This window comes from Neoarius graeffei, chromosome 20, assembly GCF_027579695.1.
Source record: "Neoarius graeffei isolate fNeoGra1 chromosome 20, fNeoGra1.pri, whole genome shotgun sequence".
NCBI classification, from domain to species: Eukaryota; Metazoa; Chordata; class Actinopteri; order Siluriformes; family Ariidae; genus Neoarius; species Neoarius graeffei.
Window position 1 is genome coordinate 1143691 of NC_083588.1, and position 144179 is coordinate 1287869.

The 144179-nt window shown below is 41.4% G+C and overlaps 6 protein-coding genes and 4 non-coding genes across 15 annotated transcripts in view; 5 read left to right on the plus strand and 5 right to left on the minus strand.

Moving 5' to 3' along the window:
- Positions 1-11425: 11425 nt before the first annotated feature.
- LOC132869116 (beta-galactoside-binding lectin-like) lies at positions 11426-16139 on the minus strand. The gene is made up of 4 exons (XM_060902463.1): positions 16050-16139; positions 13576-13655; positions 12820-12991; positions 11426-11842 (listed from the first exon to the last, which is right to left on the minus strand). The coding sequence occupies exons 1-4, from the start codon at positions 16053-16055 to the stop codon at positions 11696-11698; spliced, it is 405 nt and encodes a 134-aa protein (XP_060758446.1). The 5' UTR covers positions 16056-16139; the 3' UTR covers positions 11426-11695.
- Positions 16140-20502: 4363 nt separating this feature from the next.
- LOC132869118 (1-acylglycerol-3-phosphate O-acyltransferase ABHD5-like) lies at positions 20503-28809 on the minus strand. The gene is made up of 7 exons (XM_060902464.1): positions 28769-28809; positions 27689-27774; positions 26301-26685; positions 25380-25534; positions 25150-25261; positions 23916-24102; positions 20503-20982 (listed from the first exon to the last, which is right to left on the minus strand). Exons 1-7 carry the CDS (start codon positions 28807-28809, stop codon positions 20836-20838), a joined length of 1113 nt encoding a protein of 370 aa, XP_060758447.1. The 3' UTR covers positions 20503-20835.
- Positions 28810-33337: 4528 nt separating this feature from the next.
- rpl14 (ribosomal protein L14) lies at positions 33338-80924 on the minus strand. 2 transcript variants are annotated; one of them, XM_060901071.1, is made up of 6 exons: positions 80920-80924; positions 35425-35526; positions 35207-35301; positions 34021-34120; positions 33871-33924; positions 33338-33443 (listed from the first exon to the last, which is right to left on the minus strand). In XM_060901071.1, exons 1-6 carry the CDS (start codon positions 80920-80922, stop codon positions 33372-33374), a joined length of 426 nt encoding a protein of 141 aa, XP_060757054.1. In that variant the 5' UTR covers positions 80923-80924; the 3' UTR covers positions 33338-33371. The 2 variants fall into 2 exon arrangements, with proteins under 2 accessions (XP_060757054.1, XP_060757053.1); XM_060901070.1 differs by lacking the exon at positions 80920-80924 and adding an exon at positions 37434-37535.
- On the plus strand, positions 37966-38037 carry trnap-agg (transfer RNA proline (anticodon AGG)). Its single transcript has one exon. It is a non-coding gene; the product is annotated as a tRNA-Pro (tRNA).
- On the plus strand, positions 40845-40916 carry trnap-agg (transfer RNA proline (anticodon AGG)). The gene has a single exon. It is a non-coding gene; the product is annotated as a tRNA-Pro (tRNA).
- On the plus strand, positions 41418-41489 carry trnap-agg (transfer RNA proline (anticodon AGG)). The gene has a single exon. It is a non-coding gene; the product is annotated as a tRNA-Pro (tRNA).
- Positions 42315-42386, plus strand: trnap-ugg (transfer RNA proline (anticodon UGG)). The gene has a single exon. It is a non-coding gene; the product is annotated as a tRNA-Pro (tRNA).
- On the minus strand, positions 43030-66209 carry sgo1 (shugoshin 1). 4 transcript variants are annotated; one of them, XM_060901069.1, is made up of 12 exons: positions 66141-66186; positions 65331-65423; positions 64097-64249; positions 61670-61869; positions 61327-61379; positions 52188-52264; positions 51536-52023; positions 51056-51458; positions 50806-50970; positions 50528-50698; positions 43409-43574; positions 43030-43319 (listed from the first exon to the last, which is right to left on the minus strand). In XM_060901069.1, the coding sequence occupies exons 3-12, from the start codon at positions 64236-64238 to the stop codon at positions 43193-43195; spliced, it is 1992 nt and encodes a 663-aa protein (XP_060757052.1). In that variant the 5' UTR covers positions 64239-64249; positions 65331-65423; positions 66141-66186; the 3' UTR covers positions 43030-43192. The 4 variants fall into 4 exon arrangements, with proteins under 4 accessions (XP_060757052.1, XP_060757051.1, XP_060757050.1 ...); XM_060901068.1 differs by having other exon boundaries at positions 65293-65423; XM_060901067.1 differs by lacking the exon at positions 65331-65423 and having other exon boundaries at positions 66141-66209.
- Positions 80925-94000: 13076 nt separating the features above from the next.
- LOC132869119 (uncharacterized) lies at positions 94001-97675 on the plus strand. Its single transcript, XM_060902465.1, has 2 exons — positions 94001-94127; positions 96118-97675. Exons 1-2 carry the CDS (start codon positions 94044-94046, stop codon positions 96397-96399), a joined length of 366 nt encoding a protein of 121 aa, XP_060758448.1. The 5' UTR covers positions 94001-94043; the 3' UTR covers positions 96400-97675.
- Positions 97676-121974: 24299 nt separating this feature from the next.
- The window catches only part of crybg2 (crystallin beta-gamma domain containing 2), a 90898-nt gene continuing 68693 nt past the window's right edge, over positions 121975-144179 (minus strand). Inside the window, exons 5-22 of one of the 2 annotated variants that reach the window (XM_060901078.1) lie at positions 143040-143087; positions 138329-138447; positions 137083-137296; positions 136486-136625; positions 134834-134960; positions 134712-134747; positions 134474-134613; positions 131914-132040; positions 131519-131667; positions 130876-131002; positions 129924-129956; positions 128808-128920; positions 128162-128291; positions 125864-126003; positions 125663-125786; positions 124173-124331; positions 123921-124080; positions 121975-123555 (exon numbers count right to left, since the gene is read on the minus strand). In XM_060901078.1, the coding sequence (XP_060757061.1) occupies positions 123467-123555; positions 123921-124080; positions 124173-124331; positions 125663-125786; positions 125864-126003; positions 128162-128291; positions 128808-128920; positions 129924-129956; positions 130876-131002; positions 131519-131667; positions 131914-132040; positions 134474-134613; positions 134712-134747; positions 134834-134960; positions 136486-136625; positions 137083-137296; positions 138329-138447; positions 143040-143087 (2175 nt within the window). In that variant the 3' untranslated portion in view covers positions 121975-123466. The other variant, XM_060901079.1, reaches the window with a different exon arrangement.

The following is a 144179-nucleotide window of genomic DNA, read 5'->3' on the forward strand; positions in this document are numbered from 1 at the left end:
TGAAGAGCTGTTTAAGGGTTCGTTAAATAATTAAGGGGTTTTAGTTCCAGAAAAAGGAACCTTTTCTCCACAAGGAACTGAAGAACCCTTTTTTGATGAGGCTTACATGTGAAACAAGTCCTTAACCAGTAAAAAGGAAAACATACAATGCTGACCATGGATAGTTACACCCTCTTATCAAGACAGTTAGTGACAATATTTCTTTTTTTCTTTAATTTCTGCTAATTTCCTAATCCCTGTGATAATTACTCTTAGATTCTGATAAATGGATCTGATGTAGATCAGCCTGAGAGATAATTTGTATTCAGATAAGTGTTTAAATAGTTCAGTGTTCTTTTTTCTTTAATTGAGAATTAGTTTGGCTCGAGGCTCGTTTCTCACTCAGAAACTCCGGTCGTGTTGCTGGAGGTAATAATTAGTGAATGCAATCCAATTAAAACAAAAAGGTGAAATGCCTCAGAAAAGGAAATTCCCTTTATCCTGCTCATGTCATCGAATCAGTCAGGTTTATCTTTAATGAAGAAAACTATTTAAAGAAAAAAGTATAGTTTTGCATACTTTTGTGTTATACATCTTAGTTTTACAGTTTTATCAGCAACTCAATTAAAATCATTGACACCTGATTCTCTCCAAAGTGCAAACCGACTCTCACACCTGAAGCTCACAGAGAATCAGATCCACTGCATTTATCTCAAAATCAGGAATCTCTCTACAGGAATAAAAATGAGAAAAATGAGACAAACAGCAGCGTGAGGAAAGAACGAGAGTTTAAATCAGGGCTTGATGGACAGCATGGAGCTTTCGAGCACTTTCACACCCATGAGTCTGACTGTCGAGTCTCAATCGAAGATAAACTGATTCTTTTGATTCATTTGGTTTCACACTGCACGTAATCAAACAGAGCAAAAAGTGTTGTCTTAAAAGTGTGTGTGTGTGTGTGGGTGCTGAAAAGGTCCTTGGCAAACTCTTATAAAATAAAATCAGTCAGCAATACAGTAATGGAAAACCTAAACCAAGCTTTAACAAGTGTGTATAGAACTCATAATCATCTGAGCACGGATCTGGTGCATAACAAATGATTAGATAATTATATAAATATCAGCTTCAAATATTGTGTCACATCTAACGTTTGTTTTCTGCAAAACCTCCAGAACATGTGATGTTTCTGCAGCACTACAGTTTGATTCAGTTTGAGCTGAAGAACGTTCTCATTGCAAGAGTTCACTTGGAAGTGGATCAAGATCACCTCGTTCAGATCTCAGAGCCGAATGCGATTGCTGTGTTCTCACCTGACTGAAGACCCACAGTGAGGGGGAGAACCCCAACACACACACACACACACACACACACACACACACACACACACACACACTCTCTCCCTCCCTCCCCAGGGTCCCGCTCCACAGGAGGAAATTAAAGCCCTTGAGGTGGTCTGGATCCACTTCGAAGTGAACTCTGTTCATAGTTGCTGTATTTCTGAAAAAGTGAATGAACAGGTTTTCCAAGATGTTTTCAGAATTACACGCCTCTTTTTTGCTTTGTAGTTCATTTAATGTTCAAATCACGCTCCATCGCAAATTAATCAAAAGAATCAATTTCATTCTGATTCGGACTTGACTCATGGACGAGGCCCAGTAGGTGTGAGAGCGTCCTGATGTCTGTATCTCAGTCGAATTTTGAGAAGTGTGTCCTGAAAGAAGGCGAGTGTGAGATGAGGATAATTAGAAACCGCCATCTCTCTGTTGTTTAACAGAACTGATTCATTAGTCCTACAGATTAACGCACATTTAATCAACTGGATGTTGATTTCGCTGCTCTGAAGTTCAGTGCCATGGACGGATTCTTTTCTCGGACTTAATGCTTTAAAGAGAAATCAGAGCCCCCAGAGTTTTTCCATTTAGGATTCAAAAGCTGCATCATTTTGTTCTCGAAAAGCACAGAGCGAGATTTTAATTAGCTCCCTCTGGTCCCTGGGATCCAGGCGATTATGCTAATTTGCAGAGACGGCTATCGTACAGTAATCACCTGGAGGCAGAAGAACGCCGTCTTGACTCAACCATCCATCATCACTCACGTCCTAGAAACACACTTCTCTGTCTGGACGAGTCACAAACAGCATGGTGTGTCTCATAATAATAATAATAATAATAATAATAATAATAATAGAAAGTAAAAAATAGCCATATAAAAAGCAAAAATTGTCAGCTAATATCTTACATTACTTTAAAGAATTTAAATTATATAAAATTAATGTAAAAGTAACAACGGTCAATACAAGATGAGAAATAAAAGCAAGTTAAAAGCTAAAGTGAAAACATTTCTTTGCTTTGTTGTTTGGCCATGTGTAGTGATTAAGAGATAACCTTTATTTACAGGTGGGCGTGGCCAATTTCATGGCAGTGAATGGGTGGTGTGCATTTTCAACACTATTTTTTTATGAAATTACTATTTTAGTTGTTTAGGTGTTCAGTTCTCAGCTCATTTCTCATCTGACAAAGAGATGCTTTTATTATCATTACTCTCATAAGAATGTTTATTACGCTGTACATTAGCACGTGTGAGTTCTAGTGAGCGAGCGTTACTGCATGTTAACAATACAGCGATTACAAAAACACTGCAAACATTTTAGCACAAAAATAACATTACTAGCTCAGTAGCTAATGTTACAAAAAACTAATGCTAGTCAATGACTATTTCTGCAATCCAGATGTTTTAACATCCGCATATATTCAGCCTTCTCCTCTGGAAGAACATGTACAGGTTCTATGGAGAACCCTTTTTTGGAACCTTTACCCAATGAATCCTTAAAGTACCCTGAACAAATCTTTTTTTTTTTCTATCAGTGGACGCTCCAAGAAAACTATGAATGCAGAAAGGGTCATCAGTCCCTCTGTAGGTTCAATGTGGAACATTAGGACAGAGTGTTCCACCAATCTTTTAGGAGAATAAATAGCCCTGATTATCCAAATAAGCAGTAAAGAGTCTCTTATTATCCCTTTAGAGCCCTTTAGAGTTCTTCAGTGGTCCTTCTGAAGGAAATCTTCAGGTTTGATGGAGAATCTTACAACATTAGTGTTTCCTTTTTGGGGAAGTTAAACCTTTAAACCTTCTTCAGTTCCCTCTCTGAAGGAACCTTCAAGGCTCCATGTTTAGATGCTTAGAACTTAATAGGCACGTAACAGTTTGCCCAGTTCATGATTTGATTCATTATACTTTTGGGGGAAAAAAATTAGATGAAGAAAATTGTATTACCAAAAAATGCAACATTAATTTTCCTATTCTCTATTCCCTTAATAACCCACAGTAATTATTTCCCCACATGTGTAAAGGTTAGAGGAAAATATAATTGCCTATTAACTAAAATATTCCATTTATTAAAAATGAAAAAGTTAATAAATATTTTTTCCTGAATAATCTTTTATGACCATTTGTTCTGCCTCCATTTGTGTCTCTTTTCCTTATCTTTCAGCAGTCTATAAAAAGAGAGAGAGAGAGCTCAGATTTCTCGTTCAAACGATGTGTACACAATCACGCAGCAGCTCTTTCACATTTTACACCTGTTTTTGTGTGGTTTTGTGGCATTAGAGCTGTGTTACTTCTGCCTACAGTGAAGTCACGTATATTCCCACCACTACTGTGTATTATTCCGCCCTCTGCCGTCTAAACAACGCAATTACAGCTGGGAAAAAATAAGATTATGCAGCCTGATAATCACCATTAATTTTTTTTATATAATTGATGATTTGTATCATAAATTTGTATCTTGATTTATCGGCGCATGATATGCTGTTACATACCCAACTCTCAATTATCCAATGAACAATCAGAGAACCTTTTGGGGAAAAAATGTACACTCTTTGAAGATTTTGAACCCTTAAAGGTTCTGTACAGAACCCTTCAACAATATTTCCAAATACAAGTCATTTTTGGAAGATAAGAACTCTTAATTATCCAATAAACCCTTGAAGAACCCTGTATTCTAAGTGGTCTTAATACCGAGAACCTAGAACAGATGTTTAATGTTTATCTTGGTGTGAGGTGCAGTATTACAAAGTTCACCAGAGAATTAAGGGATTTAAAAAAGAAGGTTCTCCGTGGTACCTTTACTGTAAGGGGAACACTATTGTAGAGTATGATGTAGAAACTTCGTGGGTTCTGCCAGAGGGATAACTGAAGAAGGATGCATCATGGGATAGCTAGCATAACAGGATTAGCATTATAAGGGCGAGAAGAGCAATAAGAAGTACAAAAAAAAGCAAAGCACGTTAGATTTCAGGGAATATGGAATGTTTTATTGCTCATGTTTGCTTATTTATTTATTTATTTATTTATTTATGGATGTTGTGAATTATTACCCGCCCCCAGGGGGGAAGTGCTCTTCCTGAAGTATACAGTTATGTTAAATCAACTTCCTGTTCCTCTACAGACTCATCTGTCTTTCCTCCAGGCGAGAAAGTAATGAAACAGCATTTCACACAGCAACAGGGACGTCCCAATAGCCAAAAAAAAGTAATTAAACATGGCAGACTTTTGTTGTTGTTTTAAGCCTGAACGGAAAGTCAGTCATGAAAAGGGGAAATAAAAAAAAGAAAATATTCACAGAAATAAAATCAGCAGCGTTTTTTTTTTTTTATAAATGTGGCACCAGTTACATGCAGACCTTCATCAGCAGATGATGGTGTACTGTTCGAGAGAGAGAGAGAGAGAGAGAGAGAGAACACACTGCTCCCCGTTTCACGCTCCAGTACAGTGTGGACAAACTGGTCCATGTTAATCACCCACCTTTACGTATCCGTGGGGGGGGGGGAACCAAAAACTCATGAGTCTGTTTGTGAGGAGGAAGCTGCTTGTGTTTGTGTGTGATGAAGGTGTGAATATTATATGTAATATTCATGTAAACACTTGTTTGATTATTCTGAACGATTTTCTAACACAAGCTCATCATCCAAAGACATTCAGCCTTTTCCATCACAGGTCTGAAAAAGTCAGAGACTAAAAACTCAGGATTCCGAAAAGAGAAATTCTTTTAGAGCAGATCGTGAGACGTGTCCGTGTCATACAAATGCCTCAAATAATCACGACACTTTTTTAATCGCATCCTCCAAATCTACGCTAAACAGATAAAAAAGTATGACGTGTTATTTAACGGGGCATGTTTTTATGCTCAATGGGTCGTTTTATGAGTATTCAGTGTGAATTTATTTGATATTTTCGATAAGCAAGACTGGGTAAAGCTGATGGTCAACAGCTAAATCACCAACTCTAGCTCTGAACTGTGCTTTTTTGTTTTTAATAATTTCAGATCTTATTCTCAGCAGGTTTTCTCCTGCTCTCACTTTCCTCGTTCCGTCTCAGTCCATCCTCAGGTTCATGGTGTTGGTCCTCAGGCTGAGCTTAGAAATTTATCAGAGTAATTAGGAGACGTGGAGCTGCTGAGCGTCGAGGCCAGTGTGGTTCAGTAACGACAGCGTCGCCATGGCGAAGGACATGGGAAGATGTTTATCAATCTCTGTGCTGTGTTTTCTTTCCAGAAAATTCTGTAGAGGTTTTCACACGCATCATGAATTTCTAACAGGATTTGAAAAGACGCGTAGCAGGAGAGCGATGTCCGAATACACACAGAGTCTGTGACTGAAAATAGGTTTTGTCTGGTCAGCACACACTCCGGGAAGCTTACTCGCATCCAGAACAACCCTGAGGACAAGAGCTGATTTCCATGCGCATTTTCCCAGTTATTCACAGCCTAGAGAGAGAAAAAAGGGGGAAAAAAGAAAAAAGAAAATGCATCCATGAAGCCTCGAGTGTCCACACAAATTCAATTTCCTGTCATGCTGTCGGTGTGACCCTGAGGATTCAGATTGTGCTTAAAAGCTCATTTCGACCACCACAAACACGAATAAGACGCATGTCTCAGCAGATCCGCAGCGTCGAAGCCTGAGAAGGCCTGCAATCTCCAGAGTCCTTGGCTCCTGCATAATTATCAGTGTGGTTTTTTTTCTCCTGAATATAAACGCAGCCATATGTGTAAAAGCATTTCCTTTATCCTCATGAGAACATCTATTCTCTCTCACCTGTCTGTTTGAACACACGTAAACCCAGAATAGAAAACAACCTCCTCTGTTCCCGTTTAACCCGAGCCACAGCGCTCAACTTCACACCAACATGGTTGCGGTGTTTGTTTTGAAATTCCCGACACGTCCTGTCTTCATGTTCATTCTTCATGTTAACACAAAGTCATTGATGATGAACAGCACACAGGTGGGATTCCGGATAACAGATGTGGAGTAAAGCCTTGCTGGCCTCAGTGTCTTAAAGGGACGCCTCAGCCTTCCCAGAATCCTCTGCACCAAGCAGCAAGTCATCATTTTCGACGTTAGCGATATTCCAAAAACAATCCACAGCAATTCAGTGACAGTTTGATCTTAGATCTTAAACTGTAATATAAAACTGAAGGCATTTTATTAAACGTAGTTAGGTTTTAAATTCGTTCCACCGATCCATTCTGTTTTCGTTTGGTTATGCGTCTGTAACGGACCAGAACCGGCCTCAACCATCTCGCAGGCGGCAGCGAAGGAAAGAAAAATCAAAGGAATATTTTATTCAGAGCTTCCACACATGACACACAGATGAAGGAAACGTCTGAGATGGGTTTCGAAAGGATCAGGAACAGTGAAGTTGCTGCACAGAGAGTGAACAGGGTCGCGATTCTATGCTTTTAAAACACAGTGGCGTGTCAGTAAACAAAAACAACAAATTGGATTCTGGGAAGCGTGATCCGACCCCTTTAAATTTGGCTCAAAATGCACAGCATGTGCTTTTATCGCTACGTGCAGCTCGGCTCAGAAACATATCCAAGATCCACAACGTGTCACAATTTGCGTTGCTCTGTGGGTCATATGGTCGTTAGATTCAGTACCGTGTGGACTTTTCTATTGAAAACACTGTGGAATCTTGATTTGGAAGCTTCAATCCCCTAATTATCCAATGAACCCTTAAAGAATGCTTTGACACACTGAGGAACTCTTTAGTGATTGAGTAAAACCTTTCAGGATTCATCAGATGATTAAGGGGAGATTAAAATAAAGATAATTAAATAATTGTTAAGGTTTGTCATCATTCTGGCAGAGGAACCACCAAAGAACTCAAGGCTGTATTGGGGGATGATAAGCATGCAGAATCATCAGGACAAGATTCAGGACCTGGACCAGGTGGGTGGAGCTATAAACAATGCAGATCATTGATTGGTCAAACAGAATCATCCTGATTACTGTCAGCAGATGAAACAGCTTTGCTCCTGGATAGAACAGCACAGCGATGGTCATTAGGAGGGTCTGATGAAGTATCTTATTTTTCTGGTGCCTCCACATGACCCTCTGTACAGGAGGAGTTACAGTAGGTGGGGCTCCATCAGTCCTGTGAGCAATTTGACGATTTGTTCCAACAGGGTTTTTATTCATCCAAACAGTTGCAGAGGTGTCAGAGGCATTTAAATTGCTGTTCACATCCATCTCATGACTGAATAAATGAAATAGATTAGTCATAGCAACAGTAAGCCTGTGGAACCCTTCACCAGGACAGAGATGTTCTAATGAAACAAACTTCCAACAAAACTGAGGAGTTAACGCTGTGAGGTTTCTTGCTTACACATCAAGCTTTGTTTTTAACGTCTTAACATGGAGAAAGAAAGAGGCGGGTGAGAGAACGACTTTTACAGCTGCTGGAACATAACGTTCTTTCATGGACATGACAGAACTATAAATGGATGCTGTAGTGAAGTATGATGTCATTTTAATAAATGAAGTGTTTTTGTTGCTGTGGTATTAGAGGAATAAAACACTTTGGGATTGTTATGTTGGAGAAAAATAATTAACATCAGGGTAGGAGGAGCAACTTCAGAAAATTGTGACCCATTATTTGACTGTAACAGTAACGGTGTTTATTAGTTGGGGAAGTCATGGTCTAAAGGTGAGAGAAGCAGCTTCGGGACCAAAAGGTCACCAGTTTGGTTCCCTGGACCAGCACGAATGGCTGAAGTGCCCTTGAGCAAGGTACCGAACCCCCAACTGCTCCCCAGGCTGCTCACTGCTGGGGGTGCGTCAGGGTCCTGTGTCACTCTGGATAGGAGCGTCCGTTAAAAGCCTGTAATGTAATGTAACGGTTATCAGTCATTTCTGCGTTGTACCGTTCATCTGTGGATATCAGAATCAGTGAAACTTATGCCCTGCACAAGGAACCCAAACAGGAGCTGAAAAAATAAAAATTAAAAATAAACACTGCAGAACATTTTGTTTAAATCTGGGCTTTACGGCAGATGGGTCAGGCGCGGCATTACCAACGGCGCGTCAAATTAAATGGAATTAAACGCTGCATGAGCAAAACAAATAGCAGCAGAGAGAAATGAGAAAAATAATAAAAACGCCTTACTGTGGAGAGGAAGAGTCCCATTAGATTCAGTGGTGCACAGACAACAGGTACTCGTCATCTATTTCTTTATAAAGAAAGGAAAAAGTTAAAGAAGTGTTTGAAAACACTGGGCAATAACCATCACGTCATGGGCTCATAGAACATCACAGGTAAGAAATAACACGACAGACTGCGCTCTCAGAAAATAATCCACACTGGGGTGGTGTGAGGAAGTGGAGTCACTGACCACCCCAAAGCTGATTATTTTCCAATAACAGCACATCCCCAAGCGTTTCACTCATCTTACACAACGGCAATTTACCAATGATTACAGTTTTTATTTATTAATGAATCACTTGCACTTACATTTAATGTTGCAGAATGTTCATGAAATAAGTTAGTCCCTGTTCTCACTGATGTTTTAACAGCCATAACTTCCACACAGTCAAACTGGCTTCCGATCCCAACGCCACACAAACTTTCAGAAACATGGCTGCCAAACACACCCATCTCATCTCATCTCATCATCTGTAGCCGCTTTATCCTGTTCTACAGGGTCGCAGGCGAGCTGGATCCTATCCCAGCTGACTACGGGCGAAAGGCGGGGTTCACCCTGGACAAGTCGCCAGGTCATCACAGGACTGACACATAGACACAGACAACCATTCACACTCACATTCACACCTACGCTCAATTTAGAGTCACCAGTTAACCTAACCTGCATGTCTTTGGACTGTGGGGGAAACCGGAGCACCCGGAGGAAACCCACGCGGACACGGGGAGAATATGCAAACTCCACACAGAAAGGCCCTCGCCGGCCACGGGGCTCGAACCCGAACCTTCTTGCTGTGAGGCGACAGCGCTAACCACTACACCACCGTACCGTGCCGCCCCTAAACACACCCAAGAGGAAAAATCTTCACCCGCTTCATTTGATGATCTTCAAACAATCCCCAAACTCAGGAGACCTCAATGGAAGATAAAAATTCTTATTTCTTAAAATGTCAACGATTCAGTTTCACTCGGTCCCGCCAACAAAACCTCATCCTTCTGGAAGAAAACTGGACTGACCAGTCACTAATCAACATCATCAGTAAAACCAAAATCATAATTCTGGAACCAAAATTCCAAGTGAACTTTTGGAGGAACCAGATTACAGCATGCCACAGAGTGTAAAGACTTCCAGATCTGTTGATCAGTGCATCCTTTAAAAACATCCACAAGTAGACGAGTGTACGAGCCACAAAATTAATAAGACAAGAATACAAAGAAGTGGGGGGAGGGGGGGTAGAAGTAAAAAAAAATAATTACTGTGCCAAGCTCTGAGTGCAGTCATCCTGATCTTCAGGAGATCCACGAAGTGTTAGAGTCCAATTTTTTTTGCCGCACTTTAGCGATGCTCCCTAACCTCCCACCAGCTCAGAGAGCTGCAGTGTCTGACTCGAAGAAAATGTTGTTGGATTAAAATGGTCACTGATTTGGTTCCCAGTTTTAGGTCAGATGTCACTTTCCAGCAGCTTGGCTTTGAACTTCTGATCACAAAGTGTGTGATGATGAAGCTGGACCACACCCAAAGCACCCGACTGAAATCCCTGAAGGTAGGTCCTGAACTTCACATCTCTTCTCTTTCATCCTCCTTCACCAGGTGAGCGAGTTTTCTCTACCGTCATTTTCCAACATTGTGGCATTTAATAATCTCTAAACAGTGACTGAGTGACTCCACCTTTACCTCGGTTTCCTCAATTTCACTCAAAAGAACTAATGAGTGACCTTCTCTCTGGCACATGCATGGAGGCTCATTAACAGCAGCTGCTTCCGGTCGGCCTGCGGAACTTTGATCTGATTTTCACCGCCTCGGATTACAGCAATTACTGAATGGTGTTTAAAATTAATATAAACTCCACTTTATATCAACTTCCCACTTCATCACCTTTCCATTTCAATCTGCACCTTTATACAGAAAATCACAAGAACAAAGATTCAATTGATTATTAAAATGACTGGATTTGCTTTCATACAAAGTCATAAAAGCTGAGCAGCTCTTAAAACAATTGAAACAAAGTTGATTAGTTTCCTGTAACTGCACACCCCCAAAGTGTTCATTCCTCACAGAAACCTGTCCTTGTTTTATTTATAAAAGGCCACAGAATACTTTCCTTCATAGTTACTTTAAACATTCAAGAAATGAGTTGGTTCCTGGGTGGCACAGTGGTGTAGTGGTTAGCGCTGTCGCCTCATAGCAAGAAGGTCCTGGGTTCCAGCCCCGTGGCCGGCGAGGGGCTTTCTGTGCGGAGTTTGCATGTTCTCCCCGTGTCCGCGTGGGTTTCCTCCGGGTGCTCCGGTTTCCCCCACAGTCCAAAGACATGCAGGTTAGGTTAACTGGTGACTCTAAATTGAGCGTAGGTGTGAATGTGAGTGTGAATGGTTGTCTGTGTCTATGTGTCAGCCCTGTGATGACCTGGCGACTTGTCCAGGGTGAACCCCGCCTTTCACCTGTAGTCAGCTGGGATAGGATCCAGCTCGCCTGCGACCCTGTAGAAGGATAAAGCGGCTACAGATAATGAGATGAGATGGTTCCTGTTGTGACTGATCTTACAGCAGCTATAAACAGTCGTTCCCTCCCCCGTCTTTTCTCTGTCCAGAAGAGACGACACAAAACCTATATATCATAAATATCAGCTTGTTCCATCGTGTTCCTGAGAAACTGTACAGAAGTGTAAACTCTTCTGTCCTGAAGGCATCAGAAAACTTAGTTCCAGCTTCACCTGACACTGGAGACTCCTTCCAGAAACATCAACTTCACCATAGCAACAATTACACATTCCTCCCCCCCAATAATGTGCTCCAATTAGGAGGTCATTAATATAAACCTGTGATTTTCCATTAAACTATGGTCAGAGCTGCTGCTATAGAAAATTAAATCACCATCCTCTGATGAATCAGACTCAGTGCTGGGGGATAAATAAAATCACAAAATGGAGTTCAATCCTGATTTAATTTAAAAAAAGAAGCAAAACATTACTGATGTCAAAGAACTTTTAATTTGGTTTCAGCTACAAAAGGGTTTCACTGAAATCGCATGGGCTTGTTTTGGAATGATGTTAACACAAGAAAAAGATTTTGCTGTAAACAAGCGCATGATCATTTCATTCTGTGATCAGTCCCTCTTGAGAAATAAACAGGTTTGTTCTCAGAGGTTCCTTTTAAAGGGTTGAGTTGCAGAGAACCACAGGGATGTGGACGGCGGAGGAAAGCGAGTGTAGATGCGTTCCAGCATCATCGAAGAAATCCACTACTTGATCTCAATGCCATTGATTCGCACCTCACCTTCGAAGTGCATGTAGTTGTACTTTTCAGCACCGGGGCGGTTTGGGAAGCTGAACGCTGACTGGTCTGGCAGAACGATCTTAAACTCCTCACGAGTGAAGGTGATCCATATCTGAGGGAGGAAGAAAAGGGGTTTCATTTATTCACCATGTTCTAGAATTTAAAATAGTTTATAAAAGTTTGAGGCCCTGTGATGACCTGGAGACTTGTCCAGGGTGAACCCCGCCTTTCGCCCGTAGTCAGCTGGGATAGGATCCAGCTTGCCTGCGACCCTGTAGAACAGGATAAAGCGGCTACAGATAATGAGATGAGATAAAAGTTTGAGATCATCGCCCTCTGCTGTCTGAAAGGGAAACTGCAAGCTGACTCCATCTTCTGCTCAAACTGAGGCTGAGGACACGAACACAGGGGTCTGTGTTTAAAACAGTTTTATTCTGTGTTTTGACCACACTGATGTTAAATCCATTCCCCAAATTTTGTTGACCACAATTAAACACAAAGATGACAAATCACCATGCTGTTCCTGCACACTGAGCGTCTGACCCATGACCTTTCCGTCATTTCCACCACTTTTTTTTTTGGTCAAACAGTCTCTTGCATGCCAGAGTCAGCTATACATGATAGAAAATAAATATCAAATGCTTCATACACACCCAAAAATAGCATCACACTACAACCCACCATCTTGGATTACATGAGTTTTCAATAAAATAAAGCCGCTGAGTTTTCCTGCAAACACTTTGTTGAACTGTTTGGGAGGGAAAAATGCTTCGTGTTCAAAAACACTGCTTTAGACATGAGGCGGTCAAAACTTTACCCATAATGTGTACGTAAAACATATGCCTTGGAATGTGACTGTCAGGAAAAGGGGGTGGAGCTACACAGCTCTGATTCCCTATGAAACTCCACAGTATGGCAATCTTGCAAATCTTAGTGTTTTAAATCTTGTGATTTTTAGAGGAAGTGTAGTTATCCCAGGTGAAATACACAAAAATGACAAACTGCACCTTTAATAAAACGCATCGTTTCACTCAATCATTCTACAGACCTCAGGTGAAGCACATTATTCAATATTAATTTAAGCCCCACCTTAAACTCCTCGCCCTGATTAAAGGGAAAGCCATCTGGTCTGAACTCCTGGCACCAGCTGCCCCCCTGGTACGAGTTACACACCACAACACGGTTATCTCCATGAGCGTCGAAGCGAGGGTTCATGTGCAGAGCGAGTTCATCAGGACTGGTTCCAATGTTTATAGCAAAGCTGCAAATATGGAGGAAAACATCACATTTACACATGAAGATGGAACTGGATGAAAAACACTGACAGGGTGGTGTGATAAAGTGGAGGATGTTCACAACACCAGTTAGTTCCTGTTGTCATTTATATTCAAGCGGCTGTAAACACTCGGTCCCTCGGAGTCTCTATTCTCTCTCAGAGGGGAAAAAAAAAAGTTTAAATTGCAGCTGGTTAACAAGAAACTGTAAATCAGTGTAAACTCCTCGATCCTGAAGACGTCAGAAAAGTTCCAGCTTCACCTCTGACTGTTACAGCACTGACACTGGAGACTCCTTCCAGAAACAATACACAAACATTTTTCCAAAGAACTTGTCAACTGTTTAATCTGTTTGTGGATCATCTGCCGTACACAACCCTGTGAATGAGCTGTTATCATCGAAACGATAACACATTATAATTAGAACGTGTGTGTTAATATTAACCTGCACTACTGTCATAGCTGCTGTTCTAGAAAATTAATCACTGCTTTCTGACCAATCAGAGTCCAGAACTCAGCAGCGTTGTGATGTAAAGATTCTGTATTTATTTTTATAACCTTTAAGACTTACTTGGTGGAATTGGGATCTGGGACTCCAGTTACGGTCAGAGTTTGTCCTGGTTTAAAGGACATGTTCTTAACGACGACACCCTGAAAGACAAAAAAGGAAAAGTAACTAAAAACCTCAAGATTTTAATCACACCTCAGCTGCTGGAGCAGAAAAGGATCGTTGATTATAAAGCTAACAGTGTCCTTTGTTCAGCACCTTGTCCTGATTGTACAAACCCACTGAACTGAATTACAGACCATCTGTTTCCACTCAAGGGTTATTTATGATTTGGGCGCAGCACCAGCATAGGCAACGTCTCGTACAGTTGGACAGAGAGATAATTATCCTCCATCAGATCTTAAAACTGCAGCTGGAATGATGAAGGATAAGAAATAAGCAAGCTGGAGGTCAGAGTTTCCATACAGGAGGAAGTGTAGAGCCAAGACTGGATTTCTACTGCACATGTGGCACCATCCATCTTCTGGAAGGTTCTACAGTGTGGAAAATGAGCAGCTGGGAGCCAGATAGCAGTCGAGCAGAAATTTCAGCAACACTTTACTTTCAGGTTCTCTTTAATGAAACATTTACTGCATTAGTGTGTGTGTGTGTGTGGGGGGGGAGGGGGGTAATCAACATTAATTAAATTTCATGGTTACATCAAACTGTCAGATGGTGGCGCTGGACTTAAATGGGTTAATCAATAAACTAATTTTAAGCTATTTTAAAGTCTACAGTAGGGGTAAAATTCCCCTTCTTGAGCTCAGAGACGGAGTTGGCACATGAGAGCAGACTGGATTGGATGATGGCCAAGGAGCGAGGCTAAATTTGGAAAAGTGTATTTGGGGAAAGAGGGGATGTGAGACTGATTTGGAAATAAAAAGAGGAACAGCAAGATGAAGCAAGTGTGCTAAAGTGAAGAGAATGTGGGAGTGTGCAAGTGTGTGTGTGTGTGTGTGGGGGGGGGGGGGGGGGGGGTCATTGGAATTCTTTCCACATTATTCAGGCAGCTGAAGTTTAAACTCTACAGTAACATGATTTTTCACAGTCAGTGAAGAAATGCCGTCTCAAGTGAGTGAGGCATGTCCGACTTTCTCTCACAAAAGTGCTGAAGACCTCTGGACACGTCTCTGAAAAAAGGGTCACATGATAAACACACTCTGCTTTCATGTTCCAGACCATTAGCTCAATATTTAATACCCCTGGTGTTGGTTTCATGTTAGTTTTAGATTATTTATTGATCAGAAAGAGACACCTCATTGCTATAGGGACACGAGTGACGAGTGTCCACCTCCAGCCTGCAGCTGGTTTTCCTCAAACTCAGCTTGGATGTAATGCGATTAACATGTTCCCCTTCGGACTCTGTTTCCAACACAACCATAAACAGACACAGCTTGGACACAGAGCAAGATCGGTTCTGAAAGAGCAGAAAAATCAGACCACGTTGATTTATTTAACGCTGGACCACAAATCCAGGCCAAAAGCCATCATGTCTTTTAGCTAATGTGAGGCTTAGGCCTTCAGAGAGATAAAGATTTCCTCCAGAGAAGTTCTAGAACAAAGCACTGAAGTTGAAAATGCCAAACTTTTTTTTTTTTAAATCTCTCTCTGAAACCAAAGACCCCGCCCCAGCTGATTCCTGTTTTATGACTGAGCTCGAGTCAGCCGAAATAAAACAAAGAGTCTTCAAAAGTTTCTTGAAGGGTTTGTTGGATCATTAAGGGTTCCTAGCTTCTTAAAAAAAAGTTCTAGTTGGAAATCTTTTTGATAAGGAAAACATTCTGTTGTAGGATTGAAGATTAATAAACACTAAAGCGCGTATACAGACAGCAGATCAGCAGAGAGATCATGGTTTATTTCAGATGGGCAAGTTAGAGAAAAAAAATTCCCCTCAGAGCTGTTAGTAGTCCTTTTTTATTATTATTATTTGACTCATTTATTTTTCTTCATAGCTGAAGATGATTAATAAAATGTGCTTCTTGATGGGGAACCACTTTTTTATTTTTAGATAGAACCTTTAGGAGTTCTCACAGAGCTACAGCTGGAGAACCCCTGAAAGGTTCTAAGCTGCCAGAGTGCATGTGAGCACAGTACATCAGTGTACGGATTATACGTTTTATCGGTCCATATGCAGCTTCTCAGCTCAACATTAAAATAAACATTTAATTGATAAACTTTATATTTTATTCAATGTTTTATTGTATAAAAAGTTTCCTACAACTGATGAATAAATCTGATCTTATCATATCTGATGAACAATTCTGTTTGTGCTGCAGTGTTGTAGATTCATGGAACATGTTTTATTCCCAGTGGAGAAAATAAAACTCATCCTGTTCTCCCTGAGGAGCCACTCCTTGACTCCCTCACCATCACTCAGACTCCTCCTGGAGAAATGAAACTATTTGCAGAGTTCATAACCCTGAGGCTCTTCATGAAGAACACAGCATGCATTATAAAGGATTAGAAGCGTTTATTAAGCAGAATAATGAAATACTCACACTCATGGTGGCTTTTCTTTATGATGCCTGCAGAAAGATGAAAGTGAGGGAGTTCAGGAGAAAGTCGCACTGCGTTTAGAGCTCTTTAAAGCCAGGGCTGTGGGCGGAGCGAATGATGCGTGATTGATGGATACAGCATCCAATCAGATTGCTCGGTTTATTTTATCGGCCCAGTCGTGGAGAGGAGGAGAAGGAGGTTCTGGAGAGAGAGAGAGAGAGATCAGGGCTGGCAAGTCTGTGGTTTTATTGCAGGATCTGTGGATATTTTATTTCTGCTGTTTCTTCTGCACGAGTGGAAAGTTTGATCGAGGCAAAGGTGGACATTAAATCAGCTGCACTCATCTTCTACAAGTCGAAGCACATGTTAAGCTGTTTAATGCAAACCCGAACTGCTTGACTGGGAATAAAACCAGCACCCTGATCATATCTGCTCTGGATCGTTTCCACTGATGCATGCAGTAGAGAGGTGCCAATACTTTATGCAGCGCAGCACAGTGTGTATTAATGTGTCCTACACCCTCCTGTGATATTTCTGCTTGTGTTCTGACAGGTGTGGTTGTGGTGTTAAAGCTGCAGTCTGCAGGCTCAGATCCAGGTTAATTTTAGATGGAATGATCATCACTCTGTGTTTAAAGGCATCTGTTCTCACAGTGGGAGAAGAACCTTTTTTTTTTTTTAATCACCTTTATTGGTCTACATGGGGTGGCACAGTGGTGTAGTGGTTAGCGCTGTCGCCTCACAGCAAGAAGGTCCAGGTTCGAGCCCCGTGGCCGGCGAGGGCCTTTCTGTGTGGAGTTTGCATGTTCTCCCCGTGTCCGCGTGGGTTTCCTCCGGGTGCTCCGGTTTCCCCCACAGTCCAAAGACATGCAGGTTAGGTTAACTGGTGACTCTAAATTGAGCGTAGGTGTGAATGTGAGTGTGAATGGTTGTCTGTGTCTATGTGTCAGCCCTGTGATGACCTGGCGACTTGTCCAGGGTGAACCCCGCCTTTCGCCCGTAGTCAGCTGGGATAGGATCCAGCTCGCCTGCGACCCTGTAGAACAGGATAAAGCGGCTACAGATAATGAGATGAGATTGGTCTATATCATATACTTAACAACAATCACCTAAATTGATACGAAAATCACCTATGGTAACTCCAGAACAATTTTGGATTGTCTTTGAAAGTCACAAGGAAAGAAAAAATAAAAAGAAGCAGGCCAAAAGGAAAGGTACAAACGGGACATAAAGTCCCATGCAAGGCACCCTCCAGATAAAACCTAAAAATAATCCTTAAAAAAATAAAATAGAAAAAAAAATTCTAAACATTCAATAAGCTACTGTTGCCAATGGCAACCACAATTGCGGGCCAAGCCCCAAGTATAAATATTATTGGCATCAAAAACATTAATCAGTTTGTCTTTATAGACTTTAATGATAGCAGTCTTAAAGGCCTTTATACTTAGAAAATCAGTTGGTTGAATTGATTTACAAATTAAATTCCATAATTTAATACTACGATTAAAGAAAGAGGCCTGAAAAGTAACTGATTTGCATAAGGGCGTTTCTAAGTATTTTACATCACTAGATGGATTTGATCGTCGAGTACGACCATGACTTACGCTCTTAATAAAACCAGTATCAATATCTACATGGCCATGTAATGCCTTATAAAGAAAAACTAAATCTTTGTCCTCGCGGTCATAGGTAAGTGGTAGCAAATCCAATTTGATCAGTCTTTCTTTATATGAAAGTTCGCCTTGTTTGAGTTGTAATATCCAGCGTGTAGCTCTTCTCTGCACTCTTTCAACTTTTTGCTTTAAGGTTGAGTGACTAGGGGACCACACTTCGGTTGCATAGCTCATTTGAGACTTCACAAGTGCCAGGTACAAAGTTCTTCTAACGTTGACGTCAGTTAACATCGGACACATACGATGTACAAGACCAAGCAGCTTATTCGCTTTAGCAGTAACCATAAGAACTTGATTTTCTCAAGTCAAATTACTTGTTATCATGACACCAAGATCTTTCTCCTTATTAACGCATTCTAAGTCCACATTGCCTAGATGGTAGTTATAACCCGCTGGATTTTTCTTGCATGTTACGGTTAAGGCCTTGCATTTTGATGTGTTGAAGTTGATATTGTTGTGGAATCTCCAAGAGTCATGGTTTGTTAATGCTGTCTGCAGTTGTTCCGCGTCTAAATATGTTGAAATACTTCTATACAGTTTGGTGTCGTCAGCATAAAGGGCTGTCAGAATTCCATCAGGTAACACACTTGGCAGATCATTGATGAATATGACAAAAAGTATTGGGCCAAGCAGACTTCCTTGAGGCACCCCAGAAGATACGGGGCCCAGCTAGAGGCGACTCCATCTATAACCACTCTCTGCTGTCTGTCAAATAAGTAATTCTTCAGCCAATCATGTAGACGTCCGACCACTCCATATCTCTTAAGTTTGTCAAGGAGGATAGCGTGGTCCACAGAGTCAAATGCCTTGGCAAAGTCCAGATACAAGATGTCTGTTTGAATGTTATTGTCAAGGTTTTTACCAATGGAATGTAGGACTGTTAGTAACTGTGATACGCATGAGCGGTTTCGCATGAATCCATGCTGTAAGGGAGTGATGAGGTTTTTTACATGTTCAAAGAGTCTTTTTCCAACACATCGTTTACTTATAAGGCATAGTAGGGAGATTGGTCTATAATTGGAAGCTGGCTCCATATTTTTACTTTTATGAACTGGTGTTACATTGGCTTTTTTCCATTCCTTAGGCAAACAAGCTGTTCTGAGTGAGGTGTTAAATATCATGCACAGGCTCGGAGCGATCTTATTAGCGCATTCTTTTAGAACTCTGGCTCGGATCCCATCGGGACGACAGGCTTTCGTGATGTCAAGATCTTTTAAAGATTCTGCAACTTCATTAACTGAAAGTTAATTCAGACAATAGCGGGACAGCAGACAATTGATCAGGAATATTTATGGTACTAGTGTTTATGTTTGTAGTCGACGCTGGTCTGAAGACAGAGGAAAAATACAAGTTGAATAATTCTGCCTTTTCTGCTGAGCTGGTTACGGTAGTGCCATTGTAAGTAATAACACTTGGCTTTCCACGTGAGTGCAGGATTGCCTTATGGTAACTCCGGAACAATTTTGGGTTGTCTTTGAATGAAGACTCAATTTTCTTCAAGTAGTCTCGATGCTTTGCTCTAATAATATATTTGACGTCCTGGCTTAGAATACGCAGTTTCATCTTGGATTCTGTTTTCTTCCGTCGGTATTTTCGCAGCGCTGTGTATTTCTTCCGTAAACTGTGATGGATTTCCGAGTCTATCCAGGGAGGTGAATTAATATCTTTTGATTATTTTAACAGGAATACACTTCTCGACAGCAGTAAGAAATGGGTCTTTCCAAATGAGCCAGTGTTCGTCAATGTTGGTAGATTGAGCAATATCAAGAGGAACGTGCTCTAATGAGCTCCGCAGTTTATCAAAATTTCCTCGTTTAAAGTCATAGACTTTTCGGCATACTGGTTTTGCTCGTTGAAACTTTACTTGGATTGAGAATTCAATAATATAATGGTCAGACGGAAACCCACTCGTTCCCGAACTATATGTGGACACATCTTTGATTACTTCGGGACAATTGCACAGTACAAAATCGAGTTTATTTCCAGCTGTATGAGTTGGACCGTCAACAAACTGATATAGGAAGTTGTCTCCCATTAAGTCACAGAATTTATCACCCATAGCTTGTCCTCCAATGTTAACGGGGGAACTTAAATCTGTCCAGTCTAAAGCAGGGATGTTAAAATCGCCAACTACTAGTTCACAACTGGATTCAGAGTTGCTCCTTAGAAATGAGTTCAGCTAAAATAGATCATCATTGTTTGAGTCTGGAGGACGATAAAACACATATAGAATAAGTGACTTGCTGCTTGTGATTATTTCAACAACTACCATTTCAGTGCTATCTCTTTCAAGGTCGTCCTGGCGTATAACTTGTGCTCCTGGGCCTCGGGGAGGTCATGCGATAGTTTACTGTCGGCCAACTGGTGCTTAGAAAATATTCACAGGCTGAATCCACACACACCCTTCTCTTTTTTTATTAAATCGCTTGAAATGTCATGAAAGATTTCATGATAAGGAATAGATTACTGTCACAAACTCATCACAGGACACACCTCTAAATACCTGCTACATTTATCTGATAATGTTGGGAGTTTTATTTGGAATATTGAGCTCATTGGTTAAATATATAAGACAATAAGAAAACAATAATTTTGGGGGCAGTTTATTGTTCATTTTTTATTATCATATTAACAATCAATGTGATCTTTTTGTAACATTTATTCAGTAGATATAGTGAAATAAGTACAATAATGATCGTCATCATCACTTAAAACTAAGCATAATAGAGATTATATTTTGACAAATACATAGTTTAAAAAACATTCTATTATAAGCTGTACTGTTATGCAATGAAAACATTTCTTGTTTATTACACTTAGGAAAAATATTTAAATTTTATATCTCTGAGGGGGGAAATAATATAATATCTATATTTTTATTTTGAGTTTTTCTGTTTTTTGAGTCTTTTTTTTTTATGGAAAGTTGTAATGATTTAGTGTGGACACACGGGGGCGCTGGTGAGTCATTAGTAAACCAGCTAGAAGCCCTCACGGATTTCTTTGGTTTGTTTGTTTCTTTGGTTTGTTTTTAATAGAGTATTCATTACAGTAAGTATCATGTTGCGTCACATTTATAAAATAAACAGCAAAAGAAAGCACTTTTATCCCCTCACTCTTCACTCTTCCCCTTTCTCTTTCCATTTTTCAGTCTTTTCCACTGAGGCCTCTCCTTCATTCTTCACATCTGCGCATATCTTCAGTACGACCTCGTTGAAATCTTCTGATTGGTCTGCAAACACATAATGCCCCGCCCCTCTGATGACCTGCGAGACAATAAAAATGAAAATCTGAGCTGGAAAATGCACTGAATGCAGGGCTCGAAACTCGCGGCGGTCCGGTCGCCCGCGGCGGCTTAATGTGTCATTTGGCGGGTGATTCCTTTCACTAGGCAGCCGAGCTGAAAATAAAAAATATATATGAAGCGTAGATTCAGACTAGGGCTGTGCGATATATCGAATATACTCATATATCTCCGAAAATTCTGTGTGAGATACATAAAATTATTATATCGTAACTATCGAGTATTTTATGGTCATCTGCCGACTTGCATTTGTTTAAAACCTTTTCCGGTGGTTTTCTCCCTGTCCCTCAGGCAGTAACGGGAGAGGCTGCCTCAGGGGAAAAAAACAATAACGTCACGCACTCGCCAACCAATCCCGGGCGACATCTCGGTGCTGAAAGGAACTTGCAGGAGGATTTTCTAGTTTCTGTCAGTGTTGCCAGATTGGGCGGTTTCCAGCCCAATTGGGGGGTTTTTAATTCTACTTGGCGGGCTAAAAAATGGCTTGGGCTGGTTGACAAAAATTGGGCGGGTTTGACGTTAGTTCAGTGGGTTTTTATCAGATGTTTATATAGTTTCACTCCCACTACAAAGCAGAGATGCGAGAGAATGTAAACACCGTAGCCGAATGATGTTCTTGAATATGCGAAGGAAATCAGGAAAAACAGCTCTCTTTGGTCAACTGAGGCAAGTCAGAGACCTAGTTTACCCAGCACCCCTTAGGTATTTTAAACAACCAAAATCGAGCATTGGCCTAAATTAATCATTAACAATAAACATTAATCTCATTAAGTATTATTTAAACAAAAAAAATGATGTAACTGTAAGACTAATATGAATGTGTGTAATGTAGTGCAGAAACTGAACTCATAAACTAGTAAATAAGAATGACGCAATCCATTCTCCATTTTCTCTTCTCATCTTACATTCAGCCAGGCATCGCAGCCTCACTTTTTATTTTAATTGAAGTATATAAAACAGGTACAATCTAACAAATCCACAAAAATCAGGATAACAGATGAAGAAAATACATGGATGTAGACAAAAATAAATTAAGCAGAATAACTAGGCCTATAAAATTAATAAAACAAACAGGATAAATAAAAAGATAAATAAATAAAAATAAATAACCTCAGCAATGCAGATGTTAGATATGCATCGTAGCCTAACATAGCCTACATAATATTCTGCGTGTGCGCCACCTACTGGTGCATGTAGGATTCAGAACACAGCAGATGATTGCAGCGTTCTAATCTGATTGAAGCACACGGAGCCGAGGACCAGACAGCAGATTCTTCACCTCCAGCACTGACGGGCTCATGTTGCCATTTAGAAGTTGTTTGGATTGTTGTTCGGTTTACAAATAGTATACTGGTCTTTAGCTGCATATTTTTACTTTACAAGATAGGCATCAAGTACATTTTGGGCGGTTTTAAGTGCATTTTGGTGGGTTTTGAACATATTTTGGGCTGGAAAACGTCAGCAGTATCCGGCAACCCTGGTTTCGGTTTACAGCGCTGACTCAGTTCGTGCAATCGCTGGTGTTGCATAGGCTACCGTGTAAGCTCTGTCAATTTCAGTGACAAATTAAAAATGGAAGCGGACAAATTGGTTCCTAAAAGAACTAGTAAGGGGTCAGTCATCTGGCATTTTTTTGGATATCGCAAGGAGGACGTGGAACAGCAAATGCCAGTTTGTAAAGTGTGCAAAAAAAAAAAAAAGAGTATCAAAATACTCGGGTCTTGAAATAAATGCACATTAGTCATGAACAATGGTAACGACTCTCTTTTGTGTTATTTTTGACAGAAGTAAAATTCATACATGAACAAATTTTGGCAAGTTACTTTGGAAGGTAACTAGTCCGGCTGGCTGGTGAAAAAATATATGAATTTCAAGCCCTGCACTAACTGTGTTACACTGTGGTTTTGAACGCACACCATGTTGACTTGCTCTTGTTCTTTTGAATCCGTGTCTGCATTTTAAGTGCTATTTGTACTTTATTAGCTTCAGTTAATGCCTCCTAAGTGGTCTGAGTGATCAAGGCAACATGACTGCAGACTTCAGGAGTGGAACAATCAGAAAGTCCTGAGATCTGATTTCTTTTTAGTGAGGAATCATATGCATTTTTTTTCCAGTCAAGGTTGAGGCCTCATCACAGAAATGAGACAGCGTTGGTTAAAGTAGTAAATGTCTGAATACTGACTGATCTGTGGTCCTTGCATTTTCACTCTTAAGGGTGCACAGACTTTTGCATTCAAAGATATACATGATCACGTGTTACTCTCAGTGCGACTTTTAATATCATAAATCAGGATATTCTTCGAGTAGAATGTTTGTTTTTGCTGAGGATAAAGAATAGAGCTGTTTCCTGATTCAGATTTTACTTGATTGACCGCAGTCAGTTTGTAAATGTGAACGTTCCATAAGGCTCACTTTGATGTGACTAATTGCTTTCTTTTTTTAATTTTGGGCCAAAGGTCGGTGCTCTTTTTTGGACTCCCGATGAACCCAGTGGAATAAAGTGCTAATGTGTGTTATTGAAAATGATACAGAAATAACATTAAGTTCAGTTTTCTTGACCAGAGTGTTCCTTAAAGAACCTCAATGAAAGTTACAAAAAATTTTGAACAGAACATTGTTAATCAAGAGCAATAAGTGCATTATCACTTAAACAATCCATGCAATTTGCTACACTGACATTAGACACCGATTTCAGTACAGCTCTTGTTGTCTCAATATTTTATTCCACTTCCTCGCTAACTGTCATGCTAGATATTTACCAAGCCCAAATGGTTCTAGTATAAAAGCTACACCATTTTAAATCAAGCAGTCATGTGATCAGAACAGTCAACATGGGCGTGTTTAAAGTAGTACAACAATGCAAGGTGGATTTTCAGATGAATTATCTGAACTCACAATAATGTCTGTCTGTGAGTTGGGTCGCAACTTGCGAATGGCGTGTCCTGATTGGTCATCGATGCAGGAGCGGGAGCCACAAATGATGGAAATTGGGATTGTGGGATTGATCGTTCCCATACGTTGCATCATGGGGCGCTGGGCCCAGCCGTACGGGACGGTCATGTTCTTGAATGCTGTCTCTCCACTGTGCAGGAAAAAAATGGTGAGCTGTTTGTAAATCTAATCCGTTTAAGTTATTGTGAAGGAAATTTAGTGAATGAACATTCCTGTTCTCTGTGTTTCTGTGTGTTGAGCTCAAGTGGCCTAGTGTACTGAGAAAAGTTGTTTTCCCCACATGCTGTAATTGCCTTTCTGTGGCCTTGGCTGGTGATAAGCAGGGTGTCTGAGTTCCTGCACGTCCCAGAGCACGCCAGGTGCACGCTTTAACAAAGCTTCATAGAAAATCTTGAGCCAATCACGTGAAGACGCGAGCAGTAAGCGAATGCCTTTAGAGTATAATAGATAACAGCCACTAAAACACAACTCAGAGTGCACATACTCTCGGCATCATCGGAAGTGGTGTCTTCTCTTCTTCATTTTCCTTTCCTATTTTATATATCTGTTTTATATGATCTACTATAATAAATAACTGAAAAGACAACTGCTAAGCGTTCTGAAGTGTTTATTAGAAGTTTCCATTATAGTTATCTATTTGAGTTACTTGTGAAAAGGTTTGCACTTCCTGTGGTTTTGGAATTAAAAAAGCATGTCTCAATGTATTTTACAATTTAGCTGAAAAAAAATTCAAGATGATCAAATTGAAATGTGAGTGAATGTGGCAATGAGGGAAACGGAGATAGGAGAAAAAAAGTTGAAAGGTTTTGACCTGAGAGCCTCAGAGTTGTCAGGAAGAGTGTGTGTGTGTGTGGTGGTGGGTGTCTTAATTAGTATCATAACATAATGAATTGTTTTGGAGATGGTGTTATTTGTCTTACGTTTCTCTTTTCTTTATTCAGTCCTAAGAGTGCACAAACCTTTGCACTCAAAGATGTACCTGATTAGATTTATAAAAGTTAGTCATTAAATATATTTCAATTTCCTCTTACTCAAATCCAATTTTTTGACACTGTAATATATTTATATTGGGTTTTTTTTCTCCTTCATCAATACAAAAGTACTTCAATTGCAGCCCAGGATTAAAATTTTCAAATGAAACACAAATATTAGGATTGAAGGTGTGTGTGTTAAATACCTGGGTGTTTGTGCATTAAGATGGTAAAGGTAATCAGGTACAGTATCATCATCAAAGAGAGACGAATATTTCTGTTTAAAGTCTGACCTGAGAGTCTGTAGCAACAAAGGACCTGAGAAAGAAAGAAAGAGAGAGAGAGGATGAATGAATGAATGAATGAATGAATGAATACTATGCCTCACTTGAAAAAAAATACTTGGGCACAACCCTGTGTGTGTGTGTGTACCCACCCAGTGGGCCTGCCAGTCTGAGCAGCGAGAGGGGGTTGAGCAGGTTCATTGCTTTTCCCAGAGCTGTGGCCCACATGGGGATCCTGTAGCGGAACTCCTGCCCCTCGGGCCTTTCTGAGAATCCCCATGGATCCACCAGGATCAGGTGCTTCACTCTGAACAGCCACATGCAGAGCGTTAGAGTATCACTGCACTGTTCTGAGTTCAGTTCGAATAACGCTGAGTGTATTAGTGTCCATTGTGGCAGAATTAACTGGCAGCACTTATGAAAGTGATCACTATAAAAAACAAGCTGTGATTGGGATTATAAAGGTGATGTGATTATTTAAATTGGTTGGTTGCTTTAGTTACCGGACTTGTGGTTGTTTTCAGCACCTCTCAAATGAAGTTTGGACAGGAATATTCAAGAGTTTCTCTGTGATTTGGGTGTGGCTACATTTCAATATCCACATCAGCGATTTTGCAGTCTGTAAAATGTTTTTATTCGCATTGTGCGATCTGTTGCCTGCCAGCTATTGTTTTAACCTTTGACTTTTTTAAGACTTCTGGCTCTCCTACTCATTTTGCACTTGTGCTATATGTTTTTTTTCTTTAATGCATCATGCAGATTTTTGTAACATCGTGATGATTTTATACTGTCGCCTACAGTGGCTTGTGTAAGTAATCACCTCTTCCACAGTGTGCAGTGTAAACTGAAATGAAAAATCTGCAGGAAGGATAATAATGCTCAGTGTGATGCTACCACCACCATGCTTCACATGACCTTACGAACATGTCTTTTAGAGAACATTCAAGGGGGTGAATACTTGTGCAAGTCACTATATTTTAGCTAAATCATGTCTTAGTTGTCTTTCACTGTTCTGAAATAACTGTGCTAGTCTATCTTGTGTCTATCAGTGCTTCATTCCTTCCATTTCTCACCTGTGTGGGTGTGTCAGAGCGTACGCAGTGGAGACGAACGCTCCAAGGTCATGACCCAACAAAATCAGAAGCTCCACCCCTACTGCCTCCCGCCACTCCTCCAGCGATTGGACAAACTTCTCCTCAGCTTCCTGGGCGTGGCTGCCTGCCATGGGTCGGCTGCTCTGGCCGAAGCCCAGCAGGTCCAGAGCGTACACGGTTCTCCCGCTTAGAGCCAGAGCAGCCAGGTTCTTTACCCACAATCCCACTCCACCCCCAAACCCATGCAGCAGCACCACCGGGACCTGAGAACTCTCAGAATCGTGAGTCTCATTACAGCTCAGGGTCCAGATGTAGTTCCCGTTAGATATCGGAACATGTCGTCGGCTGAAGCTGTGTGTGAGAGCTGAAGAATGACAAGTTACAGATTTATGTGGGTTTTTCCATAATTTCAAAAATTTTATTGTTAATGTCACATTTTTATTCATCATTTAACAAGCGAATATGATTAAAATGTAGTACAGTTTTGTTGCAGTCCCAAAAAATCAGTCTGGACGAAGCCTGAGAGGTTCTCTGTGGATTCCGAAAACAGAGAATCCTATTAGAAAGGGTTCTGAGTAGAAATTTTACTTGGAGCCTTTTTGGAAGCTGAGAAGCATCAATTACCTTTTCAAAGAACCACTGAAATGCTTTTTGTTTTAGGAGAGAGCACTGGGGAAACAAACAAAACAGAATCCTGAAGGTTCTTCAGTTGTCCTAGTGGAACCCTGAAAGATTTTTTTGACATATTCCTATAAGAGCAGTGTTTCTCTTGCAGACAGAGTTCCAAGCAGAACCACTTCTTGGAAACTTGGAACACTTAATTATCCAATAAATCCAATGAAAAAAAAACCCTGAAAAAAAAAAAAGTTTGTTTATTCTGGAACATGTCGAATCCTGAAGTGTTCTTTAGTCGCCAATCTGTCAGAACCAGGACAGGTTTGATGTTGAACTGGACAATGAAGCTTTTCCATTTAGAAAGTCAGAGTCCCTCTGGGGGAACCCGGTATACTTTATTTACATTCCTACTCTTTTATTTTATCTGACCAGAATGAATCTTTTACTCTGATGTGATTTTATTTATATTTTTAACCATTTAATATAAATAACTTTGATATTTTTAAATGTTATTCACTTTTAGTTTCTAGATTTATGTTTATTTATTTATCTAATCAGTTTATTTTCTTACACTATTTGTTTTTAAAGCAATAGTTATAAGTTTAAATTTATTGTTCCTTTTTTATATATTTTTTACGAGTCTTTGAACTAAATTTAAACTGTATTTCAGAACGGGTTTGTGTCTCCACTGATTCATTCTGACTCGTCCTGCAGGATTAGAGAAATGGTGATTTGCTCTCAGAGACACTCACGGCAGAGAATTCTGTCCTCGGCGTTTCTGAGATGAGACGGTGACGTGGGGCACCAGGAGGGCAACCAGCCAGAGAACCACCACCATCTGTCACATACACACAATCATACACCATCATCATACACCACCATCATCATACACCACCATCATCATCGTCATACACCATCATATACCACCACCATCATCATACACCACCACCATCATCATCATCATACACCATCATACACCACCACCATCATCATCATACACCACCATCATCATCATCATACACCACCATCATCATCATCATACACCATCATATACCATCATACACCACCATCATCATCGTCATACACCACCATCATCATCGTCATACACCATCATATACCACCACCATCATCATCATCATACACCACCACCATCATCATCATCATACACCATCATACACCACCACCATCATCATCATACACCACCACCATCATCATCATCATCATCATACACCATCATACACCACCACCATCATCATACACCATCATATACCATCATCATCATACACCATCATATACCATCATACACCACCATCATCATCGTCATACACCATCATATACCATCATCATCATACACCACCACCATCATCATCATCATACACCATCATACACCACCACCATCATCATACACCACCATCATCATCGTCATACACCATCATATACCACCACCATCATCATCATCATACACCACCACCATCATCATCATACACCATCATACACCACCACCATCATCATCATACACCACCACCATCATCATCATACACCATCATATACCACCACCATCATCATCATACACCATCATACACCACCACCATCATCATCATACACCATCATATACCATCATCATCATACACCATCATATACCATCATACACCACCACCATCATCATCATATACCATCATCATACATCACCATCATCATCATACAAACACTTCCGGTTTTATTAAGTGTGAAAATGCAGACATTTAATTAGGCAGCATCTTGTTTAAATACATAATTCAGTAGTGGACACATTAGTACACACACACACACACACACACACACACTGTCCTTACCGCTGTCTGCACACTGTATAGTCGCGTCTTGCTCTGTCCATGTCCACTGTCATAAAGAATAAACCTCTCACCCAGTTCTGAAATCTTTCCCTCCCAGTCCCACAGGAGCGTTCCTCATGATCCAGCCTCAGTGTTTTCTCCACTGTGCAAAGGGTTTAATTTTCTGTGTGACAGGTGACGATTTGTTTCTTTTGGGGAAAAAAATAAGAACAAATAAACAATGAAGTAAAAGCTCCACTGCTAAATCTCAATAACTTTTTGCCATTGTTTAAATCTGGGTTTTGTAAAACAAATTGTGTTTATTGTAAGATGTAAGCTGTGGTGCAGTAACACTGTGAGAAATGATCCACAATACACAGAGAAAAAAAACAACTTCATTTCACTTGCATGAAGGTGAAATAACGACGATCGCTTTTGTAAAACAAAACGTCCTCCCTGGTGTATTCTACTCTTTACTTTAATCCTCTGCGCTTTATATTTATTTGTTTCTGAAAAAGACTTGAGTCTGAGTTGTCACCGCTCAGGACCAGAACATTCCTGCTGTACTACCATCAGTTGATGAGGTTTCTGTCTTTTCTATGGTTCCATTTAGAGATCTAAAGATTGCATGGGCGAATTTTTGGAGACGACTGAAGGATAAACTTCTGAAAAGTGCTCCTGTGTGGCCCAGCGCCTGTCACTGTGGTGATCAACCTGCTGGTTTTAGTATTTGGAAATGAGGGCTTGAAGCAGCTGATGATGTTCCACTCTTGCAGAGTTTTTCAGGAGGTCTACAGAATAGAGGACTTTAAAAAAATGGCTCACCCATCTACTGGGTAAAGTGAGCTGTTTGGTTTGAACCCAAGGCTCCTGGGGGTTGTATTTAAGAAGAGCTTTGTTTGGTCACATACTCCTAAATACCCCACGAACTCAAGGGAGGCTGGTGGTTCAGTGGTCTGAGGCTCTGGTTTGTCCTGTCACTTGTTCGTGTTGAAGTCAGCAGCAGGTTGTTCTACATGAAAAGATCCTTCTGTGAAGGAAAGTCAGCAGTATTCTCTGGTGGCTCAGTGTGTGATGTCTGGATGAATTTCAGCAGATGAGTCAAGGCTCAGGTTCTATTCAGGATTGGTGTGTTTATAAATTATGCTGCACCAGCAGTTTTATAAATCGAAAAATAAACCCCCTAAAAAAAAGAAGCCTGTCGTGTTGGCCCTGATGGCTCAGTGTGTAAAAGCTGTAGTAAGTGATGGGGTTCATGCCCTGGTGTGAGTCTGATAAAGTTTCTGTAAGAGTGGTGTCTTTATTTATGACTCGTTCTGGCCTCTTGTGGAAGAAAAATGTGAAAGAAAGATCTGCGAGCACCCTGTGATCTGGTGGCTCAGTGTGTAAAGGCTGTTGTGCTCTCTGTAGGTTAGATGTGGTTCAAACCCTGCTGTGGGTGCGAGCAAGCTTTGAGAAGAGTGTGATATTTCTTTATAATTCATTCTTTCCCCTCTCTCTGTGGGGGGATAAAGTGAAAGATAAATATCCTCCAAAAAGACTTGTGTCTTGTCGGCTCTGATGGCTCAGTGGACTAAGGGTCTCTACCTGTCTCAGTATAGAATCATGGTTCGAGACTCCCTCTGGGTTGGAGGTGTTGGACTCAGGTGGGACAGTTCTGGCAAAGAGAAAGAAAGAGAGAGAAAGTCCAGTCTGTCCCACCTGGGGCTCTGACAGAGGTGAAAACAGGGGTTATGCTGAAATGGACTATAAACCAGTAGTAATTTTACACACACTGTGTATAATATAAAATATATATATTTATATATATTTATTTATTATATTTATCATATATATATATTTATTATATATATATTATATATATATTTATTATATATTATATATATATTTATTCATTATATATATAATATATATTTATATATATATATAATATATATATATTTATTATATATATTTATTATATATATATATATTATATATATATTTATTCATTATATATATTATATATATTTATTTATTATATATATTTATTATATTATATATACATTATATATATTTATTATATATTTATATTATATATATTATATATATTTATTATATTATATATACATACATTATATTTATTATATATATTTATTATATATATTTATTATATATATTTTTATTTTTTTATTATATATATATTTATTTATTATATTTATTATATATATATATATATATATTATATATATATTTATTCATTATATATATTATATATATATTTATATATATATTTATTTATTATATATATTTATTATATTATATATACATTATATATATTTATTATATTATATATACATTTATTATATATATTTTTATTTTTTTATTATATATATATATTTTTTTTAATATGTGTGTGGTGTATTTGTGTGTGTTTTTGTGTCGTGTATATATTTGTATGCGTGTGTTTTCGTATGTGTTGTGTTTAGTTTGTGTATTTTAGTGCGTTTTAGTTTGTGTGCGTTTGTATTTCAGTGTGTTCTGTTAGTGTGTTAGTGCGTTATTGTGTTTTCATGTTCTGGTGTGCTTTAGTGTGTTCGTATGTCATGAGTATAAAATTAGCAGAACCCATTACAGTCTTTTCAGACCTAAGGGATTCAAACCCGGATCCTTCAGTACAGCACCACTAAAGGCTCTAACCCATTGAACAAACTCCTGCTGACCAACACTTCAGGGGTTGAATATTTATCCTCTACATTGTCATGATTATCATAAACAAAGAAAATAATCCAGGAACCTTTTAGTTAGTACCTCAACTTGAACCCAGAACCAGGCCATCCTAGTGCCTAACTCAGTGAGCTAACACAGCTAAAGCCCACCACGGATGATCTTGTAAAAAGCATCGAAGGGTGAGCGTTCACACTCAAGCTCTACTGAGGACTGAACCAAAACCCGTGAGCTCAGGAATTGAGCCTTTTTTTTTTTACAGGAAACCCAGATGTTGTTTGACCTGAAGTATAATAAAGCTGTTTCCTGAAGTTCTATTAAATGCAATAAAGAAAAGGTTTGATGAAAAAAAAATCAACACAAAGTGTAAAAGTGTGTATTCAGAATATTTAAAGGCTTCCATCATACTCCGTACAATTTACGTGAAACATTGAGACTTGTTTATCGAGGGCGAGTTCTGTTCGCGTACAGATTCAGTGTGTGATATTTACAGTGTGTTAAAACAGAGGTGTGTAAAAATAAAACTGCTTCTCAGTCACTCCTTCAACCCTGATAGCTCTGTGATAAATTAAAATGGAAGGAAAAATTAATGTTTACATTTGACCTACTTTAGTTTAAGTGTAAAATAAACAGGTGATGATGAGAATGTGATTGTGAACACGTCTCCCCCCCAAATCCCACGCTGTTTTACAGGAAGCATGTGGCAGATTTGATCGGATAAAAATTCAATAGAAACATTTAAAGTTTATTTCACAGAGGCAGCGTCCAGGCCGTTAGAACAGAACCCTGGTGAGGTCTGGGAGCGAGCTTTACTTCTGAGTTCATGACCAAGAAAGTGATGAGACTAAAGTTTCCCTCTTCACTGGACTTCTTTATGACAAACCTCCGCTGGACAAACACCTCAGACAAGAGATTTCAGTTCATCATGTCCAGTGAGCAAAACTGATTCTTTTGATTCCTTTGCAGATTCGTTTATCTGATTCCGACTCCAACCGACTCATGGCTGTGAAAGAGTTTTCACTTCACTGCAATATAATGGACCACATTTCGATGAACTTGGACAGGAAACGAAGCAAGAAGGTCATCACCATCAGAGCAGAGTGACCAGCGCTGTGAAATAGAAACGACAAAATCCAAGGAAACAATTTTAGCAGGGGGTCTGGGAGGAGCAGCCCCCAGGAGCTGGGGGCCTGGGGCCCCAGAAGCTGAACAGATTTTGTGTATATTGATAGATTTGAAGCATCTCCTGAAAGCAAATATTTCCTCAATCATGCCATTTAATTTGAACTGTTTATTATTATTATAAATTGAATATATAAAATGTGAACAAGATGGTCTACCTGGTAATCTATAGTTCAACAGCTTCAATTTCACCAATTCCGCATGTTTTTTTCCTTTAACATGGCCAACCAAACGCGTTCTTCCACCAGAACCGTACTTCACATCCTGATGGCACAAGATGCAGTAAGCTTTCCCGGTTCTTTTATCTTCCGTATGTGCTCATTCACTACCGACTTTAAACTCCAGCCATCGCCAATTCCATGGATTTTTGATATCGTCTGTCTCACCGTCCTCCCTATGAACGATGTCCCTCTGTGACACGGACATACCGTGAAATTCTCCTTTTCAAAACCGTTGATATCGAAAGCGTGTTTAAAGAGCACAAGATTCACGCTGTGGTTTGTAAGCACGACGCAAATGCCGTAAACCAGTCTGTCATTGTCGCAAAAGAAACCTACCCCCCCAATTTATATTGCAAAATTAGATGATTTACTAAAATGATATTTTTGGCAGCCAAATTTGCGGAATTCCGCGGATTTTTCACAACCCTGAGTGACATTCACACCATCACAACCATCGTGTGAAATAAACGACACAGCAGAGTTGAACAAGTCATTAAACGTTTATTGAATATGATTTAAGCCTTTTTTGCTGCAGCGGCTGCAGCTTTCTGGAGTTTCTTCACCTCGTGCTTGATGATCTTGTTCCTCTGTGGAAACAACACAAAGCAGAAGGTCAGATGGGACGGACGATGCATAAATCGGCAAAAATATCTGGCTTGGTGAGAGAAATGTGACCCAGCACCAATCTATCCCCGCACTTCACATGAACAAATACACGTTAAATCAGACACGGCGAACAAACAATGGAAACTCGCAGCCACTAATCTGGACTTGGCACTTAAGTTTAGAGTCTTCCTTTAAGATTTACAACAAACAAACAAACAAACAGGAAAGCCTGTGATGGATAACGCACCACCAAGTCCCACCAAGTCTTTACCTTCATATTTTATGCTTTATAATTAACAACATGCTCTTGCAGTGCATTGTGGGTAACAGTCTCTCTGTCACTGGGTTTATGGTGTATGAACATGATTGGTCACAAGCTCTAAGACGTGTTTAAACATGTTCTCTTACCATTTTCTTGGCCTTCATGACCTTGAAGCGATCGAAGTCAGTCATCTTGGCCCTCTGTTAAAATCATCCAGAGGCACAGGTTCAAATCATTAAACACGTTTCTGACCATTTATGAGAACAAATCGCACTCAAGTCTTTTTTTTTTTTTACCTTTTCTCTGGCTTGGATTTTCTTGGCCCAGCTGCTCTCGGCCCACTTCTGGCTGATCTCGGCTTTCTCCCAGGCGCGCCTCACAAACTTCTGACGAGCGCTGTCGAAGATAAAGTAACAACGTCAGTGAGATTAAACACCCTTTAAGTGGCTTAAACACGATCCATAACAACACAACTCCACAATGACGTCAGAGAAAGGTTCAGCTGAAACATGTAACGCAGACTTTAAGAACCCTGACCGTCTCCACGCTGCTCAGCGACCGTGTGTGAAGGTCTCAGGGATGCGACTCGAACCGGTACAGTGCAGGTGAACGTGTTGATGCAATGTGACCAGGAGAGAAAATGTATGTTGTGGAAGACAATAAAATGTGACAGGGTGGAAATAAATCCAGCGCCGCTCTGATTCACAGATTAAAAACTCATGGTAACATCATGGAAATGCAATGGAAAGTCCTGAAGAGGTCTGAGATCAGCAAGTAAAAAAAAAAAAACCACCCCAAGTTAACGAGTGTAACGGTGTGAAACTCTCGAGTGCACCAAGCGTATAAACAGCGTGTTGAGGAGAGTCACGACTGTAATGGAATAATGAACGAAACAGCAGAACAAAACAAACAAATTCTCATGTTAAAGTGCAACAGTGCAACGAAAAAGCGTAAATCAACCAAAACTCTTCTTTTTTAAAAATCACATCCAAGTGAAGAGTTATTTATTTATCAAAGCTGGACTGCAGTGGCAGGACGTCTCATCACGGTGTGGGTTATGAGGAAGACGAGCCATCAAGGACACACCGATGTACGCTTTATCTTTAAAAAAAAAAAAACACTTTGCATGCGTTTGAATAAATAATATTCCTAAGTACTTGGATTTCTACAGCAAGAATAAAGAAGAGCCGAGTCGTAAACACTCGTGATTAATTCTTCACTGATCTGAGAGACCTGCACTTCAACATGGAATTTTAAAAAGATGAAATTAAAAACATTTTGTTCAGCAGGATTAATAAAATATTTTGCCTCTCAGCTAAAATAAAATCTCCTGACCATGAAAACATTTTACAGTAATGCGCTCCTGCTGCCTCCCTCCTCATCTGTTCTTTCAATTCTTTCCAAACCTGATCATTCACTTTGAAAATAAAAAGACGTCATGATGGAGGTTGAGTGCAGGTGAAGAGCAAGATGGCGTCGTACCTGTGAGGAACTTTGATGACGTAATCGGTGAGCTGCATGCACTTGAAGGGCATGGCCTGCCTCCTGACACCAGTGCAGGGACCGTCCACCAGCGCCTGCGACACCAAACACACCCGGTTACACGGCCTGCGCTTTCTGACCTCTGCCCCGTTCAGGACACACCCCCTCAACCTCGGCTTCAAGCAGCAGGTGTTGTGTTTACATGCATCAGTTCTTACCCTGTTCTGATCAATCACATCTACGATGGCCACCAGTTTGCCTTCATGGGGACCAAAGGCGACGTAGGCGACGCGGCCGATTTCGACGAAGCGCTTGAACACCTGGTAAAGACGGGAAACGCAATTAAACTCGCAGAAAACTGTTACAGACCCAGTTTTATTTGCAGATGAACACACAACAGTCCTGAAACTCTAGAAGAGTCACAGTGCTGTAATCCACAGACATGTTTTCGAAGAGTGTGTTCGACTGGAGAAAACAGATGAAAAGCACAAAAACTGTGTGGATGACTGTAAATTTATAAAAAAAAAAAGACATGATTTATCCTTCTTGATAAACAAAACATGAATAAAATCTAAACCCAAACTGATATTTAACAAACGCTGGCGTGTCTGTAACACATTTTACCGAGAGCTAACGTCGCTGTAAAAACCTGCCAGTTATTTTATTCATCTTTTTTCTTGTCGGGGAAAAAAAAATAAATCACATTCCTTATTGAAGCTTTCTGCTGTCTTTTCTTTTAAAGTGGTGTTATCTTTAATGAGGGCAAACTCATCACGCCACTGAACCCAGGCCACGCTGATTAATTAAACCTCTCAGTATTTAATTAGTTATTAAAAGGGTTTTTTTTAATTACTGTTAAAATATTTAGAGAGAAAAAAAAAAACTGCTCATGTTCCCGGGGGATTGTGTTCATGTTGCTCTGTGGCACAACTAGTAAAGACTTTATTCCAGGTTAATTACTAAAAAGTTTCTGTATTCAGTTTAATTTTCAACTTCAGGAGAAAAATTATTTAAAATTAAGATAAACATCAGCTGTTCCTGCCTTGTGTTGTGGCATGAAGATACTTTAATGGGAATAAGATACAGAAACGTGTAAATACACCAGATTTATCACGACACGAGTCAATATTGAGGTTATTTATTTTTAACTTTAACCAAATTTATGGAGATTTACACCTTCACACCAGCGTGAGCCCTGTGCATTAGCCATGTTAGTTCGTGGTGTGTTGAGCGGTGTGTTGAGCGAGTTAGGGGTTGTTTTACAATCAGGGTACGCAAGCTAAAAATCACATTTAACAATTATCTTCAATATCAAAAGTCTTGACTAAATAAACTTGGTTGTTTATTGTAGCCCTGTGATCGCTCTATTTACCATGCAAAAAAAATTTGGTGATAACGTTATTTTTGGTGAATGTATGGCAATATGTGTCATATTTAGCAAAATTACTCGTGTCATTTAGAAAAAGTGTTTTGACCACAGGTCGCTCCAAAAGGGATGCACTTACATCATTCTTTATACCATAAAACACATATTTGGTTCCATATCATTGGAAAGAGAGTTAAGTTTTAATGTTGAATGCCAGTAAGTTTTCAGACTATTTTGATCAAATTAGTCTGTAACTGTGTCAAAAAAAAGTCCTCTCCCAGACAGCTCATTTTTCAATATAAAATAACATATCTAAAATGATTATTTTCATCCTAAAATGTGGTCAAGATATTGGGACATAAATATTAGAGACAACTAACACAAAGCTTACAGCCTTATATTTAAAAGCACTATGGAAGTAGCGGATTCTGAATTGTCAAAAAAAAAAAAGTCCCTCTCCGAGAATCACTTCATTTGTTTCTCCCAGCCCTGCTTAAAGCTACACTTCATCTTCTTTATCTTATAGCAGATTACACAAAACTACCATACACACACGTCAAAAAATGACCTGAAATGTGTTCTTTAACTCGTCCTTCACTTAAACCCCGGAAAGAGACTCGGTTAGAGTCGGTGTGAGTGAACTCCGCCGGACTCTAAACCCGCCGGGCCTCACCACGCTGCGCGCCGCCGCCGCATTAACACCCCAAATTCCTCTCAATACCTCAACAAACACTTCATAAACAACCACAAACACCATCAACCACAGCTTACTGTCTCCGATTTAAACACACGGGCGCGACGAAATACAAAAACGATCAAGTTTTCCTCGAATTTGTGTTCAGTTTGTGACCAGAGACTCACCATGATGGCAGACCGAGGGAGAAAAAGACCGCTCAGCTTCCGGCCCAGCCTGATACTGCTTCCGCTCAGCACTGCGCATGCGTCAAACCATTCAAGCGCACTTTGTGAGATTCTGAGGCCTGTTGAGTGCACTTGACTGTTTATAGACAGTGGAACTTTAAAATAGGTTTAAAACACATTATTCTACACAATATCACATTATTATATTACTGAGTTATTGATTTAAACAGTTTTGTAATATTGAACATTTGCTTATTTCTCTGTAAAAGTCCATCTGTTTGCGTGTCCATTTGCTTTTTGTGTTGTTTATTTATTTGATTTTCTTGTATTATTGGGAAAAAACGCAGGAGGAAAAAATGCAGCGTGTTTTCAGAGACGGCATTAAAAAAGGAGATGCAGTTCCCTGTTCTCACCACTAGATGGAGCCTAAACGTCATATTTAGAGAAGCCCCTGAAAATGGTATGTTTCACCCAGACACGTGGACGTGCATGTCGAAAATTGTGATGTTGACTTCGTATTACCGTTTCAACCGGCTCGTTGGTCTAGGGGTATGATTCTCGCTTAGGGTGCGAGAGGTCCCGGGTTCAAATCCCGGACGAGCCCAAATTTTTCTACATGTGATATGTGTAAATAGAGAATAAGATCAAAAGTTAACGTTCCTGTGAAAACTGCAGGTTTTTGGTGAAGTAAAAATGAAATAAAGGTAAATCATGTCAGACCTTTCACCACATGTAATGTTAAAACTGACACCTTTCAATCAGCATGCTATCACAATTATACTAATTTTTCCATTTCATTTCACTATTCTTACTATCATGCTGTCGTAACTCTCATTTCATAGACACCTCAACAAATTTCATAAAAATCACTGCAGTTGAGTGAGTCAGTCTCTCTCTCTTTCTCTCTCACTCACTGTGAAATGCAAAACCATCAACTCTTACATACATTTCTGTTCCATATCCGAAGAGTCTCACCATGCATGGAGATACATGGACGTAGCAGGTGTGGTAGAGAAGGATGCGAAAGAGAGGGAGAAATAAAGATAAAAGATCCGCTGTAGCAACCCCGAATCGGGAGCAGTAAGAGGAAAGATCTGAAGAGTCTCCCCATGATGGCAGATTATCATTAAAATAGGTTCTCTCTACAGAATATTAAACCGTTACTTTAGAAAGTAAAAAAAAAAATTGGATTATTGCTTTCTTGAAGGCGCAAACCGTCCGGCACCTCAGGAGGGGGAAGCAGTACTCTGCCAACACTGTTTACAGTGCGGGTGGGGAGCTGTTGACCTCGACTGGGGATATTGTCGGGAGGTGGAAGGAATACTTCGAGGATCTCCTCAATCCCACTGTCACGTCTTCCATTGAGGAAGCGGAGGCTGATGACTCAGAGGTGGACTCGTCCATTACACAAGCCAAAGTCACTGAGGTGGTTTGCAAGCTCCTCAGTGGCAAGGCACCTGGGGTGGATGAGATCCGCCCTGAGTATCTCAAGTCTCTGGATGTTGTGGGGCTGTCTTGGCTGACATGCCTCTGCAACATCACATGGTGGTCGGGGACAGTGCCTCTGGAGTGGCAGACCGGGGTGGTGGTCCCTCTTTTTAAGAAAGGGGACCGGAGAGTGTGCTCCAATTATAGGGGAATCACACTTCTCAGCCTCCCCAGGAAGGTTTACTCCAGGGTACTGGAGAGGAGAATTCGGCCAATAGTCGAACCTCGGATCCAGGAGGAACAATGCGGTTTTCGTCCTGGTCGTGGAACACTGGACCAGCTCTATACCCTTCATAGGGTGCTCGAGGGTTCATGGGAGTTTGCCCAACCAGTCCACATGTGCTTTGTGGATCTGGAGAACGCATTCGACCATGTCCCTCGTGGTATCTTGTGGGGGGTGCTTCGGGAGTATGGGGTTCAGGGACCTTTGCTAAGGGCTGTCCGGTCCCTGTATGAACGGAGCAGGAGTCTGGTTCGCATTGCCAGCAGTAAGTCAGACATGTTCCCAGTGCATGTTGGACCCCGGCAGGGCTGCCCTCTGTCACCGGTTCTGTTCATAATTTTTATGGACAGAATTTCTGGTGCAGCCAAGGGGTGGGAGGGAATCCTGTTTGGGAACCACAGGATTTCATCTCTGCTTTTTGCGGATGATGTTGTCCTGTTGGCTTCTTCAAACCAGGACCTTCAGCATGCACTGCGGCGGTTTGCAGTCGAGTGTGAAGCGGCTGGGATGAGAATCAGCACCTCCAAGTCCGAGGCCATGGTTCTCGACCGGAAACGGGTGTCTTGCCCTCTCCAGGTTGGTGGAGAAGTCCTGCCTCAAGTGGAGGAGTTTAAGTATCTCAGGATCGCCAAAAGGCGAAGCTCTCAATTTACCGGTCGATCTACGTTCCGACTCTCACCTATGTTCATGAGCTTTGGGTAATGACCGAAAGAACAAGATCGCAGATACAAGCGGCCGAAATGAGTTTCCTTCTCAGGGTGGCTGGGCGCTCCCTTAGAGATAGGGTGAGAAGCACAGTCACTCAGGAGGAGCTCGGAGTAGAGCCGCTGCTCCTCCACATCGAGAGGAATCGGCTGAGGTGGCTTGGGCATCTCTTTCGGATGCCTCCTGGACGCCTCCCTGGGGAGGTGTTCCAGGCATGTCCCCCCGGGAGGAGGCCCCGGGGAAGACCCAGGACACGCTGGAGGGACTATGTCTCTCGGCTGGCCTGGGAACGCCTCGGTGTTCTTCCTGAGGAGCTGGCCGAGGTGTCTGGGGAGAGGGAAGTTTGGGCTTCCATGCTCAGACTGCTGCCTCCGTGACCCGGCCCCGGATAAGCGGAAGAAAATGAGATGAGATTATTGTTTTCTTTTTTAAATGTAGATTTCATGTTTACAATTGAACAAAATGTTTTCTTGGGTTTTGTAAATGTGCATGGTTTTTAAACAACTTTTTTATTCACACGCATTTGATAATTAGAATAAAAACATCACATGATTAGATATTTATGAGTTGCTCAGTTGTTGAGCTGATGAACTGTGCAACACAGCAGATTTCAAAAGAAAGACTTTTCTGAGTTAAAAATTGAAGAGATTTAGAAGTAGAATGAACAGCATCTCCGTGAACACTTATGTGGACTTCAATGAATGTGGATTTTTTTCTTGTGTAGAGGAAGATATTTTGCATGTTCAGAATCATTACGAAAAAAAATTATTTCTCTGTAATTCCCAGTTTGTTGACGTGTCCAGATGCACAAAACGCAGCGCGTTTTCCAGAAAAGACTCATTTTCACAGAGGAGGTGCAGTTCTCCATCTCTGACCACTAGATGGAGCCAGAAACACATCGTATTTTACAGAAGCCCCTCAAACTTCTGCGGGAGCCATATGATGCCTGTGGACGTGGCAAATTTTGAAGTGAATTTCGCAAATATTTCTCAACTGGCTCGTTGGTCTAGGGGTATGATTCTCGCTTAGGGTGCGAGAGGTCCCGGGTTCAAATCCCGGACGAGCCCAAGCTTTTATCTTATTCATCATATAAATGAATATAAATTTCATTCGTGGAAATCAAATCACTACGAAAAGGCTCCACTGCAATAGGAGGAAAACTTCTGATAACAAGTCTAAACGTTCTGATGTCTAAAAATGTTGGAAAGTTGATAGAAGATCTTAACTTTAAATCAATATATGGGAACGAATTACATTTACTTATCCATCTTGTACTTTTATTGGATCATAATTACTTACTCTAACTGGAACAGTTTGCAAATATAAGTTGGGAAATCAAATGCTAAAATGTGAAATGTAATCATCAAGATTACTGAGATATTCAATTCTACCATCCAGCTAATGATACCGAAATAATGAAGAGATGATAGAGAGTTGCAGTTCCCTATTTTAACCACGAGATGGAGCCAGTAAAAAAAGAAATCATATTTGACAAAAGGGGGGAAGAAAGCCGTCAAACTTCCAGACGTGGCACGTTATGAAGTGAACCTCCAAAAATCTCTACAACTGGCTCGTTGGTCTAGGGGTATGATTCTCGCTTAGGGTGCGAGAGGTCCCGGGTTCAAATCCCGGACGAGCCCGAGCTTTTTTTTTTCTGGAACATAAATTGCATTCGTGGAAATCAAATCACAACAAAAAGGCTTCACTTCACTGGGAGGAGAACTTCTGATGTCTGAAAATTTTGGAAAGTTGATGGACAAACTTAACTTTAAATCAATTTATGGGAAATAATTATTTATTTATGCATATTTTGAATTTATTGGAGCATAATTGCTTACTGTATATGGAATAGTATGCAAACATAGTTTGGAAATCAAATGCTAAAATGTGAAGAGTCATCACAGTTCTTTGGTCTCGGGGTATGGTTTTCGCTTAGGGAGAGTCCTGACACTGCTCAATTTTCAATAATTAATTTAACAATCTCCCATAATGCATCATACTGCTGCCTGTCAGTATGTTTATCATATAAGAACACTGCAATTGTCATATTTATAGTTACTTCCCCACTGCTCTCTGAGTGCAATCATGCTGCTGTAACACTTTCATTTTCCTGTGAGATATTAATTATTAAATGTTACCTTTCATTTGTTTTGGCTGAATAGGTGCCAGATTGAGAATATTTATGGCTTTGAGACTGACAAAGTTTTTATTAGTAGTATTATTATTCTTTATCATTGTCAGACATAGAACATAAAAAAGTGTTCAGAAAGCTTAAGAACAAATACTCGGATTCACAAAATTCTATGTGTTTTATCAGGGAAAACAGACGAGTTGCATTTCCACTTCTCAACACCAGGTGGCGCCAGAAACACATCACATTTTACAGGAACATTTCCTACCTTTGTCCTGGAGACGTGGCAGACTGTGAGGTGATATGATCCGATACTCTTAATTGTATCACAGTTGGCTCGTTGGTCTAGGGGTATGATTCTCGCTTTGGGTGCGAGAGGTCCCGGGTTCAAATCCCGGACGAGCCCGACTTTTTCAACATCTGGAATATAAATTGCTTTAGTAGAAATCAAACCTTCCCAAAAAGCTGCCCTGCACTGGGAAGGTAACTTCTGATATCTAACAAGTTCAAACTAAATGTTGTATAATGAACAGAAGATCTTAACTTTAAACCAATTTATGGTAACTAATTTGATTTATCTATCCGTCTTGTATTTTTATTGGAGCATATTGGGAACAGTTTGCAAACACATTAGTTGGGAAATCAAAGGCTAAAATGTTAAGTATAATCATCTAGATTACTGGGATCACTCGGTATCTCAGTAACGATACTGAAATTACAAATGTATAGATTATGAAGACCCAGCGTTCGACTCGTCTGGGCCCAGGGCAACCAGACCCCCAAACAAACAGTAACTCCAGTGGAATCCCCAATATTGAGCTCGAGTGTCATCTGAAGACATCCTGCACTCGAGTCGTGTCATTTTCTTCCCATGTTTAGAAGTAATTCATTAAACATAGAATAAGATTGGACTAACTTTCTTTTTTTATTTTTAGGAGTAAAGCTACAAGAAATTATGACTTCAATTTATCCCCAACCTTATGAATCACACTGCTTTTATTACTGCTGTTCATTTTGAAAAAGAAAAAAAAATTTCAAAGTAGCAGACATATTTCTGACCTTGATTTATTAAAAAAAAAAAACTAACTTTATTTTGCAAAGTATTTCATTAAAATGAGCTAAAAACACAATTTCATATTTACAGCAGACAGGTGATTGTAAAGTCCTAAAGCAGGAGCAGTGTGAGTCGGAACAGTATGAAGGTTAAAATGTTCAGCGACAGCCCACAAACGACTCGTTGTATTTCTCCAGGGTTTTAAGGGAGCGCCGAGATTTCTGCTTGAAGATGGGTGAACGCAAGAAACGCGTGTCTGTGAACTTGTCTCCACGCCGCAGCTTCCTGATAGAACAACAAACAAAAAAGGTCGAGAAAAACATCGGGGGGCATAATATTCATAACATGTAAATACAGAAAGAGGCGGGGCTTACGAGCTGAGTGATGGCTCCTTGTAGCTGACAACACTCGTGCAGCGTCTCTTGCGGCTGAGGTTGGGGGTCGAGTCTCGGCTTGGCAGAGGCATCCGATAGGCTGCGGGGGAGAGATTTGTCACATCACTCAAAGCCAAGTCCAGACAGGAGCGAACAACGAGACCACCTGCAGAAACACAATGTGCACGAAGGGAATGGAGAAACGTTATCCAAAAAAACAAACACCCCAACAAAAGTGAAGAAGGGAAGAATAAATAAGTAAATAAAGATAATAATAATACAACCCCGATTCCAAAAAAGTTGGGACAAAAGTACAAATTGCAAATAAAAACGGGATACAATAATTTACAAATCTCAAAAACTGATATTGTATTCACAATAGAACATAGACAACATATCAAATTTCGAAAGTGAGACATTTTGAAATTTCACACCAAATATTGGCTCATTTGAAATTTCATGACAGCAACACATCTCAAAAAAGTTGGGACGGGGCAATAAGAGGCTGGAAAAGTTAAAAATACAAAAAAGGAACAGCTGGAGGACCAAATTGCAACTCATTAGGTCAATTGGCAATAGGTCATTAACATGACTGGGTATAAAAAGAGCATCTTGGAGTGGCAGCGGCTCTCAGAAGTAAAGATGGGAAGAGGATCACCAATCCCCCTAATTCTGCGCCGACAAATAGTGGAGCAATATCAGAAAGGAGTTCGACAGTGTAAAATTGCAAAGAGTTTGAACATATGACGCGGTACGCGGTGGTCCGGACTACCGTTGTGGTCCGGACCACGCCGTTTTCAGGTGTGGTCCGGACCACCAAGTTCAGAAGACAAATAAAAAGTCTTACTGTGATGTTGCATGGTTTAGGCCTATCCATAAAGATAAATTATTTTTCACTTCCCTCGTGGCAGCTCCCACTTTTTTACATGCGTTAGAACTGGTATCTTTTATTGCGCGTGTTTTTTACGCATGCATTTCTCTTCCGGTTTGAGAAAAAATAAATGATGTACGACTTTGTAAAAAAACTCGTATTAAATGACAAACACAGTATGATTTTGGTAAGTTTTTATTTATATCGTAATATAATACAGCATACGGTGAACCGGACCACAATCCAGGAAAAATAATTAATTAATGCCCTCGTTTTGTATGGAAAATACGGTGATCCGGACCACCGCGTACCGCGTCATATCATCATCTACAGTGCATAATATCATCAAAAGATTCAGAGAATCTGGAAGAATCTCTGTGCGTAAGGGTCAAGGCCGGAAAACCATACTGGGTGCCCGTGATCTTCGGGCCCTTAGACGGCACTGCATCACATACAGGCATGCTTCTGTATTGGAAATCACAAAATGGGCTCAGGAATATTTCCAGAGAACATTATCTGTGAACACAATTCACCGTGCCGTCCGCCGTTGCCAGCTAAAACTCTATAGTTCAAAGAAGCCGTATCTAAACATGATCCAGAAGCGCAGACGTCTTCTCTGGGCCAAGGCTCATTTAAAATGGACTGTGGCAAAGTGGAAAACTGTTCTGTGGTCAGACGAATCAAAATGTGAAGTTCTTTATGGAAATCAGGGACGCCGTGTCATTCGGACTAAAGAGGAGAAGGACGACCCGAGTTGTTATCGGCGCTCAGTTCAGAAGCCTGCATCTCTGATGGTATGGGGTTGCATTAGTGCGTGTGGCATGGGCAGCTTACACATCTGGAAAGACACCATCAATGCTGAAAGGTATATCCAGGTTCGAGAGCAACATATGCTCCCATCCAGACGACGTCTCTTTCAGGGAAGACCTTGCATTTTCCAACATGACAATGCCAAACCACATACTGCATCAATTACAGCATCATGGCTGCGTAGAAGAAGGGTCCGGGTACTGAACTGGCCAGCCTGCAGTCCAGATCTTTCACCCATAGAAAACATTTGGCGCGTCATAAAACGGAAGATACGACAAAAAAGACCTAAGACAGTTGAGCAACTAGAATCCTACATTAGACAAGAATGGGTTAACATTCCTATCCCTAAACTTGAGCAACTTGTCTCCTCAGTCCCCAGACGTTTACAGACTGTTGTAAAGAGAAAAGGGGATGTCTCACAGTGGGAAACATGGCCTTGTCCCAACTTTTTTGAGATGTGTGGTCATGAAATATAAAAATCACCTAATTTTTCTCTTTAAATGATACATTTTCTCAGTTTAAATATTTGATGTCATCTATGTTCTATTCTGAATAAAATATGGAATTTCGAAACTTCCACATCATTGCATTCCGTTTTTATTTACAATTTGTACTTTGTCCCAACACATGGAATGTTACTTCGTGGGGGGGAGCCTGAGCTTGTGCGGGAGGTCGAGAGGTACCGGCTAGAGATAGTCGGGCTCACCTCCACGCACAACTTGGGCTCCGGAACCCAGCTCCTCGAGAGGGGCTGGACTCTCCACTTCTCTGGAGTCGCCCATGGTGAATGGCGGCGGGCTGGTGTGGGCTTGCTTATAGCTCCTCAGCTCAGCAGCCATGTGTTGGAGTTTACCCCAGTGAACGAGAGGGTCGCCTCTCTGCGCCTTAGGATCGGGGAGAGGGCTCTTGCTGTTGTTTATGCCTAAGGGCCGAATAGCAGTATAGAGTATCCGGCCTTGTTGGAGTCCCTGGGAGAGGTACTGAGAGGTGCTCAGACTGGGGACTCCATTGTTCTACTGGGGGACTTCAATGCTCACATGGGCGACGGCAGTGACACCTGGAGGGGCGTGACTGGGAGGAACGGCCTCCCCGATCTGAACCCGAGTGGTGTTTTGTTATTGGACTTTTGTGCTAGTCACGGTTTGTCCATAACGAACACCATGTTCGAGCATAGGGGTGTCCATAAGTGCACGTGGCACCAGGACACCTTAGGTCGGAGGTCTATGATCGACTTTGTTGTCGTTTCATTGGATCTCCGGCCCTATGTCTTGGACACTTGGGTGAAGAGAGGGGCTGAGCTGTCAACTGATCACCACCTGGTGGTGAGTTGGAGCCGCTGGCGGAGGAGGAAGCCGGACAGACCTGGCAGGCCCAAACGTATGGTGAGGGTCTGCTGGGAACGTCTGGCCGAGCATTTTGTCGGGGGGGGTCTTTCACTCCCACCTCCGGGAGAGCTTCTCCCAGCTTCCGAGGCAGGCGGGGGACATTGAGTCCGAGTGGACCATGTTCTCTGCCTCCATTGTCGACGCAGCTGTTCAGAGCTGTGGCCGCAAGGTCTCCGGTGTCTGTCGTGGCAGCAATCCCCGAACCCGGTGGTGGACACCAGAAGTAAGGGATGCCGTCAAGCTGAAGGAGTCCTATCGGGCCATGTTGGCCTCCGGGACTCCTGAGGCAGCTGACGGGTATCGGCAGGCCAGGCATGCCGCAGCTCGGGCAGTTGCGGAGGCAAAAACTCAGAACTGGGAGGAGTTCGGTGAGACCATGGAGGAGGACTATCGGTTGGCCTCGAAGAAATTCTGGCAAACCGTCCAGAGCCTCAGGAGGGGGAAGCAGTACTCCGCCAACACTGTTTACAGTGCGGGTGGGGAGCTGTTGACATCGACTGGGGACATTGTCAGGCGGTGGAAGGAATACTTCGAGGATCTCCTCAATCCCACTGTCACGTCTTCCATTGAGGAAGCGAAGGCTGATGACTCAGAGGTGGACTCGTCCATTACCCAAGCCGAAGTCACTGAGGTGGTTAGCAAGCTCCTCGGTGGCAAGGCACAGGGGGTGGATGAGATCCGCCCTGAGTATCTCAAGTCTCTGGATGTTGTGGGGCGCTCTCGGCTGACACGCCTCTGCAACATCGCGTGGCGGTCAGGGACAGTGCCTCTGGAGTGGCAGACTGGGGTGGTGGTCCCTCTTTTTAAGAAAGGGGACCAGAGAGTGTGCTCCAATTATAGGGGAATCACACTTCTCAACCTCCCAGGAAAGGTTTACTCCAGGGTACTGGAGAGGAGAATTCAGCCAACAGTCGAACCTTGGATCCAGGAGGAACAATGCGGTTTTCGTCCTGGTTGCGGAACACTGGACCAGCTCTATACCCTTCATAGGGTGCTCGAGGGTTCATGGGAGTTTGCCCAACCAGTCCACATGTGCTTTGTGGATTTGGAGAAGGCATTCAACCGTGTCCCTCGTGGTATTCTGTGGAGGGTGCTTCGGGAGTATGGGGTTCAGGGACCTTTGCTAAGGGCTGTCCGGTCCCTGTATGAATGGAGCAGGAGTCTGGTTCGCATTGCCAGCAGTAAGTCAGACCTGTTCCCAGTGCATGTTGGACGCCGGCAGGGCTGCCCTTTGTCACCAGTTCTGTTCATAACTTTTATGGACAGAATTTCTAGGTGCAGCCAGGGGCCAGAAGGAATCCTGTTTGGGAACCACAGGATTTCATCTCTGCTTTTCGCAGATGATGTCCTGTTGGCTTCTTCAAACCAGGACCTTCAGCATGCACTGGGGCGGTTTGCAGTCGAGTGTGAAGCGGCTGGGATGAGAATCAGCACCTCCAAGTCCGAGGCCATGGTTCTCGACCGGAAAAGGGTGGCTTGCCCTCTCCAGGTTGGTGGAGAAGTCCTGCCTCAAGTGGAGGAGTTTAAGTATCTCGGGATCTTGTTCACGAGTGAGGGAAGGATAGAGCGTGAGATCGACAGGCGGATCGGTGCGGCCTCCGCAGTGATGCAGTCGCTTTACCGGTCCGTCGTGGTGAAGAAGGAGCTGAGCCAAAAGGCGAAGCTCTCAATTTACCGGTCGATCTACGTTCCGACTCTCACCTATGGTCATGAGCTTTGGGTAATGACCGAAAGAAGAAGATCGCGGATACAAGCGGCCGAAATGAGTTTCCTTCTCAGGGTGGCTGGGCGCTCCCTTAGAGATAGGGTGAGAAGCACAGTCACTTGGGAGGAGCTCGGAGTCGAGCCGCTGCTCCTCCACATCAAGAGGAATCAGCTGAGGTGGCTCGGGCATCTCTTTCGGATGTCTCCTGGATGCCTCCCTGGGGAAGTGTTCCAGGCATGTCCCCCTGGGAGGAGGCCCCTGGGAAGACCCAGGACACGCTGGAGAGACCGTGTCTCTCGGCTGGCCTGGGAATGCCTCGGTATGCTTCCTGAGGAACTGGCTGAGGTGTCTGGGGAAATGGAAGCTTGGGCTTCCATGCTCAGACTGCTGCCTACGCGACCTGGCCCCGGATAAGCGGAAGACGACGAGACAAGACTTTGTCCCAACTTTTTTGGAATCGGGGTTGTAATAATAAAACCTGGGATACCCCCCAGGAGAATTTTGAAAAATAAGGCCTTACAAACCACTTTTCCTGCAATCTGAGCTGTAGTAGATAAAAAAAAATCTGTTGTCTTTTTTTATATATTTACATATGTTTCAAATCAATAGGAGTATTGTTTGAATTCAAAATAAAATCACATTCTACATTCAAGGGTATGGTTATAATTCATGATCAACAAAAATGACAAACTAAATTCACATTAAACTTAAAGGGATAGTTCGGGATTTTTGACATGAATCTATATGGTATCCCCGTCAGCAGTGTCGTGCATCCACACTGACTTACCCCCGACAGTGTTCTGTGAGCCTAGATATTGTACAGTGTTGGTCAGTGCACAAGTAGTTCCGGCAGGTTTCCTGGGGTCTGCAAAGTAACACGTTTTTCTTCTCAAAACAGCTCGTGTTCGAATGAGTGATTTATTAGCATAACAAAACCCTTGTAGTCCAAAAAGTCACACCTTGTAATTGCTTGGGGCTACTTTCTCTCAATAGCGATCAGTGCGCGCTGTCACTGTTAACAGTTGTGTGCGAGCTAGCCAACAACTTTCATTAGTTGTTCGACAGTGTTTAGCAGCAGCAAATTGCTTTCCTCCTCAGTATACAAGTGCGCTTCCATGTCAGGGAAAAAGAAACTACCACTGCTGCCTATGTAGTGCCCTATTTATACAAATAGGAGTCATTCAGGATTCAGCCATGACACGGAGCAAAAACATGGCTGAATCCTGAATGACTCCTATTTGTATAAATAGGGCACTACATAGGCAGCAGTGGTAGTTTCTTTTTCCCTGACATGGAAGCGCACTTGTATACTGAGGAGGAAAGCAATTTGCTGCTGCTAAACACTGTCGAACAACTAATGAAAGTTGTTGGCTAGCTCGCACACAACTGTTAACAGTGACAGCGCGCACTGATCGCTATTGAGAGAAAGTAGCCCCAAGCAATTACAAGGTGTGACTTTTTGGACTACAAGGGTTTTGTTATGCTAATAAATCACTCATTCGAACACGAGCTGTTTTGAGAAGAAAAACGTGTTACTTTGCAGACCCCAGGAAACCTGCCGGAACTACTTGTGCACTGACCAACACTGTACAATATCTAGGCTCACAGAACACTGTCGGGGGTAAGTCAGTGTGGATGCACGACACTGCTGACGGGGATACCATATAGATTCATGTCAAAAATCCCGAACTATCCCTTTAAGTTCTATTAATTATCAAAATGTTCATATATTAAATAAAATTTCTTAGGGTGACTGATCTTTTCTCCCCATGTCCTCATTAGTTGCATATGATTTCTTCAAAAAAATCTTTTGAAATATTTAAGTTTTCAAAACTGTCAGCATTAATTCAGATTTACTGACTATCATATACATGTTCAATGTATTAAATCAAACGAATGCTAAGTTTATGGGATAAACTTAAAAAAAAGCTGATACGAAAGAGAAACGTATTTTTGAAGAGCAGCGACGATGAACATGTGCAAGCTGCAAGTTTCGATAAAATAGAACGGATGTGGGTACTTTTGTAAGAACTGTTATGATTGGCTATCATGCTCTTGCCATCGATGTTTTGGCCAATTACATTGTAGATAACACGTATTCTACCGCGAGACTTAGCGAGACTAAAGATGGCGAAAATGTAAACAACATGTAACATCGTCGTAGGAATGAATTACGCTTGAGTATCACGAAGGAACATACCCCAACCCCCCTCAATAAATGAAAAAAAAAAAATCTCAACGGATTTGGCATAATATAAAAAGGTCAAATTTACTCAGAAAAAGCGGAAATCCGCCGAAAAGCGGAAAACTCTCATCCCTGAAGAAGACACGAGAACATGTGACGTTACCTTTTCTTCTCCTCGACTTGTCCATCACTGCAGTAATGATGTTCTCCTGCTCTGATGATTGGTTCTGGCAGTTTGTGAATTCAAATAAAGGACTGTCAATCATCATTAGCCCCGCCTCTGCAGCAGGAATGTTGGTTGGAGGAAATGACGTTTTCTTTCCAGACACAGCAGCTGGTAAGAGAGAGAACGCTCCATTTTAAACAACATTTCACAAATCCAGCAAGCAGCATGATGTCACTGTCACACAGAAAAGGGGAGCGAGACGCAGGTGAGGTCACCTTCAGCACACTGCTGGCGTGGAGTTGACTGGTTGCACTTCTCTGCAGGCGGCGATATCAGAGACTCTGGGAAGTGCAGGTGTGCAGCAGGGGATTGTGGGAGATGTCGTCCTGTGTGGCTCGACAGAGTGATGTCTGCAGCCCCCACACGCGTTTTAACATTTCCTGTGAAAGAACCAATTAAATTAAACACATGAACAGCGCTTGGGCAAAGAACCACAAGAACAGAGCTGAAGATCTGCCAGCTCACCAGAGAACTCTGGAACCATGTGATTCTGCGTTGGGGCAGCGTTCTCCTTCCCTCTGGTCTGAACTGACCTCCTCTTGGAGCGAGCGCGGCGTGGGGGAGGATCACGAGTCCGTCTGAACTTCCTGTCTGGAACGTATGGGCTGTCGTCTGCGTCCTGCTCTGCTTCTGAAGAGCTGGGGTCCTTGTCTGCTGGAGCAGGAGGGGGCGGAGCAACAGGGGACAGCATGGCAATAGGAGAGGGTGGGGCTCCTGTGGCTCTCCCTCCTCCTCGGAAAGGCGTGATGTGGACGGCCTCTTCGCAGTCGAAGTCGAACGTGTCGTTGCCGCCGAGTGAGGAGTTTAACCGGTCGCTGGGAACCGAACCGCCCGCCGCCGTGCGACTCTTAGAACGAGCACGTGGCTTCTATAGCAGGAATAAAATTTATTCATATTTATAAAGCTTTCAGCAGAAAAGTAAACGTGTGTTTCTTTGCGTTTTACCTCCCACGGTTTCTTCAGTGGTGCGCGCTCCACCCTGCGGCCTCGCTCCCGTTTGGTTGCCGACTGAGCCGCTTTCCTCTTCGTCTGTCTGGACACGCAGCGCTGCGGCTGCTCCGGGGTCGAGTGCCGCACAGCTGCGAGCTCTGAAAGCTCCAAGCTCAGTGCCGCCTTGGACACATCATCAGAATCTGTCTGGAGTGACCTTTGACCCAGAGTCATGGTGTTTTCAATGGTAGCATCACGCTCAGCAACGTCCGGGACAGCACTAACGTGTTCGGTAACACCCAGATCCAGGTGGAGCTCAGGATCTTCAGCCACATCAGAGATCTGAGGCTCCACCTCTTCTGTTACACAAACACCCACAGAGGCGGGTTTAAACAGCGAGCTCCGCCTCCGCTCAGAGCGCTTCCGTCCATCTCGCCGACGCCGCATTCCGACAGAGGGAGGGAGAGAGGCCTCGCTGGTACTGCAGCCTCCGAAAGCTCCGTCTGTGACAGAAACAGCACAGGTCAAAGGTGGAAGGAGGTGTGGCCTCTTGGCACCCATCCTGGTCACAGAGGCGTGGCCTCCTTTTTCATGAAGCTAATGTTATTCTTTCATGAAAATCTGCACAACTTGGCATCTGAAACAACCGAGTGGGTTCATCACTCACCTTCATCCTGCTGTGTGAGAGACTCGAGGGGGCGGAGCTCCTCTTCCTGAGTGACATCTTCAGCCTGTGCCACGCCCCTGAACCACATCGACAGCAAAAAAAACACAGGGATGAGAATGAAAAATATTTAAAAAGTCTGAAAAAACCAGGGCGGGGCCCATGGCCCAGGGGGGCGGGGCCCAGGGGTTCCAGGGGCTAATGATTTTTGGCTATTTATTTATTTTCTTTATTATTAGACAGGGATATTATTATTAGACAGGGATATTATTAGACAGGGAGATTATTATTAGACAGGGAGATTATTATTAGACAGGGATATTATTAGACAGGGAGATTATTATTAGACAGGGAGATTATTATTACAGGGTTCTTGCAGGATTCAATAAGTTCAATTTTAGACCTTTTTTAGACTTTTTAAGACCATTATGAAAAATTTTTTAGACCAACACGAAGCATTACAACCTGCCCTACCCCCGCCCTTCCCAAAAAAAGACAATCGAGTTCAATTCTCAAAACAAAGTAATTTGTATTGGTAAACTGACTATCAGGGATACAAACTGATTGTGTGCTTATTTATGTCATATGGCAACATTAGTACAACATTAGTACATTATGTCACACAGCAACAAAAGTACAAGACAACAGAGTGATAAAGGGCATTTGTGCAGTAAATGCAGTCTGTAGGGGTTTGGTTTTTTTCCCCCAACTGCAACAGAACTCATTTAAACTTTTGATTAGTGGTGTTCTGGTAATAAAACAGCGTTATTATATAATGCACTGTTGTCAGATGATGACTTTCTTGATTGCTCATGTGAACCCCATGCTGCAAACCACAGCATCGCAGACCTCCACTTGCTGTAGCAACCATATTAACAGTAAAAATGCATACACATCTTTTAAAACTAATAGTTAAAACATACGTAGTAGCCCCGTAGCACACTTGCTTCCAGTTAAACAGCAAACTCACGCAAGGCGGCAGCGATTTACCAATGAAATCAAGTCATACCTTGCGAGAGGTATACAAGGGAGACAGCAGGTTTTTAAGCAGTAGCGGAGCAAACAGGGGCCATTTGAGACAGAGGTGTAAAATCATTGCAAAATATGAATGCAAAATTAATAAATACTAAATAATAAAGCCAGGAAAGACACACCATTGGGGAGAGAATAATATATTTAAAAAAAAAAAAAAAGAGCACTGTTAGAAAGCTGAATACGCTGACTGGACTTATGCGCTCCATGTTGTCATGGTAACGTTGACGACATGTAATGTGCACGCTAAGATTGTCTACACTGCAAGGGTGCCCAAATTCTTCTCTACAATGGGCCAAAAATTAATTCTGTGGGTGGGCCGCGGGCCAAAAAAACGAACGTCCACATTATGTTACCTTACATTTTATTGAAACGTGTCATTTTTATATAGGCTAAGATCATTAAACTCAAATGTAAATGTTTAAAGCAATTAAACACATATTTTGTATATTTATAGTAGGCCTACCTTTATTAATTTCAGAAGATGACAGAACATCCACATGGCTTATTTTAAGAGGTAGAAACATATTTGAAAGGAAAGCAACATTTCAGACTATATTACAAAAAGTGCTTTGGTAGCTTGAACAAGTTGAAAACAGTTGGATAAGGTCCAGGACAACCAAATATACAATTCTATTTAAAAATAAACTAAAATGTGAATTGAGCAATAACACATGCCCTTGTAACACTCACTACGTTTACATGCACGTAGAGAGAATCGAATTTCTGCCATTGCTCGACTGAAATCGAAGTTCAAAATGCCATGTATACACCTTAATGCGGCTGAAATTGAACCGAACTTGATTTCTCGGAATCGAGCTACACGACCTAGTTTATGCGATTTCTGCCGAGCTACTTTGTGCATGTATACCCTATCGAGCTAGTTGTCGAGCTACTTCCGGAAGTGACGAGTGACGAGACCACAAGCGGGAAACACAACAGCCTCGGTCGGCATGACAACAGTAGTAGCGAGCAGCAGAAGAGGTCAGGAGGAACAAACGGAGAAGAGAAAATGGCGATGTAGAGCTCTCTGAAGTGTGGGTGGAGCACAGAGGACGGCAGGACAAAGCTTCTGGTACTAATAGGCTTTTTATTGTCAGACTTTTCAGTTTAACAGCCTACTTCTTGAGAGGAAAACAAACACGCGCGCGCGCGCTGTGTTCTAGTCCCGGGATGAGCTCTCCCCTCTGCTCTCCCTCTGCCTCCTTAAATAGGGCGCGGTTACTGGGAAGCCACACAAATACAGGTTAATTACCGTCAGGTGTAGTGATTCTGCCACTCACCTTCCCTGGCTCCACCCTCCTGTCACAGACCGGCGCTTGACCACGCCCCCACTGCCACAGGCAAGCAGAAACTTGCACTTCTGGAGCAATGAGGAGACAGAGTTCATGCTCATTCAGCTTAAGGAGTTGAATATATTAAAATTCATGGACGGGAGAAAAACGCGCAATGGAGAACACAGAACTGATAACTTTGTTTACACTCTTGAATAGCTCTTCTTCATGACGACAACCAGAAGTGTACCAACACGATGGGGCATGTTGCGCCACCTGTGGCTCGGGTGCACAATGCACCTCACACAATAGCCCGATTTCAGTTGTGTGCATGTAGGATTGGATTTCTCTGGCACCCTGCTGGGACCTTCAGCTCGATTACTGACAGCAGCTCGATTTGGATGTGCATGTAAACGTAGTCACTGTGCCTTTTAAGCCATTTGAAACCAGCTGGATTGCCCAACTTATGAAACCAGAGAGAATTTACTTTAGACTGAATGTGAAATTAGATTGAGTATTAGGTATGGAATTGGACAATGTGAACTGAGCAATATAGAACATAACACAACATTTCCCTCGTGTTGTACCTGAAAGTGTCTCAAGGCCAGCCAGCTCCTGTGTCACTTCAAAATCCTCACTGACTCCGCGCAAAAATGCCATCAATTGTGCATAGTCACATATGTCGGTGCTCTCATCGCAAGCAATAGAAAAGGCCGTAAATCTGGATGCTTTACCAACGATTTGTTCTCCGAGATCCTCAGCCATGTCCTCGATGCGGCAGGTAACTGTGTTCCATGATAAACTACTTTGGAAAAAGGCCCGTGTCTGGCTCGGGGACACAGTCAGGCAACTTTTAACAAACTCTCCACATGACAAAGATCTCCCAGATTTCGCTATCACTGCGCTGATCTTATAGCTGGCCTTAGTTGCATTTTCTTGAGCAGATGACGGCTGCAGTAACGTGCGTTGTTGGGCACTGAGCCTGGCTAACAGTTCGCTAGCCTTCTGCTTTCTTATTTCACCACTGTATTTCGCAAACTGAGGTAAATGTTTTGTTTCATAATGTCTACGGATGTTGTATTCTTTCAAAACTGCCACTCTCTGTCTACAGATAAGGCACACTGCCGAGGAATCGATTTCCGTGAAAAAAAATAATCTTGCCAACTATTTTTGAATTTTCTTTTATCCGTGTGCCACTGCCTAACACAGCGCTCCATCGTAACCTCTGCTCTTCGCTTGTGTCATGAGCCTGCTGACAGGCAGAAGAGCCAGCAACTCAACAGCGCCCCCCTTGTCCCCCCTTATAAAACTGTGGTCAGAAAGTGAACTGCAGGCAACTCTTCGGAGCCGTTGGGACAGAAATTCCCAGCGGCTGGCACAGACCTGGCACTGACGGGCGGGCACAGATGGGAAAAATGAGGCGGGCCAAAAAAAAAAAAAAAACGGAACATGGGCCAAACTTGGCCCGCGGGCCCCAAATTGGGCACCCTTGGTGTGAAAGCTCTCCGTGCTAATGTGAGCGGCTATTTAACCAACCGTTCCAGCCCAACACAGCTCCTTTTAGCGATAGTGTGCTTCAGCCTATTGCTCGCAGAACATTCTCGTTTTTCATACTTACGGCGGTGCTTGAAAGTTTGTGAACCCTTTCGAATTTTCTGTTTCTGCATAAATATGACCTAAAGCCAAAGTCTTAGTAGACCATTACAGACTTGCAATCTTTTCTCAGCCAGCATTGAGGAAAACAGTTGATAAGATGTCGCAGACTGACATAGTTACAAAGCCTAAACAATCATCTTTGCAAGTCGTCATCAAGGACACACAGACATCTGACCTACAAGACTGCCAACATTCAAAGACAGACTGCCAAAAATCAGAGGACCCCATTTCGTCATCTCTATCTTCCCCCCGGATGGATTTCCCAAATAGCATGAAAAAATTGCTCCCAATGGCTACACTCTCTTTTTCCAGCCCAAATCTGTCGCGACAAGCAGTGTACCCAGTTCATCAAAATTGTGTTCGCCCAGGACTTTCAGCTGGCTACAAATATTTTTGACCATCCAAAAGATACATGTCATCTCCAATCCTTTCACCCTCAAACCAAATGGAACATTTAGAAAGTCTTGTTTGATGTACTCTGGGTCCCTGCGAATGGGTGTAGTTTTGAAAACCGGCTGGGACCCAATGTGCCTATGCTATTCTCTATTCCTGTGTTGATAAGAAATAGAAAAAACATAGAGCACATTTAACCCTGGGGGTGAACCAATCTAATCTCCTTCCTGTTTTAAAACAACATCAGAGTGCACAAGCAGATATTACTTCTAGACTTTCTGTAAAGCTAGCTCTTCGAGTTAGATCACTTTTAAACAAGTCATTTTTAATTAATGATCTTATTTGCAAACACAATCTTGATTTTTTGCTTCTAACTGAAACTTGGCTGGATCAAGCAAATAGCGCTACCACCCTTATTGAAGCAGCTCCCCCAAATTTTAATTTTTTGAACGTTACCCGACAAGGGAAAGGTGGAGGGATCGCAAATATATTCCAAGTCTCTTTTCAATGTAAACAATCCTCACTTGGTGATTTTACATCCTTTGAACACTTATGTGCACTTGTTACATGCTCTCCTAACATATTATTATTAACTATTTATAGGCCTCCAAGACATTCAGCCAAAGTCTTTCTTGAAGAGTTTGGTGAACTGTTGTCAGTCATTTGCTTAGAGTTTGATTGTCTTATTATATCTGGGGATTTTAACTTGCATGTAGATAATACTGATAACATTTATGCCAAAGAACTACTTGCAATTATTGACAACCTATTGTACTATTGACAACTAGTACAACATGTACAGGGGCCGACCCACTCTCGTGGTCATACCCTTGACCTCGTTATCACAAAGGGTCTTACTGTTTCTACTACTGTTGTTGACCTGGCCTTATCTGATCATTTCTGTGTTTTCTTTGATGTTTCTATGTCTCCTCACATTCAGAACAGCTCAACGACTATGGGTAGGAGAGTCATAAAAGATAACACATGTGCTCTCTTTGAGCAAGCTCTCTCTCAGAACTCAACCAAAATGTCAGACTCTGTAGATGTTTTACTGGAAATTTTTAATTTAAATATGACCCAAATTATAGATGATATTGCTCCATTCAAAATCAAAAAAAGAGTCAATGATAAGCAGAAAGCACCATGGAAGCAGTACCCGGCTGTTAAACTGCTAAAGAGAGAATGTAGAAAGACTGAAAGAAAATGGCGCAAATCTAAACTTCACATCCATTATCAAATCCATAAAGAGGTGCTTTGTAATTATAATTATGAAACTGGTAAAGCAAAACAGTCTTTCTTCTCCAACATCATCAGCAGGAATATGAACAATGCCCGTGTGCTATTTTCAACAGTAGAGAAGCTAACTAATCCCCCACCACAATTAGCACCTGAACTTCTCTCAGTTAATAAATGCAATGAGTTTGCATCCTTCTTCAAAGGTAAAATTGATAAAATACGGCAGAATATTGCTCATAATATATCTCAGCTGCAAAAAATTGAAAAACTGCAATCACCAATGACACAGACAGATAACTTCAACACAATGTCAGAATTTTGTTTAATTGATTATGAGACTCTTGAAAAAACTGTACAAAATCTCAGTTCCTCAACATCTGAATTGGACATTCTGCCCACCAACTTTTTTAAGTCTGTTCTTCATCTTATAATTACAGATGTGCTTCAAATTATAAATACAGCCCTGGAGACTGGCGTTGTTCCTGAGTCCCTAAAAAAAGCCGTTGTAAAGCCCCTACTTAAAAAGAATAATCTGGATGCTTCAGTATTAAATAACTACAGGCCAATATCAAATTTACCATTCATCGGGAAAATCCTTGAAAAAATTGTCTTCAATCAATTAACTGCCTTCTTGATATCAAACAGCCGTTTTGATAATTTTCAGTCAGGATTTCGTGCCAATCACAGCACTGAAACAGCACTGATTAAAGTTATAAATGACATACGTCTTAATACTGATGCAGGCAAAACATCGGTCCTGGTATTACTGGACCTCAGTGCAGCTTTTGATACTGTTGATCACAACATACTGCTATATCGACTTGAACACTGGGTTGGGTTGACTGGTAAAGTTATCAATTGGTTAAATTCATACTTAGAAGCTTCTTTGTTACCATGGGAAATTGTTCCTCAACGTCAATGTCCTTGACCTGTGGTGTCCCCCAGGGGACGATTCTTGGACCATTACTTTTCGACCTTTATATGCTCCCACTTGGGCAAATTATCAATAACAATTCAATTTTGTATCACTGCTATGCAGATGACACCCAAATTTATTTTGCTCTATCACCTAATGATTATGCCCCCCTTGAATGTCTCTACCAGTGTATCGACCAAATCAACAACTGGATGTCACAAAATTTTCTTCAGCTGAACACAGATAAAACAGAAGTAATTTTATTTGGAAAAAAAGATGAAAGACTCAGGATTACCACTATTCTTGACACAAAAGGGATTAAAACAAAAGATATGGTTAAAAATCTTGGTGTTTTCATTGACAGCGAGCTAAACTTTGACAGTCACATGAAAGCAATCACTAAAACGGCATTTTATCACCTAAAAAACATTTCCAAACTAAGAGGACTTATGTCAAAAAATGATCTGGAAAAACTAATACATGCCTTCATCTCTAGTAGGGTTGATTACTGCAATGGCCTTTTCACAGGCCTGCCAAAAAAGACCATCAAACGACTTCAGCTGGTTCAAAATGCAGCGGCGAGGGTTCTCACACGAACAAAAAGAACAGAGCACATTACTTCAATTCTAAGGTCCCTTCACTGGCTTCCAGTAAGCTACAGAATTGACTTTAAAGCATTGCTGCTGGTGTACAAATCTCTAAATGGTACAGGGCCCAATTACCTCTCTGATATGTTGCAGCGGCCTAACCCAATCAGATCTACCAGATCGAAACAGAAAAATTTACTGTTAAAACCAGTTGTTAAAACAAAGTGTGGTGAAGCAGCTTTTAGCTACTATGCAGTACAGCTATGGAACCAACTGCCAGAGGACATCAAAAATGCTCCTGCTGTTGGCAGCTTCAAATCTAGGTTAAATACCAAGCTGTTCTCAGATGCTTTCTGTTAAATAATTAATATTGTCTTCTTTACATTTTTTATAATTTTTACTTTCTCTGCATGTTTCAAATTTACTTTAACTTTATTCTATTTTATTCTGCTGGTTTCTTTTTTTTCTTTTTCTCCTCCTATTTGAACTACTACTTCATTTTATTATTTTATTTCTACTATTGTTTAATTCTTATTTTCTTTTAATTCTTTTAATTAATTGTTTAATTCTTTTAATATTATATATTAGAATAAAAATAAAATTATTTTATGTAATTTTATTCTCTATTGTTTACTGTTTTGTTTTTACTTCTGTAAAGCACATTGAACTGCCATTGTGTATGAAATGTGCTATATAAATAAACTTGCCTTGCCTAAAACATCAGATTTTCACATAAGTCCGAAAAGTAGATAAAGAGAACCCAGTTAAACAAATGAGACAAAAATATTATACTTGGTCATTTATTTATTGAGGAAAATGAGCCAATATTACATATCTGTGAGTGGCAAAAGTGTGTGAACCTCTTTACTCACTATTATTCGACGCGCTAGTATCCACACTCTTCATCGCACTGCCAACACAACCGCTAACCTCCTCTGACTGCCACAGACTGCATAAACTCGGTGGGAACTTAGAAGGTAGAACTATGGTAGGCGTAGTGGACAAACTGGACCGTTGCATACTTGCCGCGATCATCGGTGATTGAAGTTTTTTAGCAGGCAGACAACAACGCAACCGGCACATTTTTTATTAATGTTTTGCAGGCACTTCTAGGAACGGACTGAGCGGATGTAAGAATTTTAGACTTGGATAAATAAAATTTAGACCTGGGATGAAAATGTGTGTGTTTTTTAGACATTTTAAGGCCTAAAATTTAACTTTCTGAATTTTAGACTTTTTTAGACCTCGCGGGAACCCTGTATTAGACAGGGAGATTATTATTAGACAGGGAGATTATTATTCGACAGGGAGATTATTATTCGACAGGGATATTATTATTAGACAGGGAGATTATTATTAGACAGGGAGATTCTTTTGTGTAATCTGAGCTGAAGTGGGTTTTGTGCTTTGGTTTTTTGGGGCGCACGCGCGCTCTCTCTGCCATGCCGATCCTGTAGGCTGCACTGACTCAGCTGAAAACTCCGGTCCTCGAGAAAAGAGATAAAAGCCCGCCCACAGTGAAAGCTGATTGGCTTATTTTGCTGAGTAACCCAATCAGGATGCTCTTTGTCTGGCATGCGCTACATGAACAAGCACACAGGTAGTGTTGCCACATTGAGCGGTTTTAAGTGCATTTTGGCGGGTTTGGAACATATTTTGGGATGGAAAACGTTAGCAGTATCTGGCAACACTGCACACAGTCTCCCTCGCGCGCGCACATTCTAAGATGCGTGATGCAGACCTTAATGTTGCGCGCGCACGCTCAAAAACGATCATTTTGGTCTGAAAAAGTCGGAAATCCGCCGATCGGCGGAAAATTCTCATCCCTGAAAACAACACGCAAAACTCAACAAAAGCATTAAATGCTCTTCCCTCTTAGCCAGCTGAGTGAAAGACATGAAAATTCCCAACTCGTCTCAGTCATCAGCGACAGACAATCAGTGAATATCACTCTGTAAATAAATTAATTATTAAGCATAACTACAAACAGCACACGCGCGCGCACACAGAATGTGAATCATCATCACACCCTGCTCCATCATTCTTACCTGGGGCTGGTCGACTGAACGAGGACCAACTCCGGCTCCTGTGTACAGGGCGTCTTACACACGATACAGGAGAAATCATGAAGAAAAATATAAATAAATAAATCATGGCAAGAAGAATCACAATGTAGTTAACAGCACATGGTGAGATAATCAGCAATCAGGATGACATTTTTATCTTTGTTTTCAAAAGTACAAACAATTAATTTCATAAAAAGATTTACAATAAAGAGAAAATATGAAGGAACACAAAAAACTGACTGGATACAACATTAAAAAATTCTTAAAAAAACACCTCAGAGTGAGCATAAGTTATTTTGACAGCTCACATCATTGCTGACCTCACCTGTGCACTTCTGGCCACGCCCCCTTCACTCAGAGCCCTCTTCATCATCAGCAGGTGGAAGATGAGAGCCTGTCGTTCTCTCTTCAACTGCAGAATGATCCCCTGCGCTTGCCGTACCTTCTCCCTCTCTGCCTGCAGAGCCAGGGCCAGCGCCTTGTTATTCACCTGCACGCTCTTCAGCACAAACGGCTTCACCGACACTACACACACACACACACACACACCCCGACAGAAGTTAACATCACTCCAGTTGAGCTGAGCTGCTGCTCTGCAATCGAACAGAACCAAAGGGGGAAAAAAACTCCACCTGAATAAGCTGCACGTTAAAGGAAAACTCTGGGATTTTTTAACATGGGACAACTTTCAGGTCCGGATTTTTACTCAGGACAAAAACATTAATCACTGGCCATCGCACAACGGCTATACAATTGAATCATCTGGAAAGTAAAGTAAAAGTGCTTGTTTTCTCCACTGACAGACTCATCACGTTGTTATAAGTGTGTGACGACATGGAGAGGATCTGACAGAGACACACCTGTGTGTGTGTTTACATCAATACCTGGAAAGAAAGTGGAGAAAATGTGTTTCTGCACTCCGTGTTTTATCTTTATTGTCTTCTGGCCTCTGACGCAGCACCACATTCAGTGAAATTATCACTCAGGGCTGATTTCTGATGTTTATAAAAGGATGAGCGACACAGAATCCGTGAAGAAGTTTATTTCCAGAGCAATGCCTGAATATTTTGCTGATTACGACAAGATGAATGAGCGACTGACATCAGGGAAAGGAGCCCTTTTGGAAAATAAGTCATTTGTTCGATAATGAAGATTTTGTTTCCCTGGCAACAAAGGGGGGGATAAATAACACCAAAAAAAAAAATCGGTCCCCTATGGGTCCATGTGGCTTATAAATAAAATAGTTTTCTGATCCTGTGTCCATACAGTAAATACAGCATATATATTCTATGAGGCAGTAGCCACAAAAATGAAGCATAATCCAAAAATGAACAAATTTAAAAATCACAGAAGTAAAATATACCAAGTGTCTGTACTTCATATTATTCTTTATACAGTTTTCGAAACTGAAACCTCTGAACCGAGGCTGACATACACACGCTGTCGCCACGACCCAAACTCTTATTTCCCAGAAATGGCCCGGCGCTAGAGCTCAGTGGTCTCAATACTCTTTCTGACAACTTCCCGTAACAACTCAGAAGTGCGTCACATCTCCATCACACACAGGAACACTGGCCGAAGAAGGCAAGGAAAGAGGAAAGGGGGACAACCTGGAGAAGATTTTAAAGCAAGATGCCCTTTCAATTTCACAAAATCGGTGGAATTTAGTTCCCTCTGAAATTTGGTCATTGTGATACATGTTTATTTCTGCAATATCTCAAAATATATCAGGCCATTCTGTGTCTGGTAAGTTATTTTGGGGGGATTCCCTAGCAAGTAATATGCATGAAATCGCACGCTTCGTGCAGTCAAGCAGAAAGAGGAAGTCCAGTGTACACATGCCCAGGTTTTCATCGACCGTGCACTGACCCAGTTACATCATTTTGCCACGAGACGAGAAGCTAATCATAACAACAGCATTGCAACTTCAATTCTCAAGTGGTGACAGAAAATATGACCGAGCCAATGGATCCTACACATCAAATGCTGGTTAGTCTGTCTCTCGTAAATATTGTAATTAGTGAAGAACATGCCACAATTAGCCCAAATATGTATCTTTTTGAGGCGAACTTGAGCCGGGTCACTCATCTTCTTGAATTCCATTTTTCATTGAGTGTATTCTAGCAAATATTCGTTAGTCATAACGAAAATTATGTATTGATTTCACAATGTAAATATTATTCCTGTGCATTAGATAGTTTACATAGAAGGCCCTTTTTTACCATTGCGATGTTGAAGGCCGCTGAGTGAAAATATGCAATTAGACTGTACACCTATATCACACGACTTCAGGAGAACAACCTCTTGATTCACCATCATACTGTGCAGTTTATTTCGTTGAGCAAGACAGTATATGGTTCTTTTTCACTGTGGCAGCGGGGGCGTGATCAAGCGAGTCCAGGGAAGGTGCTCTCTCTCTGTGTGTGTGTGTGTGTGTGTGTGTGTGTGTGTGTGTGTGAGTGAGAGTGAGAGAGAGGATCTCTTCCCCTGGCTGAAACACAGTTTATTTTAAAACTCGATATGAGGCAGTAGCCATAATAACATTGATATCGGCATCAAGTATTGGGCAAATTGTCATTTTAAACATCAGTCTCGGCATCGGCCCAGAATTTCACAATCGGTGCATCCCTCAGAGACTCCCAGGAACATCCAGCACCAAAGAAACAAACCAGCACCCGAGTCATTAAACTCATCACAAACATGTTTAACGTGTTTCAGGGCGGAGCTTCACAGCACTTCTGAATTGTGTTACCTGTGTTCTTCAGTTTGGAAAGTCCTCGACTTGCAGCACATGCGTTCGCCAGACGCTTGTTCCGCTTCTCCTTCATCTTCTCCTTAATGTCATCCAGACTCTGCTGGAACGACTTCTTCTGGACAACCCGCTCACGTACCATGGCTCGCTGAGCTGGGTGGAACGAACACACACATACACATGTAATTTGGTCCATCATGTCAATTTTGGCTACATTCCCATCAAAAACCTCACTGTTCACGTCTGATTTTTTTGCTCAGATCAGATTTTCCCATCTTGATGGCTCATGTTCATAATTACAACTGATCTGGATCCAACTGTAATATGAACACATCTGTCCTCTGAAATCACACACATCGATATGTTTTTGCACGAGTCACCTGCGTCTCCAACAACAAAAAAAGCATCGCATTTGCGACAACTCATCTCATTATCTGTAGCCGCTTTATCCTGTTCTACAGGGTCGCAGGCGAGCTGGAGCCTATCCCAGCTGACTACGGGCGAAAGGCGGGGTTCACCCTGGACAAGTCGCCAGGTCATCACAGGGCTGACACATAGACACAGACAACCATTCACACTCACATTCACACCTACGCTCAATTTAGAGTCACCAGTTAACCTAACCTGCATGTCTTTGGACTGTGGGGGAAACCGGAGCACCCGGAGGAAACCCACGCGGACACGGGGAGAACATGCAAACTCCACACAGAAAGGCCCTTGCCGGCCACGGGGCTCGAACCCGGACCTTCTTGCTGTGAGGTGACAGCGCTAACCACTACACCACCATGCCGCCCTTGTGACAACTCATGGTTTTAAAACTGAATAAATGGGTACATCACATTTTGCTCTGGAGGACAAACAGTTCACCAGATGCTAGTGCTGCTGATGAAGATGTGCTCAGCGCATACGTACAGGCAAAAAGCCTCATGAATTCTGATCTAAGCGTTCTCATCCAGGTCGCATAGCCACAAATCAGATACTGATCTATGGTCACGATTCAGAAAGACCAGATTTCTGTGTCCACACAAACCTGAAAAAAATCCAATCTGTGTCATGTTAAGGCAAAAAAAATCAGATTTGAATCACAGCCTGAACGTAGCCTTTCATCTTGTGAGGCGCTTCATAAATTAAAGCGCCCATAAACATTAACATACATGAACATAATATGAATATAAACCACAGCTTGTATAACTAACGTTCCCTTTAAAGTTGATTTCTTTCCAGAACCACACACTTCAGGCTCAGGGTGATGAGATATTCATCCCTCTGTCGAATCCACAGCAACAGGACGGAGCAATTTCCCCAAACTGGTGTTTATTATCACATTCTGTCACGTGGTAAAATATAAACGAGTTAAAAACATTTAACAGCAGCAAACAATTAAGAGATCATTCCCCAAATAAATTTCCTGTAAAAGATGAACTGGAAAAGAGTCAACAGTGAAATAAACATTTTAACTGTAACATCAATCAGAAGATGAGATTTCTGGGTTTAAGTATAAATATACACACGTTTAATTCAACGCAACCTCATTTGCATAATATGCAAAATATTTCTGCAAAAGATACAAAACAAGAACTGATCTGTACATTAATTGTGATAGCTATTTTATTTATTTTTAATCATATAATTTTATTTGTTGGAATTTTGTCGATAAAAATACACAATCTGACTAAAAGTTGTCAGTGACTGATACTGAAGTGAAATTCGGCTGTTGTTAGAGTGAGGAGTTAAAAACGCGAATTAAACTCGTTTAAACTCTAATAATTCATTCTTCTGGAGTTAAATTAATTAAATCTCTAGAATGAGACAAATTAAATCCTGTCCATTTTTCCACTCATGATAAACAGCCGTTACACTGCTAACCTGCTAACCGCTACATTCCTCTGCTAACCTGCTAACTGCTAACCTGCTAACCAGTAAACAGTGACGAAATGGCCGCCACCTCAAAGCGTTTATAACTTCATCACTTGTGAGTTTGACTTATTTTAACTGATAACTTTTATGATTTACAGTGAAACTCAGAAACGGCCCGAACACTCACCATCAACACAGAGACTCACTTCCGCTCTGCTCTTTCTCTCTCAGCGGATGTGGACTTTCGAACTGCGCGCTGTGAGCTTTCTGATTGGTCAAAGCCAAAGTTTTGCGTCATTTCCGCAAATAGGTTGAGCCAAACACTTAAAAATACAGATTTTGCCTCTCTCTCTTTTTTTTAACTGAAAGTGTGTGTGTGTGTGTGTGTGTGTGTGTATAAAATTATAAATCGCTGAATGTGTGTTGTTTGTACATCTTTATTGAACAAATTAAATACATTTCTGAATAAATATTTTGCTCCTTATTCACCTCTGGTGTGTCAAATTAGTTACTTCTTTATTGAGTCCTATTTTTTAAAAATTAAATTTAAAAAAAATCTTGGATTGTAGATGAAATAAGTACATCTTTATTTTAAAAATACTTCTCATTCTCATCTCATTATCTGTAGCCGCTTTATCCTGTTCTACAGGGTCGCAGGCGAGCTGGATCCTATCCCAGCTGACTACGGGCGAAAGGCGGGGTTCACCCTGGACAAGTCGCCAGGTCATCACAGGGCTGACACATAGACACAGACAACCATTCACACTCACATTCACACCTACGCTCAATTTAGAGTCACCAGTTAACCTAACCTGCATGTCTTTGGACTGTGGGGGAAACCGGAGCACCCGGAGGAAACCCACGCGGACACGGGGAGAACATGCAAACTCCACACAGAAAGGCCCTCGCTGACAGCTGCTGGGCTCGAACCCAGAACCTTCTTCCTGTGAGGCGACAGTGCTAACCACTATGCCGATGATGATTATTATTATTGTTATTTCCATTGTCACTCAGCTTCTCCAGCTGGAGATGAAATAAAGATGCCAGCTGGTCACAACCAGTGAACTCAGGTGACACCGTTAATGTTTAAGCACCTTTCTGAGTAGTCACTGTTCCAAGTCGAGCTGTTTTCTGTAAGCGTTCCACCCTGATGTTTACCCTAATTTTTTTTTTATCCAATTTTCAGTCTGTTGACTGACTGTACCTAGTGTACCCACAATAACTGGTATTACATCCCCCTTCTGCATATACCACAGTCTTTTTATCTCTCTTACTAATTCTTCATATCATTCCCATTTTTCCTTTTCTTTATCACAGACTCTGTTGTCTCTGTTGCAGGCAATATCTATAATCAAGCACTGCTTGGCAATTTTGTCTACGACAACAATATCTGGCTTTCTATTTTCTATTTCATGGTCATATTGGATCATGTGACCATGATCACTGGATCTTACCATTGGATCTTAGCATGATGGTTTTCTGTAATACCTTCTGGTTTTTGCTGGTACCGATTCTCTGTTCTCTCAAGTTTATAGGCTACTTCCCACATAACTCCCAATTTATTATTATTATTATTATTATTATTATTATTATTATTATTATAGTAAAAAAAAAAGCTGAGATCAACCAGGTACAGTTTTGTTTTAATTTTTTTTTCATTTTTTGTATTAATTTCCCTTTTATTTTCAAGCATATTGCTCATGATAGTGATCAAATCAAACAGAGACTGAAATCTTCTGTCCTATCGGTCCAACAGGAACAGATGTTGAGCTTCAGGTAGAACAAGTATTTGTCTCATCTCATCTCATCATCTCTAGCCGCTTTATCCTTCTACAGGGTCACAGGCAAGCTGGATCCTATCCCAGCTGACTACGGGCGAAAGGTGGGGTACACCCTGGACAAGTCGCCAGGTCATCACAGGGCTGACACATAGACACAGACAACCATTCACACTCACACCTACGGTCAATTTAGAGTCACCAGTTAACCTAACCTGCATGTCTTTGGACTGTGGGGGAAACCGGAGCACCCGGAGGAAACCCACGCAGACACGGGGAGAACATGCAAACTCCGCACAGAAAGGCCCTCGCCGGCCCCGGGGCTCGAACCCGGACCTTCTTGCTGTGAGGCGACAGCGCTAACCACTACACCACCGTGCCGCCACAAGTATTTGTATTGTAATTTATTATTATTATTATTATTTCTTCTTTGTAGGGCGGCACGGTGGTGTAGTGGTTAGCGCTGTCGCCTCACAGCAAGAAGGTCCGGGTTCGAGCCCCGTGGCTGGCGAGGGCCTTTCTGTGTGGAGTTTGCATGTTGTCCGCATGGGTTTCCCCCACAGTCCAAAGACATGCAGGTTAGGTTAACTGGTGACTCTAAATTGAGCGTAGGTGTGAATGTGAGTGTGAATGGTTGTGTGTCTATGTGTCAGCCCTGTGATGACCTGGCGACTTGTCCAGGGTGAACCCCGCCTTTCACCCGTAGTCAGCTGGGATAGGATCCAGCTCGCCTGCGACCCTGTAGAACAGGATAAAGCGGCTACAGATAATGAGATGAGATTATTTCTTTGTTGTTCTATTTGAAATATATGTGCATAGTTTAACATAATAATAATAATAAGTGGAATCAATTAATTAATGTTTTTAAAAGTGTATTTACTTTTTATTTAATTTTAATAATTTGATTTTATGTTTTGTATAAACACTATTACTGATATACAATCATCGTTATTACATCAAATCTGATTTGAAATTACAGGCTCTTTGTACCTTCTCTGCGAATCTGAACCCTTTATCTTTATTCATATTATCTGTAAGGATTCAATAAGTCGGTTAATCATGCTCATTAGATTTGAGGAATCAGCATTTTTTTTCTCACATCTCAGCACTTTTCTATCACTACCAGTTTTTCAGCATTTAATTGTGTCACCAGCATCTTCCATCTCACTTCAGTGTGTAAACAGAGCAGGTGAAATACAGGTCTCATATTAACATCACACATCATGTGAGTGGAAAGTTTTCATGAATCAGAAACTAAAATATGAAAGCTGCTTTGTCATAAAATAAAGGAACAGTGTCCCTTGTAATCAGTGATGTATGAAATTGAACTTGTTGTTGGGTTAAATTTCACACAGAGCTTATTGACAGATCCAGGAATAACCGTACAAAGAAAAAACTGACATCATTGAGGAAACTGTTAGTGTTTCTGATAAAGTTTAGTCATACAGGCACCACCGAAACATTTTACCCAGACAGGGATCAAGAATCAAATCTGAGAATGTTTTTGAACACTTTCTGCATTCTTCAGTTTTGTCTCTCGTTGGATACTGAGGTTCTGTATAGAACCCTAAAAGAGTGTTCCCTTCTTACAAAGCGTTACAAGTTGAAACTTTTACAAGGCAAAGAAACTAATAATTTAACAATCAACTTAATTTTCAATTCTGTCAATTTATTAAATCTGTATTGGGGGAAAAACAGTATTAAACATTTTAAAACTAGTTACACCACAGAACTACTGAGTTCTGGACTCTGATTGGTCAGAAGGTGTTGATTAATTCTCTATAACAGCAGCTCTGACAATAGTGCCGGTTTATATTAACGCACTCATTCTAATAAGTTGTGGTTTCCATGGTAACAGCTCGTTCAGGGCCGGGTATGGCGGATGATTCACATTGTTGTTTCTCAGTTACATAATACACTGCATTTGTTTTGTTGAATTTCCTCTGGGAGAGAGATAACAGACAGGCTGGAGAAGGAACTACTGTTAAAAACTAGCTGCTATAATGTCAATGAGTAACTCATTTTACAAACATTACACATTAAGTATGGAGCCTGACATTCTATAACAATAAAACCAGCAAACTGCTGTGGAATAAAACATTTTACAAGAATGTTCAGTGTGGAAACAGGATTTGCTATTATGTTTTATGCCTGAAGTAATAAAATTAAATACGTGCCAGTCCTTCAAAATTCACAGCCGTGCCGCACCCAGCTGTGATGGCGTCGCATCCTGTGTGTGGAGGTCAGCAAAACCTGTGCACAAATTTAACAAAACGCACAAGTTTCTGCCAGGATTCTGCTGAGGAAATGTGATAACAGACGAGAGACGAGCGCAAAGGAACGCAGTCAGTGTGTCAGGGTTCCCGGAGGTCAGGGCATGAGGGCGGGGACATGAACTGGACCATGAACACATCCTTTAACACTTCTTTTCATAAAAAATTCAATTCAGTTTTATTTATTGAGCACTTCTTAATTTCCCTGAGGGAACCCGCCCAAAGGGATCAATAAAGTTTTATCTAATCTAATCTAATCTTTTAACAATGCACATAAAAAGTCACAAAGCAGCTTTACAGAAATCCAGAGATAAAACTGACATTGAAATTTATCCCTAATGAGCAAGCAAGCCCCCCAAAAAATCTGTAGTTTTTTTAAACAATTTAAAAAAAATTGACAAGTTGGGGTGGCATGGTGGTGTAGTGGTTAGCACTGTCGCCTCACAGCAAGAAGGTCCTGGGTTTGAGCCCAGCGGCCGACGAGGGCCTTTCCGTGTGGAGTTTGCATGCTGTCAGTGTGGGTTTCCCCCAAAGGCATGCAGGTTAGGCTAATTGGTGGCTCTAAATTGACCGTAGGTGTGAATGGTTGTCTAAGTGTTAGGCCTGTGATGACCTGGTGACTTGTCCAGGGTATACCCTGCCTCTCGCCCATAGTCAGCTGGGATAGGCTCCAGCTTGCCTGTAGGACAGGATAAGTGGCTACAGATAATGGATGGAAATTGACAAGTTTGACCACATGGGTTAAACTTGAGTTCTATTCCTGTCAGTGCAGTATTTAAATTTAACACATACTGGGAAAAAAAAGTCTGTCTGGGTTGGCAACTTTGAGATCACTGAGATAAAGCCCGAAATAAACACTCGCCGTTTACAAACTCTTATTTCTGATTTGCATCCTGGATTTGTTCTTTGACCTGGAGGCTCGATGATCCTGTTATAAAACATGCTTTGAGAGAAATTTATAAATTGATCCCTAATGAGGCAGAAACCTCAAAGATGCAAAAAAGAACTCATCCTCATCTGGGTGACAACAAGGACAGTGCGATTATAAAGAACCTCCTTCTATATTCCTGAGAAATTCCGGTATATTCATGGCTTCAATTATATTCTTTTTACTGACCATAAGTTGGTTAGCTTTGAGCTGGATTTTAAAATACCAAAAAAGCCTAAAGTTACGCGATCTGTTTACAACTTTAAGCGGGCTGATTGGACGGGCCTAAAACAAACAGTATTAAATACCTTGTGGGATATGTGCTTCGTTCCAAATGACATCAATGCCTCTTTTTCAAATTGGTGTGATTTTTTTCTTAACTGCTGTTAACAAGCATATTCCAAAGTGCAAAGCTCGTAATGTTAATGATCCGCCATGGATTGATAAAGAATTTCGTTTTCTATTGAAAAAGAAAGACTTACAAAGGAAAAAATTATGTAAGAATCCATCCGTGTCGGCTGAATTAAAGTACAACGAGCTCAGGCGGTCTGCTAAATCCATGCTGGCTGACAAAAGAAAAGAATATTCAGAGAAGCTAAAAGCCTCAATTTCTTAAAAATCCAAAGCGTTTCTGGTCTTATGTAAAGTCCTGCACATCAGATAAACCATCTCCTGATTTTCTCAGGGACGGTTGTGCATTTATAACTGACAGTCAGGGAAAAGCGAACCTGCTAAACAAGTTTTTCCATTCTGTGTTTAGCCAAGTATCGTCTTCATCATTTTCTAGTTCCCAGACTTCGCACGCCGTTGATGATCAGCTTGACTCTATACAACTTACAGTGTCTGAGGTGAATGAAGTCCTAATGAGCTTGGATCCAAATAAAGCATGTGGACCTGATGGTATCCCTGGATCTCTGCTTAAGAACATTGCTAGTGAGATAGCACCGTCATTGTGTAAATTATGTCCATGTCCTTGTCTTTGGGTTCTGTTCCCTCGGCATGGAAGCGCGCGAATGTCTCACCTGTTTTTAAAAAGGGAGACCCCACCTTGGCAGAGAATTATAGACCAATATCTCTACTCTGTATTATTTCAAAAGTCTTTGAACGCTGTGTCTTTGGACATTGTTATCCATATTTTATACCATTTCTTTATCACCTGCAGCATGGTTTCTTGCGAGGTAGATCTACTGTAACTCAGCTTCTTGAAGTCTATCATCACATCTTAGACTTACTAGCTGGGGGACAGGAGGTTGATGTTTTACATCTAGACTTATCCAAGGCATTTGATAAAGTCCCTCATTACCTCCTGTTGTCCAAGCTTAGTTGTTATGGTGTCTCTGGGTCGCTTTTAAAGTGGTTTGAAAGCTACTTGACAGACAGGCATCAACGGGTTGTTCTTGATGGCACATTTTCGGAGTGGTTGCCCGTCACTTCTGGAGTCCCTCAGGGATCCATCTTGGGTCCATTACTGTTTTTGATATGTTAACGATATGCCAAGGTATCTTGAGTACGGGTCGAGCCTTGCCCTCTTTGCAGATGATAGCAAGCTTTATTGCCCTATTGAATCTGCAAGTTCCGGCGCCTCTTTGCAGAGCGACTTGAACTGTCTCCATGACTGGAGTATGGATTATGGCATGCAGTTTAACATCTCTAAATGCAAGGTTTTGCACATGTCAAAGCTGAGATCACGTAAAGGGACTCCAAATTATTATCAACTAGCTGGGAAGGCATTGGAAACAGCCTCTGAAACTTTCGATCTCGGGGTGGTTGTTTCTAATAAGCTCACGTGGGCTACCCATATTGAGGAACTTTGTGCTAAGGGAAACAAAGTGTTAGGTCTTGTGAAGCGCGTTTGTGGGCGTGATATTTACGATGTATCAACTAGGCAGTTACTGTATATGACTTTAGTTAGGCCAATATTAGAATATGCATCGCCTTTGTGGTCCCCTTATACAGTTAAACATCAAAAGCTGTTGGAAAACATCCAGCGTTGCGCCACAAAGTTTATTCTAAACTATCCGGCCGTAGAGTTAACATACAATGACAGGCTGTGTAAGCTAAATTGACTCCCTCTAGAATTTCGTAGGGAGATACATGACTTAGTCCTCCTATTCAAATTCAAGGTTGGGATAATAACAGCAAATTTTGTCAATTTTTTGTCACCTGCAACCAGCCATTATAGAACTCGTAACTATGATTTTAACAACTTTTGTCCTCTTATGTCGCATAAGCAAGATTATTTCACTAACTCATATTTTCCTCGAACTATAAAATTATGGAACAGTCTCCCCAGTTATATAAAGCAGTCTACATCAGTTCCTGAGTTCAAAAAACTACTTCGTAGCCATTATAATTCAAGATTGCGCTCATACCGGGCACCATGACCTATATTTATTTAACTTGGATATTTTTGTTACTTAGTCAATTGATAATTATTTTTTATATTTATTGTTTTTCTTGTTTTTAATCATCTAAATATGTTTTGTAATGTTTTGTATTTTGTTAGGGGTTGAATGTTAATTGGGGCTTTGCCCTGTATTCTTCTCCTGCCACTTTTGTTATTTATGTATTTATTGTGGCAAACCTCAGTAAAAGTAAAATAACTGTATCCAGTCAAAACATGTGTTAAAAGGAACTCGAGTCTGAGCATCATGAAGTTATTCACTGTTCAGTGACTGAGACTCGAATGTAAACTGTTCTCAGGAACAACAACATCCACATTTGCAGATAAATTGTAAAATCGAGGCGATCCAGAAAACCACGAGGAGCTCAAACTATCACACCGACTGATTTGATCTGAAAATATCTCATCTCATTATCTGTAGCCGCTTTATCCTGTTCTACAGGGTCGCAGGCGAGCTGGATCCTATCCCAGCTGACTACGGGCGAAAGGCGGGGTACACCCTGGACAAGTCGCCAGGTCATCACAGGGCTGACACACAGACACAGACAACCATTCACACTCACATTCACACCTACGCTCAATTTAGAGTCACCAGTTAACCTAACCTGCATGTCTTTGGACTGTGGGGGAAACCGGAGCACCCGGAGGAAACCCACGCGGACACGGGGAGAACATGCAAACTCCACACAGAAAGGCCCTCGCCGGCCACGGGGCTTGAACCCGGACCTTCTTGCTGTGAGGCGACAGCGCTAATCACTACACCACCGTGCCGCCGATCTGAAAATATGATTTTTGTTTTTGGATTAAAGTGTTTCCTCACTTTCCTTTCTGCAAATGAAAAAATCAGTGTTATCAGTTTTTTGTCTAAAATGCAGCACTCGCTCCACTGCTTTGTTTGTAATTTGGCAGTAAATGGTGCGATGATGTCCTGGATATCGTGTATACTGAAAATATTGCTCGGTGTCATTTCATCTCATTATCTCTAGCCGCTTTATCCTTCTACAGGGTCGCAGGCGAGCTGGATCCTATCCCAGCTCACTACGGGCGAAAAGCGGGGTTCACCCTGGACAAGTCGCCAGGTCATCACAGGGCTGACACATAGACACAGACAACCATTCACACTCACATTCACACCTACGCTCAATTTAGAGTCACCAGTTAACCTAACCTGCATGTCTTTGGACTGTGGGGGAAACCGGAGCACCCGGAGGAAACCCACGCAGACACGGGGAGAACATGCAAACTCCGCACAGAAAGGCCCTCACCAGCCACGGGGCTCGAACCCGGACCTTCTTGCTGTGAGGTGACAGCGCTAACCACTACACCACCGTGCCGCCCACTCGGTGTCATGTGATATGATAATATTTCCATATTGCTCAGCCTTAACTCGGTGTGATGTCAGCACTAAGGTGTGCTCGTGTTCCTTTTATAACCTTGATGTGGTGGAGTTTATCTGATCGCCTCCTGTTCCACAGTCACATTATGTTTATGAGCAGACAGATGTAATTCCTCATAAAAGAAGGAGGAGGAGGAGGAGGAGGAACTTCTCATGCCTGTGTTACCTTCTGGCTCTCCCCTTTTAGTTATGCTGTCATAGTTAGTTGCCAGAGTCCCTGCTTGTACTCAGTGCAATATGTATACTGTTCCTACTTATTCAGGTGACATTGGGCATACCTAACAACCTGTGTTTTCTCTCTTCTCCCTCCCCCAAATCTGTCCCTCTGAGTTACATGTTGGTCCTGGGATCGAGATGCTGAACCTCTTCTGCTCCTCGGACCTGCCTGATCCATCCTGGTGCCCTGTGTCTGGTTGGAGTCTCCTCATCACTCCTGTGGAGGGCGGCCCCATGTGGACAGTTGGAGGTCGCTCCTGGAGGACGCTCTGGACTCTTGCAGTGATGGTTTTGTGGCTGGGGACTGCAGTTGACTTGCTGACTTTGGGACTCCGGTTGTCGTGAATGGTTTTGCACTCGGGTTTCCATTGGTGGGGGGTTTATAGCATCAACAAAGCTGACTTTGTTAGGACTGTTAATGTTATAGTCATGTTGTCTGTTGTTGCCCGGATGGGGATGGGTTCCCTTTTGAGTCTGGTTCCTCTCGAGGTTTCTTCCTCGTGTCGTTTGAGGGAGTTTTTCCTTGCCACCGTCGCCACAGGCGTGCTCGTTGGGGATAGATTGGGGATAAAATTAGCTCATGTTTTAAGTCGTTCAAATTCTGTAAAGCTGCTTTGCGACAATGTTTATTGTTAAAAGCGCTATACAAATAAACTCGACTTGACTTGAGGAAGAGGAGAATGAATGAATGAACCCTTTATTATCACTGTACCAGTGAAATTGGCCATCAACCTGTCCTTACATACATACATACACATAACTGACAGGGGGAATAGACAGGACAGGAAGACAGGGAAAAAAGAAAATTACAGAGTAACATGAGGAAAGGAGAGGAGAAAAAAGCAACCCCCACCCTATGCTCCTGTGAGGAGTACAGTGTGGGAACATTAAAAAAACCTCAGCACATAAGCACAAAAAAACAACAACACAAGTATACTTTACAACATGAAAACCACATAATCACAAAATAACACAAGTACACATTACAACATGAAACACGGGACATGAGGGGGGGAAGGGGGGGAAAGGGGGGGTGATCAGGGGTGGGGGGTGAGGGGGGTGGGGGGAGGGGAGGAGGTAGAGGTAATCCAGCGCAAGCAAGCAGCCGTCTGCTCCTGCAGCCATGAGGGCGCTGGTCACGCACCCGCTTGTCACACTGAGGGTGAAGCAGCGACCGCTGGAAGTGGGGGAAGGAATACGAGAGAGTCTAACAGCAGTGTTCTCCAGGGGAATTGTTGACCCAGCAACGGCCTTGGCCAAGGCCAGTGCTGGCTAGGGAGCCGAAAATAGATAAGATTGGAATTTGTTTGGTCTTAGTGAGCAGACGCATTCCTTTGCATGCCTACGCCGTATGTCCACTATGTCCATCTTGGTCTCCAAAACGATCTGATTTCCATTGCAAAGCTGAAAGCTTCTCCACGATGTTATCCACGTTGCGGTTCAAGTTCTGAATAGCCACAGTCTGAGTGCCAACAGCTCTGCCCACTGCTTCAATCATGTCGGGCAGCTTTATGGGGCTTTGAACAGCTGTCACCGTTTTATGATTTCATTGATAAACCAGGGCAATGCCTAATCCAATCAGCAAAAGTCCTGTAATCATGGTTCCGAATAGGTAGATGTCTTCAATGTCCTCCACAGAAAGAACCGCCAGGCATACGACCCGCCACTTCTCACATGCGTCCATCGTGTAGCCGGCTGCGAACATTCCAGCAGGACAGGCTGGTTCCCCCGAACCCAGGCTTCTCGTCGAGAAGATTGTGTCAATTGCGTGAAGAGACCAGTTTATCAATTCCATGGTTTTTAGTTCGGAGAGCAATGTGGAGAGATTCTCTCAAAAATATAGACACTAGACAGACGAGACAGCAGAAGCAGAAGCAGGAAAGATAAGGGAAGGGAGAGGGAGAGAATGCGACTGCCTTCTGCGAGTGCACAGAGAGAAAAAGAATGTACATGGCTGGAGGCTCTATTAAAGAAATGGAACACAGTGACCCTTTAACCACAAACGAATGTTTTGTTTAAATCTGTGCCTCAAATACACATCCAGAAGGAACTACTGATATTTTAATAATCTTATTATTCCTCTTTTACAACCCCAATTCCAAAAAAGTTGGGACAAACTACAAATTGTAAATAAAAATGGAATGCAATGATGTGGAAGTTTCAAAATTCCATATTTTATTCAGAATAGAACATAGATTTGTTCTTATCTAGTGTTTATACTGTTTATTTATACTGTTTATATTGTTTGAGTGTTTAGTCTGTCTAGTTCCTATGTAGAGTGCTTATACTGTTTATATTGTTTGTTTTTTTCAATTATTCTATTTTTATTTATTGCATTGCCAGTTTGCACCGTGGGTCAGAGAGGACTGTTATTTCATCTGTGCTGTATGTCGAGCATGTATAGCATATTTGACAATAAAGTTGACTTGACTTGACTTGACTTGAGATGACATATCAAATGTTTAAACTGAGAAAATGTATCATTTAAAGAGAAAAATTAGGTGATTTTAAATTTCATGACAACAACACATCTCAAAAAAGTTGGGACAAGGCCATGTTTACCACTGTGAGACATCCCCTTTTCTCTTTACAACAGTCTGTAAACGTCTGGGGACTGAGGAGACAAGTTGCTCAAGTTTAGGGAGAGGAATGTTAACCCATTCTTGTCTAATATAGGATTCTAGTTGCTCAACTGTCTTGGGTCTTTTTTGTCGTATCTTCCGTTTTATGACGCGCCAAATGTTTTCTATGGGTGAAAGATCTGGGCTGCAGGCTGGCCAGTTCAGTACCCGGACCCTTCTTCTACGCAGCCATGATGCTGCAGTATGTGGTTTGGCATTGTCATGTTGGAAAATGCAAGGTCTTCCCTGAAAGAGACGTCGTCTGGATGGGAGCATATGTTGCTCTCGAACCTGGATATACCTTTCAGCATTGATGGTGTCTTTCCAGATGTGTAAGCTGCCCATGCCACATGCACTAATGCAACCCCATACCATCAGAGATGCAGGCTTCTGAACTGAGCGCTGATAACAACTCGGGTCGTCCTTCTCCTCTTTAGTCCGAATGACACGGCGTCCCTGATTTCCATAAAGAACTTCAAATTTTGATTCGTCTGACCACAGAACAGTTTTCCACTTTGCCACAGTCCATTTTAAATGAGCTTTGGTCCAGAGAAGACGTCTGCGCTTCTGGATCATGTTTAGATACGGCTTCTTCTTTGAACTATAGAGTTTTAGCTGGCAACGGCGGATGGCACGGTGAATTGTGTTCACAGATAATGTTCTCTGGAAATATTCCTGAGCCCATTTTGTGATTTCCAATACAGAAGCATGCCTGTATGTGATGCAGTGCCGTCTAAGGGCCCGAAGATCACGGGCACCCAGTATGGTTTTCCGGCCTTGACCCTTATGCACAGAGATTCTTCCAGATTCTCTGAATCTTTTGATGATATTATGCACTGTAGATGATGATATGTTCAAACTCTTTGCAATTTTACACTGTCGAACTCCTTTCTGATATTGCTCCACTATTTGTCGGCGCAGAATTAGGGGGATTGGTGATCCTCTTCCCATCTTTACTTCTGAGAGCCACTGCCACTCCAAGATGCTCTTTTTATACCCAGTCATGTTAATGACCTATTGCCAATTGACCTAATGAGTTGCAATTTGGTCCACCAGCTCTTCCTTTTTTGTATCTTTAACTTTTCCAGCCTCTTATTGCCCCTGTCCCAACTTTTTTGAGATGTGTGGCTGTCATGAAATTTCAAATGAGCCAATATTGGCATGAAATTTCAAAATGCCTCACTTTCGACATTTGATATGTTGTCTATGTTCTATTGTGAATACAATATCAGTTTTTGAGATTTGTAAATGATTGCATTCTGTTTTTATTTACAATTTGTACTTTGTCCCAACTTTTTTGGAATCGGGGTTGTATTTCAGTGCAACTAAAGCAAAACTTTTGTCAATCTGGAGGGAATTGTTCATTCATTTTGGCAACATGAATTAATATTTATTAAACATTTGATAAATGAGGCACGTGTTGTGTCGCTGAACTCTGAAACAGTATGATGAGGACGGCCATCTTGTACAACCGGCGTCACTATTTTCCTGAGTACAATCTGCCCTCCTATGCTCCGCCCACTATGCCACACCCTGAAAGTTTAAAGATGTCATTTTATTCGAACAATGGTGCTTTTGTACAGTAAATATTTCATTTTGAGAGACAGAAATCAAATCACATTTTTGTTCAATAGACCAAACTTTTCAGAGTTTTTATATGATGATAGCTGATCAGGGAGGAGCTAAATGTAAAGTCATACTATTGGTTAATATTATTTGTTATCCACCTGCTTGTGTGTGGATGATGATCAGAGGTGGACAGTAACGAAGTACATTTACTTACATCCTCATTACTCGTTACTATGAAGTGGCTTTGAAAGTGGGTGTTTTTTCTCTTCTTTTCTAAAACGTGATTGGTTTTTCCGCAGGTGAGACTGAGACAGCCGATCAGTAATCACTAGGGTCACGTCACGTCCATAGACTGTATAAAATCAAGCTCAATAATTCCTCCGCAGCGTTATTTGAACACGATCAGTTGAGGGCAGAATGGAAGGAGGCGGTTCTTCTGGAGAACGCATACACACTCATGGCTTTACATAGAACCCATGTTTCAGTTTTCTGAAAGGATTAAAGATTCGTTTCATTTTAAATGGTTGCTTTGTTTGCCAAAAACGAACCACATCACGGCCTACAAAAACTCGCCGTCCAACCTGCGGAAGCATATTGAGGTCTGTAAACGTTTTATTCCAAGAGAAAGCTTGCAGTGAAGTTGTCTTTGCTTTTAGAGCTAGTGATAACATTGCAATAGCGATACAGTCTGGTTAGTCAAATTACTTTCTATGGATTTGCCTGCCAAGTTGCCATCGCCTTGTCCACGGCTAACGTTAACACATAGCTAGCTAACTTGGACACTGTTAGTTAGCATGTAAAAACGGAGTTACGCTAACATGACTAACGTTAACTTATCTGAAGTCCTTTCAGAAATATCTCATCTCATCTCATCTCATCTCATTTTCTTCCGCTTATCCGGGGCTGGGTCGCGGAGGCAGCAGTCTGAGCATGGAAGCCCAAACTTCCCTCTCCCCAGATACCTCGGCCAGCTCCTCAGGAAGAACACCGAGGCATTCCCAGGCCAGCCGAGAGACACAGTCCCTCCAGCGTGTCCTGGGTCTTCCCCGGGGCCTCCTCCCGGGTGGACATGCCTGGAACACTTCCCCAGGGAGGCGTCCAGGAGGCATCCGAAAGAGATGCCCGAGCCACCTCAGCTGATTCCTCTCGATGTGGAGGAGCAGTGGCTCTACTCCGAGCTCCTCCTGAGTGACTGTGCTAATCACCCTATCTCTAAGGGAGAGCCCAGCCACCCTGCGAAGGAAACTCATTTCGGCTGCTTGTATCCGCGATCTTGTTCTTTCGGTCATCACCCAGAGTTCATGACCATAGGTGAGAGTCGGAACGTAGATCGACCGGTAAATCGAGAGCTTCACCCAGTATGGCGCAGCCGGGGCCCACCCTGGAGCCAGGCCCGGGGTTGGGGCTCATATGCAAGTGCCTGGTGGCCGGGTCTTTGCCCACGGGGCCCGGCCGGGCTCAGCCCGAAGTGGTGACATGGGCCCGCCCTCCTGTGGGTTCACCACCCACAGAGGTAGCCGTAGGGGGCCGGTGCAGTGTGGACTGGGCGGCAGTCGAACGCAGGGGCCTCGATGACCTGATCCCCGAACACAGCGGCTAGCTATTGGGACATAGAATGTCCTTTCAGAAATATGTTTTAGCATAATCTTGCCAAATAAACAAAATGCAGAAATCTTTCTTTTCTAGTAACGTGAGCTGCCTAATATGATTTTGAGTTTGAAAAGAGTTTGCTAGCATGTCAGGTGGAGTTTCACTGACTAGCTAGCTTAACGTTAAACCACCATGATGGCACAGCATGCGTTCATTTTGTGAATTCACATTTGTCTTTGGTAACAGCATTAGGTTTTGTAAGCGTTGTGGCAATAATACAGCAATGCATTGACAGAAAATGTACTTTTAATAAGTATTTTTAAAAGCAAATACTTCGGTACTTTAACTTAAGTAAAAATTTGACTGGACAACTTTCACTTGTATCGGAGTAACATTTGACCAGCTGGATCTGGACTTTGATTTAAGTAATGAAGTTGGGTTCTTTGTCCACCTCTGATGGTGATGTCATCTCATTATCTGTAGCCGCTTTATCCTGTTCTACAGGGTCGCAGGCAAGCTGGAGCCTATCCCAGCTGACTACGGGCAAAAGGCGGGGTTCACCCTGGACAAGTCGCCAGGTCATCACAGGGCTGACACATAGACACAGACAACCATTCACACTCACATTCACACCTACGCTCAATTTAGAGTCACCAGTTAACCTAACCTGCATGTCTTTGGACTGTGGGGGAAACCGGAGCACCCGGAGGAAACCCACGCGGACACGGGGAGAACATGCAAACTCCGCACAGAAAGGCCCTCGCCGGCCACGGGGCTCGAACCCGGACCTTCTTGCTGTGAGGCGACAGTGCTAACCACTACACCACCGTGCCGCCCCTGATGGTGATGTAATTAAAAAAATGAATAAGACACAGCAAATGAGGTGGCATTTTGATCGAAGATTACAGAAATCAAAGATTTGGTAAAACTCCACTATCCTATGTCCAGCCCCTATGCCCCACCCACCAAATGTTGAGGGGGGATATGAACTGAAAATATAAACTCCTTGGGCCTGAAGATTGTCCTGTGCTGGGAAACTTTACAAAGCGCTGACACTGGAGACTCCTTCCGTGAATGTTAAATCACGTCTCTGAACAAAAAACCTTATCACATCATTAATTTTCTTTTTGAAACAACAAACAACAACATTTAAAAAAAAACATTCATTATTCATCTTAGATCATGTAGCATGTCCACTGTGTGAGCAAGATCCTGTGTGTGAGCTGTTACTATAGAAACCGTAATGTATTAGAACAAGCGCATTAATGTAAACATGAATATCTTTTGTGTTCCAGAGTCATACTGTCCTTCAAAAATAATACACAGCTTCTGGCCAATCAAATTCCAGTATTGCACCAGACTGTGGTATAAACTTTTGTTAACATTCCCCTTTTAGCGCCATTGTCTTTTAGCTGAATTAATCCTTTAACGTGTGAGACTGAGGGCATCCTGAGAGAAGCTGCACAGATAAATGCACCTGTATTTGAGCAGCGATGCGTCACCTGATGGTCTGAGAGATAAGAAAGTAAATACTTCAGCAGTGTACAAGAGAACTGATTGTCTGAGACATTTATCTGATCCATGTGTTCAGAATTGACAGCACTTCCTGTCCTGTTCAGCTGGTATTTCCTCTTAATGTGGAAGTTTATTGTCCTGAACATCACCTCAACCTGCGAGGGCTTCATGAGCCACGAAAAAGCAGGACATTACAACACTCTGCTGGAATAAAGATGTTTTATTATGACTGTTATAAGTTCTTGAATATTTTTCAGCAGCAGTTAACGCTTTCAATAATGATCTGTATATTGTTTTCCATTTGTGATCCAACAAACGCAGTCCTTCATCAGATTAAACACTTCCGTGTACCATGATTATCTTTTTTCTTTTTATTTTTTTACGAGATGCTTAGCCTTCACCCTTGCCAAGGTCATCGAGAACAAAGAGCCGCCGCTCTTCAGAGAGCCGAGTTCAAGTCAAGGATGATGATGATGGTGATGATAATGGAGATAGGACAGGGACGGAATCACCACGGTGATGCTGCTGTGCCTCGAGCACTTTGTTAACACATATATAAAATGATGTGATGCGGAGGCTGGTGTCAGGATAGAAAAGGAGCCGGTGAGGTCCTGATTGTCCCGTCAAGAGACACCATGAGACACTCAGCTGTTTTCATTGTTTACCTGCTGGTGCTGGGAGCTCAGGTGAGTGAGGATGGATCTTACACACCAGGAGATCACATTTACAGAAAGATTCAAGGCTGAAGTTAAAATTCCAAGTTAAAGTTAGAGGAAGTGTTTGTAACACGGAGCTTTAATTACTTTACAACTTTATGGTGGTTTTTTTTTTTTTTGATCCAAAGAAATCTGTCCTGGTTATGAGAGTATGGTTATAAACAGTAACCCTGGATCCATTCACATCTACATTTAGAGTACATTTGGTGGATTTTTATTCTTCAAAGAATTTTCTAACCAGAGAAAACTCATAATGTGTTCAAAAGCTTTCCCTCTTAAAGTTTCTCTGTCGAACTCTATAACAGAGTGTTTTAATGTCAGAAAGGTTCCAAGTAAAACCCTCTTTGGAGGAGAAGAACTCTTAATGATACAATAAACTCTTAAAGAACTCTTGAAGAAACATTTTTGTACAGGTTGCATGGACAAAGAATAAAATCATGACAAATAATTTGGATTTTATCAATTGTTTTATTTTCTCTTTCTATTTAAATGAATAAACTGTTATTTACATTGGTACTGATGATGTATTAATACAGAATTTACAGAATTTCATCAAACTCATATGTTAGAGAAGCACCATGTTCCTGTTACCACCATGAAGTTGATGATTTTCCTGTAAGAGCACATGTTTTATTCCATTTATATCACAGGAATTTGCCAATAATAAGAAGAATCAAGAATGAAGACATGCCTTTTATAACCACATTTAATGTCTGTTAAATGAGTTAGTTCCTGCTGTCACTGACATTGTAGCAGCTATAAACAGTCGTTCCCTCAGCAGAGTTTCTTTATTCTCTCTCAAGAAGTTAATAAAAAACCCCACAGCTTGTTCCATCATGTTACTGAGAAACTGTTAAGAAGAAGAAGAAGAAGAAGAGAGTGTAAACTCCTCCTCAGTCCTGAAGAGGTCAGAAAACTTCAAGTTACAGCTTCACCACTGACACTGGAGACTCCTTCCATACATGTTACATCACCATGTCAACAGTTTTAAAATCCGTTTATGTGGCGCGTTCACTGTACGAGTCCCTTGAATGAGCTGTTACTATGGAAACGATAGAACAAGTGCATTAATATAAACCTGCACTACAATCAGAGCTGCTGTTAACAATCACAATCCAGAATTCATTTGCTGATGTTATATCAGAATTTGTCTGTATTTTGGTTGCTATCATTGTTTTTAGAACTTAGACACACCTGAACAGGCCACGCCCACCTGAGACAAACCCAGAGCAACAAAGAACCACGACAAACCGGTAGTACAAACACTACAAACAGATTTCGTTTTGTTCATCTGTTTCTCCATTTCTTAACAGCACACTTGGAGGAACTGTATCACCACATGTAGTACAACACCCTCTGAGAAAACCTCCAGCTCCTGGACTTCAACCTCCATCTCCACTGTGTCGACTCTCATCACTGTGACTGATTCCATCATGTCCAACAACACCAACAGCACCAGTTTCAATACTACAACCAACCAAAACCAACACAACTCATCTCAAACCCTGAACCCCACCACAGGAACCTCAGTGCTCTCTCTGCTGACCTCCACTGGAACCCGACCACCCAGTGGGCCTCCAACTACCACCGCCTCCACCATGAACACCACTACTACGAACACCACCACCAACACCACCATCAGTTCTTCTCAAAGCAGTACCACTGTGATTCAGAATTCTCTTCACAGCAGCACCACTTTCTATTTCCACAATCGGGTTCTCATAAGGTTCTTGCTCTGTTCTGTTCTCATTTCAGTACCATAAGCTTCCTCCACAGAGCCAAGCTGAGGAACTCTCAATGGTTCTGACTTCTTCTGAACTTTCATCCTTAAATATTTTACATATTACTTTTCAGACTGCTAGAAAAGTTGAAATACAGCACAAAGCCATGAGAAAGAATTTTAGATTGAAGAAACACACCACTGTTGTGAAAGTAAAAACAGCTCGAACACGTTAAGTGTCTGAGCCTGACCAATGCTGGGTGTGAGGATCTTCAATCAGGGCTACAGCAATGACATGACCTTTTATTTTATATTCCCTGTATTCTCTGTAAGTTTTATGTCTTGTATAGTAAACTTTTTAGATTTTTTAGTTTTATTTCGTCATTGAAATGATGTTGCAACATTTTTAATTTTTGTGCATTATATCTATTGCCAATTTTTATTTTATTTGATGTTTTTTTAATGTCAGTTTTCATTTTTAATCTTATTTAATTCAATGTTATTTTTGGTTTATTTTGCTTTTTAGATCTTCTGTGGTGTCTGTTTGACGTTATTTTTGATTTGTGTTTCTATTTAACGTGATTGTCATTTGGTCTATTCTTTTGACATCTTTTCTACTTTATTAAAAGTATTTATTTTGCAATTACTTTTCAAGTATTAGTCTTTGTAAAATCTAAAAACAAAACATTGTCGATGCTGCAAGCTTATTTATTCGTACTTTCCTTCTCTGATGAGACGTTTTAATAGTGAGCCATTTCCATTTCTTCAAATGTCGTTCGGTTGTTTCAGATTCTTCCCAGTTTTTATTGACATAATTCCAGTTTCCAAAAATAAAATCCAGCATCACTGTCTATTGCTTCATAATCTTTAAAAGTGCACAATTAAAAAGCCAGTGCCAACTTTAAATCACTTGTTCCATCACCTTGTCCAGTCTTGTGAGTAATGTTTATAAGACGACCCTGCAGTCCGTCCACAACAAGCCACTGGACCCCAGCTGTTGAGGGCAGTGAAAGTCTCCCTTCTTTAGTAACAGGTTCAGGATCAGGTTCTTTCACAACTCAGCAGCTCATCACCTCCCGGCTGTCCCAAAGCACAGCAAACAAGTCCTGCACGAACCCTGACCAGAACGCTATACAAAACTTAGTTGGGAGTCAATCAGTGCCAATGCCCACTAATTATCTATACGACCAAGAGCCACATGTCGCTCATCTTGGGACAGGTCTTTGTCAAGCATTTGGACAACCTGTCCTGAAACTATAACCAGTGGTCGAGTTGTAAAATCAAACCGGGGGGGATGGTGAAATTTTTAGTCGCGTGTCGACCCATCGGTCGGTCCGTCGGTGGGAAACTGGTTTGCTTTTAGGAGGGTTTGCACACAACGTAGGTCTGTGGACCTTGTTCATTTACCAGACATACAGTATTTTGTGCTGATAAAGTGTGTAGTACACACTGTGTACCCTTTTTATTGTTGTAAAAAACATAATACACTGGTATTTTACTGTAAAACATGCACAGTGTGGATGTCATGTGTCATATTTAGTCAGTCTCCTGGCTGACGTACCGACCACATTCTCCATATTAGGGTGAAATGCAGATGACAAATTTGAAGTGTAACTTCATAGTCATGGTAGGCTCCTTTTAAATCGTTTGGTAAATAATTTATTAAAACCTCAGCAGGCAATGTAAATGAACAACTGAATCTTTTCATATCAAGTCAATAGAATTTTTATTTTAATAGGTTATTATTTTAATGGAAAGAAAAGAAAAGACCAAAAAAAAGTCCTCCTTTGTGGGGGAGTGAAGGTGGGCAAAGAACTGGCTTTACTTCTCATGGCTTTCCTACCTCATAGAAATTTCTAAAGACTTTCATAATCATGTTTTTTGTGGTCAATTTTCCGGGCTCTTGCTTTTGGATCATTAGCTAAGCAATGGTGTTGAAGCCGAGACTTGACATACACCTCTTGTTTGAACAGTGTCAATGGAGGGCCAACACACTGGATGAAAAGCAACGCTGACATACTTCTTACTTCTAGGGAGCTTCGAGTTGTTGTTAGAATGTTCATTTGACTGAACCCACGCTCACATTCAGCTGTGGAGATGACGAGTGTGTCCACAGCTTGAAGGAGGGGTTTAAGCTCTTCTGGACCAGAAGAGCCTATGACGAAGAAAGCTGCATTTTAGCAGACACTTTGTCGAGTCCTACACCAATCCTGCTCTGCCTTACATGTTGTGACCGGCTCTCTAATGAGGCAATGAAGCCTTCAAAACTGCTAGTGTCATTTATTTTAGCCTTCCTGTCTTGAATAACACTTTTTGTTGCCTGAAGAATAACAAACGAACGTCCAGGCTGATTAAATTAATGGCCTTATACAAGAAATCAAAGCTAACATGAACCTGAGTAAGCTATCGATAGCTGGATAGACTCCAAACTAACATTCATTATGATAGCTGTGTTGTTATCCGCCGCCCACAAATCAGGCTACATATCGGTAACTTTACAGCATGATAGTGGGCTCACAGAAAGTGTGACTGATATCCGTAACTCTTGACTTACCTCCTGAAATGTTTTTTCTTGCGATCTTAAATCCGAACTTGCTTAGGTCTTGCTGTCCACTCCGCTTGGCCATGATGCTGCAATCCGCTGCTGTCACTAACGCCGAATGAAATAAAAAATAACGGAACCCCAACTGAATGTCACCTCCTCAAACGCTTCGCTTGTGCGTGCCCTCTCTCGCGGGAGCATATGGCCCTTTTCCACTACCCTTTTTCAGCTCACTTCAGCTCGCTTCAGCTCACTTCAGCCCGACACGGCTCGCGTTTCGACTACCAAAAAACAGCACGACTCAGCTCGCTTCAGCCCTGCTTAGCCCCTAAAACTCGCACCGTTTTGGAGTGGGGCTGAAGCGAGCCAAACCGAGCTGAGTGAGGCTGGGGGCGTGAGCAGACACTCCCCTGTGCACTGATTGGTGAGGAGGAGTGTCCTCACATGCCCACACACGCCCCGCGAGCACGCTGGGATCTGTAAACACCGTAAACCCGGAAGAAGAAGAATTACGAATTACAAGAATTTTTGAAGCCTTATGCGCCTCGCCTCATCTATACGCTCTTGCCAGTGTCTGTTGGCGTTGTCGGTGACAACAAGCCACAGCATCAAGACCAGCAACACTAACGACTCCATGTCCTCCATGTTTATTGTTTACTCTCCGGGTCGTGAGACTACCGCTTAAAAGCTCACTGATGTCACTGTTTGCGCTGCTTAACGACATCACCTGACGTCCACCCACTTTTGCTAATTCCACCCAATGTGTCCACCCACTTCCAGCCAGCACGGTTCAGCGCGGTTGTAGTCGAAATGCAACTCCAACAGCCCCGCTCAGCTCGACTCAGCCCAACTCAGCACGGCACGGCTCAGCCGTGTTTGTAGTGGAAAAGCGGCAATATTGTAGCTCAGTTTCAGCAAAGCTACGTGGAATGGCATTTCTAATTCCAATGTTAAATAGAAGTAATGTCCACATTTATTGATAAAACTGCTCAAGGGAAGGGAGGGGGGGATGCCCGTTTTAGAGGGGGGATGATTTTGACCATTTTTTATTCCGGGGGATGGCATCCCCCCCTCAACTCGAGTACAGACTATAACTGATCGCTGTGTGATTATAGGTAGAGCTAAAAAAAAAAAACTTTCTTGAGAAAAAGTTAGGGCGGCACGGTGGTGTAGTGGTTAGCGCTGTCGCCTCACAGCAAGAAGGTCCTGGGTTCGAGCCCCAGGGCCAGCAAGGGCCTCTCTGTGTGGAGTTTGCATGTTCTCCCCGTGTCCACGTGGGTTTCCTCCGGGTGCTCCGGTTTCCCCCACAGTCCAAAGACATGCAGGTTAGGTTAACTGGTGACTCTAAATTGAGCGTAGGTGTGAATGTGAGTGTGAATGGTTGTCTGTGTCTATGTGTCAGCCCTGTGATGACCTGGCGACTTGTCCAGGGTGTACCCCGCCTTTCGCCCGTAGTCAGCTGGGATAGGCTCCAGCTTGCCTGCAACCCTGTAGAAGGATAAAGCGGCTAGAGATAATGAGATGAGATGAGAAAAAGTTATGGCACAGACAGGGTTTGAGAGATCCCAGAGATTGGAGGTTCATCAAGGTGCCAGCTTGCTCAGAGGATAAATAACAGCTTCTTGCTGGTGCCAGGACCAACCAATTCATGACCTTCTGATCTGTACTGCAGAGATTTAACTGCTGCCCCAACAAAGCTCTCGTCAGTGCTTAGGTGATCCCACTTGTTACGTCCAAACATTCAAGCGTTACTCCACGTTAAAACAACAATAATCTGCAGGGATCCTCCACCAGCATGTCTGTTTCTTCTTGTTCAAAACCAAATAAGAATTTTGGAAGGAGCTTCCATTTCTGTCAGACTTTCAAAAGGTGGGAAGACCAGATCTACAAAAGGTTTGACAAGGTTCAAGTGGGCCTTTTTGCCAATACCAAGTCAACACATTTTCAGTTATGGTTCTTTCTCACTTAGCCGTTCAGCCATTGGGACAGGATGCACTGGCTGACGACGAGCCTCATCATCTACAACACGTTAATTTGTCCCAGATTGCACAATAATTCAGCAACTTGGCCACAGATTCTTGCCCAGAGATGGCTGGAGAAACCCTGAATTCCAGGTTTGAGCCTAGCGGCCGGCGAGGGCCTTTCTGTGCGGAGTTTGCATGTTCTCCCCGTGTCCGCGTGGGTTTCCTCCGGGTGCTCCGGTTTCCCCCACAGTCCAAAGACATGCAGGTTAGGTTAACTGGTGACTCTAAATTGACCGTAGGTGTGAATGTGAGTGTGAATGGTTGTGTGATTCTGTGTGTCGGCCCTGTGATGACCTGGCGACTTGTCCAGGGTGAACCCTGCCTCTCACCCATAGTCAGCTGGGATAGGATCCAGCCTGCCCGCGACCCTGTACAGGATAAGTGGTTACGGATGATGGATGGACTTCTACATTATCAAGTCAAAATATTACAAAAACATTTTAGAGTCCAAAAGTTTTTTTCCAGCACAAAATTAAACGTTACAGAAAAAAAGTTTGTATCTGAGCAGCATATTCCATAAGAGAGCACTTTTCAGATTAAAAAAGAAAACATAATGAAGGCTGCTGGGTTTTGGTGTAAAATGAAGATGCGAGTGTGACAGTCAAAGTGTCCAGAAGAACTGTGGCTGGTTCTGTAAGATGCTCAGGAAAACCTACAGATCATTTCCGCATAAAACTGACCTCACTGGATCTTCCATCCATCTGTAGCCACTTATCCTGTCCTACAGGGTCGCAGGCGGGCTGGAGCCTATCCCAGCTGACTATGGGTGAGAGGCGGGGTTCACCCTGGACAAGTCGCCAGGTCATCGCAGGTCTGACACGCAGAGACAAACAACCATTCACACTCACATTCACACCTACGCTCAATTTAGAGTCACCAGTTAACCTAACCTGCATGTCTTTGGACTGTGGGGGAAACCGGAGCACCCGGAGGAAACCCACGCGGACACGGGGAGAACATGCAAACTCCGCACAGAAAGGCCCTCGCCGGCCATGGGGCTCGAACCCAGGACCTTCTTGCTGTGAGGCGACAGTGTGAACCACTGCACCACCGTGCTGCCCCTCACTGGACCTGAGACGGATTTTTTTTTTAAAGCAAAGCGTCGTCTCACACCAAATACTGGCTTTGTTTAATTTATTATGGCTCGCTGATTACTGTTTATAGTATTTTTTAATGCTGAAACATTTCATTTCATTATTTTGAAGCCATTTTTGGTCGACAGCATTTCTTTACATGTGCCTAAGACTTTTGCACAGAACTGTAACTGTCTGATGACATGAAATGTGTGGAGTTGTGAAAAACAGAGACTGAATATTTATACAGGATGTAAATGTTTGGCTTCAACTGTATGAGGGGCCATACAAGACATTATCCATACTGGCCCTTTTACATACATATATACTCGCTCTCTCACATTCTCACTCTCACATGCATACATTCTCCTCTCACATGCATATAAGCTCTCACATACATACATTCTCCTCTCACATAGGCATATTCTCCTGTCACATACGTGCGTATAAAATTACATAATTATATCAAGGGTTTGGAGCCAGAGGGGCGTAAGTCACATTTGACCAACTTTACAGGAGAGCCAAAACAAAATTTTGACCACCCTTTAATCAACAAAATTTATTTACCTTTAACCACAACATTATAGCCATAAACATACTTAAATGAGGTAGTCATTAAATAAAAATATGATATTAACATATTGAACATATTCAAAAATCTTGTAAAATCTTAAAAATATGGCAAAAAAGATAGGATACGCCTTTTGGGCACCAAACATTTCTAATGTTTTGAAAGGAAAATAGGTGTATCTGCTCATCCTTGGTTAAAAACAATGTGATTAACAAGTAATTTTTTTTTCATTTTATTTCAAATACTGTATACAACAAACACATTCTGATGTGTTGGTCTCTCCACTTCTCTATTTAGTTTAATTGAAACATAGCCTGGCCATTTCCTTCCTATACAAGTACACAATTCAATTCTCATCCCCCTTTTCGCATCCCTTTGCTCCATTCTCATTTATGACTTCACATTTATGTCTTTCATTTCAAACACTTGAACAGTTTAACATCTACTGTACTTCCAAGCAGTTCAATTTCAGTTATCTTGTTCAGTTATCTTGTTGTTATGACTTCACTTAAGCTAGGCCTTCTAAGCCTTTCTAAGCCATAGGTGTAAATGGGACATACACCCTTTTGGCTCCAACACCGATGCCCACTTCTGAGTAAGGTCTTTGTTGTTTTGTTGTTTTATTCAATATAGGTTGATTTCTGATGTGTCTTTTCGGTACAGTTAGATAGAGCTCATCAAGACCTTTCATTTGATAAATAGAACTCATTTTCGCCAAAAATGCCACTTACTTCCCTCTGGCTCCAAACCCTCGATATATAGATATATAGGCCTATATACAGTAGATATATCTATATATAGATATATAGGCCTATATAATTTTAGGGAACCCTATTGTTGGTTTGGCTTGAATTTTTGTACTTGATAGGCCTAATAACTATAAATAAAAATAAAATGTAAATAGGCTATATTTTGACTAAATTACTCTTACTGAAAAAAATCTAAAGATTTTCACCAGAGATCATGACAGGAGGACAGAAAAGGGACAGTGAGAGAGGGTAGCCTAGAGGGAGATGACAGGGAGAGAGAGATAGTGTAGGGTCGGGAAATGTCCCAGGCCAGACTCCAACCTGGAGTCAGTCACCCTCTATTATTGTTGTTGTCTAGAAAGAGGCGCCGCATCGTTGTATTACAAAAAGTCATGCCAGTCCTCTGTTTATTAACCTGGCCTAAATTGGCCTACAATGCTACCTTAGAAACTGTTCCAACAACTTATCTGAAGGCTATAGCTATGCTGCTTTATGATGTTCTCATTTGATTAGGCAAAACACACAGTGAGGCTGTTAAAATAGCCTAGCTTAACCGATAATTAGCATGCTTACCATACTGTACATTAGTGCACAATGTGAAACTTATTGACATGACTTCCCTGACTTACTGACATGACTTATTGACATGACTTATTATCTGACTTCCCTGTTCAGAATAGCTGTGCAACACTACAATACAGAGAGAGATAAAGAGGGGCTTTGCCTGAAAGAAATGAAGGAAAGGGAAAAGGAGGGAGGAGAAATAGGGATACAGCAATACAGCTGACTTTAGACTGAGATTAAAAGCTGCTCAGTCTCCAATGCAGACAGGTGGACTGTCTTCAAAATAAACAGAAATGCAAATGCCTAGTGATAAACAATACAAAGGAACATGGGGTGAGGCACCACTGTAAATGTGCAAGGCTTGGCTTTAGACTTTGGCATCAGTCAGTCCAGTTGAGGAGAATGGATGCAGAATCTACGTAGAGGACAATAGATGTAGATGAGAGGAGAATATACATATGTGAGAGGAGAATATATGTATGTGAGAGGACAATGTATGCATGTGAAAGGAGAATATATGTATGTGAGAGGAGAATACAGTATATGTATATGAGAGGAGAATGTATGTATGTGAGAGGAGAATATACGTATGTGAGAGGAGAATATATGTATGTGAGAGGACAATGTATGCATGTGAAAGGAGAATATATGTATGTGAGAGGAGAATGTACGTATGTGAGAGGAGAATATATGTATGTGAGAGGACAATGTATGCATGTGAGAGTGAGAATATTTGTATGTGAGAGTGAGAATATACGTATGTGAGAGGAGAATATATGTATGTGAGAGGACAATGTATGCATGTGAGAGTGAGAATATACGTATGTGAGAATGAGAATATATGTATGTGAGAGGAGAATATACATATGTGAGAGGAGAATATACATATGTGAGAAGAGAATATATGTATGTGAGAGGAGAATATATGTATGTGAGAGTGAGAATATATGCATGTGAGAGGACAATGTATGCATGTGAGAGTGAGAATATATGTATGTGAGAGTGAGAATATACGTATGTGAGAGGAGAATGTATGTATGTGAGAGGACAATGTATGCATGTGAGAGTGAGAATATACGTATGTGAGAGGAGAATATATGTATGTGAGAGGAGAATATACGTATGTGAGAGTGAGAATATATGCATGTGAGAGGACAATGTATGCATGTGAGAGTGAGAATATATGTATGTGAGAGTGAGAATATATGTATGTGAGAGGAGAATGTATGTATGTGAGAGGACAATGTATGCATGTGAGAGTGAGAATATATGTATGTGAGAGGAGAATATACGTATGTGAGAGTGAGAATATATGCATGTGAGAGGACAATGTATGCATGTGAGAGTGAGAATATACGTATGTGAGAGTGAGAATATATGCATGTGAGAGGACAATGTATGCATGTGAGAGGGTCAGAATAGATAAAGTCTTATGCGGCCCCTCATACAACTGCATACACTATGTCCCTTTTGTATTTCAAGTGTGCTTCATCCTATTTTATTTGCTCTCCTTCCAATTTTATTTTTCTATTCTATCTGCTTATCTCTATTGTTTGTCTATTTGCTCTACAGTGTGCACTGTGAACATTCAGAAACTGAACTACTGTAAATCTTCACCTGTCTCCAGATTTTAAGCCTAAAACCTCTCCTCCTGCACTAATTTATTCACCTGAGGAGTTCTCAGACTGGCTTTATCATTGGTGTGCTGATTCAGCTCCTGCCCACAGGTGATAGAGAAATGGGCGGTGCACTGCAATATAAGTGAAACCTGCATTACTGCTGAACAGGTCCAGAGAAAATCAGAACCGGAGATTACACACATCCACGCAGCAGCGTCCGACATGATGAAGCCCGTCTCGGTCCAATCCAGCATGAAGCTCCTGCTCACTGCACTGTGTGTGGCAGCCATGATCTCAGCATCTCAGGTGGGTTTGAATGAAACTATATTCAAGAAAAAGCAGTTTTAGATTGAGTCAGATAAAGCTCTGTAACTCTTTAAGAGAGGAAAAGAAATTTATAAACAGATACCACAATGAACCCACAATTTGTGTTTTGTCTGATTTTTAAATATGTTTCAGTATTAATATTTGCCTTTTTTTGTTACTTTCAGTGTTGGAACTGTTTTCATAAGTTAATCCTGTGTCTATAAATTACAACCAGGTACAGGAAAAAATTCAGACTTAAAAAGATATAGTTTAAAACCATGTTAATGTTTAACACAACATTTTGCTGTAATAATTCAAATAAACTGCACCAGATTCCTGTAACTGAGGTTGAACACACGAGTGAAGGTTATATGGTGTGTATTTTAACACATTCACTTACAGTCATGTAGGTCATTACTCTATCATTCAAAGGATCTTTTGTGGAGATTCATCTGGTTATCTGCAGAGGAAAAAGGAAACACACCATTAGGATCAGGGAAATCATATGCTATTCAAAGTAGCTGGAAATTTGTGTCACCAATCAAATCAGAGACATGCAGTTCAGTTAACATGGGGCGGCCTTCGGCTGAGGTCAGGCTGAAGTGCCCTTGAGCAGGGCGCCTAACCCCCAACTGCTCCCTGGGCGCTTTAACATAGCTACCCAGTGCTGTGTGTGTGTGTGTGTGTGTGTGTGTGTTTTCACTGCTTCAGATGGGTTAAATGCAGAGAGGAATTTCACTGTGCTTAAGTGTACATGTGACAAATAAAGTTATTCTTCTTAAATTAAACAGAATGGGAGAGATTCTTTCTAAATTCTTAACGTTTTCAGATAAAAATGAGTCGTGAATTTGGACAAAACGTTTGTAAAAAAAAACCCCAAAAACAACACATTAAAAATAAAATAAATAATAATAAAAACAAAAATGGGCGGCACGGTGGTGTAGTGGTTAGCGCTGTCGCCTCACAGCAAGAAGGTCCGGGTTCGAGCCCCGTGGCTGGCGAGGGCCTTTCTGTGTGGAGTTTGCATGTTCTCCCCGTGTCCGCGTGGGTTTCCTCCGGGTGCTCCGGTTTCCCCCACAGTCCAAAGACATGCAGGTTAGGTTAACTGGTGACTCTAAATTGAGCGTAGGTGTGAATGTGAGTGTGAATGGTTGTCTGTGTCTATGTGTCAGCCCTGTGATGACCTGGCGACTTGTCCAGGGTGAACCCCGCCTTTCGCCCGTAGTCAGCTGGGATAGGATCCAGCTCGCCTGCGACCCTGTAGAAGGATAAAGCGGCTACAGATAATGAGATGAGAAAAACAAAAATAAAAATAGTACTGTTACTAAGCCAAAGATGACATGCGCACACAGTGTTGTCATTGCCAAGGTTATTAAAAAATAAAAAAAAACAGATAAGATACAATGGAAAAAAATAAATCAGTAGATATCGACCAGTACAAGACAATTATAAACTAATCATGATTTCACAAACTGCAAGTTCGACGTCTTCTCTTGGCAGATTTTATTTTAATTTTCATTTGACTCAATAATGATGTAAATATCCCAGAGGATTATCGATCAGTGACTGAAAAATCAGTTCAAATGGAAAAGAGTCTCATAAAGAGAAACGTGAGGAGATAAAAACAGATGTTTTCACTTCCTCGGATTAGTTTTTGAGTGATTTAGTCATAAACACGGAGTCAGAGTGGAATCTGAAGTAAAGCTGAAGAGGAAATGAGGCCCTGCTCTGTGGATAAAGCACTGAATGTAGTTTGGAAGTCAAGACACTGAACACATGATTAATTATTCATAAAATAATGAAAGTAATACTTTTATTTTTGATTATTAGGCAGCTTAATTCCTTATTTATGAGCCTTTAACAAGCAAGAGATTAATAATGCAATTGTACAATAATAATCAAAATGAAATAAATGGGAAGCTCTGGGTTTATTATCAGATATGAAACACAAAGCAGCAATAACAGTGGAAGACTTTTCTGTTTGTTTTAGAGCTCAACTCCAACCACCTCAACAACTTCTGACTCCACCCCCACCACTGGCTCCACCCCCACCACTGACTCCACCCCCAAGCCCACCTCCTTGAGCACAGCGCCATCTTCTGCTACTGTGAACTCCTCAGTGACAGCGTCGACTTCCGGATCTACCGTCACTTCCAGCAGCGTGGCTACGCCTACAACTGCAAAAGGCGGAAGCGGGAGCGTCTGTGCGTCACGTGATGTCCTGTTCGCGCAGCTGTTGGTGATGTTGACTGTGGTGATGAGCGCCACCTAAAGGCCAAACCCCGCCCCCCACACACTGCCATCCCACCCTGAACACGTGTTCATCATGTTGCATGCGAGCATGAAATTTAAATAATTACCGTTTAATTATTTTAATAGCTTTTTAAAGACCTGTTCACCTTTTTAAAGACCTTCCCACTTATTTCATCATTATTATTATTATTATTATTATTATTATTATTATTGTACAACTGCATTATTAATCTCTTGCTTGGTAAAGGCTCGTAAATAATTAATTAAGCTGCCTAATAATCAACAATAAAAATATTACTTTCATTATTTTGTAGCTTAGGCACATTTACACAAATATACAAGTAACAATAGCCCCTTTTTATTGCTTGAGACCAATTATTAAATTAAAATGAGCAGAAATTCCTGATGAGACATGGCAGGGGCAATGCATGATGCTCTGTAAAAAATAAATAAATAAATAATAAACAACTAACAAACAAAACAACAACAAAAAGGATAATCTGATTACTAAATGCATACACACTGTGGTACTTTGCACAGGACAAAAACTGAAACCATGTCAGGACTTTTGAAATAAAGGATCCTTTACCTTTTGGGTTTTGTTTGTTTGTTTTTTCCATAAAATAATGTATGATATCATAGTTCAGATTAGCTACAGTTCTGTGCATGGCACATTTCTTCTTGCATTATTAAATTTATGTTTTTAATCTTTCTTAAATAACCTCAATAATAATAATATTGATTAAAATAATATTTAATCTTTCTTTTTAACCTTTAACTCTGGATTCACATCCATGGCTCTTGAGACAGTCTGCTGATGTGCTTTCCATGTTGTTGTAAACCAAACCCTGCTGAAACCTTTAGTCCAGTGGCTTTGTTTTGGGTCAAACATGTCAGCAAAATGTGCATTTTCCATTGACGAAGCCCTCTTTCACCCTCACCTTATCAGAAAGATCTTCAAAACAGGACACATTCCTTCTTGAACTGCTGTGATTTCACACCGTCTCAGATCCAATAATTGAGAATCTGCTGTCAAACAGTCCAGATCCATTTCACTGACCGACGAGTTTACTTTTAGTTTCAATCAGTGACATGATAAAATGTGTCCACAGCACACCCCAGTTAATCAGGAAGTCATGGATTACAGCTTGGACATTCCGGCACACTCCAATCTACTCGGACATGTACAATTTAAATGAGAAACGTGCTTCATGTACATTGTGTTTGTTATCATTTTCAAGGGGTGCCAATAATAGTGGCACATGTGCTTTTGTTGAAAATAATAATGTTTTGATGAGGGATTTGTTTTTCTCTGAATAAATGTATTTCAATTAAAGGTATTTCATGCATTTTATTTATTTATTTTCTTGATAGTTACATCTACAAGTTAAGCAAATGAGAACATGGCACCTGTGACCGACAGGTGCTTCTTGTTGCCCAGATGTTTCATGTTAGATTGATGGTTTAAACGGTAAATAGCTCTGAATGTGTACTGTTGGACTGAACCCTGGGTGTCACCTTTGAAGACTGCATTTGTTGTGAAAAAGGATAAACCAACCTGAAGACCAGAGAGCTTTCTTTTGGAGAAAAGCCATTTTGAAGCTGAGAAAAGCAGGGAAATCAATCAGAGCCATTGCACAAGCACTGGGAATAGCCAATACAACAACTGGAATGTCCTGAAGAAGAAAAAGACCACTGGTGGATGAACAACCGGACATGGAACAGGTCGGCCCAGGAGAACAACAGCAGTCGGTGACAGAAACATTGTGAAAGGTCTGAAGAAACACTCAGAAACGATAGTCAGCAACACCCTTGACTGGGCGAGGGTAAAGGGCTCACAGTCCACCGTTCGAAGAAGACTTCGAGAGCAGAAATATAGAGGCCATACCACAAGATACAAACCTCCCATCGTGCACCAAGAAAATGCCCTAAACACACTGCCAACACAACAAAGCACTTCATCATGGGAAAAAGTGGAAGGTTTTATACTGGATAAGTATAAAATCACTAGACCTTAACCCAAATGAGCAGCATTTCACCTCCTGCAGAGGAGACTGAGGGGAGAACCCCCCTGCCAAAACAAACAACTCCTGAAAGTAGAAGGGGTTTGAGCAGGCACCGCTCACCCTGCCCACCCTTTTAGCAATGATATATGAATGTTCACTTTCACAATCCTGCCAAGTTTCATATGGAGTTTCCTTCAGCATGACGATATGATATGCATATATGATACGTCTCTGAACTGCTTTAAAAAAACACCTTAAACCTTTCTTTGCATGGGCAGGACAATTAAGAGCAACTTTCTCATACGACTAATGAGTAAATACAACGAGAATAAACGTAATCATTAAATTGGTTTAATAAATGACTGATTTGAATGATGTTTATCAGCTGCACAGGTGGGAATCTGACGAAGGGAAAACATTCCACAGCGAGAGATTTGCATCGTCACTGCAGCACTGAACGCGTTTCTGCAAATGAGTGACACTGAAAAACAAAAACAAGCGAGGCGAAAATCTTTTTCCCACTCGCCGTGTGTGTCCTTCAGGATAAAGTTCCTGTCGAATAACATCATGTAGTGACTCAGAGATTTTATTTTACAGTGATATTCACAGATAAAAGGCTTTGTGAATTGAGCTTTGCAAAACAAAATTCAGATAATAAAAGTGTTTTAAGAATTAAATTCACAAAGAATCATGGAAACTCTTTGGAAATTATATAATCTGAAGAAAGGGTGTGATGTTTCAGCGTGGCTTACAACCCAGCATGCCAAAAGATAACTCCTTGTAACATGTATTCAAATGAGGCCAGCTCTATTCTGTGAAAGCTCGTATCCAACCGTCTTTTCAAGAAGATGAATTTTCATTTTCTCACGATGAAGACGTGAGAAAATGAAGCCTTCTTCACAGCACAAGTATGTCTTTTAATTAATTAATCCACATTAATTTACTTGAAATCATTTCAATCTAATAGGTTAATGTCATAAATAACAGGATGTGTATGTTTATTTAGGTTATAAACTTCAAAAAAAAGCTCTCATAGTGTCAATTAGGATGTGTCACAGTAATATGGAGATTGGATTTGTTTCAGAACAGTTTTGGAAATTTGGAGCTGTAATTAGAATATCTCATTTTGTTGCTATTGTTTCTATGAAGCCATCTGATTGGATGATGCATCTCATAATGTTACAGCAGCGACATGTGATTGAGTTGTTATTTGGTGGAATCAGAAACTGGAACATGTAGAAAGATGTACACACACTGTCATCTCCCACCACCACTGGAATGCCATCTACCTACAGTGGGTATAAAAAGTGTACACACCCCGTTAAAATGATAGTTTTTTCTGATGTAAAAAAAAAATGAGACAATGATAAATAATTTCAAAACTTTTCCCACCTTTAATGTGACCTATAACCTGTACAATTCAATTGAAAAACAAACAAATCTGTTAGAAGAAAAAACATAAATAAAAAACATACAATAAGCTGGTTGCATAAGTGTGCACATCCTTAAACTAATACTTTGTTGAAGCACCTTTTGATTTAATTACAGCATGCAGTCTTTTTGGGTCGGAGTCTATCAGCCTGCCACATCATGACTTGGCAATATTTGCCCACTCTTCCTTGCAAAAGCGCTCCATATCTGTCAGATTGCGAGGGCGTCTCTTGTGCACAGCCCTCTTCAGGTCACCCCACAGATTTTCAATTGGATTTAGGTCTGGGCTCTGGCTGGGCCATTCCAAAACTTTAATTTTCTTCTGGTGAAGCCATTCTTTTGTTGATTTTGATGCGTGCTTGGGGTCATTGTCGTGCTGAAAGATGAAATTCCTCTTCATCTTCAGCTTTCTAGCAGACACCCGAAGGTTTTGGGCCAAAATTGACTGGTATTTAGAACTGTTGATAATTCCCTCCACTTTGACTAAAGCCCCTGTTCCAGCTGAAGAAAACAACCCCAAAACATGATGCTGCCACCACCATGCTTCACCGTGGGTATGGGGTTCTTTTGGTGATGCGCAGTGTTGTTTTTGTGCCAAACATACCTTTTGGAATTGTGGCCAAAAAGTTCAACCTTGGTTTCATCAGACAATAACACATTTTCCCTCATGCTTTTGGGATAGTTGATGTATTTATTCTGCAAAATTTCACCAGGCCTGGATGTTTTTCTTTGTAAGAAAAGGCTTCCGTCTTGCGACCCTACCCCATAGTCCAGACATGTGGAGAATACGGGAGATTGTTGTCACATGTAGTACACAACCAGTACTTGCCAGAAATTCCTGCAGCTCCTTCAGTGTTGCTGTAGGCCTCTCGGCAGCCTCCCTGACCAGTTTTCATCTTGTCTTTTCATCAATTTTGGAGGGACGTCCAGTTCTTGGTAATGTCACTGTTGTCCCATATTTTCTCCACTTCTTGATGACGGTCTTCACTGTGCTCCATGGTATATCTAATGCCATGGAAATGTTTTGTCCCCTTCTCCTGACTGATACCTTACAACAATGAGATCCCTTTGATGCTTTGTAAGCTCTCTGTGAACCCTGGCTTTTGCTGGAGGATGCGACTGAGGAAATGTCTGAACTTTATTTGGGGTGAATCAGAGTCATTTTAATTGATGGCAGGTGTGAACCCAAAAAGACTGAATGCTGTAATTAAATCGAAAGGTACTTCAACAAAGTATTAGTTTAAAGGGCTGATGACACGAACATCACTCTATGCAATTTCTTAAATAAACTATACAACATGGCAAACATGTTAGATTTCTGTTATAATTACGTGAAAAGAAGCTGTTGTTACGCGAATATCCAACTTTTAATTGCACAGCGCAAGAAAACTGGGTCCGTGGCTCGCGGCCATGTTGTGATGTCAGCGGAAGAACACGCTGCGGTTCACTGGCTGTTCTGCTCAATGGAAATGGCGCATGAAAACGCCGGTGAACTTTCTAGTGCTAGCTCTTCAACAACCAAATACTGGTACTTTAAGCAGTGATCATGATGGCATGATTTTATCTGATTTTAAACAGGGCTTTGAACCAGAATTTTTTTCCTATTGGTTCGTTCCGAACAGAAACGGAATTTTAACGTTTCCGGTTTTGGGTTCCACCATTAAATAGACGTTCCCGAACCGGTTAGAACAAAAAAATTTCATTCCCGGAACGGTTAATTACGTTCCCTGTCAGCTGTTTAACAAATGGCTATAAAATTATGTCTCTGTCTCATCCAGCTTAAGCCAAATGTAGGCTAATTCTATTACAACCTTCATTAAATAAGACAAGAAATAATTCAAAACAATTATTATTTCAAATGTTGGCGATTTGGATTCTCAGTATGTCTTCCCATCTACACAAACAGAAAAAGTGCCAAAAATGAAAGATAATTCGTTTAGTGTGTTACCAAAGGCTAGTCAGGCCCTATAGAGGGCTACCACATGACGTCACCGCGCCGCGAGATTTTGTTAGGCGCCATATTGGAAGACCAAGTACACATCTATGCAAGTACATACATACATAAAACAAACTACACCTGAAATGTAGCCAGGGCCGGTTCTGCCCGAATCTGGACCCGGGTGCAACATCGCGCAACCCCCCCCCCCCCCCCAAAAAAAAAAAAAAAAAAAACAGTCTAAATCAGGACAACCATCACATAACTATAACTATAAACATTTTATATCAACTATTTTAACTAAATGGGCTATAATAAATAAGCCTGCAGGCAGCCACGGCGGGCTGCCTCAGAAAAGTAACCATTTGTCCTACCTTAAAACTCGTTTTGCATTTTCTGCCTCCTTTTTTGTATTTTCGACCCTCCGTTTATTTTCTTTCCTTTTCTGAAAACCCGATTTGTGTCCAGACATTTTGTTCTGCTACCAACGAACTAACTCGTCAGGTCTCGTCTCTCGAGCGCGCGATGATTCCCGTGGGAAGGGCAACAACTGATACATTTTTACAAACAGCCAATAGGGAGGTTGCAACGTTCAGGCTCTTCTTTGCTCAGACACTCAGTAATGCAATTACTCACTTTATCACATGGAGACGTGATAGCAGTCCACCTTCCCGCTCTCTCCATTCAGTCAGCGAACGTCACACAGGAAGTGAACCCCAGCGGGTCATAGAAACTTGCGCAGGAGAAGAATGGCTTTTTTATTTGTAGGCTACGGAAACTTTGAGGAACGAAATAAAAACCGGTATTAACCGGTTACCATTATTTTTAATAAGCGTTTCTGTTCCGGAACATAAAAAATAATAAAGTTTCTGGTTTCGTTTCTGTTCCATGTGAAACAGAAAAAGTTCCCGGTTTTCGTTTTCGTTCCTTGAACCGGTTCAAAGCCCTGATTTTAAATAAATGAGATTGATAATAATGTGAATGTTCACAACTAGTACATACAAACTCTGCAGCTTCTGATTCAGCAGCTGTGTCATACTCCGCAAAAACATCAGCAAGAACCTACAGTGGTGCTTGAAAGTTTGTGAACCCTTTAGAATTTTCTATTTTTCTGCATAAATATGGCCTAAAACATCATCAGATTTTCACACAAGTCCTAAAAGTAGATAAAGAGAACCCAGTTAAACAAATGAGACAAAAATATTATACTTGGTCATTTATTTATTGAGGAAAATGATCCAATATTACATATCTGTGAGTGGCAAAAGTATGTGAACCTCTAGGATTAGCAGTTAATTTGAAGGTGAAATTAGAGTCAGGTGTTTTCAATCGGGATGACAATCAGGCATGAGTGGGCACCCTGTTTTATTTAAAGAACAGGGATCTATCAAAGTCTGATCCTCACAACACATGTTTGTGGAAGTGTATCATGGCACGAACAAAGGAGATTTCTGAGGACCTCAGAAAAAGTGTTATTGATGCTCATCAGGCTGGAAAAGGTTACAAAACCATCTCTAAAGAGTTTGGACTCTACCAATCCACAGTCAGACAGATTGTGTACAAATGGAGGAAATTCAAAACCATTGTTACCTTCCTCCGGAGTGGTCGACCAACAAAGATCACTCCAAGAGCAAGGCGTGTAATAGTCGGCGAGGTCACAAAGGACCCCAGGGTAACTTCTAAGCAACTGAAGGCCTCTCTCACATTGGCTAATTTTAATGTTCATGAGTCCACCATCAGGAGAACACTGAACAACAATTGTGTGCATGGCAGGGTTGCAAAGAGAAGCCACTGCTCTCCAAAAAGAACATTGCTGCTCATCTGCAGTTTGCTAAAGATCACGTGGACAAGCCAAAAGGCTATTGGAAAAATGTTTTGTGGACGGATGAGACCAAAATAAAACTTTTTGGTTTAAATGCGAAGCGTTATGTTTGGAGAAAGGAAAACACTGCATTCCAGCATAAGACCCTTATCCCATCTGTGAAACATGGTGGTGGTAGTATCATGGTTTGGGCCTGTTTTGCTGCATCTGGGCCAGGACGGCTTGCCATCATTGATGGAACAATGAATTCTGAATTATACCAGCGAATTCTAAAGGAAAATGTCAGGACATCTGTCCATGAACTGAATCTCAAGAGAAGGTGGGTCATGCAGCAAGACAACAAACCTAAGCACACAAGTCATTCTACCAAAGAATGGTTAAAGAAGAATAAAGTTAATGTTTTGGAATGGCCAAGTCAAAGTCCTGACCTTAATCCAATGGAAATGTTGTGGAAGGACCTGAAGCGAGCAGTTCATGTGAGGAAACCCACCAGCATCCCAGAGTTGAAGCTGTTCTGTACGGAGGAACGGGCTAAAATTCCTCCATGCCGGTGTGCAGGACTGATCAACAGTTACCAGAAACGTTTAGTTGCAGTTATTGCTGCACAAGGGGGTCACACCAGATACTGAAAGCAAAGGTTCACATACTTTTGCCACTCACAGATATGTAATATTGGATCATTTTCCCTCAATAAATAAATGACCAAGTATAATATTTTTGTCTCATTTGTTTAACTGGGTTCTCTTTATCTACTTTTAGGACTTGTGTGAAAATCTGATGTTGTTTTAGGTCATATTTATGCAGAAATATAGAAAATTCTAAAGGGTTCACAAACTTTCAAGCACCACTGTACAATATAAATGGAAATGCAGTACACTAAGCTCAAATGACTTTTGGAAAGTATAATTTCTAAATTTTTTCTACATATTCTTGAAGTCGGTCATCGGGGTACTTGCTACCATTCCCTAACAACACATGGCAAAGGGTAAAGTGTAGTGTTGCTACGAGTACTTGCTAAAGCATCTGGTGGAAGATCCTCGATGTGCTGATAAGACATACAGTTCTATATAACACACAAGTGTCACGATAATCACAAAACAGATGCAAATTGTTAAAATACCTAATTTTTAAGCAATCATGTATTGATCTCTTCCGAATAGAATCTATGATAGCCTACCCTCTTTACCCTTTGCCTCTCGTTGCTAGGCGGCAGTTACATGAAAGCCGCAAGCTTTCACAAGCAAATACATGACTGATATCACGCCGACTTTATGATTACATTTATGATTATCATGAATGTGTACTCTATGATGTGTACTCTATGAGCGCTCTGGAGCGAGTCACTTCCAAGATGGCCGCGCAGACCGCAGTGTTACTATTTTTAGCATCATGTCGGAGCACTCTATAGCTCTACGTACCTTTATCTTATGTCGTTTCTTAACACATGTTCTGACAGGAGGACTGTCTTTGGAGGAGTCGGCTTGTCCCAGGCGACTGCTGGATCCGGCATAGCTACTAGTAGACCCCTCCGGAATACTGTAGGCACTGCTGATGGTAGTAACACACGTTTGTGCTGAACTGAACACCCAAGAGATTCTTTTAAGCTGGGAAGGGTGTCAAAACAATCCAAATCGAAGTGTTCAGAGCACAGGACGGATGTTGGTGAGGGCTCCCACTTGTCACGAGTGCGCCTGACTTGCTTCACCCACTTCGCATGCAGCTCGGGATCTCTGGGAAACTTGAATAAACTTACCCCATCCTTGTGGGTTTTGGAGCAAAAGCCGGCAACACAACGCGAAGGCATAATAACTATATATATATATATATATATATATATATATATATATATATATATATATATATAAAATAATGTATAATAATGTATAATAAAAATACTAATAATGATAAACTGAACACCTGCCGCATCAACAACAAACTGGTAAGTTAGGAGGAAGGTTCTTTCGCTGACATCATATAGCTCCTCCTCCTCATTCGTCTCCTGGGTGCTGCAGCCCCGTCAAATTTGCCCAAATAGCTGCGTTTTTTATCATAACTTGTAAAATAGGCGCCTTCGTGAATTAATATATGGATCATCGGGAATTACTTTTTATGTTATAAAACATCGCCAAAGATGTCAAAAACGTGTCATCAGACCTTTAAGGGTGTGCATGCAATCAGCTTATTGTACATTTAAAAAAAAGGTTTTCCCCCCAAACAGATTTGTTTGTTTTTCAATTGAATTGTACAGGTTATAGGTCACATTAAAGGTGGGAAAAGTTTTGAAATAATTTATCGTGTGTACACTTTTTATATCCACTGTACACACATCCACCTGCTGTTTTCTGCAGTTCTCTAATCAGTCAATCCCTTGACAGCAGCACAATGCATAAAAATCATACAGATACAAATCAAGAGCTTCAAACATCATGTTCAACAACATGTTCACTTCAAACATCAGAACGGGAAAAATTATGATCTCAAAGTGTGACTTTCTCTCACTGTGGTATGGGTGTTGGTTTGATCCAGATGGACTGGTTTGAGTATTTCAGAAGCTGCTGATCTCCTGGGGTTTTCACACACAACAGTCTCTAGAGTTTACACACAATGGTGCAGAAAACAAAAAACACTGAGTGAGTGAGCGACAGTTCTGTGGGTGGAAACAAACGCCTTGTTGATAAGAGAGGGTCAGAGGGAAATGGACAGATTGGGTCAAGCTTTTTTGCCAGGAAGGATATAGTAACTCATATAATCACTCTTTACAACCGTGGTGAGCAGAAAAGCATCTCAGCATGCAACAGCAGAACACATTGGGTTCCACTCCTGCAGCCAAGAACAGGGATCTTAGAACCAACAACACGTTCCTATTAAAGTGACCGGGGAGTGTATTTTAGCAATTTTCCCTCCTTCTTCCCTGCTCAGAGCCTCAGATCTCCCTCTGCTGGTGACCTTTGTATAAGTGGATGAAATGAGTTTGAAAAAAAGTCTGCCTTTTTTTAGATTTTGATTTTCCATATTTCCCATTTTACGGTTTAGAAAGGAAAATGGAAAATGAGGAAAAGCTGAAACAATCCATGTTTGTTTTCTGGAAATAGAATGGAAAAATACTTATAGTACTGTCATACTGAAATATGTTCTATTTCTTTTTATTTTAAAAAGGATGAGTATTATTTTCAAAATGGATGATGCACAGATTGTTAAGCAATTCCACAACAACATGGAGTTAAAACCTAGGCTAACTGTAGTAAACAAACTGTGAGCTTTTTGTCAAACCAGGTTCAGGTGTGAAAGCCATGACACTGGTGACCCTTCGGACTCAGAAGTGTTCAGCCTTACAGGTGAAATGAGATTAATGAGGCATGAATATTTTATTGCCATGTGAATGTTTCAGGTCACTTCAAAGGAGGAGGTGGATGGATGGTGTGTAGTGCAAAACAATGATAATGCCTACATTAGATATGGCGTGACGTTAAGCTCCTGGGGTGTGTCCAGGTTTTGGGTGTTTAAAAAAAGGCCACCTGGACACAAGCTTTCACACCAGACATCGAACTCCTTTAAGGTGCTCTGGTGGAACGACCGTCAGAAGAGAACCTGCCTGAAGAATCTGTGGTCTTTCTGCTTTTCAGACCATGAAGGTACCAACGGTGCTATTCTATGTCTTGACTTTGGCTGGCTCTTTCATGATCCAGGTAACACACACACACACACACACACACTTCCCAAACATCACAAAAAGTCTGTTATCTGACCTTCAGTCCTGTAACCACCAGAAAGTTTGGTTTAATTATAGGAAATCATGCTGATTGGTCGAGAGATTCGGACTATTTGTCGATAATCACCTCGAGCGACTCGGCAAAATGGCATCCAATTGCTTCGTCACTGTAAGTGAGGAAGAATTACAGATGATGAAAGGAAACGCTGTTCCTAAAAGCACTAAAGATGCTCCGAAGTTTGGTCTAAAACTATTCAAAGGGAAGGTGGGGTTGGGATTTATCAATTTCAAAAGAAAGGATTTTCTGTGACTCGGCGTAGAGAAGTGACACGAGTCTGTGCCGTGCCGTTATTACATTTACATGAAGATTTTGGTGTTTGAAATAAATAAATCAGTGAATATCGGTGAATAATAACCTCGACTCAGTGTTTATTCACTTCACCTTCAGCGAATAATTGTTAATTGTTGTATAAAGCTAGGTGAGCTTTATCATCGCGAGGTCATCGTGACCTTCCTTTGCGACAAGTTTCGACAAATTGTAAGACTGGCAGGTTTAGGAGATAGATCAGAGACAATCTGGTTTCGTAATAAAACTTATGTCTTATTACTCTTATCTGTTGTGTGTAAAAGATCGACAGTGAAGAGAAGCTTCTTTGTTCTCCAGCTTTGTCATGGACAGCCTGCTGATCGCCCATTGATTGGCTGCATATGTTGTGTATTCTTCCTGGATAAGGATAACTAACTAAAAAACTATTTTATGGGTTAATGGTATTGAGAAATGTTTTGGGAAATACGACAATCCACTTGTGGGGATTATAAATTTCATCAGTGACACAAGGCAAGGCTTTTTTTTTTTAAGAACAGAAAAGATAACAGATTTCTGTATTCCTTTTGGTATTTTCATGTTTAACATATCAGTGGCTATAAACCTGAAATGAAACAGGGCTGTACAATCAAACATTTCACTTCACTTCCGTAAAAGACAGCAACTGGACTTGCTTGAAAATTCTTGAAGACGTTTCACCTCTCATCCGAAAGGCTTCTTCAGTTCTGTCTGACTAGTAGGGAGTATCAGGTATTTATCCTCTCATGGATGAAAAGCTCATCTAAGATGTCGTTGAGTCATCCTGTTGGTGCGGGTCACTGGGGGCTGGGTGTGAACGGCCTCGAGAGTCGTTAGGGTGATCAATGGATTGCCTGTTAAGGTGATCAATGGAATGCTGATTCTCTCTGTCCTCTTGTGAGACACTGAAAACAGCTGGGTTTTGGTGTGCATTCACTTCCAGATTTCCAACAAGCATGAGAGGAGAAAAGTTTCCCAACAGAACAGAATAAATGGACAATAAAACTGAAAAAAAAAATCAGTGTTTATCTAGCCTAGTCACATTGGTTCAAACGGCTGATTGCATTTTATTTTTTCTTCACAGGTAACAAATGCAGAGACTTCTTCAACTATAAAGGCAACAACACATTCCACAACGACTAATGGAACAACAAACACCATGACGATGCCATCAAAAGCTGACACCAGAAATGATCCAAATTCATCAAATGCAACTTCAGTGACACCAACAAACAACACCCCTCCAAGGATAATAAATGTTGCTGCTCTCACTGTGAAGAACATTAACACTAATGCTAAACCTTTAAATGCCACCCCTGTGATGCCTTCAGTCAGAACATCACCTTTAAATTCCACTGTTCTAAGCATGCAGCGCTATTATCCTTATTATGATTATTATCCTGCATATGCGAGACCCACGAGGCCACCAAGACGTAGACCTGCATGGAGACCAAGGAAGCCAAGAAAGAAAAAAAAGAAGCCAAAAAGATGGTGTCGAAACAGCAGCCCTGATGTTCACCCGAAGCTGATCACCTGTACTCTGCCGGTTCTATTTTATCTGTTGTGGAACTGAACATTTCCTACTCGCATATCCCCAAGTGTTTTATGCTCGCAACACCACGGTTTGTTTGTTTTTTTAAATCCATGTGCAGTTACATTTCATGTTGTGGAACATCTACAAAAAAGTTTCTGTTCTCACTTACATTACAGCAGCTGTAAACAGTCGTTCCCTCACCAGCCTGTCTTGTTTCTCTGCTTTGAAGTTAATTTGACAAAAAAACCCACCTCAGTTTGTCATGTTACTAAGAAACCACAAAGTGTAAAGTTCTCTGTCCTGAAAATGTCAGAAAACTTACAGTTCCAGCTTCACCTCTGAATGTTACAAAGCGCTGACACTGGAGACTCCTTCCAAGAATGTTATATTATCGTCACCTTATAGATCAATGAATACACACATTTTTAAATCAATACTAATGCTATAGAAACTTCTAATACTATAGAAACGATAATGTATTTGAATGAATGCATGACTCTATAACCCTGTGATTTGTAGCTGCACTACTGTCAGACTTAATGTTATAGAAAATGAATCAGCACCTTCTGAATCCAGAATTCAGCAGCAGTGAGGTGTGGTTAGCTTTACAGACTATGTATTTATTAGGGACAAAATTAATTCATATGTTTAAAGGCTTTCTTTTTCAGTAAAGTTGCTTTGCAACAATGTCTGTTGTTAAAAGCACAATACAAATAAACTGATCTGACATGTAACAGTCTCACAGAAATATTATGTTGATGTTTCCTTCTTACTTCTTGCTTTGTTTTCACTTTGAGCCATCAGGAAAATGTACAAAAGGTTGATGTGATACCCAACGACAGAAAACTGTTTGTCGGCGTGATTTTATTTGTGTAAGTGAACATTCTGCACGTGCTAATGTTTCATTAACCAACCTCAGGGGTCATAAAAACATTCACACACATGCACACATCAGTGTTTTAGCACTTCAATAACCTCTTTGTTTCTTGTTTAATGATTCATTACCTCTTCTGAAGAAAAAAAAAATCAGATCGTTTTCAAGGTCACGGAAATCGCCTTGTATCGAGCCACCCTGCATGAACTCTGGCGATTTCCTCTGAGAATCTTCGATAAGTATTTTATAGATTAATAGACGGGATAAACTTCTGTGTGTACCTTCAAAAAATCATCCAAGCTAACACAAAGTACAGTGACTTGTTTTCCTGCTCGAGTTACTGGTCTTGGTCAAGGACCCAACTGTGTCAGCTTCCCCCTTGACATATAAAATGATTGGAGTGGCCCTTCTGTCAAAGGCGAAGAGAGGTCATCTTGACAGAAAGCATGTGCCCACCTTTGGCAATGTTTGGCAATCATGGGTTTTGGTGGCTTTGGCACTTGTGAAGAGGTTACTGGTCATCCTCGGTCTTTCCACTGGCACTGAGGAAAACCAACTGAAATTCACATTATCTGTGCAGTTGCTTAACTGGTGATGGGAGCACAGACAACCTTCTGGAACGTTCTGGTCACAAGTCTGCAAATCATAAATACATGCTTTTTCATGGCTGCTAAAAGTTGGGTGAGCCCAGCTGCTCTTGACATGTGTTTATGTGTCCAAGCAACATCAATCTTTACTAAGGATTAAACTGCTCACCTAAGAGTAGGGGCAGGGCCAAGCTAAAACAACTTAAACTCAGTCATCAGCAGCATCGAAGGAGTACATGACTATGGAGTTATTTCATGCTGGGGTAGAAATACAAAAAAGAAGGAACACGGAATGGGGAACAAATGACTGCACTACAAAAAGCTTTTCAGTCGACCTCAGCGACAACCGATCCAGAATGCTGCAGAGCTGAGACAGGACAACACTGAAGTTAAAGGCAATCGATGCCTTGATGAGGAAACACTTCCAGAAGAAGCTAGTGCCGCTTTTCCACTACAAACACGGCTGAGTCGGGCTGAGCCGTGCCGTGCTGAGTCGAGCTGAGCGGGGCTGTTGGAGTTGCATTTCGACTACAACCGCGCTGAACCGTGCTGGCTGGAAGTGGGTGGACACATTGGGTGGAGTTAGCGAAAGTGGGTGGACGTCAGGTGATGTCGTTAAGCAGCGCAAACAGTGACATCAGTGATCTTTTAAGCGGTAGTCTCACGACCCGGATAGTAAACAATAAACATGGAGGACATGGAGTCGTTAGTGTTGCTGGTCTTGGTGCTGTGGCTTGTTGTCACCGACAACGCGGACAGATACTGGCAAGAGCGTATAGATGAGGCGAGGCGCATAAGGCTTCAGAAATTCTCGTAATTCGTAATTCTTCTCCTTCCGGGCTTGCGGTGTTTACAGATCCCAGCGCGCTCGCGGGGCGTGTGTGGGCATGTGAGGACACTGCTCCTCACCAATCAGTGCACAGGGGAGTGTCTCCTCACACCCCCAGCCTCACTCGGCACGGCTTGGCTCGCTTCAGCCCCACTCCAAAACGGTGCGAGTTTTAGGGGCTAAGCAGGGCTGAAGCGAGCTGAGTCGTGCTGGTTTTTGGTAGTCGAAACGCGAGCCGTGTCGGGCTGAAGTGAACTGAAGCGAGCTGAAGTGAGCTGAAAAAGGGTAGTGGAAAAGGGCCATAAGAGTACACGCCATTCTAATAGGGCAGACAACATCTCAGCAGGTTGGTTTCTGTCTTTTTAAAAAAACTGTTTGGATCCCTGCGTTTCAGAAACCCCCACTGGTATCACTGATTGCTCGTGCAATAGAGATCTTGCAGTCACGTGACCGGAAAGTACACAGCCGCCATCTTGTCGGTAAAAAACACCGCTGAATACTGCTGCACTCATGTACAAAATGGATAAATTTCAACCGACGGACTACACGGCTCATTTTTCTAATGTACAGATAATGAGATATATGTCTAAAATAAACGACCTACAGATTAGTGACCCTTATCGATTACCAGATGTAGTTTTCATGACTGTGTCAGTGGATATTGAACTGCCAGAGGTGGAATACCCAGACGTGTATAATTACCTCATTAACTTTCCCTCACTGTTCAGTGGTGAAGCACTGCGTGCTTATAAATCTCTGGACAGTTATCTTTACAGAAATTCAGGATTTGTCAGCTGCCCTCAGATGTGGCATCTTGTAAACAAGAAAATAACAATCCTCATTGGATGGGTAAGTCACTTAAGTATTATTAGTACTGGTACTAGATATATCAGTAGTATCTAGTATAGCACTGACCAGCCGATTATAGAATAGAATAGAATAAGGTAATTCCAGCTGTAATTCCAAATCGTCCGTCTTGTTTACCATGGATCTGGCGTTGGAGAGATAGAGGCTTGGCAGTGGAGGTTTGAGTGGCTGTTTTCTGAGCTTAGTCAACAGGCCGGCTCTGCAGCCTCGCTTTTGCTTCCACTCCCGACGCCGCCTCCTTCGCCTGCCAGACCCGATAACAATCCACGGAGACCCCGCTGGTCTCGCTATCTCGTCCGGAATGTTGTGCATGCAATGGAAATCGCTACAAACCGTCATTTTCTGCTGGAAACCAATGTCCAGTAAGTCCATACGGTTGTAGTGGATATTGAAGTCTGGTACAGACGAACAACACGCAAAAATACACACAAAAACCATAAAAACCGTGCACAGGTAGGGAGAGCTTGTAGCCGCAGCCGTTGTAGTAGAATTGTATATAGTAGGGTTTTCCAGAAGAAAAGGTAGAAGTAGAAGCAGAAGTAGAACCAGAAGTAGAAGTAGAAGGTGGAAATATGGCGTTTGACCGACAAGATGGCGTCTGTTACAATCTGGATCGGCTGTGACATCACATGCTTGGGCTTGCCTCTCACATACTGGAGTCCATCTGGGTTGATGGCAGGCATATAAGACTCCAAAATTACTATTAAATTAACTTTATATGACACTGACCCATGAGAAAAACACAAGTCATAACTTTACTGTCAAACAAGCAATGCTTATCAGACTACAGAACCATAAGGGTAACCTCTGGTGAAGGAAGAAGTGGAAGTTATCACCAGAAATGAATCTGCAACCAAGAGAGCAACCATGAGAGGGAAACCTGGATGGTGGTGTCAAGAGATCTTCCTGTTTCCTTCCTGTATGCTGCTCTGACAACTAGCAGATCCTCCTCGCTGTGAGACATGATTAGTCCTTACACCACTGACCCCTGCACAACAACAACACAACTGCCTTGATATATAGTCCTTAACCCAGAATTTACAACTATGACTTTACGACAACAACAAAATGGTTTCAAGGTAAAGTAAACACTTCAAGAGTGTAGAGTTAATCCCATTAGATTGGGAAACCCACATTTACATCTGTACAGTGTTCATCATCCAAGATGGCTGACTTTCATCATTTGGATTCTCTGGGCCAAGTAGAGATTATGGGTCTTCAATGGAGTGTACTGAGGAGAGATCACACAAGAAATTCTGGTTTATACACTTGAAAAGAGTCTCCACCCTCAGTATTCCCCCCCCCCCACACACACACACACACAGCTCATCTCGGATCTGTAAGCCCAGCGTGAAATCTCTGATGAAGATTCCACCAAAATGTTTCTCTAAATCCACACTAACAGGCTGACCTCTTTCAGCTTCCCAATGGAAATTGTTACAAGTCACACTGTCATGTAAATTCTGGAGCATTTTACAAAGATCACAGATTCCACGTGAACCACTGTTCTGTGCTTCAAAACATTACACCTCTTTAAATTCGATGAACTCAAATGAACCTGGAAAGAAACTGGAAGACTTTGTGATGTAGTGTGTATTTATTTACAACATAAAGTCACTCTTCCTAAGGATTATTGCTTTTTTTCCATCGTGTTTATTAACACACATGATTGGTTAATTTAATGTATATTTAACAGCAATTCCATAAAATCGAGTCGTACATGAGCTGATAGGTGACGAGGCGCGTAGCACCGAGTTGTCTATAATCCATGTACAGTGATATTGAGTGGAATAACTGTTTTATTCTATCCACGTTCACTGGATTTTGTGAAACAGAGCAATTTTATTTATATTTTTTGCAAATTCAATAAATAAAAACTTTATACAAAACGTCCGACAAAATAATTTCCACTTAGAATGTAAACAAACCGGTGAAAGGACAGGAGCAATTTGTGAAAAATGTGATAATAATAATTCTGTAAAAATAAAAAAAGATATGTTCTTACCATCAAATACTTTCATTCCATTTATTTATTTTTTTGGTATTTTGGGGGTTTTCTTCTTCTTTAGGGTTTTCTGGTGGTTGGCAAACCAACGTAAAGGTACGTTACTGCCACCAGCTGGGCTGGAGTGCGGAACAGGCGATATTAGGGGGGAAAGCTCTATTCTTTTAGCTATTTCTGTTTCTTTTAAATACTTGAGAACAATTTTTTGGATTTTGTTTTCAAGTAGAGTTTTTATTTCATCCTCAGTTGGTTCAGCAACACACTCCATTATTTTGTTTTTCTCTACTCACGGTATATGAGCTGATAGCCTAGTAGTAGAGTAGCCGATCAGAGCGCACGATTGCTCATATCCAGTGAATGTGAATAGAATAATAGCTGTTACTTTTTGTTCAAATTTTAGTCTTCTAAAGGGTAAGCACATTAATTGAAATACTTTATATACACTTTACCTGACTTATATTCTGTGATATAAGAAAGTGTTTAATAGTGTACTTTTAGAGCCTCTTGTTGCTCTAATGTCACCGTAGGAATTTTACTTCCTGTAGAGCAAAAGGAGAGAGGTTAGGACAAAAAAAAAACAAAACAAAAACAAAACATCAACACAGGGTTTTCCCATGCACTTCCACAAACATCCTGAGCCACATGACCCGGCCTGTGCTTCTTCGAAAGAGAGATGTTGAAACTCTTTGTATTTTGCACGAGAGTAAGATATTGTGGTGTTAGCATTGTGCTTTTATTCTACAGTTGTTTATGTGAAATGCTGGAGCACTAACGGTCTTTTAACGTATTATAGTTTGTGTTTTATGGGATATTGTATGGAATCTCCCATCGTATCTTCAGCAAAGCCACAAGTAGCCGACTGAAATCTCTACTGGTCTCGATGAGCAAGTCCTTCTCCAGATGACGCCGATATTCTTCAGCAAACAGTGACATGAAATCAATGCACTGACTCACACTGTACAACTCGCACCATTTAAACAAATGAAATCATGTCTGTTATCATTACATTAACTATTAACGTTATTAACAGTTCCTAGATTACAATTAATCTGGAAGCAAACACTTCTCACATTCGAATCATTCCAAAGGAGTTCTGACTTATCTACAATTCGAGATTGATTATTATAATCAACAACAAGAGTCATCAGGAGACAAATCACAACCTGGAATTCAATAGTGGCATGGGATAAATAATGAGAATACATGGCAGATATTTCACAGATGCTGTTATTCAGAGAGACATACAACACACCCAGAGCAGCCTGGGGAGTGGTTTGGGGTTCGGTGCCTTGCTCAAAGACACTTGAGCCATTCCTACTGGCCTAGGGAATTGATCCTGTGACCTTTTGGTCCCAACGCAGCTTCTCTAACCATTAGGCCATGGCTTCTCACATACAACATAACCAGAGCAGTTGGGGGTTCTTGTGCCTTGCTGAAGGGCACTTTGGCTCTTCCTGCTGGTCCTGGGAATTGAACCAGTGAACTTTTGGTCCCAAAACAACTTGTACCATTTAAACAAATGAAATCATGTGTGTTGTCATTACATTAACTATTAACATTATTAATGGTTGGTAGATTACAACCAGTCTGGAAGCAAAGTTGTGTAAACACTGCTGCTTCTCACAGTCAAATCATTCCAACAGAGTTCTGATATATAGAATTATAATTACAATGCATATATATAATTCTGATAATATATATATATATATATATATATATATATATATATAGTATCAGAAAGCTGCTCTTCAGATTATAAAACCCTCAAACTCACCATCACTGTCATTGTGATTCAGCTGAGGTCTCACACACACACACACACACACACACACACACACACACACACACACACACACACAGGTATGTATGTTTAAAAATCTGAAACAAAAAAGAAAGCCAAACTGGTTGGTGAGATTCCTGTAATACCAAACACTATCAAACATTTCACTGGTTCAGTTCTCTAGATACTGTAATGTGATATAAAAGCAAAAAAAAAGAAAAGAAAAAAATGCTAATTTATTCACAATGTCATGTTCTAAAATTACAAACACAAGCAGTAATGAACACACACTCTCTCTCTCTCTCTCTCGGTATAAAAAATTTCACTGATAAACAAACTGCTAACGATGAACGGAATCTTTCCAGATCTTTCCAGAATCATGAAACCGCAGGGAAACAGTGACAGAAAGTTCCACACAACAAACACTTCATCAAACAAAAAATGAACTCTCAAACTCAAATAAAGTTTAGTGTGTGCGGAGAGCGAACAGTTACAGCTCTAGCAGTGGAATGATGTCACGTTGTTTCGTTCGATACGAGGCTCTTGATTTGATACCACGTACTGAATAATATTCGAAAAACGAGTCTTTATCTCGAGTCAGGACAGAGAAAGAGAGAGAGAGAGAGAGAGAGACCACGAGTTTAAAAATAAAACCACTCTTCTTCTAAACATGCTGTTTTCACAAGCTAATACGCTAACACACTCGCTAGTATTGATGTTTCTTTCCGCGAACTCTTTAAGCACTTTGACTTTCAGGTTACGATGCTGATGAAGGTTCTAGCAGTGAAATGTTACACAGAGCCAAAATCTGCCAGCTTGTGTGTGCTGTACACCAACACTAATCCCGCTAATGTACGGCTAATATTTAAGGAAACCTGAAGCTCATGTTTTTGCAGTATTGGTTGAGACACGCCCACATTGTATCACACTATTATGTATCTCCAGCTCCATGAACTCGGCTTTTCCAGGAATTTGTGCTTTTTTACATTTTTTTTACAATTTTTTTTTTAGGAATTAGTGCACTGGACATTAACACATTGTTTGTGTTCAATCACACTTGTTGCTGCTTTTTCATCCAAGTGTTAGATTTTGAGGCAAGTAGAACATGCAAGCACATGACTTTATATACTTTGACAAAGCTACTCGTTTTTTGTTAGTGATGAAATAAAACTTCTGGAAGATGTTGTTGCTCAAATCCTTTTTTCTCATGGATTCGACACCTGTGGCTTTCAAAACCGTGCCACAGAACCAGTGAACATTCAGCGAGTGCCAACATCCTGCACCATGTGACGTCAGTCATGATAATTTTACCTCAGGCATTTTCCAGAGGAAGAGACGTGAGGACTGAACGTCATTTTTCCTGCAACATCCTGGTCCACAGTTATAATTATCACCGTTCCAGTGGAGCAGAGTTCAAGTATTTAATGTCTATTTATATCGTGAGATGTGACGAGGCCCTTATCTGCTGTTTCACAGTCGTAACTCTGAGTTATGAAAATCAGAGATAAGATTATGAGCAAATTGATCAGCTCATCAGTCAGCTGATCTACACCATGGAGAACATTTCAGCCTCCTGCTCTCCAAAGTCAAAGAATGAACCTGTTTCATTTCATAAAAACTCGAAAACGTTCTTAGGCCCTGTGTGTCCTCGCTTAAAATAGTGCCAAGTATTTATAAGTGTTTCAGCCACTGGCGGCTCGTTAATAGGGGCAATTTGGGCGACGCACTCCCAAACAGGGAGGGAGTTTTTTTTTATCTACTCCTACTACCACGGCAACAGTAATGTCATCGTCCAATCAGGCTAAAGTCGCGCCTGGTGTAGCCACGCCCTTTTGGGGCGATTTCTGTCAGGTTCAGATTTGCCCCAAAATCTCCCATTGACACTAATGGTACGTACGTTTTTTTCGAAAATCATGCTCCCAATGCATTTTCTATTAGGTTTTATGTGCTCGCACAAGCAGCGTGCTTACGTCATACGCCTGTTGCGCCGCGCAAGTGTTGCCAGATTGGGCGGTTTTAAGTGCATTTTGGCGGGTTTTGAACATAATTTTGGGCTGGAAAACGCAACTTGCTCAGGAAATGTGTGAACATTCTATGAAGAAGATGGCGAGTGTTGAGTGCAACAATACGATAGCGTCTCTGAAAGAAGTTCCCTTTAGTCGTCGTACCAATGAGGAGAAAATGGCAATCAAACAGCTAGGACCTCCTAGACCGAATTTAAAGCGCTGATGACACATTTTTGACATCTTTGGCGATGTTTTATAACATAAAAAGTAATTCCCGATGATCCATATATTAATTCATGAAGGCGCCTATTTTACAAGTTATGATAAAAAACGCGGCTATTTGGGCAAATTTGACGGGGCTGCAGCACCCAGGAGACAAATGAGGAGGAGGAGCTATATGATGTCAGCGAAAGAACCTTCCTCCTAACTTACCAGTTTGTTGTTGATGCGACAGGTGTTCACTTTGTCATTATTAGTATTATTATTATACATTTTATATATATATATATATATATATATATATATATATATATATATATATATATATATATATTAGTTATTATGCCTTCGCGTTGTCTTGCCGGCTTTTGCTCCAAAACCCACAAGGATGGGGTAAGTTTATTCAAGTTTCCCAGAGATCCCGAGCTGCATGCGAAGTGGGTGAAGCAAGTCAGGCGCACTCGTGACAAGTGGGAGCCCTCACCAACATCCGTCCTGTGCTCTGAACACTTCGATTTGGATTGTTTTGACACCCTTCCCAGCTTAAAGGAATCTCTTGGGTGTTCAGTTCAGCACAAACGTGTGTTACTACCATCAGCAGTGCCTACACAGTGTTGCCAGATTGGGAGGTTTCCAGATACTGTTGCCAGATACTGCTGAAGTTTTCCAGCCCAAAATATGTTCAAAACCCACCAAAATGCACTTGAAACCGCCCAACTGGGCGGGATTCCTCCCAATCTGGCAACACTGCCAGTATTCCGGAGGGGGTCTACTAGTAGCTATGCCGGATCCAAAGACAGTCCTCCTCTCAGAACATGTGTTGTGAAACGACATAAGATAAAGGTACGTAGAGCTATAGATTCTACATGATAATCATAAATGTAATCATAAAGTCGGCGTGATATCAGTCATGTATTTGCTTGTGAAAGCTTGCGGCTTTCATGTAACTGCCGCCTAGCAACGAGAGGCAAAGGGTAAAGAGGGTAGGCTATCATAGATTCTATTCGGAAGAGATCAACACAATTCTAGACTCCCAGAAGAGGAAGAGCTAGCACTAGAGAGTTCACCGGCGTTTTCATGCGCCATTTCCATTGAGTAGAACCAGAGTAGAACCATAGGATGTCTATGAGTAGAACAGCCAGTGAACCACAGCGTGTTCTCCCACTGACGTCACAACATGGCACAACATTATCAAAATATCTGCACACTCATACTGTCATTCTGTGCTCACTGTTACTTATATTATATTTATACTTATTTATATTTACAATTTCATCTTTGCACTATGCACCATATTGCACCAAAACAGAAAATCCTTTCTGTGATAAACAGCTAAAATCCAGATTCATATATCAGTAATATCACTTGTAAAATATCTGAACACTCATACCGTCATTCTGTGCACACTGTATACTTTATATTTATTTATCTATTTCATACTTGACTTACCTAGATTACTTTGCACTATGCACCTATTGCACCCCCTTTTTTTTTGTTGTTGTTTGTTTGTTTGTTTTGTGTTTACGCTTTTTATCTGTTTTGTACTATGAGAGCTAAGTGAAACCGGAGTCAAATTCCTCGTGTGTGTCCACACACCTGGCAATAAAGTGTTTCCGATTCTGATAATCAGGATGAAATGATGAAATGTGTGTACATAAAGGCCAGTGCAGACGGTGCGTGTCTGATGGACGCCGTCCTTATTAATGCAGCACCAAAGTCAATGTTCATGAGCCGCTGCTGTTGTCCACCATGATGTCTCACAAACATGTGAAAAGGCAAGCAGCGATGCGCTGTGAAAGTGAAACTGTCTGGAATTTAGGAAAATATAACTCATATTTCTCATTATGTCTCATTATTATATATCCTCATTTTTTCCCTCTTATAATTTTCTCGTCCATTCGAGAGACTTTTACTGATTTCAAGATGGAGAATCTTTTCATACGGCAGAATTTTTAGGAAAAAGGAAATTTAGAAGCAATAAGGCCAATTCAATCTTGAAATTAGAAAAATTAAATGTCAAGGAAGAGGCTAAATAGTTGTCTTATTTTATACTGATAATTATGAGATTAATTGGTTGATATTTACAATATATTTTTAAAGTATTACGTTTGGCTAAAATTGTTTTCCCTGATTTAGCATGTAATAAGCTAAAATTCAAAAAAGAAGAAAAAAATTCCTTCTTTTGGTGCAAACTAATCCCAAAGTAAAATTAAAGTTTAAACTTTGAACAGAATTAAAATTAATCTACGTTTGTGTTATAACTGAGACCAGGATTCAATACAAAGGTTTCAAAGATTTTGGTGCAAATGAATTAACAGATAAACTTATTATTATTATTATTATTATTATTAAATTGAGTGTAAAAAGTTACATTTTTTTTGCAACCCAAAGGTGTTATTAAAAATGATAAGACATTTAAAATAATGATTCATTATCATTAGTGGATAATTCTAGAGTTGAAACAATTTGACTGAATTTTTTTTCTTCTGAGAATTAAACACTCATCTTCTCATCTCATTATCTGTAGCCGCTTTATCCTTCTACAGGGTCGCAGGCGAGCTGGAGCCTATCCCAGCTGACTACGGGCGAAAGGCGGGGTTCACCCTGGACAAGTCGCCAGGTCATCACAGGGCTGACACATAGACACAGACAACCATTCACACTCACATTCACACCTACGCTCAATTTAGAGTCACCAGTTAACCTAACCTGCATGTCTTTGGACTGTGGGGGAAACCGGAGCACCCGGAGGAAACCCACGCGGACACGGGGAGAACATGCAAACTCCGCACAGAAAGGCCCTCGCCGGCCACGGGGCTCGAACCCAGAACCTTCTTGCTGTAAGGCGACAGCGCTGACCACTACACCACCGTGCCGCCTGAATTAACCACTAAACAACAGATTAAGTTTAACATCAGTGTAACATCAGGAAGTAAGTTTGATATCTGAAGAGTCCAAACAGGAGATGAGGAGGAAGTGTTGATGTTGATATTCCATGTAGAGCTGATGGATCATGTTTAAGCAGTGCAGCTTTTCTGTAAAGACGAGACACTCGCAAAGAATTCACACGTCTCTGCAATCTTCTGCTCAGATAGCCGCCTGAACATTAAACCCAACTTCATCACACTTGCAGGTCCGAGGAGCCTCAAAAGAACGTCTCAGTAAAACACAGAAGTTGCTTCGATCCTGAGTGCACATTTTAAAGCCCAGGCCACGTCCAGGCCACACCCGTGAATGTAAATATAAATCATGAATAATCAAGAAAAAAACATTTATTAAATCCCTAAGTTAAATTTTATTTTTATAGACAAGTTATAAAGGGGCTTGCTTATTTATTTATTTGTGTGTGTCAGATGTGTTTCATTTAAAGAAACATACAGTTACTGCTGAATTGAACTGTGTGCTGATCTGAGTATTTAAACAACATTTTGGGATTTAAACTCATGACCTTCTGGACACAACCACAAAACTAAGATGGCCTCATAAACACTAACAAACACATTGGTACACAGATACACACAGAGGTGTGGATTATACACAGAGGCTAATGAGGCTCTAACAAGGCTAACTGCAAGGGACAGGTGTGAATAATGAATGTAGGTGTGGTCAGGGGCGGAGCTAGACAGGAAAAAAAAGAGGAGGCGCACAGGAGGATGTTTATTTATTTTCAAAATTGAATCCACTCCCTGTTACAGAATAATTCACACTGCACTTTGAAAAATAAAAATCACAGGACAATGTAAAAACAACAACAACTGATGGATGAATACTCAGAGGAACACCTGTCATTTGGCATTTCATGAAAGTTAAACACACACACATCCAACACACACCCCAGTAAAAGCAGACGTAATTGCTAACATGAATGTCGTCATTATTAAAATCACATTTACACATTAAACAATAAAACTGTTTCATCAAAGTCCACATGATCAACAAAGTCCGTGTCCAAAAAAGGTAAAGCGTTCTGAAAGTTCAGAGCCGTTTCGCTCGTATTCCAGCGCAAATCTGCTCAGTAAGCGGTTCTTGAGTTCTCACCCCCTTCCTGCCGTGACCTCAGGTGACCTCTATGTACATTAAAAAGTTGATGCACTTAACACTGTCAATAAACACACTGAGCAGAACAGCGCTCTTCACTGCTAAACACTTCGTAGCTAAGATTAATGTAATGATTACTTGTTGCTAAGCAGCGAGTGAAAGAACAACGTGAGTTAGCAGATGAAAAAACCCAGAAACGGTCAAAATGGCTGCCGTGGAGCTGCTGATTAAAGCGGCTGTGTCGCTCGGTGTAACACAGGAAAAACAAACAGGCTGTGTTTACTCGAACACAGAACAGACGCTAATTTCACATCGTGTAGCTTTCGATTGCACGATGATACCGATTTATATCAATACAAATCAGTTGTGTTCTTTCATGATTAGCCGATTATTCATCCGAATTCTTGTGTTCGCTAATTTAATGTGATGCAGGTCAGAATTTACCATGTTTACGTTTGTGTTTGTTATTTAGGCTGTTTACAAGAAGCTCATGTGTTAGCATGTTTACTGTAACATCAGGTCAGTGTTAAAATGTTAATGTAAATGCTAATTATTTTATGTTTCATGTTTATTTACATAGTATTAGTTCACATGTTAGCGTGTTTCCTATAACGCTAGTAATTTTTGTTCAGGTGGTTACTGTAATGCTAGTGTGTGCGTGTGTTAGGAATTAGCATGATCACGCTTGTGCTTGTTTATGTGTTAGTGTGTTTATTATAATGCTGCGTGGTTTACTGTAACACTAGTTAATCATTTCGTGTTTTAAACTGTGGAACTTCAGCTTCATCAGTTTCAGCCGGTGAGCAACAAACTGTTGACGTTAAACAAAACAAAAGATGCAAATGAATCCAAAATACTAGCACTGAATCTTTCGACTGGTGTTAATTGGAGATTTTTTGTTTGTTTATTTGTTGGTTTGTTCCTTTGTTAGCTCTTGGGCTCCCTCATGTGGACAGACAGCATAATATTTCCAAGCTGTTGGTGTGAAACAATGAGGGACCTGATGATGTAAAACTGCACCTTTATCAGCTGAATGTAGGATGTTAGCTGATGGAATAAATATTAAATAAAGGTCAAAGGAACCATACAGGAGGCGGGGCTTAGATTAATTCGATGTCCCATAGCGGAGCGGGTCTGTCTTCAGTCTCGTTCCGAACAACCAAATGCTCCTTATCGTACGTTTTACCACCTGGAGAAAATAAAAAAATTAAAAAAAAAGTGAGATTTGTGGTTAACCTCCATCATCATCATTTTTTTCCTTTTTGCATGCTTTATTTGGGGAGCCCCCCCCCCCATACAATGTTGTCATGATAATTCAGATTGTAGACAGCAGAGGGCGCTAAGTATGACACACTGCTCCTGTGATTGCTGTATAAACAGTCACCTCGTCTTACCACTGCATGGATGACTGAAAATTACAGATAAAAAAAAAGTGAGCTTGTACCCCCCCCCCCCCCCCCAAGCTGTATCCAGATGGTTTATTCCTCTTGGACTTTACTACGAGCACTAAGTGGAGATGCCCCAGTGTCCCATCATGCCGCGTCTAAATCTCACCCTTCATGTCCAGCAGCAGGCCAGGGAAGGTGAGGCTGGAGATGGAGCCGCTCAGTTTGGCGCTCCAGGTCTGAACAGGAGTTCGGGTTTCTGACCACAGAACCACCTTCGCTCCTGGTTCCACATTTCCCACGACCTGCAGACTCATCGCCTGCGCCAACTACAGAGAGAGAGAGAGAGAGAGAGAGAGAGATGGTTAGAGGGAGACGGTCAGAGAGACACAGATGAGTGATGGAGTAACAGAACCCAGACCTTGTTCTTGATGAGGCCGTCCTGATAGAACCACACATCACTCAGACCCTCCACGTTTTCGGACACCACCACACGTCCCGTCTTCATTGCATCCACTCCGCCCTGCACTGACATGTAGAGTCCACTCTCTTTATGACGGATCCGGAACACTCGCCTCTTCTGCGTGTGCACACACACACACATGCGCACACACACATTAATTCACACTGGAGCTACAAAAGAAATCTTCAAACCTGAGACTTACAAATCAGAGCTGTAGATTTATCCTCTCGATGGCTGAGGAATTCCCATAATGCACTGGGAGCTCACCTTAGGTTTAACACTGAGATGCTACAGTTTATGTTAGTTCTTGTTAGTTATAATAATCTCATTTCATCTCATTATCTGTAGCCGCTTTATCCTGTTCTACAGGGTCGCAGGCGAGCTGGAGCCTATCCCAGCTGACTACGGGCGAAAGGCGGGGTTCACCCTGGACAAGTCGCCAGGTCATCACAGGGCTGACACATAGACACAGACAACCATTCACACTCACATTCACACCTACGCTCAATTTAGAGTCACCAGTTAACCTAACCTGCATGTCTTTGGACTGTGGGGGAAACCGGAGCACCCGGAGGAAACCCACGCGGACACGGGGAGAACATGCAAACTCCGCACAGAAAGGCCCTCGCCGGCCATGGGGCTCGAACCCGGACCTTCTTGCTGTGAGGCGACAGCGCTAACCACTACACCACCGTGCCGCCCAATAATAATAATAATACTTTATTTATGGAGCACATTTCATACAGGCGACACAGTGGTGTAGTGGTTAGCGCTGTTGCCTCACAGCAAGAAGGTCCGGGTTCGAGCCCCGTGGCCGGCGAGGGCCTTTCTGTGTGGAGTTTGCATGTTCTCCCCGTGTCCGCGTGGGTTTCCTCCGGGTGCTCCGGTTTCCCCCACAGTCCAAAGACATGCAGGTTAGGTTAACTGGTGACTCTAAATTGACCGTAGGTGTGAATGTGAGTGTGAATGGTTGTCTGTGTCTATGTGTCAGCCCTGTGATGACCTGGCGACTTGTCCAGGGTGAACCCCGCCTTTCGCCTGTAGTCAGCTGGGATAGGATCCAGCTTGCCTGCGACCCTGTAGAACAGGATAAAGCGGCTACAGATAATGAGATGAGATGAGACGTTTCATACAAAAACAGTTGCTTTACCTGCTTTAGAGTTAAAGCAGTAAAAATAAAGCATTCTTTAACACAATATAAACTGGTCTGTGCATTCTACAGCAATTTCTTTTAAGCCCAGAATATTAAAATGGGAGGAAAAATATGAAGAAAGAAAATAACACATAAAAATATTTTAAAATAATAATTAAAAAAAACATGAAGATGAACAAATCAAAGAATAAAAGTAATATTGACAAATTTACATATTATTTCTTGCACATTTACTTCGATAAACTTTTTGTACAAGTATAAAATCAGATGAGGAGTGTGTGCTGTTAATTCTCACCTCTTGGATCGGGTACAAGGAGCTGATGGACGTGAGCGAGCTGAATTTGGGCCAGTTTGTGATCTCCATGGGTTCGAGGAGGAACTGGCGTCCCCTGTAGTTATTGTACTCACACAGCACCCAGCTACAGGAAGTGACATGTTACATAAATATGCTGACACACAAGCGTGCACACACACACACACACACACACACACTTACCAGCCGCTGTTGACCCTCACAGACAGGAAGTGAGGATTAAACCCTCCTTCCATCATACAAGACACCTCCGCTTCCAGGGAGAGTTCACGTCCCTCGAAACACTCCAAACCGAACAGAGAGATGTTCGGCACTGTGAACATCTGGTGAAGAGAAATAAACACAGAAAGGCACAGAAGGTGTCTTTAATTCCACACAAATATTTCACATATTTTATAATTTGAACATATTTAAAATATGGAGCTTAAACACCTTTCTCTGTCAGATTGTGACAGTGGTTTTCAAATCCATGTTTAAATCCAGGACTGAAAATAAACCACCTCAGATCATCTCCATGACTTTAACAGCACTAAAACCCTTCATTTTAAATTAATTAAGTGCCTCGTATTTACAGATACTTATAATGTAAAACCACAAGATGACACAAGTGTTACTGAAGGAAATACTGAATAATACAAATAAAAATAGCAAGATGAATAAATTATAAATAAATAGCAACAATGTACAGAGTTTTAACTTTCAGTTCAAGATATACGCGCCAATCACTGACAATTCATAACTCAGAATTTCTGACCTCCGACAAAGAAAAAGCCCCTTCAACTTGGAATTCCTGCTCGTGAAGTCATAAAGTCTCCTCAGCCGTGAGTACAGCCCATACTGTCATTACATCATCATCATGAATGCTGAAGATCAATGTTAGCTGGTTAGCTTGTTGCTAACACAACACGACTTGCTTTCATGCTGTTCTTCTGGGATTCAAGAGCAATTCATTATTCATCTACTCGGGGGCAGTTTGTCTGTTTGGTGGTGGCGAGATTTTTTTAATCTAAGGCTACATCCACACAACAACGGCAACGAGATTTTGTTTTTTTTTTTAAAGATATTTTTTTGGGCTTTTTGCACCTTTATTGGATAGGACAGTGTAGAGACAGGAAATGAGCGGGAGAGAGAGACGGGAAGGGATCGGGAAATGACCTCGGGCCGGAATCGAACCCGGGTCGCCCGCATTCATGGTATGGCGCCTTAACCACCTGAGCCACGACGCCCCCGAGATTTTGTTTTTTAAATATCGCGTCCACATGGGCAACGGATCAGTAAAATATCAGGTTCATATGGCAACGCAACGCTTGCTGAAAACGATGCAATACACATGCCACACCTCTACGTGTGCTGTAAGACGGTCCCATCGGAGACACCAGAACAATAGAAGAAGTAGACGCATGCGCATAAACCCCTTCTTCTGTAGCATCAGCCACATAAAGTTTTGATTATTAGTCAGTAGCGTAAAATAGTATCTATTGTCTAAGACACTTATTTATATTTCATATTAAAACATCTATGTAAATTAATACATAGAAAGCCTGGCCAGGCGCTGAACGTTCTTCTGCCTTCACTTTAAGAGAAATTCAGGGCGAGCATGAGCCTGGGTTCTTCCCTGTCACTGTCACATGCACACACCTTCTCACTCCCTGTCCTATGGCTATAGTCCCTTTAAATCACATGCTCGTTTTTTGAATGGAGACGCGGAAAGAGGAATGAACGGGGGTAGATGGAGAGAGAGAGGAATGAACGGGGTAGATGGAGAGAGAGAGGAATGAACGGGGGTAGATGGAGAGAGAGAGGAATGAATGGGGGTAGATGGAGAGAGAGAGGAATGAATGGGGGTAGATGGAAGCTGGTACGCCAACATACTGAGATCGTCCAGAATTCTTTAATGGTCCGGAATAAATTGAATGCTACACGTTGATGGATTACTTTGTTCTTCTACGCCCTTTTTGAGGAATGTATTGTCGGACTTAAACCAACATCTGAAGAGGTGAGATCGCTCCTTTTTTTTCCCTATTTTTGCTGGCGGGATTGTCATGTGGTTGTGACGTCATCATAAACAAATCCGTTCTACTCATCCAGACGACTTCGCAACAGCGCCGTTGCCAGATTTTTCCACTCTGGAACCCGTTCTCAAAAGATTTCGTTTTGGGGCACCCAAAACGCCGGTGCCGTGTGGACGCCAGGCCGAAACGATAAACAATTTTATCAGATTCACCTGAATCTGTTGCCGTGTGGACAGGGCCTGAAACTCACAAACTTTGTCATGGTTCAGGTTTTACTGCAACTTTATCCAGAACCTTGCTGAAACCCCTGCCCCTGCAGATGACTGGACGGGGATTACATTTCTGATTGAAAGCATGACACAAATTCAGAGTTAAACTGTTATAAAGCAATCCCTTAATCCTATTTTTTGGCGATATTTAGCTGTTTGTTTAACATCTGAGCTGAAGAAAAAGAGAAAGCTGAACTCACGATCGGGACAGGTTTTACAGATCTCAGGACGCAGGTCTCGGAGCAGCCCATGCTGGTGAGATTCGGGTAATCTCCTTCTGACAGGACGTACTGGTTCCCCAAGAAGCTGTTCGCCTCGTACAGAACCCAGCTACGAGACACGGAACAAACACTAATCACTAATAACTAATCACAACACACACTGAACACATGAGAGAACAGCGAGAGGAAAGTTAGAGCTGGGATGAAGGACGAAGTGGAAAAAAAGCCACTTAATGATTTGAACTTGATCTGGAATCTCAGGCAGGTAAAGATCATTCATGTTGATCTCCATGTCGTAATCCCAAGTTGGAATTTTTTTGAAATTTGGCTGCCAGTATGAGCATGCTGTCTGCCATCTCTGGGTCGTGAGCTACTCTTCGAGCGCAACGATCACTGTAACATCACCAAAAGTAAACATGGGAACGAAGGGAAATGTTTTTTCAGCAACAAGAGGAAAAAAAATGAAATCATGAAAGTAAACAGTGATCTGATCAGCATTTTATAATCAGCCAGAAAAAAAAAAAGTTGGAACAGGATGATCATTAAACTTGATTTGGAATCTCAGACCATTCATGCTGATCTCTGTGTGATCGTTCCGGAATTCTGGGAGTGTGAGCGAACTGACCTTCCTCCCGACACCCTGCAGGACTGCACTGTTCGTCTCTCGGACAGAAACTCCTCACTATCGCGGTGAACCTGACACGTCCCCTGGAAATTCGGCTCCGTGTACACCATCAGCTGCAGCGGGACAGAAAAATAAAAACACTCTGAAGAGAGTTCATCTGAACACCCGGATGTTGGTTATTTTCCTTTTACACCATGTTACAGGAAGTGTTTTACTCCTCTGACACCACAGCAAATTTCCACTTTTGATGTCAATGTTTTTATGAAAGAAAAACACGCCATACTTTTCATCTGTTACATTTAATGTTTGAAAAATTAGTTCTCACTTGCCGTGTTTTCATGAACCTGATTAATGCAAAAATCTGAAAGTGTGAAGTACGAACCATGTGAATTTGGAAAAAAAAAAAAAGTAAAATTGCGCAAAAAATGTTTCTGTGCTCACATGAGGTGTTTTTTCAGATGATTTGATCACGTAATATTTTGCAAAATTGAAATAGAAACACATTTTTTCACATTAAATCACCTGATGTGAAAACAGAACATTTCCAACAACATTTGTGTTTTTTGTCAAAATTTTTAAAATCACTTCTGTTTTGTGTAAAACTGCAAAGAAAACCCAGATACTTATGTTATAGCAGCTATAAACAGTCATTCTCTCACCAGTCTCTCTTTTTTCTCTCTTGAAGTTCATAAGACTGAAAAAGAAAACCCACCCCGCATCTTGTCACGTTACTGAGAAACGATTCAACGGAGTGTAAACGCCTCTGTCCTGAAGATGTCAGACATCTTAACGTTACCTCGGTCTTTACCTCTGACTGTGACTAGAGACTCCTGTAAATGTTAAACAGCTCCTCACATTAAAAAAAAAAAGTTTCCATGGAGTCTGATGTGATCTGATGTGTGAGCCCCCGTGAGTGAGCTGTTACTATAGAAACGATCATGTATTATAATTAGGATGAGCACATTAATTTAGTTATAAATAAACCTGTGATTTGCAGCTGCACTACTGTCAGAGCTGCTGTTCTAGAAATTGCATCAATTAATCCTCTCTTCTGACCAATCAGAGTCCAGAATTCAGGAATATTTCAGTCGTTTAAATGTCATGTGATGAACCAACCTCGCTGCTGAAAGCCTGAGAATCAGCCACAGCCTGAAACACAGGAAGCTCGAATCAGTGATGCAGAAACTCCGTTGTATGATGAAGTAATATGATGATAATGTTTAGAACATCAGTGTCAGGTATCACACAGTACGGTGAGCATCGACAACATTCTTTGTATAGCCACTTTTTTTTTAATGTTATTTCTAAGCCAAGCTTTTAAAAACCTGACACACCATGAAATGATCATTCTGTGATGTTATCATTTACACCTCGATATCAATACTTTATCATATACACTACCGTTCAAAAGTTTGGGGTCACTTTGAAATGTCCTTATTTTTGAAAGAAAAGCACTGTTCTTTTCAATGAAGATCACTTTAAACTAATCAGAAATCCACTCTATACATTGCTAATGTGGTAAATGACTATTCTAGCTGCAAATGTGTGGTTTTTGGTGCAATATCTCCATAGGTGTATAGAGGCCCATTTCCAGCAACTCTCACTCCAGTGTTCTAATGGTACAATGTGTTTGCTCATTGCCTCAGAAGGCTAATGGATGATTAGAAAACCCTTGTACAATCATGTTAGCACAGCTGAAAACAGTTGAGCTCTTTAGAGAAGCTATAAAACTGACCTTCCTTTGAGCAGATTGAGTTTCTGGAGCATCACATTTGTGGGGTCGATTAAATGCTCAAAATGGCCAGAAAAATGTCTCGACTATATTTTCTATTCATTTTACAACTTATGGTGGGAAATAAAAGTGTGACTTTTCATGGAAAACACAAAATTGTCTGGGTGACCCCAAACTTTTGAACGGTAGTGTACATGAGACCACTATGTGCAGATTTTATTTCCACAGACTCTGGAGAACATCTAGTCCTCAACTGAGTGTAAAGCATTTTAAAACTGAAATTTAACACGAGCAGATCACGAATCAGCTCGAAAGGTTCTCTGTGTGTTTCCGTACAGGCAGGATGGGCTGGATGGAGCAGATCCGGTTATCTCCCGAGCCCCAGTCTGCACAGTTGTTGTAGAAACCTTTCTCCAGGACGTACTGGTTTCCTGAGTAATCCACGTGAGAGTACGCCACCCACCTGCCAAGCGAAGGACAGCCGTCGTTAAAAAATACCTGCACATGCAGCTGAAATGTGGAAATGAACGACGCTGAAGATAGAAATGGAGAAAAACTGAAACAGATCTGACAGAAACTGAGAGTCAAGCAAGAGCAAGTGAGAAGATAAAAATGGGGTGAAGGAAGAGCACAGAGTAAAGCCAGAATAAAACACGGATAAATACATTCATGAGTGATGTGAGTCTAAAGTCAAATAAAAATCTAATGAGAGTAAAGTGAGAGGGAGGTGAAGATTTATACACACTTCATAAGAGTAAAATAAGAGCAAAGCAAAAGCTGTTAAGAATAAAGCAAAAGTAGCCGACTACAAGAGCCAAAACATGAAAATCACAAGTAAAGCCACAGCTCATGAGAGTAAAGTGAGCATAAATCCAGAGTCTGAGAGTCAGGATCAGTTTTTAGGAGAAACAGTTAACACTATAGTCGCTGTTTGAAAGTTTAAAGCAAACAAAACTGTACAGTATGATTTTTCCCTTACGCGCCACTGAATACGCTGATCGAGCGTGTTGACGTGTGGAAATTGAACACCTCCACATCGGGGATGGCCTCCATCACCTCGAGCGTGTTCTCTTCCTCCACTTCCTCACTTGACATCTCGCACATCACCAACATGGGGTCGCTCAGGTCCTGCACAACATCACAGCTTCAGTAAATCACTGCTTTAATGGACAGAATGGATGATGTCATCATTTTACCCCATGAACTGATGAACACGGTTCTCCTCACCTTTACGCTGAAGGAACAACGATGAATGTGTGTTTTTATGGAAAATTATATATCAGTGGACAAGTTCATCAGATTTACTGAGTAACACTGTGTGTGTGTGTGTGTGTGTGTGTGTGTGTGTGTGTGTGTTGCAGAATCATGGCTCACAGTTCGGATGACCCGGACCGAGCGCAGTTCCGAGTCACAGCCTCCCCACGCTCGCCAGTCGTGGTACTCGCCCTCCTCCAGCAGGTACTGATGTCCCCGGAAGCCCTCCTTCTCATAACCCACCCATCTGAGACACACGGAGAGAAGGACACGATCAGTAAAACGTTGTGTAAAATTCTACAGAAAAAAAGCAGACATGGTTTTAGAAATGTCATGTTCATAAATCTTTTTTTCTTTGTTTGTTTTTCTGCACATTACCTCACAGTGATTATAACTCCTCAGTGAGAATCACAAACAAATATTACAATTGGACGTGAGAGGACATTATTGTATATACAGTACCACTCACAGCAAACAGGGGGCGCTGTTTTCATAATCACAAGCTGTCAAATCATGTTAAATACTGTAGATACACATCTAGAATAAAGATATTATCAAGAGATATGACTGGCAAAACATAGTGGGCGGGACAAGTTACATTTTATGCAAATTTGTAATACTTTTTTCCATTATGAAATATTATCTATGTGTTTTTCTCATCTCATCTCATTATCTCTAGCCGCTTTATCCTTCTACAGGGTCGCAGGCAAGCTGGAGCCTATCCCAGCTGACTACGGGCGAAAGGCGGGGTACACCCTGGACAAGTCGCCAGGTCATCACAGGGCTGACACATAGACACAGACAACCATTCACACTCACATTCACACCTACGGTCAATTTAGAGTCACCAGTTAACCTAACCTGCATGTCTTTGGACTGTGGGGGAAACCGGAGCACCCGGAGGAAACCCACGCGGACACGGGGAGAACATGCAAACTCCGCACAGAAAGGCCCTCGCCAGCCCCGGGGCTCGAACCCAGGACCTTCTTGCTGTGAGGCGACAGCGCTAACCACTACACCACCGTGCCGCCCTATGTGTTTTTGTTCCAAATATTTCTTCTTCATTCTGTTGCTAGGAGACAGTGATGTACAGCACAGATGTGATCCATAATTGTATGAATCTGATTTATGGTCACATGGGTGATTTTTTTTTAACACCAGCCAATGAAAATACAGGAACTGGCAGTGAAGACAGAACACGCCCACTACTGATCAGATGAAGTGATTTGATCAAGACAAAAAAATCTCTGCTGGTATGAATGCAGGGTCAGATTACCCTCACCCAGCTCACTGTGCCCTCCTCCACCTGTCAGTGGATTATAAACTTCCTGACTGACAGGAAGCAGCAGGTGAGGCTGGGGAGCATCACATCCAGCACCCGGACTATCAGCACTGGCGCCCCCCAGGGGTGTGTGCTCTTCCCACTGCTCTTCTCCCTTTACACCAACGACTGCACCTCAAGAGACCCGTCTGTTAAACTCTTGAAATTTGCAGACGACACAACGGTCATAGGCCTCATCCGAGACGGTGACGAGTCTGCATACAGACGGGAGGTTGAATGGCTGGTCTGTTGGTGCAGTCAGAACAATCTGGAGCTGAACACGCTCAAAACTGTGGAGATGACAGTGGACTTTAGGAGGAGCCCCCCCACCCTGCCGCCCATCACCATCACCAACAACACTGTGACTGCTGTTGAAACCTTCAGGTTTCTGGGCTCCACAATCTCCCGGGACCTGAAGTGGGAGACCAACACAGTCACCATCATCAAAAAGGCCCAGCAGAGGTTGTACTTTCTGCGCCAGCTCAGGAAGCTCAACCTGTCTAAGGAGCTGCTGATACAATTCCACTCTGCCATCATTCAGTCTGTTCTCTGCTCTTCCATCACTGTTTGGTTTGGATCGGTCACCAGAAAGGACAAGAACAGACTGCAAAGGACAATAAGGTCTGCAGAGAAAATTATTGGTGTCAGCCTGCCCTCCATCCAAGACCTGTACCTGTCCAGAGTCAGGAAACAGGCAGGGAACATCTCTGCAAACCCATCACACCCTGGTCACAAACTGTTTAAACTTCTCCCCTCTGGGAGACAGTACGCAAAAACATCATCACAGTACGCAAAAACAACCAGACACAAGAACAGTTTTCTCCCTCAGGCTGTCTCTGTGATGAACAGCTAAAACTGGACTCAAATATCAGCAACATCAACCGTGAAATACCTGCACACTCATACCGTCATTCTGTGCACACTGTATATTTATATTTACTAATTCATCCTTGCACTATGCTGTCTGTACATATATTTACCCTTCTACATGTACATAGCTTTTTGTTTTTGTCTACACTTTTTATCTGTTTGTACTGAGAGAGCGAAGTGAAACCGGAGTCAAATTCCTCGTGTGTGTTCACATACCTGACAAATAAAGTTATTATTATTACTATTATTATTATTATTATTATGGGACAGGAAGTGAAATTTAAGGCTGCGCTCTCACTCAGGAAAATAGAACATTTGGACATTTCAATAAAACCAGGAGACGCAAACGAGATTTTGGACAGCGCCAAACATGAGAGCGAAAAAGAAATGAGCAAATAATTTAGCAAGATGCCAAGATGATACTTATATTGAATTGTACACACACACACACACACACACACACACACACACACACACACACACACTCACATGCCACCGATGACTTTCAGGGAGCCGACGCTGTACATGAACGCCCTCTGCTGTTGGTCTGTTTTGGTGATGAAGTCCCTCATGTTGGTGTAAATCTCTCGGCTTTTCCCAGTGAAATACGATTTCTCATAGATCACCAGCTAAAACAACAACACAATACATCAGACACACTCCTACACACACACGCAGACACGTGCTATTTGCAGTAGGACTGTACTTCAGTGTTCTAGCGTCTTACTTTCGGCTCGTTGGGTCTCTCCACTCTCGGTTCTCCCTAAACCACAAACGAAACTCCATCAACTCTGCATTCCAACAAGATTCACACCAAAGCCATGTTTTGACACAATATGACACACTTACAATTTTAAGAGGATGCAGAGAGCCTACGTATGGGTGCGTGACGCCCCAGGCAGCTGGATTTGTGAAGCCTCCGACCTCCAGGACCCGTTCGACGCCCTGGAAATATGGTTCAGAGAACACCAGCCACCTACAGCACGGAGAGAGAAAACCGCCTGAGTGACTCGCTCATATTCACATGATCCACAAATTATTCCTTTAGTGTCATGCAGTGAGGAAAGTTCCTGGTGTTCAGAGTCGGTTACGCAGCAGCTGCTCAGGTGAGTTTTCTGAGCTTCAGATTATTAAAATCACCTGTGTGTCGTTCACACTTCTGAGCAAAAGTGTCTGAGACGGAGTCTGAGTTTTACAATAACATCTCGAACAGCACCTCAGGGATAGAAAATACGGACTGAAGACGTCAACATTTCTTTCTTTGTTGCCAAATGTAATATGACGTAACATAAAAGCAAAAGACAATTTAAAAACAAAAATGAAAAGACTAATACAGTGATACACCACCAATATATTACTGCATATTCCTTGTTGTAAATTTGGATTAATTTCACAAAATGGCTTCCACACTCGTTATTATTGAATCAGTGCCCAGAATAGCACTTGATCCAGCACACACTGTTATTTTGCATTTTTTTAAAAAATATTATGCTCTAAAGGTGATGATACGCAGGGCGACTTTTTGGGCAGTGTTACCAGGCAGTTGCACTTCGACACTTTCCCACTGAGATTGGGGCAACATCATTTATATCTGAACAATTTTGATCATTTTGGGCAACGTTTTAAAATCATCCAATCAGAGTGCTAGTAGCAAATCACATGACCACCTGAGATCCTCTGGAATTTTCAACAAAGATGGCGGTGTCTCCAGCAGTGGAGTGAAGAAAAAGAGAGACGACTTATATCTTTATATGGCGGTAAGTTGTTGCGTGTAAACCCAAAGTGCTGAATTTACCTCATCAAATGTTTAGAAAACCAACAGACATTTATTTTTATGCTCAGGTTGGAATTAAGACATTATTTTTTTCAATGGTAAACTGCCGTTAGCCATTAGCTAACCACCACTCCATAGAGATATTCTAGCTAACTAGCAGTGGCTTTTGCTCACATAGATAGCTGAAAGTTATCGCTAGTTATGTCAGGATAATGTTAGCTCTCTCAGGTTAAGTTAAAAGTGATGAGCAGCTCATGATTTTTTTTTTTTTGAGAGTTGCTCTTATCTGATTGGTTATTGCCAATTGTCTGTTGCCCTGATTAGTTGCCCTGTGTCTCACCTGGGTGCCCATTGCCAGCAACATTGCCTAAAAAGTTGACCCGTCTATCATCACCTTTACAGTTACTCATGCACAACTGAATGAGACCCAAAATCATGATCATGAAATCACCACATTTGTGTGGAGTTTGGGGAAGAGATTTTATAACGATTTTGATTTGCAATGAAATAATAAAATAATTCCAATGTTTGTGTGAATTTGATGTTCTGATGTAAAGAAAATGTGTTTATGTTTGTGGATTTTAAAGTCACAATATTGTGAATTGATGAATATTTATTTACACTGTATTTATATTGGTATATATTTGAATGAATTGATGAGTTTCCTGTCCGATTTGAACTCAAGGACTTTCATTTCTGCGTGTTTCCCTTCGTGAGCGTCACTCACAGCCCAGCGTTGATGATGATGGAGTTGGCTTTTACGGGGAAGCCGTAGATTCGTGAGTCTTCTGACGTGTCCCTGAACACCACTTTCTTTCCTTCAGCATTCTCCTCAGGAAAGAGACAGATCTCAGGAACGCTGTAGTCCTGAGAGAGAGAGAGAGAGAGAGAGAGAGAGAGACACATCAGGGGAAAACATCACACATGGGAAGTGTTTAAAATGATCATACATGACGAGGAAAATAAATACAAAGTAAAAGGTGTGTTTACTGTTTTTCACTTCCAACTGCATTAAGCTTCATCAAATATTTTTTTTACATTTTGGTTTAATAAAATAAAATAGATCTGAAATGACTGTGTTTCATCCCATGTTCACCGTGTGGACTGGAGGTCACATCCTAAACTCTGCTCCCTGATACAGAAACACGAGTGTGTTCGCTTTAAAAGTCAAGGTTTAAAAAAACTGTAATAAAATAATAGAAAAAATATGTATAATTTTAATACAATTACAAAATCTAGCTTTCAATCAACTAACATTTCTTTAACTAACAGCTTTTTTAAAAAATAGATTTATAATATTTCATAGTGTGCGTGTGTGTCGTACCCTCACTGCTCTGCGCAGTGACCCGATGACGAGGCGTTTCGGTTCTGTATGTTTGGATTCTCCGTTCTCCTGTTCTCCATTCTGTTGTTCTCCGTTCTGCTCGGCTCTCGCCTCATCCTCCTCTGGTGCTCTGAATGGATTCGTCAGCTCGGTGTCTCCTTCCTCCAGCGCGATCTTCTCTCCTTTAAAGTCCGGCTTCTCATATAAAACCCAGCTAAAAACGATGATTTATGGTTTATTTGTTGTGTCACATGTTCACTTCATTAAACTTCATTAATTCAGAAACCACTGGTCCTTTTCATTTCATTTAGCACTAAAGCATCTGGATGAAGTCTGATTTTATTCCTTCTTCTGTAAATATAAATTACATTCGTGCTTAAAGACAAACCAGAAAATGAAAATTATTAAATTAAAAATGATTATGCACACAATTAACTATTATTATTATTATTATTATTATTATTATTATTATTATTATTATTATTATCCTCCACAGTAGCATTTAGTTCATTAAAAATATATATATTTTTTAAATTTGGCATTTACAATCAATACTTGATTGAAAGATGAACCCATTTTTGGTAAATTTTAAAAACATGCATTCAGAAAAAAAATTACATTTTTTTAAACAATAAATTAAAGTTTTGGTGTATTTCCACAGTTGTGTGACTGCAATACACACATTCAAATTTCTGAGCCTTGTTATAAAAAACATAAAATTAATGAAAGATAACTGGAACATTTTTATCTAAAATTTTCTCCCAAAAGCTCAAACAAATCCATCAGTGGCCATTTATTCTGAATTTGTGAAATAACTTCACATTCTCAAAGTCTACTGCCAATTTCTTGTTTTCAGTCTTTCATCCAAATTTAAATCATTGAATTTTATTTTTAAAAAGCTTTTATGTGCACAGTGAGAAATATTTACACCGAGATGTCACAGATTTTAAGATTTGTTCTCGATGAGTTTAATCATATCCATAGCAACACACAACTTCACTGAGAGAACTCTCTCAACTTTAGGAAGACAATAAATAACTAATTAATTGATAATAAATCATTTATAATCAGAGTAACTAATAATCTAATCTTAAGAAGGACTTTATTAGGACTCAAAGGAATTTTATATTCTGTTCTTTCTAATAAAGATTACAAACTGATTGACTACAAATGGTGTGTGTGTGTGTGTGTGTGTGTGTGTGTGTGTGTGTGTGTGTGTGTGTGTGTGTGTGAGATGGATCCTCACCCTCCTCGGACCACTCTGATGGAGATACTTTCCGGAAACTCCCACTCTGTTGCGTCCGTCACGTCTCCCTTCACCTCGATCCTCTGTCCACGTCGTTCCGGACGACTATAAATGAACATCTAATAAAGAGGAGAAAAATCAGCAGCTTTAATCAAAACCAAAAAATCCTCCAACTCTAATTACAATCAAGAACAGACACAAGTAGTTGCAGTACTGGCTCCAGCCAGTGGGGGCAGCATGAGCACAGAGGCCTGAACACCAGCCCAGCTCCAGTTCTGTGTTTAACACAATGACGTCACGTGGTTCCTCAAGGGTCCGTTAGGAAGCTAAAAGCATGCATGTCAACCTATACGGAATGTCCGTATTTTATACGGATTTGATTCAATAAACGTAGTATACGGGCGTACAAATAAAGTTATATGGATTCTTTAAAAAAAACTTCAATATTTGTTTAGAGCTATAATCAATTCCCATGATGATAAAAGAGTGCATAACATTTACAAACATACTGTACACCACAGACAGCCAGTAAAGAGTCTTATGAAATCGCGCGTTATCTGGTGGTAGCGAGACTTCGTTCCACTTTTGATCATGCGCACACCGCATTGCGAGAATCCCGCCAACCGGGAAGTAACATTTTGTTTGAAACGCGTATTTCCACCTGAGCGACTTTCACTAGCGACTGAAAAGATTCTGAATGGGCACTCCGGCAAGATCAACACAGACACTTGCTGTGACATGCAGCCTCGTGAGGTATTGGTGCAGAGCGCTAAAAAAGCTGTCATGGAGTACAATTCAGAACATTAGAGTGACACTTTGTGTTTTTGTCAAACATTGGAGCTTTGTATTCATTCTGAAGGTTTATTGTTATTAATATTGAATAAAAAGTAACTTGGATATATCATTGTTAATTATCATTCAAATTTTAGGTAAATTATTTTAATTTGCATCTTATACGGATTTTAGAGGTTGGTTATACAGGTTTGATTGACCAAAGGTTGACATGTATGTAAAAGTTCTAAAATGTTCTCCCTTTATTGTAGGGATCTATACAGATCCTTTTAATATAATTCATTTTCCTTTATGTTATTCTTTTTTCCAGTCTTATTTTTGATAATATTCTGGTTTGGTGAATTAAAATGTCTGATTGCAGGAATTATCTGTTATCATTGTGCTGCTTTGTTTTTAAGCATGAAATGGATTTAAAAGATATCTAAATAATAGATTTAAGAACACACACTCACTCACTGGGCGCGTTTACTTTTACATCGCCTGCAATATGCATCACAGAAATCTGTGATTTTTGTAACAAAACAAGTTTAATAAAACTCAGCTGAATATAAAGTGATGACTTTATGAACCGGTGGCGTCACATCTCTCCATCGATCCGTGTGAGCTCATCATGTCAGAGGAGTGCAAAAAATCTACTTTTTTTAATCTATAAACGTAATTCTTGCACCCAAATCACTTTTTAGAAGAGAAATAAACATTCATTCTTTATTGTATTAAATCACCGAAACTCTGAAGTGGAATGAAAGTGAGCAGAGCCGTGTGAGGGTGTTATAGATGAGATTAGACTCCACCACATTAGTCAGGGATCAGAGCGTTAATGAGGGAATGATGTGCGTAAACGGAGCAGGAGTGTGAGCACTCTTAAAGTCAGCACCGTAAAGGTCAGGATGTTTCAGAAGCTGCAGGAAACAGGAATGATCAGCTTGTAGGAACAGGTCTGATCTTTAAATCGGGGTTGGACAGGATTAAAGAAATATCTCAGAGAAGTGATCTGCGCTAAAGGTTAAAAAACACATAATGCAACGTAATAAATGTCATTGTGTGCCATAATAACATGCTGCAGGACAACTTCATGATCGCAGTGTAGTGTGTACTGAACTCGTATCCCAATTAAAACCTAATAAATGAGCGCAGAGAGAAGAAAAACATGTGTGTTTATCATATTACACTCAAACGGTCTTTTTTCTTTCTCGGAAGTTTCTTTTTTCTTGTCTATTTAATAGTAGGCCTCAAGCGCCAACTGGCTCACCTTCAGCTGCTCGAGTCTGAACATAGGGGTGGGGTTGACAGTTTTGGGGGTGGGCTCATGGCCGTTTCTGTGGCTTCTGGGTTTGTGATTGACTGCACACAATGAAAACCTTCTCCAGAAGGTGGAGATGGTGGATGGACATCTGCATCACCTCCACTGCTTCAAGTTCAACACAACGCCACTTTGCTCTGAGTAAATGATGAAGATGACAGCCGATCACAAAACTAGGAGCCATCAGCCAATCGCATTCACTGACAGAAACCGTATGAGCCCGCCCCCAAACTGTCAAAACACCATCAAAACTCAAGCGCAAAAAATTCACTCAAGCACAAAGAGCAGTTGAAAGTATTGATGCAAACGAAATGATAACAGCTGCAGGTTTATATTTTACACCTTGTGTGTTTTAGCGCCCTCTAGGGTGAGGGTTCTGACAGTGATGTGGCACCATACACACGTTACTCCTGCTGTCCAGTGAGACCCCAGTGACCCTGTAAATCAGATGGTGAGGACGCGTCCCACATGGATAGACTACAGCAGGGGTTTTCAAAGTGTGGGAGAGTCGGCCCCCCCTCAGAGTGCAAATAAACAACAGCACCCCCCCTACAATTTTTGTTGTTGCTATACTTAATGTTCCATTCGTATTTAAAAAAATGGTTGTTGTACACATTTTTATTTTTTTCTTTTACACATTTTAAACATCTGTGCTTTTTGAAAACATCTTTTTTACACATTTAAAACATATGAACTTTTTTAAAACCTCTTTTTTTACGCATTTTAAACATCTGTGCTTTTTTCTCATCTCATCTCATTATCTGTAGCCGCTTTATCCTGTTCTACAGGGTCGCAGGCGAGCTGGAGCCTATCCCAGCTGACTACGGGCGAAAGGCGGGGTTCACCCTGGACAAGTCGCCAGGTCATCACAGGGCTGACACATAGACACAGACAACCATTCACACTCACATTCACACCTACGCTCAATTTAGAGTCACCAGTTAACCTAACCTGCATGTCTTTGGACTGTGGGGGAAACCGGAGCACCCGGAGGAAACCCACGCGGACACGGGGAGAACATGCAAACTCCGCACAGAAAGGCCCTCGCCGGCCACAGGGCTTGAACCCGGACCTTCTTGCTGTGAGGCGACAGCGCTAACCACTACACCACCGTGCCGCCCTGTGCTTTTTTAAAACCTCTTTTTTTACACATTTTAAACATCTGTGCTTTTTTTTTAAAAACATCTTGTTTTACACATTTTAATCATCTCATAGCATCGTTAGCTAGCACCTCTTGGCAGACAACACACTGTGGCAGTGGAGCATCTTCAGATCCAGTCCATGAAAATCCAAGCTTTAAATAATTGTGGTCATACTTCCTTCTTTTTTTGCTTGGCCCAGACTCTGTCTCCTCACTCACTGTAGCTTTAGGTACTAAAAATCAATCCATTTTGTCTCTGGCAAAGGCTAGCTGAAGCTCGCTAAATGTCCGCAATAGTAACTTATTCTGGTTTATTTTTCCTCACGTTGCGCCCCCCCGAAGAACTCTGGTGCCCCCTAGGGGAGACGCGCCCCACACTTTGAAAAGCCCTGGACTACAGTTTGCTGTGAGATGGCTGTGGTTGGTACCCCCCCCCCCCACACACACACACGATAGCTGTAGATGATCTCACTTACATGCCCAAATCATTACACTTGCAATAACCAGTTTACGCTCAGGTCTCCATCATTATACAGTTTATAATTTCACCTGGAGACAACAGACTCCAAGCTAAAACTCTTCTGAAATCATTCAGACCCTGATGCTTGTACTGAGGATCCTTTAAACCCACCTCGCACTGCTCCACTCAACAGTATACACTCGTAGATGATTGTAGTAATGATTTATAATGGCACTGTTCCCTTCTGAGCACTTTCAGGTTTCTCCCTCATGCTGTGCCAAAACATCACGAGGGACAGTGTTCATCATTTTTCTAGAGATATTTTTAATGAGCTGATGTGATTTAATTTAATTCATTTATCATTATGTGGTTTTTTAAGTATATATCCACAGACTGTGTGTGTGTGTGTGTGTGTGTGTGTGTGTGTTTACTTATTAGAAAAGATCACTGCAATACAGAAATGTGTGTAACTTAACAATTTTTTCACATTTTCTTTCTTGCTTAAACTTGTATTAAATCACCGAAACCCTGAAGTGGAATGAAAGTGAGCAGAGCCGTGTGAGGGTGTTATAGATGAGATTAGACTCCACCACATTAGTCAGGGATCAGAGCGTTAATGAGGGAATGATGTGCGTAAACGGAGCAGGAGTGTGAGCGCTCTTAAAGTCAGCACCGTAAAGGTCAGGATGTTTCAGAAGTTGCAGGAAACAGGAATGATCAGCTTGTAGGAACAGGTCTGATCTTTAAATCGGGGTTGGACAGGATTAAAGAAATATCTCAGAGAAGTGATCTGCGCTAAAGGTTAAAAAACACATAATGCAACGTGATAAATGTCACTGTGTGCCATAATAACATGCTGCAGGACAACTTCATGACAGGGTAAACGTCTCCAGAAGACAAAGATGGCAGACGAAGCAGAACATAATCTGCATGCAGAAATAAGTCATTGTTAGTGTATAGAGGTGTATGTGTGTGTGTGCGCGCGTGCATGTGTGGGTGCATGTATGATTAAACTCACCTTCCCAGGTCGAGGGTTCAGTTTTCCGTGTTCTTTCTGTTTTGTGAGCTGCAGAAGGAAAAGTTTTAGAGACTTTACACACAAATACATCGACTGAGACATGACAAACATCATTTTCACATTGTGTAATGAGAGTTTTGTGTGTGTGTGTGTGTGTGTGGGGGGGGGGTTTCCCAAAAAAGAACCACTGTTTAATCATTTCATATCCGAATCAGTGAAAAGGCCGACATTAGCACGCTTAATCACGAAAATAAAAGAACCTAGCTTGCCTTAATACATCATTATGCTAACGGTGTGTTTTACGTATAATACAGTGCATGAGTACACCATGCACTGTGCATAAGCATTCACACCCCCTTCCCTACCCCTACACTTTTCCATATTATCTTCTGTTACAATTTGGACATGGAGTTTATTGGGATTTCTCACAGTGCTCCCAGCACCGTGCTTCACAGGAGGAATTTTCCATGTTCTCCATTTTGTGTTGCTGTTTTCACGTTTGCTGTGAGATTGAAATATAATTTTTGGAAAACTCCTCATAATGTTTTTAAAAAATGACCACATTTGTGGTCAGAGCTTAACATCAAAACACACACCGTATGACACAGTATACTTACATGACTAAAGACTGTGTGTGTGTGTGTGGGGGGGGGGGGGTTATTAATAAGGAGAAGCTGTATTTTATTGAACACTCAGCTCAAGAAAATACAGCAGTCATTTGATTACAGCAAGTTCCTGATCAAAAACTATATAAACCCAGATATTATGTGATCTCCGCATTACATGCTGGTAAAACTGGGTTCTTATAGCTCTCCTGAGAGACTGAAACAGACGCTGTGCAGGAATTCCACTGCCGTAAAATCACACTACAGCACGCTGGCTGATGGGCGCTGATAAAACGCTAATCCGGCGTTAAAATAAGATGCGTTTATTACGAATAGTGAGTAGACAAGACACTGTAAAAATGTCAACAACAAAAGAAAGAAAGAAGAAATCAGGTGTTCGCCAAAAAAATTAAACTGAATAAATAATCAAATAAATAATTTAAATAGGTAACTAGCAGTTGATTTTACTTGTACAACAAAGTGTTTCTGTATTAGAAAGGCTTCCAATGGTTTTCTTAGATAATAATCCTTATTT

Bases quoted from the DNA above. Each gene is read 5' to 3' on its own strand.
- LOC132869116 (XM_060902463.1), bottom strand. The intron at 12,992-13,575 runs GTAAGTCTTAAA...CCATATTTGCAG, and splicing joins CCAGATCCCAATTCCACCAA to CTTTGCTATAAACATTGGAA. The intron at 11,843-12,819 runs GTGGGGCTTAAA...TTCCTCCCTCAG, and splicing joins ATCAGGGCGAGGAGTTTAAG to ATATGGATCACCTTCACTCG.
- LOC132869118 (XM_060902464.1), bottom strand. From the start codon at position 28,809: ATGGACAGAGCAAGACGCGACTATACAGTGTGCAGACAGCG. The intron at 25,535-26,300 runs GTGAGAAATGGA...GTGGCTGTTCAG, and splicing joins GCTCTGACACACCCACACAG to AGTGAAGCACCTGATCCTGG. The intron at 24,103-25,149 runs GTATTTAACACA...TTTCCTGCACAG, and splicing joins CTTAATGCACAAACACCCAG to TGGAGAGACAGCATTCAAGA.
- sgo1 (XM_060901066.1), bottom strand. From the start codon at position 64,295: ATGATGGACCAAATTACATGTGTATGTGTGTGTTCGTTCCACCCAGCT. The intron at 61,870-64,096 runs GTAACACAATTC...GTGTGTGTGTAG, and splicing joins TTCCAAACTGAAGAACACAG to TGTCGGTGAAGCCGTTTGTG. The intron at 43,575-50,527 runs GTAACGTCACAT...GTGTTTCTGCAG, and splicing joins CAAGTCGAGGAGAAGAAAAG to GTGGTCTCGTTGTTCGCTCC.
- rpl14 (XM_060901071.1), bottom strand. The intron at 35,302-35,424 runs GTAAGAACTGAT...TTGGTGTCGCAG, and splicing joins ATGTGATTGATCAGAACAGG to GCGCTGGTGGACGGTCCCTG. The intron at 33,444-33,870 runs GTAAGAGAACAT...TTGTTTCCACAG, and splicing joins TCATGAAGGCCAAGAAAATG to AGGAACAAGATCATCAAGCA.
- LOC132869119 (XM_060902465.1), top strand. From the start codon at position 94,044: ATGATGAAGCCCGTCTCGGTCCAATCCAGCATGAAGCTCCTGCTCACT. The intron at 94,128-96,117 runs GTGGGTTTGAAT...TGTTTGTTTTAG, and splicing joins CCATGATCTCAGCATCTCAG to AGCTCAACTCCAACCACCTC.